A 144,179-nucleotide genomic window follows, 5' to 3' on the forward strand; every position below is an offset into this window, starting at 1 on the left:
TCTTCATTTGGCTGGAGTCCTTCTGTCACGACGCGCTCACGAAAGGGTGAATTCCAAGTGCAGCTTTATTTTGGGTAATCCGTAATCATATCCACAAACAGGTAAAGGGTCATAATCCATGTAAATCAGTCCAAAACAAGAAACAAACAAATAAACAAACCAAGACAGACTCTGAGATGCGGGTGATGGCTAGTTCACACTACAGGATTTTAAGCCCGATTTAAGCCCGATTTGCAAGTTAACGAGCTCGCCGACAGGTCGGGCTGTAATCGCGTGCAAATCTGCGGGGTGATCTGCGCTCGCCAATCTTTAAGTGTGAAATACTTAACGACGCATCAAAAACGCTCGCTGACACATCGCCGATGTGTCGGCGACGCCAGACAAATATCTAGCATGCCAAATATCTGGAGCTGTCGGCCGACTCGATAGCCTGTGGTGTCACGTGTCGCGACGAGCAACAGCCAATGATCAGCTTGTTATGACATTACAAAAGCCTTTTGTATTTGTAACCATCGTTGCCAAACCACAACAGGCAGCTGCTTTTTCATTATAATGTTTTACTCACCTCCAACTCTCAAAATGTGGTTTTGGGACCAAGGTCGTTGGGTGACAGAGTTGTTGTCAGCTCGTGTAGTGTGTAACCCCCTGTTGCAGATCTTGCTGACCTTAACAGACCACCTTTCAAAGACAGCTTGCTCATGCAGGTTTGCAATGCACAACATCAGGAAGATCAGGCCTTTCCTAACTGAGCATACAACACAACTTCTCGTCCAGGCCCTGGTCATTTCTAGGCTTGACTACTGCAATGCTCTTCTGGCTGGACTTCCATCATGTGCAACTAAACCTCTACAAATTATTCAGAATGCTGCAGCTTGTCTTGTCTTCAACGAGCCCAAAAGGGCCCACGTCACTCCTCTGTTCATCTCTCTGCACTGGCTACCTCTCGCTGCTCGCATCAAGTTCAAGGCATTGACGCTTGCTTACAGATCTATCACAGGCTCAGCTCCCTCCTACTTTCACTCACTCCTACGAGTCTACATCCCTACCAGAAGCCTACGATCAGTCAACGAGCGACGGCTCGTGGTTCCATCACAGAGAACATTCTCATTCACAGTTCCATGCTGGTGGAATGCTCTCCTCACCCTCATCCGGAATGCAGAATCCCTGACAACATTCAAAAGACAGCTGAAAACCCATCTCTTCCGTAAGCACTTAACCTCATAAAAAAATTAAGAAAAAAAAAAAATATATATATATATATATACATATATATATATATATATATATATATATATATATATACAGTGCTGTGCATAAGTGAATACACCCATGCTAAAGTTGACTAAAAAGAGGAATAAAAAATCATATTTTGGAAATTGAACTTAATGCCTTAATTTAAAATAAATTGGAAAAATCCAACCTTTAAGGACACCAATTTTCTTTGTGAATGAATAATGTATTGTAAATAAATAAATGTTCTTCCTTAAAATACATGGTGGATAAGTGTGTACACCCCTATGTTAAATTCCCATAGAGGCAGGCAGATTTTTATTTTTAAGTATTTAAAAAAAAAAAAATTTAGGATACTATGCATCCTGATAAAGTTCCCTTGGCCTTTGGAATTAAAATAGCCCCACATCATCACATAGCATTCACCATACCTAGAGATTGGCATGGTTTTATTTCAGTTAGCCTAATAGCTAGTTTGATTTGCATTGAGAGATGATCTTATGGAAAGTACCCCATGCCAATCTCTAGGTATGGTGAAGGCTATGTGATGATGTGGGGCTATTTTAATTCCAAAGGCCAAGGGAACTTTATCAGGATGCATAGTATCCTGGATCCATGAAGTAACTGGCCTTTAAAAATAAAAATCTGCCTGCCTCTATGGGAATTTAACATATGGGTGTCCAAACTTATGCACCCTGTATTTTAAGGAAGAATATTTATTTATTTACGATACATTATTCATTCACAAACAAAATTGGTGTCCTTAAAGGTTGGATTTTTCCTAATTTTTTTAATTAAGGCATTAATTTCAGTTTCCAAAAGATGATTTTTTATTCCTCTTTTTAGTCAACTTTAGTATGGGTGTCTAAACTTATGCATAGCACTGTATATGTAACCTCTGTGTAATGTCTTCTGCCTGATATAATCTCTCGGATCCCGTCAGGTTTGTGGTAACAGCAGGTTTATTCCACATCTGCATTCATGACAAAGGACAACAGAGTTGAATAGTCATCTCATGTGGACAAACAGCGCATGCTCTGTCTCAGGGAAAATCCTCCGTTGCTTTTTTGGAGATTACTGTATGTACTACTCTTAAAGCCCAACACAAAAGTAAAGTACAGTTTGACACATTGATCGTATAGTGGACGCTGCGATAATTAATGCGATATGGCTCAGCTTGTCAGTTAACTACGGCTCTGTGTTGTAAATGCCGCTCCATCTGAAAGCAGGTGATGGCGATTTACTACTAATCAAGGAACCGGCTTTACTGACGAGATGCGCCTAACAATGTCATGCGATATATCGCCCAGCCCTACTGCCAACGCTCTATTGGGGTATGTGGTGATCAGCGCTGATATTATGAATGGCCATGGTAATTTGTGTGCACACATTCGCGTAAAACCAATGCATTGGTAGCAAACTCGCAATCGTCTAAAAATAACTTTGCGCGTCTAGACGAGTTGTTGCGCAACACAAAACTATTTTGCGGGCTTATTGAATAATAAGCCACTTTGCGTGGTCATTATGGCCGAAAAGGAAAAAGGCCAACTTGGCCTTGAGACTGAACTCTGTGTGGGTGTAGGGGTAAAATCTGTAACTGAAAAACGTGTGGTTAAAAAAAGCTTCATTTTCGTTAATAAAAACGCCGTCTGTGAGCTACATGGAAAAATAAGCACCAAACAAGCCACTTTGAAATTTTGCTGTTTTCATGAATACAAAAGTTGGGTGACCCTCCCCCTAGACTAAAAAAAGTCTGATGACCCTCCCCTCAACAAAGAATAAAAAGACATGACCCTCCCCTATTTTCCTCCGGTGGTCCATTCCATAAATACCGAACGGTCCCTAATGGCTCTTTCCACTGAGCGGTACAGTACAGTACAGTACGGTACGGTTCAAGTCGGTAAACCATGAATCGGCTAGCGTTTCCACTGCCAACAGTACCCTTACTTGATAGGCGTGGTGTAGCCTATGCCGGAAAGAAGCGATCGACGTCATTTTCGCGCGAAAAAAGCAACATAAACAACAATGGATGACATACATCAGATTGTTCTTGCTTCTCGGCGTGTTTGTCACAAGAAGACAAGAGCCGACATTAGGCGTTTCTCAATAGCAAGTACGCAAAGTTCGGACTTGCCTTACCAAGTCCGACTCAGAAGAATGACTCCAGAGGACGCGAGTCCGGTAATTCTGCAAATGGAACCGCGCGTTCTTCAAAGCGTTACTCAACTCGCTCTGCTACTCCGGTTATCTCTGTATGTATTATTTTAGGCAACAATAAAACGAACTATGTTATAGAACAACACTCTGCCTCTTTTCGTTTTCATTTAAAGAAATCTTAAACATTATAGCCACACAAATGTGGTTCAGGCAACGCATATTGATTATATTCACTGCATCTAACGTTAGCCTATTTATTACAAAACGAAATATAAAACACAAACCTGCCTCTTTTCGTTTAAATATAATATAAAAAATATTAAAGATTTTAATATGGTCCAGGCAATATGTGCATTTGTACTAAACAACAGATGTTGCAGTAAACAACATTACAGTGATTATCTTCATTGTATTAAAATTTAAAATGACAAAACTCAACCCAGTCTCTTTTTGTTAAATTTCAGTTTTATCAATATTAGCAATTATAAAAGTATAAGTAAAAGGTACAAAAAGCTATACAATAAGAAATAAAGCAAACAATTCAGTCAAACATACAAAGTCAGCGCTCTAGTCTTACCATACAACGGTAAAGTTAAATAGCTTAAATATATAAAGTTATGAAACTTCACAAAACAAAACAAAACTTCACAGGGAACAAATTATAGATTCACAAGACCAAAAATCGCCCGTTAGATATACTCAAGACGAATTATATCTCAGTTTAACCACTACAGAGACGTCAGAGTCAGCGGCAAACGTCAGAACGACTGGCCGAGGAAAGGCTGTTCCAGGTGGGGTACATGAGCGCCGATCGCCTGGTGATCGCCTGGATCTCACAACCTGGATCTCACAACCTGGATTAAATTTTCATAAATCTTTATAAATAAACCATAGATTTGAGCTTTAAACAACTACATTCTCGCCTGAAAAACTCTTAAAACTACATTTCGTGACACAAAAACAGTAGTATTATATTTCAACTGTATATTAAAAAATGGCACTTCTTATGTTGTCATTCCCCTTGTAGCACGCGCAAGTGACGGTACTCTGTCAACCAATCAACGTTCTGCAGTGAGTCTAGCTCCACCCTTTAGTACCGTACCACTGTGCTAGGTACCCCAATGGAAGGGTACCTAAAAAGTGGTACGGTACGGTTCGGCAGTTTGGTACCATTCACAACTTTAGACAGTGGAAACGAAAATAATTGCGCACCGTACCGTACTGTACTGTACCGTACCGCTCAGTGGAAACGAGCCATAAGTGTCAAAAAATTCTTAGTAAAAAGTAGGACTTCTCTAAGAGTAGGAGACTTTTATAAAGAAGCTAAAAGCAACTTTCAGTAAAGTATAAGACCGATTCTTAAGTGCTGACTGAAGTGGCACTTAAGTGTTGTAAACTAAGGACTACAATGATGTCAACCCAAAATGGCTGCCCTCAACCACTGAATCAGCCAAGGGGGACCATCACCTGCTGTTAGCATACCATTGACTCCCATTCATTTTGGCATCACTTTGACAGCGAATAACTTTACATCTGAGGCGTTTAAAGACTCCATTTGTCCATTATTTATTTCTAAAGAAACACGAAAATGTATAAAAGGCTCCATTACCTTGTATCTTACGGTATGGCCCCGTAGAAGCAGTTTTTGTAAAAATAGGCTAACAATTGCGTCATAACCACGCGACTCTGTCGCACAGTAGAGAGATTACCGTATGAACAGGAGGAGAAGCTCGCAGGCAATCGGGGGGACGTGGAGGCAAAATGACAAAATAATTCATCAGAATACTTAGCAAAAGTTTCTCCTGCTCCTAGCTTATGGACAGCTCCTACTCACACTCTCCGTCTCTGCAAGATTCGGAAGGGAATGATTCAGATTTCTCTCGGCACAGCTACTAGAAGACAGACAGGTTGCTCACGTCACATCTATGTCGTCAAGCTCGTTTGAGTCTGTGCAGTACGCTCAGCCATCAGGAAGTGAGAGCTTCTAATTGACTTCACTTTTCTCCGTTGAATCCAATGGGGTCGCTGTGTCCATTTCTTTTACTGTCTATGGAATCAGCCAATAGTGAGCCTGCAAGGGTGAGGTCACTGCAGCATGACACCAATCATTTAATGTAATTATAATAAAATAATTTAATTAAGACTTTAAAAAACTTCAATATTTAAATGTATTTTTAAAAGATTGCTTTGCATTGTGTAAAATTATCACAAATTAGTATTGATGCTGTTGAATCCCCTGTGGAAAAGTGAGGCAAAGGAAAATTGTCAGATTCACCCTTTATTCAAATAATATAAAAAAAAGATTTTGTAAGCGTATTGTGTAGTTGTGCCTGGAGTCAGTTGTTTATTTGTGATAACACAATGAAACATTCCAAATTGTACACACATATTTTTTAGCCAGGCTGTCATACAAAGAAATTATGAACACATGAAAAAACAAGAGAGGACAATGAATTATTAATAAATGACAAAGTTGCAGACAATGTATGATTTTTTTTTTTTTTTTTTTTTTTACTAAAACCTGTAGCTGTAGTTTGCCCTTTTTTGTCACTTAATATTCAACAATATTACTAATCTGCCTGCATTGACACCATTGTATGAGAACTGAACTGAGCTGGACAATGACATCATTTATCTATACAGCCGCTCTGGAGAAATCAGTGAACTAAATAGATAACTAATGATTTTTTTACAATGGAAATGAAAGCTTTAGCATAAGTTTTGCAGGAAGACTAAATTGTTACGTCACTTATTACCTTCTCATCTATCCAATCGTGTTCTAATACTTGTAGTATAAAAGATTGGTACTTACACATGTCTGAGTTCGCAGATGCCGACGTCTACATTCACCTCCATCCTCCCCACCACCACCAGGATGGTCCCTGTCCTATACCCCCCAGGGCTGCGCTCCGCCTTCGTCTTCAGGCAGGAAATGCAGATTCCGTACCCTCTGATTGCGAGCTACGGATGGGGCCTATACCAAAGAACTTTATAACACAGTACTTGCTTGCTGGGCTGTTAATAAATGTATACTTGTTTAGGTATTTTGCCTCCCAAGTCTTTCTGGTAGAAATTAATCAACACTGAACTTACTTAAGGCAGACAATGACACTATTTTCTTCTAGAGCTGCTGTACAGCCAAGACTAACTTTGTTGCAGTATTTTCCTGTTAACTCTGTAAAGCTGCTTTGAAACGATCTGTATTGTAAATAGCACGAAATAAAGGTGACTTAAAATAATTTTGTCAGATAAATACCTTCCCTAAGTTTAGTGTTTTGTTCTTCCCTCATATTTTAAATATATTTAAAAAATATAAATATAAAAATATTTTCTTCATAATTTGATGGTTTAAGCAAACTTGTAGGGTCATTAAACCTCCGCACATCACTTTTGGCTACTACTGTATATTTGGTGTGGTCAGTGCCACAATAGTGTTATTGCTGTGGACTGAAGGGCCCGAGTCATCACATGTGCGCTGCTGCATTTTTCCAGTCGCCAAAAATATAATTATTACTTTCATTTCATTTCATTGCTGTAAAATTTCTTAAAGGTAAGTTACAAAAAGAATACCTTGATGATTAAACTTTTTTTATCGTTTGATCAACTCCGTCATCATTTAACTCCAATACATCATATTTTCGTTGAAAAGTGCGTGGCCGCGTCCTCTCTGCTGCCATCTTGATACTCCTAACTAGGAGACCTCTCCAGCTCTCTTAAATAATTTATGAGCTGAGACCAAGTCTTAACATGTAGGAACCTTTATGACATTCTTAGAATTTTGACAGACTTGAGACTAAAATTTTACTCTGAGTGGCTTTATACATACGGCCCCTGATCTCAACAAGTCTGGGCAAACTATAGGCTTTTTTTTTTCTTTTTTTTTTTTACTGTGATGTTACAATGTTTTAAAAAATTGTATTATGAACAATACACAGGACAATAGGTACAGAGAACACTAAAAATACTGTGCAACCTGCACAACAGTTGTACCAAAGTGCTGTACAAACAATTCTAAAATAAGAAATAAAAATAAAAACAAAAAATAAAAATAAAACCCAATAAAACAACACCACAATAAAATCCACATAGTAAAACATAGATGCACAAGAGCTCATCCCTCTACACCTAAAGAGGACATATGAAATAAGTTAATTTTCAAAAGGCTTTTAAAAGAGCCTATAGTCGGAGCAGACCTAATATAAAGTGGTAGCATATTCCACAGCTTAGGGGCAACTACAGCAAAGGCCCTATCACCCCGTTGCTTGTATTTTGTGCGTGGTACAGACAGCACAATCCCTTTCTCAGCAGATCTTAAAGATCTAGAGGGCTTATGGACCTCAAGAAGTTCGGAAAGATATGATGGAGCTAGTCCATTTAAGCTCTTATAGGCATAGACTAGCATTTTAAAATCAACTCTATCTCGAATGGTCAACCAGCCCAGGGAGGCCAAAACAGGAGAGATATGATCATATTTACGGGTCCCTGTCAAAAGTCTGGCTGCAGCATTTTGTACCGCTTGCAGCCGACGTAAAGATGCTTGGGAGACACCAATGTATAATGAATTACAATAATCAAGTCTTGAAAACACAAAAGCATGGATCAACATCTCTGAATCTTTTTTAGTTAGAAACGGCTTCACCTTTGCCACGAGTCTTAAATGAAAGAAAGCAGATTTCACCACTGAGTTTATCTGTTTTTCAAACTTTAAGGAGGAATCCAACATTACCCCAAGATCTTTTACCACTGGTGTACAATAGGGGTACAGTTCTCCTAAAATAGGAAGATCACTCAAGGCAGGACCTCCAAACCAGACAAGCTCAGTTTTGCTTTCATTTAAGTGTAAAAAATTATTTGACAACCAAGTTTTTACCTCCTGTAAGCAGACTTTAAGGGAATCCAATGATGAGGTGCAAATCATCTGCAAAAAAGTGAAAGGAAATACCATACTTGCGAAAAATAGACCCTAGTGGTAGCATGTATATATAGGGCAAATAACATTGGCGCAAGAATGGATCCCTATACGGAACACCACAGTCCAATGAGGTAGATGACGAAAAGGTATGTCCTAGATTAACTGAAAACCTTCTGTTTGTCAGAAATGACCTAAACCATTTTAATGCAATACCATGGATGCCTACCACATTCTCAAGGCGTGAGATTAAGACCCCATGGTCTATAGTATCAAAGGCTGAAGTAAGATCTAATAATTACAAAACAACAGAATGGCCAGAATCCCTAAATAAAAAAATATCATTTAAGACTCTTAGGAGGGCAGATTCTGTATTATGCTTGGTTTTAAAGCCAGATTGAAACATTTCAAGTGCCACATTTTGGTCCAAAAAACTCTGCATTTGGTTAAAAACAGATTTTTCCAAAACTTTTGCTAAAAATGGCAACTTAGAAATTGGACGAAAATTAGACAAAACCTCTTGTCCTAAATTTGGCTTTTTGAGAAGAGGCTGGACAACAGCATGTTTCAATGAAAGGGGCACCGTACCGGTAGACAAACTTGTGTTTATAACAGAAAGAATACTAGGCCCAATAATATCAAATGTTTTTTTTAAAAGCCAAGAAGGAATCCTATCACCAGGACAGTTTGAGGGTTTCATCTGACCCACAATATCTGTCAATGTGGCAAGGGATAATGGCTCAAAATATGTGAGGTAGTCAGAGCACAGCGGGACGAATCTTGGTTGAGCTTAGCAGTGTCAGACCTAATATTTGTAATCTTGTCACAGATTTTTTTTTGAAAATTTTCACATAATTCAAAAGATTCCTCAATAAGACCACTCTTAGGGGAATTTATAACAGAATTAACAGTGTTGAATAAAAACTTGGGATTATGATGATTGTGAGCAATGGCATCAGCCAAAAATGTCTTTTTCTCTTCTATGACTAAGCTTTGATAAGTAGACAAGGATTGTTTAAAAAGACACTTGAAGACCATCCTTTTTCCACCTTCTCTCTGCCTTTCTACACTCCCGCTTGGAGGCCCGAGTTACTTCATTAAACCAGGGCTGGGGTTTAGGCCTGACAGAGATCTTTCTAATGGGAGCAACACTGTCCAAAATGTCGGAGCATGTGGAGTTAAACACATTGAGAAGCTTCTCTACATCCCAATGCGATGGTGGATTCTCCAACATAGAGGTTAATGGGGCTCTTTGATTTGAAAAAAGGTCAACAGTTGCATGATTTATATACCTAGTCATTCTAGAAGGAGCATCCAAGTTCTTTTCATCATAATCAAGAGAAAGTTCAAATGTGACTGATTTATGATCTGATTCATCATCCAAAATAACATTAAGAATTGACAAATTAAATTATAAGACAAGGTCTAATGTATGACCATAAATATGTGTAGAACCATGAACATGTTGCACTAAGTTAAAAGACTCAACAAGATTTAAAAAGTCTTTAACTAATGGGTCTGAAGGGCAACACACATGCACATTGAAGTCTCCCAAAACCAAGAAACAATCATAGTTACATAAAAGTCCACTGCTGAAGCAAGTTTAAAGCAAGCATTAAAGCAAGGTTGTGAATTAGACCATTTACATTTGTGAATATGGTATTTTCCGAAGATAATAAACAGTTGAATAACAAAAATGAAATTTGTGGACAAACCACATAAATCAAAGTATAACATGACATCAAAAATATTGATTCTGATGTTTACATTCAATTTTGTGATTATATATTCTTCCAAATCAGACCAACATTTTTTGGTGTACATACAGTGATAAAATAAATGAAAAATAGTCTCCCTATTTGATTGGCAAAAGACACAAGACTCTTCTATGTTTATTTTAAATCGTCTTAACGTATCTTTAACAGGATAAATTTGGTGTAAAATTCTAAATGAAACTTCTTTTATTTTATTATTAATACAGTAGTTATAAATAGTAGTATTTGCCTTTTCCCAATTTAAATCACCCATGGTTGAATACCAAAAAAACTTTGCAGCAGGTGGAACCGAGCACGAAATTTGATTTCTAATATATTTATTGGTGTATTCTTTCTTTGTAATGTCTGTATCTCCAATAAAAATTATATTAAATTCAGCACTAATATCTGTGAATGATATGTGTTTTAGAATTTGAAGTGAACCTGTAGGGATTGCATCAAATACAACTGCGTATTCTTTTGGTGTCACTGGGAAGTTAAAGTTCTGAAGAAATTCTGAATATGACATGAGCAAACCATCTTTGTTCAGTAACTGTCCTACCAACAGAATTCATCTATCAAACCATGGCCGACAAAACAGAGACTTCTTCTTTGTTATTCCAAAATAAAGTATCTATGTGGACTAAAGTTATGTTTATAGATCAATATCCAAGATAGAAGAGCTTGTTTGTGGAAGTCAGCTAATTTCAAGGGAATTTTATCAATAGAAAAATTACATTTCAGTAGAAAATGTATGCCACCAAGAGTATTGAACAAATATGATGGAAAAGCGTTCCAAATGCTGTCAGGACTTTTCAAGAATTCTATAATCCATTTAATTTTAAAAGTATTATTTATAGTATGAAAATCCAGCACTTCCAGACCACCTTGGTCTCTACATCTGCTGTGATAACATCTTTTTTGAAATGGTTTTTTTTCCTCCAGATATAATCATACAGTATTTTATCCAATTCTTTAATTGTATTTTTTGGGATATCCAGCGATAAGGCAACATATACAGAGCGTGATATACCTTCTGCCTTTGATATTAAGACCCTGCCAAATAGAGACAAGTCTCTCATTAACCATGAATTTAGTTTAGATTGTATTTTTTTAACAATTGGATCAAAATTTTACTTATGACGTTCCTCTTTATTTTTACAAATTACAATCACTTTTTCAATAATTGGTATTCCATCAAAACTGGCCAGATTGCAATTTTTCAGGGGGAACAAAACTGATTTATTAATGTTCATTATACCAACCCTGATACATCACTAAATGTTTTGATACTATTTACTGCAGTCCCAATTTGGTTTCGGTCACTTAAAAAGATGGCTGTGTCATCTGCAAGTTGGCAAATTTTAAACTTTTTACCAACAGCATTAATTCCTGAAAAGGGAGGCATTTTTATGTGTGTAGCCATTGTCTGAGCAACTAAGAGAAACAAAAATGGAGACACCGGGCAGCCTTGTCTAATACCACGTGATATACTAAATCTTTCTGATGTGCCTGTTTTCAGTTTAACAGAACTAGAACATCCATTATATAAGGTTTGAATTGCCTTATGAAAATAGTTACCAAAACCAAAAAAGGAAATAGATTTTAATATAAAGTTATGCTCGATGGTGTCAAAAGCTTTATAAAAGTCAATGAATAGTATGAAGCTATCATTCGGAAGGAGGTCACTGTAATCTATCATGTCTAAAATTAAACGTATGTTATTGCTTATGTGTCTTTTGGGCATAAAGCCAGATTGTTCTTCATCTATAATTTGGTTCAGGCTATGTTGAAGTCTTTTGGCAAAAATTAAAGCAAATAACTTTGCATCATTGTTAAGTAAACTAATGGGTCTCCAGTTTTCAATGTGTAATTTATTCTTATTTGGTTTGGGAATTAAAGTAATCACGCCCTGTTTCATAGTCGGAGGAAGTTCACCTTTTTCAATGGCTTCTTCAAACACAGATAGCAGGAAAGGAGAAAGTTTGTCATTAAATACTTTATAAAATTCTCCTGTTAAGCCATCATTCCCGGGTGTTTTATTGTCTTTTAAAAGTTTAACACATTCCACCAGTTCAGGTAAGGGAATTCTTCCATCACAAATCTCTCTAAATTCTTCATTTATTTTCTTAGCATTTGTGGAGATGTTATTTAAAAAAGAATCTATGCCAGAACCTGTGGAAGCGGATGAGTATAAGTCCTGATAAAAGCTAGCAACATGTTTTGAAATTACCTTATGATTATTGGTAATACTTCCATTGACTGACAAATTACTTATTGTATTATATTCAGCATTTCTCCTTTCTAATCCAAAAAAGTACTTTGTATTTTTCTCTCCTTTTTCAATCCATTTACATCTGGATCTAACAAAGACGCCTTTAATTTTTTTCTATGTATATGTCGTCTAGTTTACTTTGTAATAAAATCAGATTTTCTTTCTCATGTTCATTAAGATTACCGTTAGATTTTATTTGTAAATTTAATATTGCTTTAATGACTTGTGATTCATTTTCTCTTTTTTGCTTTGCTAAATACTTCCCTTTTTTAATAGCCATCTTGCGAATTTCTAATTTTGTTAGTTCCCAATTTTGTCCATAGTTACCAGAATTACAGGCTTGTTTCCAAAAAATTTCAATGATCCTACTAATTTCTAGTTTAAAATCTAAGTTGTTAAGTAATGAATTGTTAAGTTTCCAGTAACTGGAAGTATTATTCTGAGAAAAACAATTGCTCAAGTAAATTTTAATAAGTATAAGTGTATGGTCAGTTAATACAGCTGGTTCTATCATCACATCTTTGATCTTATCTTCAAGGTCATTGGAGATGAGCCAAAAATCTATGCGTGACTGCAAAGACAGACTTCTATTGCTCCAAGTATACATTCTCTGCGATTTGTTCCTTTCACGCCAAATATCCATAAGTCCTTGACGCAAACATGTATTTTTAAGTTCACAATTTATGTTTGCAGGTTTTGGAGGCCATCTATCCAAGTTATCATCAAATACTGTATTAAAATCACCTCCCCATAAAACCTTAGCTTCTGAAAATTTCTAATTAATGCCTCCACATTTTTAAAGAGAGTCTGATTTCTAATTTTGTCATTGGTGGCATAAATATTAACCATTATGAATTGTTTCTGCTCCAATTCACATACTAAAATAATTAATCTTCCTGAAACGTCTTTTTCACTATGTAGAATTTGACCCTTAAATGGGCAAACTATAGGCACCAATCAGAGGCCGCATTTTTATTATGTCATCACATAGACTTCTTACAAAGTATTTTACAGTATTGTAAAACTACAAAAATACAAAATACTATAGTATTTTGATGCAAAATATTAAGCGATTTTCATCAACCCTATCAAATACAAATGACAAAATCGTATTTTATATTTGAAATACGTATTTGAAACCATGTATCATAAATAGCCTACTGCTAATCCCTGACTACAGAAAGTGAAAGTAAAAACATCTGACGCTAAACTAACGGTGTGTATATTCTTTCAGAGACGATGAGAGCTGGATCTTCTTCAGCGTGCTGATAACGGTAGGCAATTCTTTTCTTAATATTTCACTTGTGGCTCATAAGTAGTGAAAATGAGAAGAGAAGCATTTAGTGTTAAACATGCTGTTTTTGAAATGAGGAGTAAGTTTATCTTAGCGTAACGCCCTTCCGCCGTGAGTCCGTGACTTACAGCACTGCCTCGAGTACCTTATTGCTACATAACATTCTTAAAAATAAACATTATATATTTATTATGTTTCTCAGAGTCAGAGACCATAAAACCTGAGTAAATGCTAGCAATGTAAATCCAATGACTTTCTCTGACTGGTGTACAAAGTATTCTATTTTTTCTTTTTTTTTTTCTTGTCTCAATTCAACAAGTTTGTTAGTTGAGACGTTGCTTATGTTGCACAACAGATCATAGATTCAAAGACAGTTCGCTGAAAACTCGTGCCAGGTGTTTGTGGTGAAATTAACCTGTTTCAGCAACCCTTACGAAAAAGAAGTATAGGCTACTTCAAGTTAATTTTATGAAGTATACTTAAGTAATGTTCAAGTATATTTTTAAGCATACTTTATGTAGTAAGTATACTAATATCAATGTGTACTTGTAGCAAACTTGTACGTGTACTGTTTCAGTACTGCTTGGGACTAAATTGGCCCACTTTTAGTAATAAAAGTATATGTTAAGTGTAGGCTACTATAGGTGTACTACTATAAGTAGTAAACTTTAAGTACACAACTAGGTTTCTCATTTGTAATGCATCTGTACTACAAGTAAACTTATAAGTATACTAGTAGTTTACTATTTTAATACAAGTAGTACATTTTTTAGTTTATGAAAGTAGACACTGAAGTGTACTCAAGTAAACTACTAGTTTAGTAGTTTATACTACAATTATACTTGTACGTTTTCTTTAAGTGAACATAACATTATACTTATAGTTTACTATTTATATACTATTTTTGCACTTGCAGTATACTACTATGTTCAAATGTAGATATTATTTTTTTTATACTTGAAAAATACCTTTAACTGTACTTTAATTTTAAAAACATTTTACTGGCTTCATGCATCCTTTTTTATCAACACTTTTCAACAAGTTTCATAAAGAAAGGCAACATTTTAAACAAAAAAGTTGAGAAAATCACATTTTTGTCAAAGACTATGCCTTGATCAGATTCAGCACGATGATCAAAACACAGATGAGTAGATCGAGTCCAACACCCCCAAAGATTCACAGTTGTTTTCTCTTCATGGGTTACGCTTCATTTTATTTGGTAATATTAAGCAGTTTTGATTGACACACTGTTTAATGTTTGATTATCATGTTATTTTACATTTGAGTAAGCAATTGCAACTTTTTTTAGTTTTTTCGTAGTGTGTTGATTGTGGTATTGTTTATGTCTTATTATTCTATTGTAATGTGTTTGATTTGTCCCTTGTTCTGTATTGTATTGTAAATTAGGACCCCCTCGAAAACGAGATGGTTCATCTCAAGGGGTTTATCCTATTCAAGAAACTTATATATACTTGGACTTTTCACTCAGTAAGTCAAGTACACTTAAGTGTAATTTTAAGTATATTTCTGAGAAGTACATAAAGTATATTTTTGAGAAGTATAGAAAATGTAGACTGAAAATATACTTTCTTATTTTTAGTTTAAAAGAAGTATACTAGTAGAACACTTGAATAAACGTATTTTTCGTAAGGGAAGTCATATCTGAAGAGCAAAAAGGATTATGAACTGTGTATTTTGAAGAATGCTTATCACTTCTTTCGCAATATTTTGATGAGGAAGGCTAATATTTTGTCTGGCATTTTCCCTTTTTCATTGCCATTTTCTTGTAGTGCAATGGTATTAAATGTAAATGTCTGATAGTAAAAGAAATAGGCTAAACTAAATGTTTAGTAGGCCTACATAATTTGACATTTTAAAAGTTAAATAATTATAGCTATACTGTAAGAATCATCTGCTGTATCTGTGCCCTGTTTTTTTAAAAACGTGTATATTTCATGCAGGAACTTGAACTTGCTACACTGAAATGGCTTAGGTTTTGCAATAAGCTTTCATTTGTTAGCATTAGTTAACATACAACTACATAGAACTAACAATCATTCGACTGCATTTATTCATGGCGTGTGTATGTGTGTGTCTGTGTGTGTGTGTGTGTCTGTGCGTGTATGTATGCGTGCGTACATGTGTGTGCGCGTGTGTGTTTGTGTGTGTGTGTCTGTGCATGTGGATTTGTATGTGTGTGTATGGGTGTGTGTCTGTGCGTGTGGATGTCAGTGTGTGTGCATGCTTGCGTTTGTTTGTATTCTTGGTCCGTAAAAGTCTAGTGGGGCTACATGCCCACCAAATTTCATGTTCCCCGGTGTTTCGGTGTCCCTGGTATCGTTGACAAAAAAAAAAAAAAAAAAAAACTTTGACAATCCCTATATGACTAATTAACATATTTATCTAGCTATATATTTACATAGGCTATATGTATGTATATATATATATATGTGTGTGTGTATTTACATATATGTATGTTATGGCATGCCGTTCAGGAAATTATTGTATTTATTATGACTGCCGCTATATGAAAGCGGTCATATAGGGATTGTCAACGTTTTTTTTTTTTTTTTTTTGTCATCTACTGAATTTTTCGTCAACGATACCAGGGACACCGAAACACCGGGGAACATGAAATTTGGTGGGCATGTAGCCCCACTAGACTTTTACGGAAAAATTTCGTTTGGTCCCCGGGGGCCACTCCCCCCCCCCGCGCTGGGCCCCCCCAAACCCAAAAAATGCAGTTTTTCCTAAATAACTACCTGAACCGTGTCACAGAGGATGAAGACATTTTTATGGTATGTTGGTCTTAAGGGCCCACATCAACTTAGCCCATAATCACTCATTAGTGATTTGCGCCCCTTCCCATAAAAAATGAAAATGCAATATTATTCTCCTTTAATCGCCCCTATCTTCAGTTGAGATGTTCAGAACTGCACCATATTTCATGTGTATGATTAACTTGACATCCTCTGGGGGTATGCTAAGTTTCGTAGAATTTCATCCATGGGGGGGGGGGGTATAAAATAAATTCATTTATGTGCACATTTAGTGACTGTACACTCATCGGCCTGTAGATGGTGCTGTTGAGCGAAGGGTTGCTGGTTTAGGATGATACTGTCACACACATAGATATATATATAAACACTAGATACCTCGTACGCGCTGTTGGCCAATGGAGGTCGACGTCCGCACGTGGCGGCCATCTTGCTACAGTGTACTCGCTCACTACTTCAATGGTGCATGTACTTTTAAATAACCATAACTTGCTCATTTTTCTACCGATTTTCAAACGGTTTGGTTTGTTATAAACGTCAGAGATGTAGTTATGACACTGCATACATACACTGCATACATATGAAAAATTATAACATACATGTTCAAGCATTCGGAATTATAGCCACGTTAATAACGTTTGTAAGAAACCAAACCGTTTGTAAATCCGTCAAGATTTCAGCGAGATAAGAGGATTTGTGTGCGTGCTGATCATTCACCTTAATGCACAGAGCACTGTCACAAGATGGCCGAACGATGATGCCGGAAGTGACTGCGCCATAACACATCTAGTGTTTATATATATATCTATGGTCACACACACACATGCAGGAATACAAACAAACGCAAGCATGCACACACACTGACATCCACACGCACAGACACACACACACAAACACACACGCGCACACACATGTACGCACGCATACATAGACGCACAGACACACACACACACAGACACACACATACACAAACACACACACATACACACACACACAGACAGACATGCACATACTACTACTTTTTTTAGGTATCAGCCATATACCCGATTTACCAATACCCAATGTGTTATGCTTGGGCAGTATACTAATGAGGTGGGTGGGACATGTTTCATGCCATGTTAGATCACATCCTGAGAGTCTACGCTTTCAGAAAATATATCGTTTATATAGTTGAATCAGTTTTCTCTTCATGGTACAGACCAAAATGTATTATGGTTTCTTTCACTTTCTTCACCTAAATCCATAAAATCCCATTAATTTCAATGGGACATTTACTTAAGTGTTCTACTAGGTACACTGGGAATGAGTTTAATTTTGTTTGTTTTTTGTTTAAAAAGCTGTTTGTTGTTACCAATGTAGCATGAAAAAGACTTGCTTGAACACAATAAGTGTGTTTTTGAAACTCATTTTTATAATACATTATGTAGGGAAAACCACTGTTATGAATGTGACATTTTCACATTACGGATGTTAAGTGTCTAAACTAATGACTTTTGATATAAAACTTAAATAGTAATAGCAAATAATTACAAAACTCTAAATTATCCATGATCCACAGGAATACTCCAGACAGTCTTTTAAAATATACAACTTATATACATAAACACGCAATACAGCCAAATTGCTCCACGTCATTTATTTTTGTGGAAAGCCAGTGCAGGCCTGAGCGGCGGTCATATTTTGTACCGCCATGCGGTACATCTAGTTATATGGAGTTTGAGTATATGGAATGGGACTCTGAATATATGGAATGAAACTCTGAATATATGGAATGAGAGAAACTCTGAATTTATGGAATGAAACTCTGAATTTATGGAATGAAACTTGAATATATATATATATAACCCAGATTGGTGAAAGCTAGTTTGAGTATATCTCATCAAGCAAAGGGTGAGTGCTTCGATATGGTGTCACAGTTTACCATCTGAAAATGTGTTGGCTGTGTCATCTTTGCAATTTTTGAATCAAATTAGCTCAGAGGTTAGATTTAAGTATTGAGTAAACCCGGCAATTGTCAAACTGCAACAAATGAAACTTGTTTTAAAACTGTGTAAATCATGCAAGGATCTTATGGGACACTGATGCCAAACCAAAAGGACTGTTGGGCAGTCATTTAAATATTCGTAGTGTTATGGCAAAGTGTGATGAAATGAAACATCTTGTCAGAAATTCAAATGTAGAATTTTTATGTTTGACTGAAACATGGCTAAGTACTTCACCATCAGCAATGTTATGTCCCTGTTTATAATATATTTCGAAGAGATATTTGGTGGCTAGGGGTGGGGGTATTATGTTTTATGTCAAGGATAGTATTAGGTGTACAGAGTTACAATTAGCTTATAATTTTGATATTGAATGTATAGTTTTAGATGTTTCCCTCTCACCATGTCTTTCATAATTATAGCTGTTTATCGACAACCATCGACAAATAATGAATTATATGATAAATAGGCTTCTTAAAATATGCAATTTTACTAAATAAGTTATTCTACTTGGTGACTTAAATGTAAACTGGCTAGATAAAATTGGTATAGAAAAAAACTGAAAAACATAAATTTGAAACAACTTGTTAATGGACCTACAAGAATAACTAGATCTTCAGGGGCCGTATTCACAAAGAATTTTAAGGCTAAAAGTAGCTCCTAACTGGCGAATTTAGGAGCAACTCCTAAAAATAATGGGCGTGTCACTCGTAACTTTAGGACTCCTAATTTTTTTGACTAAGAGTAATTCACGAAGCATTTTAGCCCTAAAAGTAGCACCTAAGCCTGGGACAGCTTAAAAGAAGTCGAGAGGACTCCTAACTCACTAAGACCTATTCACAAACCGCTTTTTGTGGCATTTCACGTTGCGATGTTTTGAAATGCGTACGCGGCGGCTACAGGAGCTTCCAATCGCGAGGGAACAATTTAGCATTGTAGGCATAACTAGGGATGCAGTAACGCCACCAACAACAACCAAAACTAGGCTACTCATTGCATGTAAACTAATTGTAACGTTTCATTGTGAATCAAATTAAAATGTTCTTCTCTTTGCAAACGTAGGCAGAGGCATATAGTGACAGATTAATTCAATAATGTTGCAAAGATATTGCATCAATATGTTTCAATAGGCTACTAGGCTATTTGTTTTGCCTTACTCTTTATTCATTTAGGCTATTTATTCAGTTATTCATCATCTTCCGTCCTTCGCACTACTTGTGCAGCGCACGCATTCTCAGACCTGTCACCTGTCACTCATCATCGTACGGGAGGTGTTTGGAATCATTCCCGCGTTACAATCATCAGCCAATCAAGGTGGTCACTTCAGTCAAGCTCGTGCATGAGTAATGACGTCATCCATAGCAACGAAGACTCACTCTTAGTTTAGGAGTTGTCATTTTTCTTTACTAAGAGTAGGTCTGAAAGGCGTTGTGAATAACTTTTAAGAGAAAACTCCTAGCTAAAATCTTTCAGTGCGATTTAGGAGTACTCCTAGTGGTAAGATAAAATGCTTTGTGAATACGGCCCCTGAAACACAAATTGACTTAATCTTTACCAATAAATCTGATCATATAGTTAAGTCTTTTAATATGATTACAGGATTGTCTGACCATATTTTAACACTTATACAGGGGCGGTTCTAGAGGCGGGGCCACAGGGGCCCCTGCTGAAATCTGATTGGCCCCTGATTGGCCCCCGTTCGTAGCGGTGGGGGAAAAAATCGATTCTTAGATGCATCGCTATGCGGACGTGGACGATTCTGAATCGATTCACAAATGTCAAAAATCGATTTTCTATAAAAATATATACATTTTTTTCCTAATAACGTAATATTGACGGAACGCAAAAGGCGTGCACATAACAGAGTCGCGCACATAACAGACGCATGATGGCTGAGCGCCAAATTCGAACGGCACCCTCTTCGTTAAAAGCTAACGTATGGAAAATTGGCAATTTCATTGTTACCTATTTAGTATTTTTTGTATGAGATCTGCTTTCTGTATTGTTTAGTTTTCACATCAATATGCTGTAAACCGATCTGTTATACGTACGTTAAATACTGCCCTGCAATATGTGCAATGCCAGTCACAAAAAGTTACATTTTGACTGTGCTCTCTGCAGATGTTCATTCACTTTTTTTGTATAAGCTGTTTTTGATTGTGGTATACACCAAACATTTCAAGTCATAACTCTTTATTATTTAGTTGTGTATAAGAGCGGCTTTGTATGTTACTAATTATTCAGAATATGCGTAAGTCCACAAGCATTATGTTTGTATGAGAGCTGCTGGTACATCATTCTATATTTTTGAACGAAAACTGTTTGTGAATTTGCTACAGCAAAATGTTTTTTTTTCTCTGAAGGATTATATTACTCATTGGAAATAACAAGAGAATGTTGGTTAGAAGTCTATTATTAAATGCTAGAGATTCAGAATATGCTGAAGTTTGTATTCATTTATTGCAAGTATGCTGCTAGTACAGGCACACATTTATTTTCCTGTTGGTTCTGTAATGTATCCTTACAGTTGACTTGCCAAATCACTTCCATTTGTTTTTTTAATAAAATGAATATAGGAAGTATTGGAAGTAAGTTCGTTATGGGTCATCATAAATACTTTGCTTTAAAAGTACCAAGTAGTAAAAAAAAAGAAAATAAATCGTTAATAATCGATAATCGTTACCCTCTGAATCGTAATTGAATCGAATCGTGAGGTGCCTAGACTAGAGATTCCCACCCATCAATCGTCGACGAGAAGAGCAACCGGAGAATTCTTCACAACGATCACAGATGCAATTCCACCCCTAAACAATTAACAATAATTTACTGTTTATAAGCGACGACATGATTATGAAACTTAAAAGGTGGAATTCAGAAAGAAGTGCATTGTGTCCTTTATGCACAGTATAAAAAAAATAAAAAATAATAATAATAATAATTTTACAGTGGCGGATACCGCTCTACCCACATTTACTCTTAAGCAGGGGTCTAACGCAAAAGTTGACAGGATAATAAGTTATCTTAAAAATTCCAGAGCTAGAGATAATTATGGATTAGATTCCTTTTTTTTTTTTAACTCATAAAGAATTACTTATAGGACCACTAACTCAGGTTATTAATTTATCAGTAACACAAGGAATTTTTCCCTCTGCATGGAAATATGGAGTAATTACACCAATTTATAAATCTGGAAAATGTGTAGAAATTAGTAATTATAGACCAATAACTGTAATGTCTAAAGTTGCTGAAAAATGAGTAGCAGAGAAAGTTATTACATATCTCAATAGTGCATTTTCTCTTCACCCTATGCAATTTGGTTTTAGAAAAAGATACTCTACAGAAACTGCAAACTGTTTTAGGCTGGAAAATATCAAATCTAAGATGGACAAAGGAGGTGTAGTTGGTGTTGTGTTCTTGGATTTGAAGAAAGCTTTTGAAACTGTAAATCATGACATTCTACTCTCTAGGTTACTTAATTAAAAAATTTCGACGGAGGCATTATGTTGTGAAGCATCAGAGTCAGAGGGATCCATTTGCAGCGTGATTTATTGATAAGAGTAGTCAAACAGGCAATGGTCAGAACCAGCAGATACAGCAGAGAAGACAGGGCTAAATCATAGTACAATACCAGGCAGAAGATCAGAGCAGGCAACAAACAATCAGAGTCAGAGATCAAAGCAGAGGTAACGTAGGCAGGCAGCAGACAGGGAGAAATCCAGAAACGGGCAAGGTCAAAAATACAAACAGGCAGTCACAGGAATAAACGCTCAGAAATGTTCACAAAAGCAAAACAAGACTTCGCTCAGAGCGTTGTGTGAGTGTGGCTTAAATGAGTGTCTGAACATGAGGTGCAGGTGTGTGTAATCAGTACAGTGCAGGTGTATGGTGTAATCAGTCCAGGGAGCTGCATGATGGGAAATGTAGTGAAAAGTAGTGAAATTGTCGATATTCAGGCGAAGGTGCTCTCTGATGGCTGGAGAGGGAGGTTACGGAGTCTGTGTTTGAGACAGGGAAGCCGCAGGCGTAGATCTCGGGTGGATAACCAGACCCATTGGCCTGGGTGGTACACCGGGCCTGGACGACGTCGTCGATCGGCTTGTTCTCTCTGGCGACGAATGGCACGTTGAAGGTGAGTGTGGGCCTGATTCCATGTTTCTTCAGTACGTTGTAGCCAGTCATTCACGGCTAGAACGTTCGTGGGTTCTCCTGACCATGGAAAGAGGGGCAGTTGAAACCCCAGAATACACTGAAAAGGGGTCATGCCGGTGGAATGTTTCTGGATGGAGTTCTGGGCATACTCGGCCCATGTCAAATAGCGACTCCAATCCTCCTGATGCTGATGACAGTAGGAGCGTAAGAATCGTATTACCTCTTGATTCATGCGTTCGGCCTGCCCGTTTGATTGAGGATGATACCCTGATGTGAGACTGACGTTGATCTGGAGGGTCTTGAAGAAGGCTGACCAGACTTGAGATGTGAATTGAGGTCCTCTATCGGAGACTATGTCCTCGGGCAAACCGTAAAATCAAAATACCAGATTGCAGAGGTCCTCTGCGGTTTGTAAGGCAGTAGGAAGCTTAGCCCGGGGTATTAGATGGCAGGCCTTGGAGAACCTGTCCACCACTGTAAGGATGGTGGTGTTTCCCTCGGAGACAGGTAGATCGGTGATAAAAATCGATGGCTATATGTGACCAAGGGCGCTGTGGAGTGGGAAGAGGATGTAACAGTCCGGCAGGTAGTTGGTGTGATGATTTCTGGGTATTGCATATTTGACAGTGTCTAACGAAAGTAGTGGTGTCTTGAGATAAAGAGGGCCACCAATAGCGATTTTGTAGCAGTTGGATGGTGGCGGCAATTCCCGGATTTCCAGAGCTAGGAAGGGCATGAACGTGCTCCAGGACCTGGTTCCAGAGCGTGTTGGGGACATAAATCCGGTTAGGTGGACAGGCTGTCGGAATCTCTGACCGGGAGTTAATCTGCTCGATCTCGGTCTCAATGTCCCACTGAATGGGAGCGACAATGAGGTCTGGAGCCAGGATTGTCTTGGGATCTTGTAATGTGAGCTCGTGATCATATTGACGTGATAGCGCATCTGCCTTGGTGTTCTTGGAACCTGGCCTATAGGTGACTGTGAAATGGAATGGGGTAAAGAACAGTGACCAGCGAGCTTGTCTGGGGTTCAGTCTCTTGGCGGTGCGTAGGTACTCTAGGTTCTTGTGGTTGGTGAAAACGGTAAAGGAGTGATTAGCACCCTCTAACCAATGTCGCCACTCCTCGAAGGCGGCCTTCATGGCTAGAAGTTCTCGATCTCCCACGTCGTAATTCCTTTCGGCAGCATTGAGTTTGCGGGAATAAAACGCACAGGGATGCAGTTTGGGCGGTGATCCTTGACGTTGAGAGAGGGCGGCTCCTAAACCCGTGTTGGAAGCGTCCACTTCGACCACGAATGGTAATTCAGGGTCAGGATGGTGCAGGATGGGTGCTGTGGTGAAACATTGTCGGAGCTGATTGAAGGCTTGGGTGGCCGATTCATTCCATGGAAGACGAGGTGTACCCTTCTTCACCAGGGATGTGAGTGGGCTTGCCACTAAAGTTTCTTATGAAGCAGCGATAGAAGTTGGCAAATCCGAGGAAGCGTTGCAGTTCCTTCAGGGTGGTAGGTTGTGGCCATTCTAGGACTGCTTTGACCTTGCCCTCGTCCATGGCGACTCCTTCTGGGCTGATGACATACCCCAAGAATGTAGTGGAAGTCTGATGAAATTCGCATTTCTCCAGTTTCGTGTATAATTGGTGCTGGATGAGTCTCTGGAGGACAGCTCGAACGTGCTGTACATGGTCAGCCAGGGTGTCAGAGTAAATCAAGATGTCGCCGATGTATACTATAACTGTTCTTTGGAGCATGTCTCTGAATACATCGTTTATGAATGACTGGAAAATGGAAGGACTGTTCACCAGGCCGAAAGGCATAACCAAATATTCGTAGTGCCCTGTGCTGGTGGAGAAGGCCGTCTTCCACTCGTCCCCCTCTCTGATGCGGATGAGGTTGTACGCACAGCGTAAATCAAGCTTGGTGTAGTACCTTGCGGTGTGGAGCAATTCCAGGGCGGCTGGTAACAAAGGGAGTGGGTAGCGAAACTTGACAGTAATGTTATTCAAGGCACGATAGTCAATGCAGGGTCGGAGTCCTCCGTCCTTCTTCTGGACAAAGAAGAAGCCAGCAGACACCGGAGACGTGGAAGGTCGAATGAAGCCCTTTGCAAGTTCCTCCTCAATATATTTCTTCATGAACTCGGATTCAGGTTGAGAGAGAGGAAATATACGACCCTTGGGAGGTGTGGACCCTGGTAGTAAGTCAATGGCGCAGTCACTGGCGCGATGAGGTGGGAGTTTTGAGGCATTGATTTTGCTGAAGGCTTCTGATAGATTGTGATATTCGGAAGGGAGGTTGTTCAGCCTGGTTCTCCCCACAGGTAAGGGTATCACTCGGACGGGTGATGGAGCGACCTCGACAGGCATTTGGAGTGGCAGGTATCGCTCCAACGAGCGAAATCTCCAGAAGATTTGTGGATCATGTTTGCGAAGCCAAGGCAGACCTAGGATCACAGGTGTGTATGGAGCAGTGAGCAGGAACAGAGAGATGTCTCGCTCAGCAGACAGGGAGAAATCCAGAAATGGGCAAGGTCAAAAATACAAACAGGCAGTCACAGGAATAAACGCTCAGAAATGTTCACAAAAGCAAAACAAGACTTCGCTCAGAGCATTGTGTGAGTGTGGCTTAAATGAGTGTCTGAACATGAGGCAGGTGTGTGTAATCAGTGCAGTGCAGTTGTATGGTGTAATCAGTCCAGGGAGATGCATGATGGGAAATGTAGTGAAAAGTCAATATTCAGGCGAAGGTGCTCTCTGATGGCTGGAGAGGGAGGTTACGGAGTCTGTGTTTGTGACACATTATGTGGTTCAAATCCTATCTAATAAAATTAAAACAGTGTGTAAGAGTTATAAATGCAACATCAGAATATCAAGATTATAATACTGGAGTTCCACAAGATTCTATTTTGGGTCCATTGTTGTTGTATGTAAATGATTTACCAAATGTCAGTCCTCCAGATGTTATTTGTGAAATGTATGCTGATGATGTTGTCCTGTATGTACATGCAAAAATTCAAAAACAGGCAGCACAGAAATTGACTGATACCATGGATCTGGGTTTCACAATGGCAATAAAAAAAAAGGAACCTGTTTGTATGTTTTTTACTAAAAGGCCAGATTATGACGCTTGTAAGCTCGCGCTCGATCGGCCCAAAACCGGCATCCGACCAGCGCGGAAGGTCTTTAAGTGTTACTGTCCTTTTCTCGAGGCAAAGTATTTTTTGATTAAATGCAATACATTTGAATATGTATTCTCTCGTTATTTCATCTGACGCCATAAATTAAAAGGTTTTAATGATATCTGTGCATCATTAAATGTGAGCGAATGTTTGACTATTCTTTTTAACTCTTTAATGCAAATAATGCCAAAGTCAGTTAGAATAATCAAATGTAACAATTTATTATGTCAGGTAAATGTATCATGCCAATTTCATAATCGATTCAAGGATAATCGATACAAAACATCAAATACTCTGGAAAATGAGAAGAGATGCAAACCCAACAATAAGAAATACATGAGGCTGAGAGTTTTGGCCGCTCTCAGTCTCAGAGGCTAATCTGAAGTACAGAAAGCCCCCGAATCCCCTGCTGCATTTCATTATATAGTCAGGACCTCTTTCACTTGGAAAGATCTTTTAACAATGGAAATTTGTATTCAGAGGTTACACCGTTTGTGGGTGTGAGACCATTTGCCAGGAGACCACCTTCTTTTGTGTGTCAGTTATCCCTAAACTCATAAAAACCTTATTACCTTTTATTTTACTTATTTGGAAATGAGACATTTGTACCAGTCGCACTGTGACATTTTAAATTATACCAAACATGAAAAAAACTCTGTGATAATCATTCACATTAAACTATACATTTTCTTGGGTGTTTTACATGTGGTCTCAGCATGAGAGAGGGGGAGTGGGGAAGAGGGGGAGAGATGTAGATTAGGATGTTTCGGAGGTGAGACTTTGCCTCACAAATGGTGAGTTTAAATGCTAATTTCCAGAGAGGTCCTCTGTCCTCTCTCAGGGTCTGGTCGCTCTTCAACCAGACTGTCCGGCATTTCCTAATTTCTCAATTCTTACAACGCAAAAGCATAAGTATTCATCCAGGGACAGAAACTTGAGGTAGTACATTAATTTAAATATTTAGGAATAATAAAAGATGCTCAGCTTTCTTTTAAAAAAAAAACATGTGAAGAAAGTGATAAACAGTGAAATTTAATTAGCGAATTTTATTAGAAATTGCTTGACTACAAAAGCAGCAGTCTTATTTATGAACTTGATGATTGTTCCACATATTACATACTGTATGACTACCTGGACAAAAACATGTAAGTAATTTCTTAAACCTGTTGAAATTATATATAAACAAACTTTCAAGGTCCTAGATAAAAAGCCAAATAGTTTTCATCATTGTAGTATTTTAGCCAAGTATTCCCTTTTAAGTTGGGAACATTTGATTCAATATTCTGATTTGGTACTTGTTTTTAAGATTCTAAATGGCCTGATTTAGAATGGAAGATGGAAATGGAAGATTCCAAAGATTGTTCCCCCTGTTTTTAAGGATTATATTGATCAGATAAAATGACAGTAAACACAAGCTGGTATTAGGGGTGATTAAGGTACCACTAAAAAGAACATTTGGTCAGCTATCTTTGTCTTTTAGAGGAACACATGAGTGGAATAGACTTTCAACGGCAGTTTGTTAACCCATTTGTGCCCAAATTTTTCCGAATGGTTTCATGCATATAATCCTGTTAATAGTGTCCTATGTGAACATGTTCTGCATTTATTTTCCCCAGGTTTTTTTTTTTCTTTCTTGAAAATCATATTTGAATGTGCGGCAACTATAGTTGCCGGTGGGCAAATATGTTGTATGCACCCCTTCAATGTAAAATATGAATAGGAGGAGAACATTTGGCATTTATCTCAAAATTACTGCTTTCAACAGATCAATCTTTATTCATAAACAAATTTATTATGTATAAAAGTCGAAGAACATTTGATGCAGACCCAAAAAAAAAACTGCATCTAGCTTATAATCTCTTGAATATGAAAACACAACAAACAACAAATCCATTTGCCTTAACCATTGTGCGCTGTTCAGGGTCTTTTTGACCCACATTTCTGACTTTCATTCATGGGGATAACATGGATCATTTGACATGGTTAAGTGTTTTTAAAAGATTTTTGCCAATCTTTTGGAAAATGCTGTTCTAAAAGTAACAATTTATCACTTTAACCAGTAGATGGCTGCAGAGCACCACTATTTGCTATTTGCTTTTTGACTAACTGAAAGACATCTTTTCACAAGTTTTTCCAGTTGTACTCATATCTACATATAATGAAATCACAATTATAATAATAAAAGTAACTTTTTGTCAAAGTTTAGGCACTCTTTGTTCTGAAAAAAAATCTGTTTTTCAGTAATGTTATATTATGATTAGAATCAAATGAATTTGATCAATGGACAAAATTCATCCTCAAAATCAGAAACAACACAGAACACACAGACAGAAATGAAGTGGCACACTTTAAATTTGTAGAATTATATGAAAAACAGATGTTTGAAATAAATGATAAACTCTAAAATCTCCAACTTTTCTCTTTGTAACATCCTGATCAGGTTTGATTCTAATCATAATGGAACATTATTGAAAAACATTGAAAAATATTTTTTTTTCAGTACAAAAACTGCTAAACTTTGACAGAAAGTAACTTTTATTGTTATAATTGTGATTTCATTATATGTAGATATGAATCTAACTGGAAAAACTTGTGAAAAGATGTCTTTTAGTTTGAAACTTTTAGTACTTTTAGAGCTCTGCAGCCATCTACTGGTTAAAGTGATTTTTTTTTTTTTTACTTTTAAAACTGCATTTTCCAAGATTTGGCCAAAAATCTTACACTAAACCATGTCAAATTATCCATGTTATCCCCATGAATGAAAGTTAGAAATGTGGGTATTTTATAAGGCACATTTTTTATTTTTTATTTTTTTTATTTTTGGAGAATTTTTCTTTTCTTTTTTTGAACATTTTGTGGAGTAAAAATGTCCAAATGTAGAGTAAAAACATTAATAAACTGAGTAAAATTACATTTGTTTAAAATATATATATTGTTACAAAATAACATTTTGTTGCCTGGGGTCTCTCAGACCCCAAACAGCCTGACTGTAAACCGCAAACGAACAGCGCACAAGGGTTAAAGTTGTGGAACATAGTGCAGAACAAAGTGCAGCCATAACAGGGCATTGTGTATCAAAAAGTTAAATGAAAATAAATAAATACAAATAAATAGAATGAAGAAAAATATATATCTATATAGAGATGTCATTTAAAGGGTTAAGTTATGTTTATGCACTAAACAAGACCAATAAACTTGATTTATTAACCTATTAACACAGTATACCCCATTTTCCCATGATATATGTACTTACAAGGCATTTGCCCACCGGCAACTATAGTTGCCGCTTGGACTTTTGACTAAGTATACAAAAAACTATAGATCTCTTGTAAGATTTGTTTTGTTTGGCTGATTCTAGAGACCTTCATGATTATGTAGATATATATATGTCAACAAAAAATACTTATTAGTAACATGAAAATGACCTTTCTTTGGGAGGGTTTGCCTTCGCCCTGCTTCCTGGATATAGGGGTAGGAAGTTGACAGCCTCATGTGACAGGGAGGAAGTGAATACCTTTTTTTTTTTCTTGAAATCCTTTATTTGGTTGTTTGCTTGCATTTCATTGAGAAATAAAACATGGACAACATCTAGAAAAATATTTACAAAAGGAAAATGACTACCATGTACTGCGGCAACTATAGTTGCCGGTGGGCTTAATGTTGAATCAAAATTGTGAACATTTATAGATATTCTGGTATGGTAGTTTTTTATTATTATTATTATTCTTGTATTGTGTTGTGTATGTCCTTAACATCAACCTGCAAAAGGGACAACGGATGAAAATTAGCCAGTGTTGGCTAAATCTGGTGCATTTTACATATTGTTATGTACTATTACAGTTTTTCTCTAATGCTTAAACAACATTTCTTGAAACTATGCCTTGTATTCTTAAAACTGTAAACACAAATCCATAACGTCTCACCCAATTCCCCAATCATCCCATTTTCAGGTCAAAATGAAGCTCTACACTCAAAGCCATTCACTCTTGCTGAAAAACCAAACTTTGCCCTCAGACTTCACACACAAGCCCTCACAAACACACACACTACAACATAGTCTTACACACTGGTGCAATAAATTCAAAACAACATTTCCAAAACTGGTAAGTTATGTGGCGTGTGGTTCCCCCCCCTCACAAACCTTTTCACATGATAAACACAAAAGACACAACCAATGGATACATTGGCACATTTTTTTTTTTTACAGTTTTTCTCAATTGTTTCCACACAAATACTGGTACTTGAGACACAATGACCACAACATGTAACTCATTCACCAACCCCCTGAACCAATTCTGCTAAACTACAAGCACAATTCCTGCTTTACACTCAAATTGCAGTTCTAAAACACACCTTTTTCAAAACACTACACACAATTCTCTGCTTTTGGCACAATTTTCATGCAGAAAATCTCTTGTTTTCACAAGGGACACACTGCCATTCAAATATGCACACTGACTCATCACATGGGCAAACACCCGTCACACAGTTTTACAATTAGCAATCAGAGCTTTAGCATAAAAGGGCAACAGGTGAGCTCTTCAATGGATGCCAACATTGGATTTTTTTTTTTTTACTGTAACTGTATACAGTAAATTCTTCTGTTGTTTTGTATGTAGACCACTGTATGTCCTACTTTGTGTTGGTTGGGATGGACACTGTGTACAATGTTTTTGTGGGAAAAATAAAATATATTTGTTACCGTGTATTTGTGTGTTCTGAGTATAAAAAAATATCCTCAAATATTTTACAACACACTTATGTATGTACTGTCTGTAGTAAGTTTAACACTGAACAAAAAAAGGCCTTAGTGATTATGATGAATGGAGAAGAAGTGTTTTCCATTCATCATAGTGTTTTACATTGAGCACATCAGTGTTCAACTGGTTCTTATAAATGTCTATTCATATGATGGTTTGTGTGTGTCATTTGAAAACAAAATACCATTTTGAGAAGAAATAACATTGTTTTGAATGTAAAGTTTCATTTTGCAGGAGAATTGAGGGGTTTTGCCCATTGTGTGTGTGTTTTTTTATTTGTGTGTAGAGTTCTGAGAATATGAGGCATGCTTTCAGAAAATGTGTGTAAACAATTGAGAAAAACTGTAATTCCTTAATGTACTGTACATTATAATAATTAAAAAAAAATTAAAAAACAATCCCAGCATCCCATCTTTGGTCTGGGACAGGCCAGAAAATCTCATCCACATCACAGGCTATATTGGCCCTAGCCAGGCAGAGGGGGTAAATTCCTCTTGCATGCCTGTTCCTCGCTGGCACGTATCAACTGAAATATTTGGCAGGCTTCTTCCATTTCATCATCTCTGTGTCTTAGAAAAATTGAAGCATTGGAAGCATTCAGAAAACTCTATTGGTGTGCGAGGCAATTTGATGCATTTCTTTTTATTACAGTAGTATAGGGCAACAGCTACAGTACATGTATGTGTTGTCACAGCACAGTGTACTGCACTCAAAAGTTACAGTAGAGAGCAGTCTGAAGTACATCTACTGTACCTGTTTTTCTCCATGAAGGTTCTTATAATCGAGGCGACGGTGAAGCGACTCAAGTTTGGCTGTACTCGTTGCCCAGCCTCCCTCATAGTCACACCATGGACAAAGATATGGCCAACTAGAGTGGCACTGCTTGTCTCTTTGGCCTTGCCCCTCCCCTTCCTCATCCCCATCCTCATCCCCATCCTCTTCCTTCACCTCTTCCTCCACTCCCTACTGCTCTTTTTCCTCCTCCTTTTTTCCCCTCTTCTTTCACCTCTTCCTCCACTCCCATCTATTCCTCCTCCCCCTCCTCCTCCTCCTCCTCACCCTCCTCCCCCCCAATCAAGAAAAACTATAATGTGTACCGTCCCTGATTAAATAAAATAAATAAATATATAATAAAAGTATATGGAATGTAAGTGCAAATTTGACAGTACTTACAGTTCCCTTTCAAAAGCTACAATCGATGCTGCGCTGCTTAGTGCATTGGGAACGTCTTTAATCGTGACCAGCTGTGAATATTGTGTGTATAGCCTCGGTCGATGACGTCATCAGTGTGTATTCGCAACACGAGGCTATAAATAGATGAGCCACAGGTGCATCGTCAGGTCTTTTGTCTTCAGAGGCCATTCTGTGCATGTGTGCGTTAAAAACTCTCTCTCTATCTCTTACCTTTATATCTGACTACAGATCTTTGTTAGGAATTAGTTCAGGCAGTGTGCAGAAAATAAAAATGTTCTCTGAAAGTCCAAAAATGAGTCAACAGAGTAAGCGTTGTGTTCCTCCATGTTCTCGTCCTATGTCAGAACTGGATACACACGATTACTGTTTTGTTTGTTTGGGGGAGGAGCATGTGGCTCTTGCATTGGAGCAGGGCGAGTGCGAGCATTGTGAGCTGTTCACAGTTAAAACGCTTCGTGCTCGCCTTAGCTACTTCCAGACCGCACCTACATTACCATCGTGGGGCTCCCGCATGGATCTGGCTGATGAGCAAGAGACGGGTCCGTCCCTATTGCTTGCTCAGTCACTAGATCCTCCGGTGCTTCTTCGGTCTTTTTTAGTCTTTGTGCCCTCGACGTCGACTTTTTTGACTATCGTGGGTGCGAAGTTGCGGGGGTATACGGAGATGCTGCAGGTAGAAGAGACGCTCTCGAGCTATCTCTCGCCTGGGTTGGCATCTTCGATAAAAAGACCTGCCCTCCCCACGAAGCCATGTAGAACAACTTCGGCGCTCATGGGAAAAGCTTATCAAGCTGCAGGTCAGGCTGGTGCTGCGCTGCACACTATGGCAGTGTTACAGGCGTACCAGACTGACCTGTTGAAGGATTTGAGTGCGGGCAATACCATCAATGAGGAAGCATTCACTGAGTTGTGTAGAGCCACAGATCTGTCTCTCCGTGCTACCAAGAAAACGGCCTGTGCAATCGGCCATTCACTGTCAGTGCTGGTTAGCACGGAGAGGCACCTGCGGCTGAATCTAACTGGTATAAAAGATAAAGATTGCGTCTTTCTACTAGACTCCCCAGTTTCACCCTCTGGCCTGTTTGGCGACTCCGTCAACACAGTCGTCACCAAGTTAAGAGAGGTTAAAAAACATGAGGAAGCTTTTGTCCAGTTCCTTTCTCGTCGCACTCAAAGGTAGGGCCATCGGCCACTCAACCTCTCCCCGGTCCTTCAAAAGCCAGGGAGGTTAAAAAGCAGAGTGTGGCGAACCATGCTCCCCTCGCAAAGATTTGGGACCGGCTCGCCGCACTCAGCAACCTCCCAGGCCAGACCTCAGGACTATCATCAATAAAAATAGGAAGTCCTGATGGTCTGGCGCCAAGTCTGGTGAGGGTAGCCCCCCACGGAACGGGGCGCGTACAACATCTGACCGCCCCTCCTCGTTACCCCCATGAAACCTCTCCATCCCCGCCGCCTCTGGTGCTTCGGGGGGCAGCAGTTTCCAGCGACATGTTAGATGTTCCGTTGCTTCCTGCTGTCATCCAGGACACTGAACATCTAACATCCCCTCAAAAGGAAGTGTTAAAATTGATACCACTCTCAGAGAGTCTGGCAGCGTGGAAACTTTTGCCAGGTATTTCTGCGCGCATTTCTGAAAGCATGCCTCATATTCTCAGAACTCTACACACAAATAAAAAAACACACACACAATGGGCAAAACCCCTCAATTCTCCTGCAAAATGAAACTTTACATTCAAAACAATGTTATTTCTTCTCAAAATGGTATTTTGTTTTCAAATGACACACAAACCATCATATGAATAGACATTTATAAGAACCAGTTGAACACTGATGTGCTCAATGTAAAACACTATGATGAATGGAAAACGTACTCGGTTACTAACGTAACCTCTGTTCTCTCTAGAGAGGGAACGAGTATTGCGTAAGCTAGCTTACGCTGCGGGAAAGTCTCCTTTCTCGAGATACTGAAGCCAAAAATTATCCTTAATTTTTTAAACCTTGTCAACGCAGTGCGGCAGCCTGCAGACCTAGGGCAGGCGAATCGCGTGCCCATTGGCTGCTCTGCGGCAACTGCAGCAGCCTATGGCTGAGCCTTGCGCGTGACGTCACGTCCAATGAGCGCGCTTGGCGCGCTTAATGCGTCACAGCCCGTCATTAGGGGTGTGGCTTAGCGTATATAAGCAAGGAACAGAGGCTGCTTCGCTGGTTTCTGTCGCATGAAGCGAAATGAGCTCGTGGCGAGAGCACGGCGGGTTACGCAATACTTTGTTCCCTCTCTAGAGAGAACAGAGGTTACGTTAGTAACCGAGTACGTTCTCTTACGAGAGGTTCTCTCGTATTGCGTAAGCTAGCTTACGCTGCGGGAACACCCTTGTCAACGCCGTGCGCGCGCCCAGCATCCTGAATGAATCCCATGGGGAGTCCAGGGAACGCGAAGCGGAGCTGGGCGGCCAAGATACCACAGTACACAAGCACATAATATGGGGCAGGGAGCGGCACAGCCGGTCCAACTAACACTTCCCACATAGTGTAGCTCAACCAGTAGAGCTAAATCAGCAGCGTAGCCCGCGCACAGACAGTGGGCTGGCTTACGCGGGACTTAGACTGATAACACTTTGGCCTGCAAAGCGGGAACTTCCAGGTTGTAAAACCTAACAAATGTGGAGGGGGAGGCCCAGCCTGCCGCTGCACAAATGTCATGAATGGGAATCCCACTGGACCACGCCCACGATGAGGCCATGCCTCTGGTGGAGTGTGCCCGAATGCCCAAAGGGCACTGCAGGTCTTTAGATGCGTAAGCAGCTGCGATAGCATCAACTATCCATCTGGACAGGGTGTGTTTCGAGGCGGCGAGACCCTTGGTGCGCCCACCAAACGAAACAAAGAGCTGCTCTGAACGCCTGAAGGCGGCGGAGCGTGAAATATAGCTTTTCAGCGCCCTAACTGGGCAGAGGAGATTGCTATCTGCCTCGCAGCCAGCATTCGGCAGGGCTGAAAGGGAAATGACCTGCGCTCTGAAGGGAGTGCCCAAAATTTTGGGGACGTACCCATGCCTCGGTCTGAGAATAACTTTAGAGTTATTGGGTCCGAACTCGAGGCGCGCGGCGTTAGTGGATAACGCGTGAAGGTCTCCCACACGTTTTACTGAAGACAGTGCTATCAGAAAAACGGTTTTGAGCGTGAGGTATTTCATATCCACAGTTTCTAAGGGTTCAAAGGGATGTGCTTTCAGTGCGTCTAAGACCAGTGAAAGATCCCACATAGGAACCGAAGGGGGTCGCGGGGGGTTCATCCTCCTCGCTCCTCTAAGGAAGCGGATGACAAACTCGTTCCTTCCTAATGCGCGGCCCGGCTCTGAGACAGAGAGCGCTGAAATGGCCGCGACATAGACTTTGAGCGTGGAGGGGGACCTGCCCGCGTCCAGTAGCTCTTGAAGGAAGCACAATACGTGCGAGACCCCACATGTCTGTGGATTGAGCCCTCTGGTAGTGCACCATTTGTTAAACACCGACCATTTAGACGCGTAGAGCCGCCTCGTGGAGGGGGCTCTAGATTGTATGATCGTGTTCATCACCCCTTCTGGTAGATCAGCATGTAATTGTTGAGGCTCCACGCATGCAGAGACCAGTGCTCTGGGTGGGGATGCCAAATCGAGCCGCGGGCTTGAGAGAGAAGGTCTCTCCGCACCGGAATCGGCCAGGGGGCTGAGTCTGCCAATTGTATGAGTTCCGGGAACCAAGCTTGGTTCTCCCAGAACGGGGCTATGAGGAGCACTGTGTGGCGCGCTTTCCTGACTCTCTCGATGACCTGAGGCAGCAGAGAGACCGGTGGAAACGCATATAGCGGGCCGCTGGGCCATGACTGGGCCAGCGCGTCCTCGCTCTTTGAAAAGAATACTGGGCAGTGTGCGTTGTCTTTTGACGCAAAGAGGTCGACTTTCGCTCTGCCAAAGCGGCGCCACAGCGACTGGACTGTTTGGGGGTGTAGAGACCACTCCCCAGGGGGAACGTTGTCCCTGGACAGTCTGTCGGGGCCCTCGTTCAGATGGCCAGGCACATGCGATGCTCTCAGAGAGCGCAGAGAGTGCTGAGCCCATACGAGGAGGCGTTCCGTCAGGGCGCAGAGTTGCTTTGATCTGACACCGCCCTGGCGGTTCACATAGGCCACTACTGAAGTGTTGTCCGTGCGGACTAGAACATGGTGACCGTGGAGGAATGGGAGGAAGTGCATGAGCGCTTTCTCGACCGCGAGCATCTCTAGACAGTTTATGTGTAGCAGATTATCCTGGTCTGACCAGTGGCCATAGACCGGTCTGCCTTCGAAGAGCGCTCCCCAACCTAGGTTGGACCCGTCTGTTGAGACAACTTTCCGGTGTGAAACCACTCCCATAGTCACTCCCGTGTGATACCATTCGGCTGCTAGCCAGGGCTGCAGGGCTGAGACACAGACCTGAGTCACTCTGATTAGCGAGCCGCCGGTCGCCCAGGCTCGATGGGATACGCGCGTTCTCAGCCAGCGTTGAAGCGGGCGCATGCGCAGTAAACCCAGCTGAAGCACTGCTGCAGCTGAGGCCATATGCCCCAGAATGCGCTGAAATGCTTTCAGGGGAACCCGGTTGCCTTCCTTGAAGGATGCAGCGAGGCGCTGGATGCGGCGCGCGCGCTGCTCCGACAATCTGGCCGTCATCGCCACCGAGTCTAGTTCTATTCCGAGAAAGGAAATCGACTGCCGGGGCGAGAGCGAGCTCTTGGTCCAGTTGACCGCTAGACCCAGACCCTCCAAGTGGTCGAGTAGCGCTGTTCTGTGAGACACAAGTTCTGTCTCTGACTGCGCTAGAACGAGCCAATCGTCCAGATAGTTCAGAATTCGCATTCCCTGACTCCTCAGGGGAGCGAGAGCCGTGTCCATGCATTTCGTAAATGTACGGGGTGCTAAAGACAGGCCGAACGGCAGGACTGTGTATTGATAAGCTCGACCGTCGAAGGCGAATCTCAAGAATGGCCTGTGACGGGGAGTTATCTGGATCTGGAAATACGCGTCTTTCAGATCGAGAGAGATAAACCAGTCTCCTGGGCGAATTTGCGCAAGGATCTGTCTGGTTGTAATCATCCTGAACGGCCGTCTCATGAGAGCCTTGTTCAGATGTCTCAGATCTAAAATAGGTCTTAATGCTCCGTCCTTCTTGGGAACGAGGAAGTAACGGCTGTAAAAGCCTGACTCGCTCAAGAAAGGATGAACCTGTTCTATGGCCCCTTTTCGCAGCAGCTTTGCTATTTCTGCTTGAAGCAGATGTGCTGTTTCCAAACTCACTTTCGTTTCCGTCTGCGCTAGAAAACGCGGAGGGCGACGAGCAAATTGGAGCGAATAACCGTGTCTTATGGTGTTGAGCACCCATTCTGACGCGCCCTGAATAGCCTCCCATGCTTTTGCATGCATAGCTAGGGGTCGAATGGTCTCTGGGTTCAGATCGCCGCGTTGCGCGGGATGGGGAACCTGTATCAGAGAGGATGGGGCGGCGCACGCGCCGCCGATGCTCGGACACGAGGGCAGAAGAACAGGGCTGGCCGACTGTGCAGATTTTAGTAGCTCGATCTCGGACGATGGAGCGTGAACTGCTGTCAAATAACCCAGGCGCGAGAGCGGCGTGGGGATTATGGTGTCTGAAAGTGGGTGCGCGTGCTCGTGAGCTGGCGCGGGATTTGCACTTATGACACGGCCAGTGTTTGGGGGCTTTATGAGGTTTGCAACCTGTCTGGCAGAGCGGGTAGTGGGCAGGTGTGAGCACAAGGCTGTGGGCACATTTTCTACACTTGATGCTCGAGCGGAAAGTTTTCGCTTTAAGAGATAGCGCTCTGGACGCGTTGCCATGGGAACCTGGTCTGTGTGAGGCAGTGAGCACACGGGAGTGGGCACTTTTTCTACACTTAATACCCCTGCGGCTTGAGCCGTAGCAACTTGAGGTAACTGAGTGACAGAGCGAGCAGCGAGTAGGTGTGAGCACGGAAGTGTGGGCACATTTACTACATTTAGTACTCGAGCGGTGTGAGGCCGCTTTATGAGAGAGCGCTCTGAGCGCGTTACCATGGGGATTGTACTTGTGTGAAGCAGTGAGCACATGGGTGTGGGCACATTTTCTACACTTAAAGCACTTATACTCTTTTTGAGATTTATCTGGGTCGCCGTGAAAACGGCGTTTGTGTGCAGGCGAGCGAGTGTTAATACTGGCTCGTTGGCTGCGGTGTGTGCTGCTGCAGTAGCCTGAACATAGGGGACTGACAGAGCTGTACGTTTTGATGGCGGTCCGGCCGTAGCGGGACTCAACCATCTTTTCCTCCTTGCGGATGCTAGGAGGACTTCGCGGGCTCGGGCTTCAACGCGATCTTGGGCCGCGGGCCCCGTGGGGGCGGCGGTCTGTGACGGCTGGTCGAGCGCGACCTGGGGCGACTGCCCTGGCGTCGCTGCGAAGCGCTGGGAGGCCTGGAAGAGCGCTGGTTAGAGCTGCACACAGGAGGCTGAGTTTGAGAGCGGCCTGTGGCTGGGCTCGAACTGCGGGGCAGGAAGAGGTTCATCGCCTGCGACGCCTTCTGCACTTCAGAGAACCGATCCACAATTCCGCTGACCGCAGGGCCAAAGAGGCCGGTGGGCGAGAGTGGTGCGTTGAGAAATACAGCGCGCTCTGACTCACTCATGTCCGCGAGCGTCAACCAAAGGTGTCTGTCGATGACGGTGAGCGCGGCCATGGATCTGCCGATGGCTTGAGCAGCGGCCTTGGTAGCGCGTAGCGCAAGATCCGTAGCGCTGCGCAGATCGGTTAAGGCAGACTGATCCGAGCCCTTCTCGTCCAGTTCACGGAGGAGGTCGGCTTGAAGGATCTGAAGAATGGCCATTGAGTGCAGGGCGGAAGCAGCCTGGCCGGAGGCGGCGAAAGCGCGGCCGGCGAGAGCTGAGGTGGTCCTGCAGGCTTTAGACGGCAGGGCAGACTTTGAGCGCCATCTAGCAGACGGCGGGCAAAGGTGCGTTGCCACAGCTTCCTCAACGGCGGGGATACCGTTATAGCCGTTATCGGCGGCTCCGTCCACCTGGGAGAGAGCCGAGGAGACTGGCGAGCGGAGTCTGGTGGAGAACGGAGCGTTCCAGGATTTAGAGAGCTCGGCGTGGAGCTCAGGCAGGAAGGGTGCTGACCTAGAGGCAGGCGCAGGGCGGCGGCTAGGTAGAAAGCACCCGTCAAGGCGATTGGGCTCCGGCTCCTTGGGTGGGGACCAATCCAGTCCCATTCTCTCGACCGCTTGAGTAAGGAGGCGGAGAAGCTCCGCGTCAACACTAGCGCGGGATCTGGTAGACTCCAAAGTCGAGGGGCCGGAGCGGTGAGAGCCCGACCACTCCTCGCTGTCAGACGTGAGCAGAGAGCAGCTGTCAGCGGCATCATCTGCATCATCCCCCAGGACGACGGCAGTGCGGGCAGAGGCCGGCCGCTGCGCGTCGGTGAAGGGTGGGGGGGAAGGAGAGAGCGAGGCTCGCGGGAGAGGTTCCGGCGAGCACTCAGCTGTAGCGTCCAGTTCCGGCGGCCTTTGGGAGCGACGTTTCTTCTTACGTGGCCCGGAAGAAGTGGCCGGAGAAGGTGGAGGTTCTTCAAATTTAGCGAGTCGAGCCCGTAGGGTCGACATCGGTAACTCCTCACACTGTTCGCAGCCACCCTCGGAGAGAGCGCGAGCTGCGTGGTCGAAGCCCAGGCAGAGAGCGCACACCACGTGGCGGTCTCCGTCGCTGAGCGCGGCTCTGCACGAGCCACAGGATGTGCGAGGCATTTGCAACAACGCCTCGCGCTCTTTTAGATGCAAGTGTGTCGCGGCGGACACACAAACACACAACACAGAGCAAGAAAAGGATATATATGCCGGATGGCGCAGCAGGCAGGGAAGGCTGAAGGCGGCGAGCGGCCGGCGTCCTCAGGCTGAAATCCTCGGCGTGCTGGTCGCTGGATTCGACGGCGGCTTCCTCGGAGATCAGCGATGCGAAGAGCTTCGCTGAAGAGACAGAAATCAGCGAAGCAGCCTCTGTTCCTTGCTTATATACGCTAAGCCACACCCCTAATGACGGGCTGTGACGCATTAAGCGCGCCAAGCGCGCTCATTGGACGTGACGTCACGCGCAAGGCTCAGCCATAGGCTGCTGCAGTTGCCGCAGAGCAGCCAATGGGCACGCGATTCGCCTGCCCTAGGTCTGCAGGCTGCCGCACTGCGTTGACAAGGTTTAAAAAATTAAGGATAATTTTTGGCTTCAGTATCTCGAGAAAGGAGACTTTCCCGCAGCGTAAGCTAGCTTACGCAATACGAGAGAACCTCTCGTAAGAGAACACTTCTTCTCCATTCATCATAATCACTAAGGCCTTTTTTTGTTCAGTGTTAAACTTACTACAGACAGTACATACATAAGTGTGTTGTAAAATATTTGAGGATATTTTTTTATACTCAGAACACACAAATACACGGTAACAAATATATTTTATTTTTCCCACAAAAACATTGTACACAGTGTACATGCCAACCAACACAAAGTTGTACATACAGTGGTCTACATACAAAACAACATAAGAATTGACTGTATACAGTTACAGTAAAAAAAATAATAATAATAATTCCAATGTTGGCATCCATTGCTCCATTGAAGAGCTCACCTGTTGCCCTTTTATGCTAAAGCTCTGATTGCTAATTGTAAAACTGTGTGATGGGTGTTTGCCCATGTGATGAGTCAGTGTGCATATTTGAATGGCAGTGTGTTCCTTGTGAAAACAAGAGATTTTCTGCATGAAAATTGTGCCAAAAGCAGAGAACTGTGTGTAGTGTTTTGAAAAAAGGTGTGTTTTAGAACTGCAGTTTGAGTGTAAAGCAGGAATTGTGCTTGTAGTTTAGCAGAATTGGTTCAGGGGGTTGGTGAATGAGTTACATGTTGTGGTCATTGTGTCTCAAGTACCAGTATTTGTGTGTAAAAAATTGAGAAAAACTGTAATAATCCCACAACCTAACCAGAAACACTCTTAAATATACTCAAAAACGCTTAAATATAACCCAGTTTCAACACTTACCCTCCCAGTTCAATCCTATGCAAAGCATGCAAATGCACTGCTGAGTTTTAGTTCATGTTTTAGCTAAAGTCCCAACACTTATGGAAGTGTATTGAACACAATGAAGTTAAATTGTGAAAAAATATTCAACAATTGTGTTGCTTCAGCTCATTTTAAAACAGTAAAACAACTAAAAAATGTGTGTCTTTGAGTCTGACTTCTTGTGTTGTGGTTATTATGTGCAAGAGTTCACATCCCAGCCACAAGTGCATTTGTCCATTAAAGCCAAAAGCTTTATTAGAGACAACCATAAAATGTGTGTTTTCTTTCTTTTCCCTAGGGAAACCTGATGGAATATGACTAACTGAAGAGTGAATCTGAAGCAATCGCTTTTAAAATGAGGATTACACTGGTGATCTTTTTTTTGGTCATTTTGTTATTCATGCTTATACAGTTACCATTCCTCCGAAAACAACCCATCTACCACAAATCCACCATTCCTCCGGCTCCAAAAGCATGGGGCGTTCAAGTGAAGGACGGTCCTGAAGCATCTGGCGTTCAAGTGAAGGACGGTCCTGAAGCATCTGGCGTTCAAGTGACAGACGGTCCTGAAGCATCTGGCGTTCAAGTGAAGGATGGTCCTGAAGCATCTGACGTTCAAGTGACGGACGGTCCTGAAGCATCTGATGTTCAAGTGAAGGATGGTCCTAAAGCATGTGGCGTTCAAGTGAAGGACGATCCTGGGATTAAAGTCGGGAACCTTCACACATATGTGACCGGCTCTTATATGGATCATCGTTTCGGAGAGAAACAGATAAAGACGATTGCCATCGTTCTCCGTGATGAGAAGGTGACGTACAGGTGTGTGATGTGCTGTGAAGGGAGGAACGTGACTTCACCAGCCGAATACACAATTCACAACGACCACTTTGATTTTGAGTACGGCACTGCTACTATCACATGCCAAATCAATAGCTCGTGTTCGACACCAACGCATATTGCAATAACAGCCAATGAGATCTCGAACAGCATAACATCCTTCCAACCCATTAGAAACAGAGACGTTCCAGCAGTCTTCCCGTATTCATTTACAGTCTGCATCTCTGCCATGTTTGACTACAAGAATGTGCTGGGTTTAGTCCAGGCGATGGAGATGTTCAGACTGCTTGGTGCTCAAAGGGTGGTGATATATAAAACCAGCTGTGATTCAGACACACAGAAGGTTCTGGACTACTATGTGAAAAGAGGTTTTGTGGAGATCATCCCATGGACGATTAAAAAACACATCAATGTGTCTCGAGGCTGGAAGAAGGCTGAATCACCCGGTCAGCTGCATTACTACGGGCAAATTCCTGCACTTAATGACTGTGTTTATCGTTACATGTACCAAAGTCGCTATGTGGCTCTAAATGACATAGATGAGTTCATTCTGCCTCTCAAGGTGAAGAACTGGATGGATCTGTTGCCTGAGCTTGAGAAAATGCACGGCACTAATGTAGGCTTTGAGTTTAATAATAATATATTCCCTTGCACCGCAAAAGCTGATTATGAACAAAACAAATGGAAAAATGTACGGGGAACGAATATTTTAAATTGTATAGAGCAAGTTCCCATGAATAGTTTTGACAATTTCAAGATTATAGTGAGTCCTCGCCTAGTTCTGAAGACTTCTGTACATGGCCTTCTGGAAACTGTGAAACCTCGTCTCTTCACAGTAAGAGTGAAGAACTCTATCGCTCACATGTACCACATTAAATTATACCCAACAAACACAAGCCTTGTAAGAGATGATCGTCTGAATGACTATGCCGAAGATCTAATACCTGCCGTTTCTAATGTTCTGCTGGACTGTGGATTCATTAAGGACTAAATTGTCACAAAGAATGTCACTGGTTTCATGTCAGTAAAAAAAAAAAGAAACATGAATGTACAGTCTGCATGAGGTAAATATTTTTGCGTACAATCTAGTGGACCGTTCTTTTCGAGGCGCGCACGTGCCAAACACAATTGAAAATAAATTGGCCTTTACACATTCCTACAAGTTACACGCTACTATGATACGAGCAGTTCTCACCACATCAACTCTTGTGAAACAAGACACCTCAAATATTAGTATGGTCAAAAGACAGCACTGTTCCTTTAACACACAATGAAGCCTTATCACAGAGTGGAGCTTTAATTGCAGGTATTGTGCACAGCAGGCCTGAATAACTTCTTTTGAGACTCGTGTCAAAAGGCAAAATAGGGAAGATGGAGGAGATTGCACAACAATGGCCTTTTCGCTAGAAAAGAAGCTTAGAAAAGGACAATTATACCACATAAAGGCCTTCTGGAAACCCGGGACTGGTGTTGTGCTACTTGGTGAGAAATGCTGGCCTGGTCAGAATAGAGATCATGCACATCTGTTGACTATATATACAAATCTGAAGCAGCACAACTGTTTTCAACATTGATAATAATCATAAATGTTTCTTGAGCATCAAATCATCATAATATAATGATTTCTGAAGGATCATGTGACACTGAAGACTGGAGTAATGATTCTGAAAATTCAGCTTTGATCACAGGAATAAATTACAATTGACTATATTTTCACATAGAAAACAGCGGTTTTAAATTGTTGCTGTTTTTATCCCATAAATGCAGCCTTGTTGAGAAGAAGAGACTCCTTTAAAAAACTTACCGACCCCAAACTTTTGAACAGTTGTGTATATATTTCATTTTAATTAGTTGTTATCATATAGGCAAACCTGTAAATTAAACTCTGGCACTAAATGTGAGCTGAATGAATTAACGAAGGCGCTTGTGAAACTGATCTCAGACAGAAGGGTAAAATCTGCTCGTTTTTTTATCTTAGACAGGAAGGAATGTGAAACTCGCTGGTCTTCACAACTGTAGATGTGAGGTTTGACCAGCTCTCACTTCTCTCTCTCTCTCTCTCTCTCTCTCTCTCTCTCTCTCTCTCTCTCTCTCTCTCTCGGAGTGGATGCTGGGACCAAAGAGTGCAATGTGGCATTTTAACAACAGCCTTTTAACTGATATGTAATTTAGAGATATCTTTAAGTTTTTTTGGAATGATTTTAGAACCACTAAATCTGACTTACAATCTTTGCAGCAGTGGTGGAATTTAGAAAAAACGCAAATTAAACAATTGAGTCAATGCTTACAACATCAAGTTTAGAAGATGATATAAAGATACTACAAGAATCTATTGGAACCAAACAGAATCAAGAGCTTATTGAAATTTTAAATAGAAAAAAGAAAGAATTGGCAGGAATTTTAGACCTGAAAGCACAAGGGGCTCTGATCAGATCCAGTTTTAAGAATATAGAGTGGATGGATGTATCTTCCAAATTTTTTTTTTTAATTTGAAAAGAAAAAATGGCCAAAAAAGATGTATACATGTTTTGCGTTCTAAGGATGGTGCACTCTTGTCGAATCATACAGAAATCCGGAAGAGAGTGGTAGAATTTTAGCACCGGGAATAGATGGCCTATCTGTAGACTTCTACAAGTCTTTTTGGCCTGAGATTGGTGCCGATCTGCTTGCAGCCATCAACAAATGTCTAAACAGTGGAAGGTTACCACTGAGCTGCCGTAGAGTGCTGACTCTGCCCAAAAAGGGAGACCTGTGTCATTGTTATGCAGTGATTATAAAATGTTATCCAAAGCATTAGCAAATAGATTGAGTGGGGTTTTGACCTATTGTGTGCCAGGAAGGCAAATTTTTGATAACATTTCTTTTATTAGAGACATGTTTGATATCAGTAAGCTCTTTGATGTGGATTTTGGTTTGATTTCAATAGATCAAGAGAAAGCATTTGACAGAATTGAACAAAGTTATTTATGGGAGGTTTTAGAAGCTTTTGGTTTTAATACATTTTTTATTGATAAGTTAAAATTTCTATATTGTGATGTTGAAAGTTTGTTGAAGGTAAATGGTGACTTATGTGCCCCCTTTAGTGTTCTTAATGGTATCAGACAAGGTTGTGCTCTTTCTGGTATGTTATATAGTTTAACAATTGAACTCCTGTTATGGAAATTTAGAGCAGATTTAAAGGGTGTAATTATTCCAAACTTTGAAAAAGTTTTTAAATGATTAGCTTATGCTGATGATATTGTCATTTTCATCAAAGAACAAAGTGATGTGTCAAAGATAACAAAGATTTTAAGTGATTTTATGATTGTTTCCTCTGCTAAAGTTAATTGGTTAATTTGAAAGATGGGTTTAAATATTTAGGTGTATATTTGGGAGATGATATAACTGCAAAAAAGCATTTTGAGGGGATAGAAGAAAAAATTGTGGGGCGTTTGAATAAATGGAAGTTTTTACTTTCTAATATGTCATATAGAGGATGGGTTTTAATTCTTAACAATTTAGCAGCCTCTTCTCTTTGGCATTGGTTAGCATGTATTAATTCCCCAGCACTTCTTTAAAAAAACTTCAAAACTTCAAAACTAAAGCAAAACTTCTTTTGGGATAATTTACATTGGGTGCCACAAAGTGTTTTATATCTGTCTAAAAATGAAGGGGGACAAGGTTTGATTCATCTACAGATTAGAGCGGCAGCTTTTCGGTTAAAATATATAAAAAGGTTTCTTGAAAGTCCTGTAAATGAGAATTGGAGTTTGGTTGCTTCCATTATTTTTTTAAATTTTGAAGGTCTGGGTCTAGACAAGTCTTTGTTCTGGATGAACCTTAAGAAGTTCTCTGTATCTAAGTTACCAATTTTTTATTGTAATTTATTCAAAGTATGGTCACTTTTTGAAGTATCGAGAAGTGAAAAAACAGGATCTTTGTACTGGACTCTTCAAGAACCGTTGATTTGTGGATCTCGCTTGGATGTGTCAAATGAAGGATGTTTTCCGGCTTTGATGGACTTACTTATTAAATCTCATATCATTACTCTCTGAAGTCTAATTCGTATAACTGGACATGATTTATCTGACACTAAAGCAATGGAAGAAAAGTTGAAGATGAGGTCAACATGGGTAGTAACTCGGCTGGTGTCTAAATGGAAAGAAATCATTACCAAAGAAGAGTTAAAAATGATAAAAGACTTTGAAGAAGGGTGGATTCAACCAAAGGATGACGATTCTTTTCCGAATTTGTCTTTAATTCCTGATTTAGAAATGTGTGACTTTTTTTTTTTTTTTTTTTTTTAACCCCTTCCCCATCACCCCCAATTTTGGCAAGTGCTGCATACATGAAATGCCCAAAATAAAAAGGTTACTGCTCATAAGTAATTCTGAATAGAAACATAACACACATACATTTAGAAAGCCAACACTTGAGAGTTTATAGTTCAAGACTCAAAATTAACCAGACTGTTATTAATATTGAGATATATAAGCTCAAACATATTTTGAACTAAAATAATCTGGGATCACCAGTGATCCCTGACTGGTAAGTGTAATAATTTAAGGTTGTTAGGAAAAGAAATAGCACCTAGTAAATCTATGTATGAGTGTTGTGTTAAAGCATTCAATAAGAAGAGTCTTGATGGTAAAATAGATCCACCATGGTGCAATGTCTTACATTTAAGTGAGAATACAAGACCTAAATGGGGGGGCATTTTATAAGTTACCATTGCTTAAAAAAAAAGAGTTTTGCATGGAACTATAGCTGTTAATGCCTTTGTTTCAGTGATAAATCATGAAGTTAATCAGGAATGTCCATTTTGTTCACAAAGAGAAACTGTTTCATACTTTTATGCATTGTATTGTAGGACCATTGTTTATTTTTTTACAAGATTTATTTTTAAATCTTCTGATTCTGATAAAGATTCTGATACAGATGTAATATTGCTCTTTTCAATGTTGTTGAAATCAAGAATCCTAATTGATTTCCGCTATTACAATGCAACAAAGAATCTACTGTTGTTTGAGCAAAGATGTATAAAAGATGTTCTTTGTAATATAATTAATAATATTTTGACTTTTAACAGTATATTGTGAGTTTTTTTAACTCACATGTACTCTTGTGTGAATGAAAAACTGAATTTTAATAAAATGTTTAAAAATCTAAATCTCTCTGCCCCCCCTCCCCCTCTCCCCCTCTCCCCCTCTCCCCCTCTCTCTCTCTCTCTCTCTCCCTCTCTCCCTCTCCCTCTCCCCCCTCCCCTCTCTCTCTCTCTCTCTCTCTCTCTCTCTCTCTCTCTCAATTCAATTCGAATGAGCTTTATTGGCATGACTGTGTAAAATAGCACAATATTGCCAAAGCAATAGACATACACAAACATATACGTATATAAATAAAAGTGAACAATAAAAAAAAACATTTCCATATTATGCTTGAATATATCACAATAAAAAAAAAGAAAAAGAAAAAGAAGTACAGAGAGCAGTTTAAGGGAAAAGAGGGTTCAGCCCTTGTCCCTCATATGATGGCGGGAGAACACATACTGCGCTGCCAGGTGAATACACTCTTCTTTCTCTCCCAAAATATAACACAGTTTGTTTATGGGGCTCGCTTGTTGGAATTGAGGTAAAATATGTGCTATTTGTGTGAAATAAGTGTCTCTGATGATATAAGTGAAATAAGAGTACTATAACTCATAACTAACTAGTTATTACTAGTTAAACTACAGAAGTTCTTAAAATAAACTAGCTAGTTTGCGAACGTCTCATCGATGGGTATGAGGGGCCTAACAAGCCAAAATCCATTCCTCTGCTTTCACACACATTGTCCTTTCTCATAGGCTACATACATTTCTACTCTCACACACACTCTCCTTTCACATATATACATTTTACTCTTATGCAAATGTATAAATTATAAATAATAAATGTATGTAAGAAGAAAATGTATGTCTGAAAAAAATGTGTGTATGTAAAAGAATAATGTATGTGTAACGAAGCACCAGACTCAGTGGGATCCATTTGCAGCTTTATTAGAATAGTCGTACAGGCAGGGTAAATCACAGCAGACAGGGCAATGGAGGAAACGCAGAGAAGAACCAAGAAACAGGCAGAGGTCGGGCAGGCAGCAATAATCACAGTCCAATAAACAATCCGGGTCAAGGCAGGCAGAGAACAATCAGAAACGATATAAACAGTCCAAGATCAAAAACACAAATCAAACACAGGTAATAACGCTCGGTAATGACAGCCAGGGCAAATCAAGACTTCGCAAAGAGCTGTGTGTGGAAGTGGCTTATATGTGTGTGAGCAAATGAGGTGCAGGTGTGTAACGCAATCAGTCCCAGGTATGAGGCATGATGGGAATTTGAGTTCATGAGAGAGTGGTTAATATTCTGGAGAAGGATCCCTCCGGTGGTGCGGAGGAGGCGATACGGGAGTGTGTGTGAGAGAAAGTAGCCTATAGACCCCTTCACGGTTGACGTCACAGGAAAATTCGCAGTGCGCAGGTCGGGGTCAGAAAGTTCATTCCAACCCATTGAATTGTGTGTTAACCAGAGAATTTCTCGTCAAGAAAAAAATGCCTACTTGTTGCGTCATGGACTGTGAAAATCGCACCAGTTGTGGAGTCAAGTTTTTCAGGATTCCTGCAGGATCTCATCCGTAAAAAAAAAAAAAATAGACGACATCTGTTCAGATAGATACTGCTATCTGCTAAGTAGCATGACACAGGTTAACAATTAATGCCAGATATCGAACTTCACCTAACTATTAAACCAGTCTACAGTTTACAGAAAACATTTGTTTACTTACCAGGGCTTAACTCTACTGTTGTTGTCACAATAACTGTCAATAACACAATAACACTACAAACACGAGCATCTTTGATCGTAGCATTGTCCCAGTCTGCCCGTTTATAAAAAAAAAATAAAATAAAAAATATGACCAGTTTTATGTACACTAGCCTACAACATTAAGCTATGCAGGTTAACAGTTTTGTAAATGTCATGGACCTGTGTCATGCTACAGACGTAGCCAGCTGCTAGGAGTTTTGTGACAACATTGTGACAACAACAGTAGAGTTAAGCCATGGTAAGTAAACTAATGTTTTCTGTAAACCGTAGACTGATTTAATAGTTAGGTGAAGTTTGATATCTGGCATTAATTGTGACCTGTGTCATGCTACAGACTTAGCAGATAGCAGTATCTATCTGAATAGATAGCAGTAACTGTTACCAGTGAATATCTGGCCACTTGCTAACGATGTCTACCCATTCTGTTAGGAGCTCGGGATCAGGCAGACAATCGTCATTAGCTAAAACAAGTTTATTATGGTTCTGTTCCCATTCCTGTGATGGCAAAGACAGTGCATACCCTTAACACAATATGCCGGTCTATTAGCTGCACCATTTTTCTGACCCCATGCTGCGCGCGCACCCAACCTAGGCATTCGATGTTTACAAACATTGAAGGGGTCTATAGTGGAAACGGCGGTTTCCTGCACAGCGCTTCTGACTCGACGCCGTCATCTGCTGATTCGCCGTTTCCCTGCGGCCATCCGGCGACGTATCCTTTAATGAGCAAAACTGCCTAAAAGGCACATTTTCTTTTTAGAGAGTGACCCCGCCCCTCGCGCCCTCCCGTTTCCCGCCTCCCAGGGTACCCGGGGACATCCCGGAAAGAGTCCTAAGCACTATCGCCGAGGCTAGAACTCTGTTCACGAGATGCCTCTATGCCCTCAAGTGATCAGTGTTCACCAGCTGGTGCTCAGCTCGAAACCTAGACCCCTTCTCATGTGAAGTACCACTGGTACTTTCATTTCTACAAGAGCTACTGGACGTGGGTCGTAAGTATACGTGGCTACTGGACGCACACTCTAAGTATACGTGGTGGCCATAGCAGTCTTACATGCTCCTGTGGCTGACCTGGTCGTATGCTTCCTCAAGGGGGCCAGGAGGCTGAACCCGCCTCGTCCTCCCTCTATACCCTCATGGGACCTATCCACAGTCCTCAGGGCCCTTAGGGGACCCCCTTTCGAGCCGCTTCAGTCGGCTGACTTAAAGACACTTTCGCTCAAGACCGCACTCCTGCTAGCCCTAGCATCGGTCAAGCGAGTGGGCGATTTGCAAGCGCTCTCCATTAACGCTTCCTGCCTTGAGTTTGGGCCCAACGACTCCAAAGTCGTCCGCAAACCAAGACATGGCTATGTACCCAAGGTGCTCTCAACTCCGTTCAGAGCCCAGGTCATTTCATTTTCTGCCCTTCCTCTGTCGGAAGACGATAGAGAATTAAGTCTACTCAGCCCCGTCAGGGCTCTCAGAGTTTATATAGAGCGTTCTGCCCCGTTCAGGCAGTCGGAACAGCTCTTTGTATGCTTCGGCGGCCACACCAAAGGGCTCCCGGTCACGAAGCAAGGATTGTCACTTTGGATAGTAGATGCTATCTCTTTGGCCTACGCCTGAAGCCCGAGGCTTATAGTAGAACTAAAAGTCAAAACCAACGGGCACCGGACAAATGTCGGAGCCCACGAAGAGATACCTAGAAGCTTCAGGGGCCAAGATCTCCTAGATAGAAAGGACTCGTGCCTGCAGAGCCGGCACCTCCAAGTTGTAAAACCTCACAAATGTGGCCGGCGAAGACCAGCCGGCCACCGCACAATTGGATGTCTTCAATTGGTTTGTTTGGTTCATTAATTATTTATTACATTAACAGTTAAGCTGACTGAATTACAACTAAATAAATAAAGTAATAAGTGGGACCCTCCTTTCAATTAAATGAAATGTTCTCATTCATTTATGGAGAACGAAAGAAATAGACTCGTTCAGTAAATGTAAAGTTTTTACAAAAATGTAAAAAAGCAACATATGATGGCAGAGCTTTACGCTTATAGATTCCCCTATCCTAGAGAGAGTGAAGTGCTACTAAGTTGTGGATTTCTGTCTAGATATGTAATAAACATTCTGCAAAAGAAAACCTTAAAAAGGTTAATTATAGATAAAGTAAGACAGAAACACACCTCTTCACCGATCATTTTCCTCAGCTGTAGGCAAAGGCAAATTTGAAATCAGTGCTTCTCCTGGGAGACTAGCGCTAAATGAATCCCCTATCTTAGCGCCGTTCTACTGCTTTAGAAGAGGAAGTTGCTCAACTGCATTTGTGAGAAAATCTGCCTGAAACCATTTGAGAGAAAATCTGCCTGGACACATTTGTGAGAAAATCGAGCCAAGAGTTCTCATAAAAAGCCAAGTGTCTCACAATCATAACAGAGAGATATGCATTTGTATGCACTAGATTTGGTATTTGTTCAAAGGTTACATGCAATTTTTAGGATGGGTTGTATTTATTTGTGAAATATTATCTAGGCTCATTTATTTATATTTGTAAAACACAATACATATATGTTACTCTGCATTTTCGCTCAAATTTACCTTTGTACTTGCACATTACTTTCTGTTTGTTTGCGAGTCGAGTTTTCCTTTGCAAAGCAGATCGAGTTTGTTTGCAAAATGCTGGATTTGTTTGTTTAATTATGGCACAATATTAATTCCATACGCGAGGCAGGAAGCGCCCTGATAGGTTCGCGCGTCCTCGCCGCTTCGCCATAGGTTCGTGCAGTTCCAATCAGCCAATCAGCACGCTATACAGCTATGCACTGTGCTAGCTGTGCAGCTGCACTGCGTTTTAAAATAAAGGCTTCAATATTCTGGAGAAAATGAGTTTTCCCATTACGTCTAGCGACGCAATACTCGTTCCCGTTACTCTCAGGGAACCGAGGTTACTTTAGTAACCGAGTAGGCTACGTTTTGCGAAGGAACGCAAAGTTTCTCGAGGGAACGCAGACGATTTGAAAAATATTTTTTCTCCCACCACCATGTCCTTAGGGGCTTGTTTGTTATTGAGTGTGTGTGCACGTTTTTATATCCCGTGTGTGTGTGTGTGTGTGAGAGAGAGAGAGAGAGGGAGTATATTGAATGAGTATATTTAGCCTCCTGTGCACTTGTAAGTGAGCTGTTAAGGAGTTTTGTTTTCTGATGTTGTCCATCATCCAAAAAGTTGCAGTTTACAAACCTAGGTTAGGTTGTGACATGTTTCTGTTTATCTCTGAAAACAGTTTTGACAGGTGTATTTTTCTGTTTTAGCAAGCTATCAATTTTATTGCTGTACCTCCACGCCAAAAATAACAATATTCTCATTCATAATTAGTGTATATTAAATGTAATCATAGGCTACTACTCTACAAGTAAGTGTTTATTCTGTGCAATATACTTTTTTGTGTCAACTCAAATTTTTGTCACATCGTCCTTCAACCTTGTACTGGCGCTTTAATTAAGCTCGAGCTGCTGAGCAGCACAGCAAAAAATAGACTTGACGCCAAAAAAGACAACACTGAAATGCTTTATTATTATTTTGTTTTCGTGCACAACTGACGAACTTAACATTGGCTGAAAGTAGCAAGCTAACGTTTACTGTTGGGCTGCTGCTCGGTATAATAGGTTTCAAGAATATTAGGCCTATGCAAATAGCCTAGGCTACTAAAACGAACACCAAAACTTAACATGAACTGTTAAAAATTATAGCAATTTATGCACAAAAAAAAATAAAAAATTACATTTACATTCCACATTCTTCCATATGGATAGGGTAGAGTGGGGGAAAACGCCCCCCACCTGTTTTTTCCCAAAATGATCACTAAAAGTAGTCAAGATACATTTTTACTGTTGCTATGCACTACGTTGATAACGGGGATCTACAAATCTCTATGGAGAAGCTGACACCAGCGACACATTTGAAGAGAAGAGGATTACATGGTAAATGCTATAATTTTCAGATATTAGTAAACAAGTGTTTAATACAATATTGTTCTGCAGGATATCGCAGTGATGTATGATAGATGAATAGTGAAGTCTGTAGTTTGAGATCATATGGAATTTATAAGGAATATAATTATATTTAAAAAAATTTTTTTTTTTTTTAAAAGTCATAGCTTGTGGGGTAAAACGCCCCCCTGGGGGCATAGTTTCTCTCTATCATAATTACTATAATAAAATATTTCTGTCTATCAAATCCTTTGTTTTACACTTAATGCAGTATAACTAGGTGGTAAAAGCTAAATATTTGAACAAAACATGAAAAAATTACCTCAAGTGAGCATCAACTAGCTAGCTTGCTAGCAAAGTTAGCTCACTGATGGAAGGTAGTTAAATTTGGCTATTTTGGACATTGCTGAAATAAATATTAATATATATACATGTTGATACATTACTTGCCTTTTACTTTTAGAGATTAAAAACTATTGTCTGTTAATTTTGCTGTTGATCTATGAAGCAAACTGGTTGGTAAGAAAGGGGGCATTTTACCCCACCTTGGGGGGCGTTTTACCCCACCGCTGGGGCAAAACGCCCCCTTAGTACAAAAATATTTTCAGTGAAAATACTAATTAATTATGAAGGCTGAGCAATTTTAATATTTGGTGAATAACTCCTGCCATAGTCACTCAAAACCGGGATGGCAATTCTAGTCACATTTATGTTTTGTTTCACGTAACGTCACACTTTCCTTAAGGGGGGCGTTTTCCCCCACTCTACCCTATATTTTCTGTTCTGATCTCAACAAGTCTGGGTAAACTACTGAGTAGGCACCAATCAGAGGCCGCATTTTTATTATGTCATCATGTAGACTTCTTCATATTTTACAGTATTTTAAACTACAAAAATACAAAACAGTAATGTATTTTGATACAAACTATTAAGTAATTGTCATCATCCCTATCAAATACAAATTACAAAATCGTATTTTATATTTGAAATACGTATTTGAAACCATGTATCATAAATAGCCTACTGCTAATCCCTACAGAAAGTGAAAGTAAAAACATCTGACGCTGAACTAACGGTGCGTATATTCTTTCAGAGACGATGAGAGCTAAATCTACTTCAGCGTGCTGATAACGGTAGGCAATTCTTTTCTTGATATTAATCTTGTGGCTCATAAGTAGTGAAAAATGAGAAGAGACGTATTTCGTGTTCAAAAGTTGTTTTTGAAATGAGAAGTTAATCTACTCCGTTTCGCGTAAAGCCCTTCAGCCGTGACTTAGGCTATTCACAGCACTGCCTCGAGTACCTTATTGCTACATAACATTCTTAAAAAAGAAACATTATATATTTCTTGTGTTTCTCAGAGTCAGAGACCATAAAACCAGAGTAAATGTTAGCATTTTCAATTACATTCTCTGACTGTTGTACACAGCAGTGAAGCACTGCCTTTTTCTTTTCTTTTTGTTTACCCCAAATATGAAAATACACTGGATAATGATCGCTTTTCTGAAAATAAAAGAAGGCCTATAGGCTATTCAGTACTTATTTTACAATAGATTATAGTTCAAATCAGTTGATCATTAGCTTATTTAGGTTTGACGAGGACAGGGAGCAAACTTTTCTTCTTTTTGAGTTGTTGCTTACGTTGCACAACAGATCAAGGACAGTTTGTTGAAAACTCGTGCCAGGTGTTTCTGGTGAAATTGTGGTGAACCGTTTCAGCAAGTCATAGGCTATGTGAAGATCTTAAATGGTTATGAACTGTGTTTTTATTTTTTAAGAATGCTTATCAGTTCTTCAACAATATTTTGATGAGGTAGGCTAATATTTTGTCTGGCATTTTCCCCTTTTCATTGCCATTTTCTTGTAGTGCAATGGTATTAAATTTAAATATCTGATAGTGAAAGAAGTAGGCTAAACAAAATGTTTAGTAGGCCTACATGATTTGACATTTTAAAAGTTAAATAATTATAGCTATACTGTAAGAATCATCTGCTGTATCTGTGCCCTGCTTTTTTAAAACTTGTATATTTCATGCAGGAATTTGAACTTGCTACACTGAAATGGCTTAGGTGTTACAATAAGCTTTCATTTGTTAGCATTAGTTAACATGAACTAACAATCATTCAACCGCATTTATTAGTCTTAGTAGTAATTTCAACATTTAGACTAATCAGGGCGTAGAATTTACGTGTCCCTACCAATATCAAGTGACACTGATATGTCCCTACCAATAATTTCGATCAAAACTTAAAATATATTTATATATAACCACTTATGTCCGGTTGTGTCTTGGGGTTTTTATGTAGGCTATTAGGCTTATTTTATTTAATCAGGAAACATCTTATTTAGATTAAAATAAGTCCTTCTTCTGAACACGAAAGAAGATATTTTTAAGAATGTCTGTAACCAGTATTTTTTTCTACTATGGAAGTCAGTGGGGTCCATCAACTGTCTGGTTACCAACATTCTTCAATGAACAATTAGATTTTACAGTTTTTATACATCATTACCTGCTTTAAACTCAGTTTGTTTAATAATTAACTGATGACCTACAGCCAATGATCATGTTTGAAAACTCTTATACATAAATTGATCACTTAGAAATCAAAACTCTGTTCAAAACTCTCCCCCTTGAATTTCTGTTTATAGTGTAAATATATATTATCATGGCACATGAAACCGTTTGTTGAAAACGGATGTTTGTAGTGAAATCAACATATATATTTGAGCCATTCTACAGAATTGGTGCAAACTTCTGTACGACAGCCAAAAAACACATTTAAAAAGCATTTAAGTATTCAAATTTTAGATGTTTACTAAGATCCTTCTATTATCTATTGAATTCCACAATAATATTTAAAATAAAAGTAAGCTTAAATGTATATAAAATCATCATTTATTGGGTACTTTTCATTAGGAGGTGGCTGTCCCGAACCCTAACCCCTAAATTTCAACTTGTGAAAATGATATTGAAATATATTTTTTTCAATTTTTTCCATTGTTGTTTTTAAAAATATCTTTTTGATTTCTTTTAAAAAGTAAAGCCATATTTTATTTTTAAATCATGAAAATGTATGTAAAAAAAAAACTGTGTCCCACATTTTCATGTCACTACCAAAACAGTGTGTGTTTTAGTCTATTGGCTGAGGCTGATTTTAACCACACCCCTACATTTTTGATCAAGGAATATTATCGTGTGCCTCTTTCTCATAATCTCTCTTTCATTATAGATAGGTACCATAATTTTGAGGGAAATATGTTAAAAAGACTGAAAATCTATGTGTTACTTTAAACGGGTCATATAATGGTACATGCACTTTTACAAGTTGATTGCACGGAAATGTGTGTTGGCAGTGCCTGTACACAACCATCATAAAATGATAAAAATCCATCCAGTGTTTTTTTTTAATCTTCTTATATGTTTTCCCCCATCTCTAATCAAGCCATTCGATTTTGTGACGTCACAAAATCGATGCCCCTCCCACGATTGTTGATTGACAGCAGCGTTTCAACACAGACCCGCCCTCGCTCGTGAGCGAGCTGTCAATCATAGTCCGCACGGACCGGCGCGGTCATTGTTGATACGCTGGAGCACTGTCTATGAGCAGAATGGCGTCTAAGCGATTGTGGTACACAGTTCTGTTCTTGGGTGTAATAAGGAACACAGCAGTCATTTTGATGTTCCTAAATCCGAACCGCTGAAGACGCAGTGGCTGAGTTTGTTTTCGAAGGGAATATTCCCCACGATCAACAGCAAAGCTTTCATGTTTGCGCGAATCATTTCACACACTAGACTGCTTTACAAACGAGGGTCAGTAACGTTATAAAGCTGGTTTTGCTAAGAAGCTGCTCCTGAAAAAAGGATCGGTACCAACTATTCGTGTTCCTGCTGCACCTCCAGAAGAAGAAGTGAGTGTAACGTTTTATTAACCTTTATATTAATATTTATATTAATCTTTGCAAATCGCTAGCACGCTTCACGATGAATGCGGCTGTTTACGCTCAGGGTACATTACGGCATGTTTTCTATGTACGACGTTCTCAATATAATTCATAATCCCACGTTTATAATGAACAACGTGTTATGGTTATTGTGTTATTATTACAAACTGTGTACGCACAGAACAGAGGGGCGGGGTGAGCAGAGCTCATTATCATTTAAAGACGCATGCACTTAAACGGCGTGCTGAAAACAGAGCTGTTTTTGACCAGGTAAAATGATTGTTTTCTTACAATACTAATGAGAATTTTTTATTAAAGTATATTACAAACTTTTAATTTAGACCCTAAAGAATCATATTAGCTTGTACAAAAATGGCATTATATATGACCCCTTTAAGGAACCTTTTTTCTGCAATTAAGCAAACTTTTTTGGGTGTAATTCCATAAAATTTTGTTTTTGTGTGTGTACAACTGTTCAGAACTGTGCTAGGTAACCATGTGCTGGTTATCATCTTTGATCTAGGCTCAAAAGTATCTTAAATTGTCACTACCGAAATAGTCATAACCAAAACATGCCATCATTGTTTTTGGTAGTGACAAAAGGGAACACATAATCATTTATTTGGGGGAAATAAAACTGTTGTACAGTTATGCAAATCATTAGTATCTTAGTATGTTTTAGTACACTGTTAAAAAAAAAAACTGTGAAATTTACGGTAAGAAAACAGCAACTGTGGTTGTTTACCGTAAAAAATATGGTGGCAACCTTTTATGTTTTACGGGACTTAAATTTACGGGCAAAAAAACCACAATGTAAAAAACACCTGTGCAATTTATGGTAAAAAACAACGTCAGCTTACCGTAAAAAATATGGTAGTAACCTTACTTTGGACTTGAATTTACAGCAAAAAATAACTAAAAAAATATCAGCAGGACTTAAATGTGTGGTGAAGAGAAGGGACGAGCAGAAACACAAGAACTACAACTGACTTCAGCCACAGCCTTAGATCAACTAAAGATAAAAAAACATCAAATCTCTCACAATCTCATCAGAGGATTAAACAACTCCACAAACAGCATTACCAGCTTTACTTATTACTAACCAGACTGACTTTATTTCTGTCAGACGTCTACAGTTCTGTTTGAGAATTAACAGAGGTTTAGATGTTGATGATTTATTGCTTCCTTTGAAGTCACCATGATGATGATCAGTGTTTGCTTTAGTTGGGCTCCTGACCCTTGAGTTTCTAACATTAGTTTTTCTCTGGCTGCTGTAACTCTGTGTTTATAAGACACGTTGGTTATGGCAAAAAATGTCAAAGTTATGTGTTGATGATGACATAATCATCATGTAGTGGCCTGATTCACTGAGCTCATATAGAATCTTTGATTATGGGTCATTAATTTTACATTATTGATTGTAGTAGCCCTATGATTCTACAGCATGTGATCCATCATTGTTGTGATAATCTAAAGAAATTTAAAAACATTGTGCTCAATAAAGGTTTGAACTACTGTATCTTACAGACACACACAGACATCAAGAATCAGCATATGAATCTCAACAACGGTGATGATAAAAGTGCAGTGCATGATGGGAGCCATCAATCAAAACTCATCAATATCTCCCAGCATGCATTGCAGCGTGAATAAATTATGCTGAATTGCCTTAGTATTTTCTTTTATTATTATTATCTGCTTTTATTTTTGCTGTTGTTTTTGTTGAAACTTTTTAGTTGCTTGTTTTGTGATGTTCAGAGTTTTATCTGATTATTTTGTTGATTGTCACCGTTGTTGAGATTCATATGTTGATTCTCGATGTCTGTGTTGGTCTAAATCATACAGATGTTCAAAACCTTTTTTGTACACCATGTTTTTTTAAAAAGTTTTTCAGATGATCTGTTTGTCACTGCTGGCCTGATGCGGTAGTGTCCCAGAGGCATTATACTCAAAAGCGTGAAATATATTAGTACTAAACATTCCTCATACAATGAAAGATAAGACTCTTTATGAGATCAGTGAATCTGGCCACTACATGACGATTATGTCATCATCAATAAATAGCCAACAACACCTGATGACATTTTCTCTCTGATTTTCATGACATCACGAATGTGTTTTATAAACACACAGTTAAAGCAGTCAGACAAAATTTAAAGTTAGAAGGTCAAGGGTCAAGAGCCCAACTACAGCAAACACTCATCTCCATAATGGTGACTACAAACTTTATTATTTTCAATAAAACATCAATGTCTAAACCTCTGGTAATTCTCAATAATAACTTTTATGACAAATTGGCCTGTGATACAACATTTTTAAATTACAGGCAACCACAGTTGGCAGTTTTTTTTTTTTTTTTTTTAATACCATAAACTGAAGTTCAATGCCATAAAACCTAAAATATTACTACCATATTTTTTACGGTAAATCGCTTGCAACCAGCTGCCAGTTTTTTACTGTGAACTTTAGTTCAGTGCCGTAAAACATAAATATTTCTACCGTATTTTTTTGGGGATAAAGCACTGTCAACCACAGCTGCCAGTTTTTTACCGTAAATTTTAGTTTAATGATGTAAAACTTAAAAATTGTTGCTGTATTTTTTACGGTAAGGTACGGTAAATGCAACGGAAAGTTTTTTCCGTAAAATTACATGAAATGCCCCGTGAGAGCTATTACAGTTTTCACTATATATAGTAAGGGTACATACTGTTAAGCAATTAACATGTCTTTTCCGTTGCTTTTTTACAGTTTTTTACCGTTAAAATTCTGAATTATTTTTACAGTGTTATTATGCGAGTTAAAACTCTGTAATGTGATGTGGTCGCTACCAGTACATTACTGTCACTATACAGAAAATGTGCCGTCACGACCGAAACATGGATGTTTTGTCTAAAATAAAGTATACTGGATTATAAACTTGTATGAAGATGTTATTATAGTGTTTGGTTCAATGTATATTCAAACTAATGAATCCATATCTTTGAAATCAGTATGATTAACCTAATGCATTTTACAAAGGAAGATTGGGTTCAAAATATAACAAATCTTATAAATTACACTTGAAATATTGTTAAAATTGTAATTGTTATTGATTTACCTGGTAAAACGTTTTTTTTTTTATATTAAAAAATATATTTACAAAGGTAGATGTAAACAAAATATTAATAGGTCAATATAAGCCTTCTTATTAAATATTTGTTATTGTGTTTTGGTAGTGACAAATTTGGGGAGAGGAAAAATATTCCAAAACTTTCTGAAAATACAATATGATAATTAACTGCACAATTACAAAAAATGTGTACCTTGGAAATTATAGAATTTGCATACATACAAAATTTGCGGAAAAAGACAAAAAAATTTCAAGACGTTTCCAACTCTGACTTGGAACCAATTATTTACACACACACACACACACACACACACACACACACACACACATACACACACACACACACACACGTTATCACTCACAAAACCATCACTCACTTTATCAAAACCTGAAACACAAAAACAAATTTTCAAGCCACATTCAGAGAACCTCTTACTCTTCTGGCAAAATCAAACAATTGCCTCAAAGCCATTTTATCTGTGCTCAAAATCAAACAATGCTTTCAGATCATACACACAGCAAATCAATTTTATAAACACTACTGATCATTTGTTAGACACTACATAAAAAATGGAGAACACAGAGTCCAAAGCATGCAATTACAGAAAAAAGTATATTGTAACAAAGTAAACTAATTTTGCAATTACGTAAAGAGTTATAGTAATGACAACGTACAGTAGTAAGGTGAATAAATTGTATACTGTATGCACTGCAAGTATAGTATTGTACTGAATATTGTATAGTAGGCCAATTGAATGTCTGTATATTCAGCACTTGCATACTGTGAAAATACAGTGTTTCCATCCATTATTGGTTTCAACATTCAGTGCCACATTTTGAGTCAGTTTTGGCACTCTGAACTGACTATTATGTACAGTTGGTTTGGTCACATCATTAGAAATAAGTGTGAACAATTTTGAGTCGTTGTGTGTAAATGATGACAACTGTGTTGTAGTTGTGTTTAACTTTTGCCTGCCTGTGTTTAGTGTTTTGATGCATAAGTGCATCGCAGTGCGAAATGTGTTTTAGTGAGTGAGAATGTGTTCAGAGTTTTGCAAACTGTGTTTTAACTATCTGAACTTGTTTAATGTTTTACAGAAAGAGTGATTTATTCAACAAATTTGTTTAGGCTATTGAGAATTTGGTTCAGAGAATGGGGTTTAGCGTTTTAGCAATTCAGAAAAACTGTAAATGCCACATTCATTTCCCAATTACCAACACCCAATGATCATGTGTGAAAACACTTATACATAAATTGATCACTTAGAAACCAAAACTCAAACAAGTGTTTTGAGAAAGAAATTATTTCTGGTTATAGTGTAGCTTCACAATGGTAACAAATTCAAATTCTGCTGTAAAGCAGTTCTAACAAGCCAATAGTGTCATTATTCAGCTCGAGTCAGCTCAGTATTGATTCAGTTCCATAACTGTAAAATTTATCAGTTTTGCAAACATACTGTGTATACAGTGTATTTGTGCACATAGATGTATGTGTGACAAACTCCTGTCCGCTCCACAGCACACTAAACAAGCAAAAGACTCAAGATAGTAGTGTTTTGATCTGTATGTAGTTTGGTGTATGTGGCTAATCATTTTATGTTTGTGTTTAGAGTTACTGCGCAAAAACACCATTTTTGGAAGAGTTATGTTTTGTTCTCGATTGCCTAAACACATTTGTCCACTGACATCTCATCATATCAAAACAGTTAAAACACAGGCTAAAACTGAAGCTCAATGGCCCAAATGGACTCATTTTGTTAGCAAAATGCTCCACTCACAAAACATTTAACTCATGCAACATAAGCAAATATTTCCACCAAACACCACACCTTGAGGTCAAATTAATTTATTCTTTTAATCAATCATTACACAATGCACAACAAAATACAAAATACAGCCATCAATTTGATCAATTTTACTTTTCAAACTAGGGCTGTCACTTTATGTTCGAAAATCGATTACACAATTGATCGGACCAACCAACGCAAGTTTCGAAAACGAAAATAGGGAATCGATTTTAACGGTCTTTTCTCGGAGCGCGTCCAGCTCGTCATGATTGCCCGCAGCGAACGCGCGTCACACAGCAACTGCAGGTTCTGACAAACACACATAACAGCAATTTTTACTTCTGCATAATGTGTCTCTTTTTACAACAAAACTGTGAATTCTGCCGGTATGCAGACAGTCTCATGCATACAGATTCGGGCTACGGTCTACAAATTTGTTTGACATTTCTAATTGTAAACACAGCGATGTTGAAGCCTGCAGAAATGTTTTTCATTTATATTATGGCAGTCCACTCTGCTTATTGTTTTTCGATAATGTTGCACTCCTGTTTGTCATTGTGCACGAAACTTCACGGCAATAAATCATCAGGAATATTTGCTGACTTGTGCGCGTCTCAAGCGCCCTCTTTATGTTCGTCCTAATGCCTGTTAGTTGCCCGTGGATTTGCCTATATTTGGCGTTTAAAATGGAAATGTCTTTAGACATGGAAAATCGATTTTTAGGTCTCAAACACTTAGGTCTCAAAAATCGAACAGTTTTTTTCACAAAAGTGATAGCCCTATTTCAAACTCAAATGCTGGATACTGGAGAAAAAAAAAGCAACCAAAGGAAACGTCTCGGGTTACTTGACTGTAACCCTGTTCCCTGAAAAAGTGGAATGAGATGCTGCGCTGATCAGTGCATTGGGAACGTCTTTAACATGACCAGCTGTGAATATGTGTACAACATGTCAATGAAATTGACCCGGAACTTTTATAGCCTTGGGCGGTGACGTTGGGGAAGCTTGACCGTGCGCCTCATAGGCAAGGGCAATAGCATCCCTCACCCAATGTGACATGGTCTGTTTGGTGGCGGCCGCCCACGTTACGGCCACTTACTTACTCTGACTTATGCCAATGGCTAGTGCGGTGAGCCTGAAGAGTGCGAACTGGACAAAGTCTGTGAAGTCTCTCCTGATCCGACGTAGTGAACGGTGGAGGGCAGAAGGCAATACCCATCAGGGGCCAAACATGAAGGTTCCACAGGTCGGGCCGGGGATGAAATATCATCCCCTGCGCTTGAGACAGAAGGTCCCTCCTCTCCGGTATCGCCCAGGGCGAGCCGTCGAGGAGAGATATTATCTCAGAGAACCATACTTTGTTCAGCCAATGCAGCGCTATCAGTAAGAGGCAAGATCCCTGTTGGTGAATTCTGGCTAGAACTCCCGGGAGCAGAGAAACTGGAGGAAACGCTTACAGGCTCATTTTGGGCCATGTGTGTGCCATTGCGTCCAGACCCCGAGTGGCTGGGTGAATCAGAGAGAAGTACAGGGGACATTGTGCTGTCTGTTGGGAGGTAAAGAGGTCCACCTCTGCTTTGTAAAATCTTGACCACATCTGTTTCACTACCTCGGGGTGGAGTTTCCACTCTCCGGTCGGTAGTTTCTGTCTGGACAGTAAATCTGCTCCCACATTCAGGTGTCCAGGAATGTACACTGCTCTGAATGACAGGAACTTGTCCTGAGCCCAGAGAAAGATCTGCCTCGCTATCTTGTTCAGGTTGCGCGAACGCAGACCTCCCTGATGATTTATGTAAGAGACTGCTGCTGTGTTGTCCACTTGCACTAGGACATGACAGCCTCTCAACTGATGGAGGAAGTATTTCAGGGCCAGAAATTCAGCCATCAACTCGAGGCAGTTGATGTGCCAATCGAGCTGATGACCCTCCCATTCCCCTTGGGCTGGACGACCACTTAAGACCGCTCCCCAGGCCAATAGGGAGGTGTCTGTCATTAGCAGTCTGTGACGACAAGGCACCCCTAGAGTGGGACCCAAGGAGAGGAACCAGGGTCTGAGCCACATAGAGAGGGTATGAAGCCAGCGGTGTGTAACCCTTATATGCCTTTGCGGATTGGCCCTTGGATGAAATCCCCTGGCTTTGAGCCACAACTGGGACGGTCTCATGTGCAACAGGCCCAAAGGGATCACCGTGGATGCTGAAGCCATGAGACCTAACATTCTCTGATACTGATGAACAGTGCAATCTTGGCCTAGCCTGACTTTGCTCAGGGTATGCTGAATGGTCTCATTCGAGCGGGAGACAGTTGTGCCAGCATCATGATCGAATCCCATACGATCCCCAAGTAAGTCGTTCTCAGGAGAGAGAACGTTTTTATTGGCGTTAAGTCTCAACCCCAGAGAAACTAGATGAGGTAACACGATATTTCTGTGTTGAAGTGCCAGCTCTTGCGATTGTGCTAGTATTAGCCAGTCGTCTATGTAGTTCTAAATGCGAATGCCCTGGAGTCGCAATGGAGTATGTGTATGTGCAGGGTGACAAGGCTAGGCCAAACGGAAGAACCCGAAATGGGAACACTTTGCCCCTGAAAGCGAACCTTAGGAACTTCCTGTGTTGTGGCAATATTTATATATGAAAGTATGAGTCCTTGAGATCAATCGTGACAAACCGATCGTGATGTTGAATAATGTGACACGATCGTCTTGACAGTTAACATCTTGAACTTGAGCGCTTTGACTGTACGGTTTAAGCCTCGAAGATCTAAGATTGGACACAACCCCCCATCCTTTTAGGGAACCAGGAAGTATCTGCTGTATTAGCCTGACTCTCTCTCTCTGGAAAAGGAACATGTTCTATGGCTTCTCTGACCAGAAGAGATTGTAGCTCTTGTGACAGTACATGCGCCAGCTCTGGCTTCACGGAAGTGGAGACCACGTCGTTGAAACGTGGTGGATGGTGAATAAATTGGATTCTGTATCCTATTTCTACTGTGCTTAGCACCCACACAGAAATGCCTGGCAGAAGTTTCCAGGCTGCCAGACTCTCTGAAATGGGTACCAGTTTTGATACTTCCCGTTGAGGGGATGTTGGATGCTACAGAGGTTTCGTGGGGATATCGGGAAGGGGCGAGAAGATGTTTTGTGTGCCCCGTCCCAAGGGGGGCTATCCCCACAGGGCTGGGCACAAGACCATCAGGACTTCATCTTTTTAGAGATGATGGTCTCTAAAAACCTGATGACAATATACACGATCCTTATCCTTGATGCCCGTGAGGTTTAGCCACAGGTGCCTCTACGTGCTAACCAAAGCAGACATAGAACGGCCGATAGCACGGCCCGTTTGCTTGTTCGCACGGAGAGACAGATCCATGGACAGATCCAGCAAAGAGAGAGAAAGAGAGAGTTGAACAGCTTGTGAAGCACACATGCACAGAATGGTCTGAAGACAAAAGACCTGTCGATGCAGCTGTGGCTCATCTATTTATAGCCTCGCGTCGCGTGCACGCTCCGATGACGTCACAGCCCGAGGCTATAAATTGGTAAATTTCATTGACGTGTTGCACACATATTCACAGCTGGTCACGTTAAAGACGTTCCCAATGCGCTGATCAGCTGATTGTAGCGAAGGGAACTTGTAGGTGGAAATAAAAAATATATACATATATATGGGCCATTCTACAGAATTGGTGCAAAGTCAGAGTTGGAAACATCTTGAATTTTTTTTGTTTTTTTCCCACAAATTTTGCATGTATGCAAATTGTATAATATCCAAGGTACGCTTTTCTAGTAATTGTGCAGTTAATTCTCATATTGTATTTTCAGAAAATGCTGGAATATTTTCCTTCTCCCCAAATTTGTCACTACCGAAACACAATATTAAATAATTAATGAAGAAGGCTTATAATGACCTATTAAGATTTTGTTTACATCTACCTTATAAATATATATTTTTAAAAAATATTTTTACAGGTTAAATCAATAAAGATTATAATTTTAATAATATTTTAAGTGCAATTTATGAGATTTGTTGTATTTTGAACCCAATCTTTCTTTGTAGAAGGCATCAAGTTTATCGTACTGATTTCAAAGTTAAGGATTCATTAGTTTGAATATGCATTGAACCAAACACTATCATAACATCTTAGTTGATAATTCAATATACTTTATTTTTGAAAAAACATCCCATGTTACAGCAGTGACTGCACATTTTTGGTAGTGACAGTAATGTTTTGGTAGTGACCACAATACTTAGTTTGCCATGGCTGAATCAGACTGTCCACATTTTATGTTAATATAAATAAATAACTATGATGCACATATGCAGTCAGTATATATAGCAGACACACATCTGACAGTAAATATCTTATAAGAACACCTAGAGCTATTCTATACTTTGGGTCTTGAGGTGCAAGTGAGAAGAGGTATGCTCAGATTTTTCTTCCAAAAAAAACCCCAACAACTTACAATGTAGACTCAGAACCACTTTGTTTTATTTTCACATTTTCAACATTTTGTTTATGAGTCATTCAGATAAATCTCCAGAACCACTGAACTGTGTGTGTGTGTGTGTGTGTGTGTGTGTGTGTGTGTGTGTGTGTTACATAAAACATTAATTTCAGAATAATTTTCCTCTTTCAGATAAATCTCCAGAACCACTGTAGTGTGTGTGTGTGTGTGTGTGTGTGTGTGTGTGTGTGTGTGTGTGTGTACCCTAACCTAACCCTAACCCCCAGTGTGTATGTGCACTGGTGTCTGATCACCCTCACTGGAAGTGCTAGGTGGTGTGGAAGCCCTGCAAAATGTCTCCACCTCATTTTGTCTTTTCACCATCATCCTGTGTCTTTTCTGTCTTTTCCTCCGTGCTTTTCTGGCATGTCTTTGCTCCCTGTCAGATAATTCACTGATACTCTTCAACTTTCCTTCTTCCCTTCGTTTCTTATTTCTTTCTCTTTCTTTCCTTAAATATTCCTCGTACTTCACTGGGTCTTCACTTAGTCTCTCTGTTGTAGTTTTTCTGTTTTTCTTTTTAGGCATGTTGGTGTTTTATGTCATTCTCCCTGTCAAGTTAATCATAGAAATTAACATTACTGACAACAACCTTACACCTAAGCTAGTATCATGGACTGCAACCTTAAGTAATTGTAACCTCATCACATTACAGAATTTTAACAGAATCTTGCATACTAAAACACTAAAACACTACTAAAACATACTACAGTAGTAATTATTTGCATAACTGTACTAAAATGTAGTTTATTCCTCCAAATAAAGGATTATGTGTTCCCTTTTGTCACTACCAAAACAATAATGTCACAACCGAAACTTCAAGACATGTTTCGGTTGTGACTGTTTTGGTAGTGACAATTTTAGATACTTTTGAGCCTAGTTCGAAGATGCTAATCAGCAAATGGTTAGCAATCACGGGTCAGAACAGTTGAACACATATAACAACAAAATTTTATGGAATAACATCCAAAAAAGTTTTCTCAATAGCAGAAAAAATGAGTTTGGTAGTGACATTCCTTAAAGTTACACACAGATTTTTAGACTTTAGAACATCATTTACCTCAAAATGATGGGATCAATCTACTCACCATATAGCACATGAGGGACACAGGAATATTTCCTGATCCAAAATGTAGGGGTGTGGTTAAAATCAGTCTCAGCCAATGGACAACAACATTCACTGTTTTGGTAGTGACATGAAAATGCTGCCCTCATTGCGAGCTACTGCCTATGGCGACTCTGAGGACTCGCCTGGCATTTTTCGCTGAGACTGCACCTCCGCCCGCTGTAGTGCCGCGCCGTAAAAAGCGCCGTGCTCAGCGGGTCCCGGAACCTTCCCCCACCCGTCCGAGGTCGCCGGTTCGCCCGCCAGCTTCGCCGGCTTCGTCAGTGTCTCTTCCTGACGGACAGCGGCCGCCGTCTGCCGCCGCTTCCGTTGATGACGCTGATGAGAAAGCCGCGTCGGGGGAGGATGATTTCTGCTCTCTCCTGGCATCGGGCAGTGAGGATTGGGCGAGCTCTGTGGATCTCACGCTCTCTGCTCGCGCTTCGTCAGGCAAAAGGGCTAGCATCGAGTCAGAGCTGATGCGCGTACTCGCACAGGCCGCGGCGAGCCTCGGCCTCGAGTGGTCTACGCCTGAACAGCCTGCTCACAACCGGCTGGATGGATACTTTCTCCCTGGGGAGCGCGCTTCGCCTGCGTCCAGACCAGCACCTTTTCTTCCTGAGTTACACGAAGAAGTCGCTAAGTCTTGGAGCGCCCCCTATTCAGCTAGAATGACATCGCTGTTGACGATGCTAAAAACAGAGGGTACCATTCGCTGCCGCCGGTTGAAGAAGCGATAGCTAACCACTTATGCCCGCCCTCCGCTGGACGGCGCGCTAAGCTGGCGCTACCTTCAAAAGCTTGCCGCATGACGTCAAACCTGCTCGGTTGCGCTTTCTCCGCCGCTGGGCAGGCTGCGTCAGCGCTGCATACTATGGCCACACTGCAAATTTTCCAGGCCGATCTCCTCCGAAAGCTGGATGAGAAAGGGCCAGATGCAATTTGCGTGCCAGACTTGAGAAGTGCTACGGACCTCGCTCGCCGCGCTACTAAGTCTGCTGCACAGGCCATAGGACGGAGCATGGCCTCTCTCACTGTGACTGAGAGACACCTGTGGCTAACGCTCTCCGAGATGTCTGAGTCTGAGCGCGCTCCGCTTTCTCCCGCTGGCCTCTTAGGAACTTCCGTCAAAGATTTAGCAGAAAGATTCGCCGAGGTACAGAAAGCGTCACAGGCTATGAAGCACTTCCTGCCGAAGCGGTCCAGTTCTGCAGCAGGCCGTGTGAAACCGTCTGCTCAGAGCTCACAGCCTCAGCCTCCGCCCACCGCCGCCACTTCGCAGCGCCGACAGGCCCGAAGCGCGAGACCGCGCTCTCGCTCATCTGGCCGCCGCCCCGCCCCACGTGGGCCGCGGCCCAGGATTGCGGTAAAGCCCGAGGCCCCGAAGTCGTCCTAGCACGCCTAGGGAAACGACGGTGTTCAAGTCCCGCCGCGGCCGGACTTCCACCAAAACTCATTGCTCGTCCAGTTCCAAGAAATGTAACTGTTCCAGTGTATTTTGCAGTCAACAAGCCGGTTCCACTGCCCGCTTGCCTGCACACAAATGCCATTTTCACGGCTACCCAGATAAATCCCACAAAGAGCGTATTTTCTGGTGTCCCGGCCACGGCCGATGGTGTTATGAGTGTAGACAAAATGCCCACTGCCCAGTGCTCATTCCTACACACAAGCACAGCCCGTCACACAGGGCTCGCGCATATAAAATCGACCCAGTTCGATTGCGCATTAAACGTAGCAGATGTGCCCACTGCCCAGTGCCCACAATCACTACGTTTTGCATGTCTCGAGGTTTCTGTAAAAACGAAACCAACGTGCATTCGCTCTGCTCAGGCGGACAATGCTCTCAGTGTGGTAAATGTGCCCGCTATCCCACGCCCACATCCACACATAGACATGACAAATCCTACGGGATTCGCCCAGCCCTCCCCCTCTCGGTTAACCACCGCAGAGGAGTCGAGCGCGGGCAATCTGCCCGCTGTTATCAGCGCGCCCTCTGCCTCAAATGTCATAAGCGCGAAGCTTATGTTGCAGCACACCGAAGCCCCTCTGTCGCTGAGCGACCAGTGTGCGCTTCGCATTCAACCCCTAGCCATTCGTGCAGATGCATGGGCAAGGTTACCCGGGGTTTCGAAGTGGGTGCTAGACATTATAGAAAGAGGCTATTCGCTACAGTTTCGCCGACGCCCGCGCTGCTATGCGACGCGCGTCGAGACCACGGTAAAAACAGAAGTAGCACACCTACTTCGAGCCGAAATTTTGAAACTATTGAGCAAAGGGGCCATAGAGCCGTTATCTCAAGCTCAGAGCTAAGGGGGGCTATACAGCAGATACTTCCTGGTACCGAAAAAAGACGGGGGTCTCAGACCCATACTAGATCTAAGGCAACTGAACAGAGTGCTTGCAAAGCGACAGTTCAGAATGCTCACGACCAGAAAAATCCTCGCGCAGATTCGCCGAGGAGATTGGTTTGTGTCAATAGATCTGAAAGATGCGTATTTTCAAATACAGATAGCGTCACGTCACAGGCGATATTTGAGATTCGCCTTCGAGGGCCAGGCATATCAGTACACAGTCCTACCGTTCGGCTTGTCCCTAGCACCCCGTACATTTACGATGTGCATGGACGCAGCGCTCGCACCCCTCAGACTACAGGGCATGCGAGTATTAAACTACTTGGACGATTGGCTGATTCTAGCTCAATCTCACTCGGTGCTCATAGAGCACAGGACCATTTTGCTCGATCACCTCGAGAATCTGGGTCTCAGAGTCAATTGGGCGAAGAGTTCTCTGTTCCCCAGACAGATAATATATTTTCTGGGCACAGAACTGGACTCGCTGTCTATGATAGCGCGACTGTCACCACAGCGCGTACTAGAAATTCAGCGCGCAGCGAGCTCTTTCCGCTGCGGCGCATCTGTCCCACTCAAGAAATTTCAGAGGATGCTAGGTCTCATGGCCTCAGCATCATCAGGCTTGCTTCGCATGCGCCCGCTACAGTTCTGGCTGAAAGCGCCAGTACCGCGCCGAGCGTGGGCTTCCGGTCTGCTTTGTCTCAAGGTCAATCAGAAATGCATCGCAGCTCTGAAACCTTGGAAAGCAAACGACTGGTACCAATCAGGTGTAAGCCTGGGGACTTCCTCGAGTGTGAAGGTAGTGTCCACGGACGCATCCACCTCGGGATGGGGAGCGCTGCTCGAGGGCAGACCGTTCTTCGGCCAATGGTCAGAACGGGAGAAGCTTCTTCACATAAACTGCCTCGAAATGTTGGCAGTAGACAACGCGCTGACGCGTTTTTGTCCCCAAATACGAGGACACCACGTCCTGGTCCACTCAGACAACATGTCAGTGGTGTCCTACATAAATCGCCAGGGCGGCCTCAGGTCCCGAAACCTGCACAGGCTGACAGAACGCCTCCTGGTGTGGGCTCAGCGCAACCTGCTCTCGCTGAGAGCAGCGCACGTGCCAGGGCTCCTAAACGTAGGACCGGACAGACTGTCCAGGAGCAATGTTCCGACAGGCGAGTGGTCTCTACACCCACAGACAGTCCAGCTGCTGTGGAAGAAATTCGGCAGAGCGGAAGTAGACTAAAAAAATAATCTGTGATATTTCTACTTTTGTATGTGTCCACTTACAATCAAATCAAAACATTGTGCTTTTGTAGAATAAAGAAAATAAACAGGGTGTGCGTTCTGCCTCTCCGTCGCGGTGAACTTTGTTTCTTGAGCACGTCTATAAACTGAAACAAAACTCAGCGAATACTTGTCACACATTTATGAACCATATACCTTTATAAACATTTAAGTGTGTACTTTTAAATGATCGGATTCAAACTGAAAACAAATATTCTCTGTTTAAGTAATTTGTATAAAACCAACAAAATGTCCAGCTTCTCAAACGCTTCCTAATTATTTTTTTATTTACCACGCCCACTCGCGCAAAAGAGATTCACATGCAAATCTCCACATGGAACGCGATCGCGCTCATTAGGCCTACCTCAAAAACAAAACACCAAAACACTTCACAAGTCTCTGCTTTTAGACGCGCCGTGAGCTTACATTGGATTTACATCAGAAGAAGAAGAACGCGATTTGAAAACAAGAAAGATGTAAGGTAAGAAATTCTTACATATTAGTTTGCTGTTGTTGCATAAATTTCACATTGCAGTTGAACTGTTGCTAGATATATGGTGAATATTATAATATTTAGACCCGTGTTTACTGTTACTGTGTTTGTGGATATCTGCTCAAACGTAGATGGTAACCATAATGTTTTATATTTGAGCGCGATCGCGTTTGAATGTATCATATTTTGCAGCGCGATCGCGTTTGAAAAGCACCAAACATTAGGCTCCATGTTTTTACTATTATCTCATTTCATAACATCATAACGAATGGAAACATTTGAAGTAACATGATAATCAATATATTTTTCTCTAGCTTAGTTGTTACTGAAATCTTTTGGAAGATTTATAGGCTGCTATAGGTTATTGTTATTATTATTTTATCCAGCACTGCGCATAGCTTATGCCTACAAGGCACAACAAACCTGGTGTTCATTATATTATATATTGTTGGAAACATTTGTGTGTGTGTGTGTGTGTGTGTGTGCGTGTATTCTGTGAATTTTAAAAAGCAATTTTAACCAGAAAAATCTCAAATTTATTCCCAAAATCGTGCATGCCTTTCTCTTGATATCAGTTTTTTCTTTCAGGGCCCAGATGCCACTCCTGCTGACTTCAACATCCACATGAGTCTCTGTACATGGTAACATGGTAAAGTGAAAATCAAACACCTTGGAAATGAAAGGTATGTACAATGTTTTTAGGAATGGCACAAAGGTCTCTGTCTTTGGATCATTGTTTTCAATGAGTGTTTTTTTGTCATTTGTTGTGTATGTTTGGATTATGTTGTGTTGTAAATAAATCCAAAAAATCTAAAAGCCATTCTTTTTTAAATCTCCTCATTTACAGTATTGTGCAAGGTTGCTCAGAATGACAGGGCCTGATAGCTCCTAATAGGGCTGTTAGGGTGGAGGGTCTTTGTCTTTCTCAGGTGTGAAAAGCTTACATATTAATGAGCTCCGCATAAAGCTTTTTCACACAAAACACGTCGTAAAATTTTTAAATCAATATATTATCTAATCTGAATGAGCAGTCAGGATGATTTTCACATAGTTTTAGAGCAAATATTCTAGGCTACGTCATACAATTTTCAAAAGTCTTGTGAAGAAATAATCAGTATGGTCATTATCTCAAAACTACAAACTTTTACACACATGCTGCTGATATATTATTGTAGCAGAGTTTGTGCTGAATACAGTGTAATTAGACTTTAGCCATGAAAATGTCACAAGTAACAGAAATAACCAGAAATGTCAGAGCATGTCAGAACACCTCCAGGGCCCAGAAAACAGCTCAGACCTCAGAGGGTTAAATTAATTTGTGATGTGCCTCTTCAGCCTCAAACCATATCAACAATGGCAGACTCCTGTTCAACACTAAAGATCCTCTGCCACCAGTGTGTGGTAGTGTGTGAATTCTATAAAGTAAAAGCAAAAAGCATTTCAAAACAAACATTATGGCAGTCACATAAATGGGATTGATGAAACATCTGCATTATTGTAGACACAGTTTGTTCTGCTAAAAGGGCAACAGTAAAGCTGAAATACACAGTGGTATACAGTAACATTGTGACTTACCTGTTCTCATTCCAAAAAAAAAGCCTTTCAATAGATGCCACAGTGCTCCGACTCAGAATGGGATGGACCCTTTGTCCAGCCTCTCTAAAGGACAAGCCATGACTGATAACACGGTCAATAATTGTTGCTCAAACTGAATTTGAAACTTGTCCTCTTAGGAAATATCAGTTTACATTTCCAAACATTCTTTTTGCCATTAATTGTAATAATCCAGTGAGATTTGTGTATGCACAATGAATCTGACAACAGCCAGGATGATCTGATCTCACCATCATCGAGTCCGTCTGTGATTACATGAAGAAACAGAAAAAACTGAGACAAACTAATCCAGAAGAACTGCGTCTCCAAGATGCTTGAAGAAACCTTCCTGCAAAGCTACAGTACTGTGAAAAGTACTGGCACTTGTGTTAAAATTGAATTTATTTATGATTTAACTTCTATTAACTAATTCAAATCAATATATGGTGTAACGACCCTTTGCGTTTAAAACAGCTTTTGTCCAGGTACACTTGCGCATAGTTTTTCAGGAAGCTTTGCAGGAAGGTTTCTTCAAGAATTCTCAAGACGGACTCGATGATGGTGAGATCATATTATATCGGCTGTTGTCAGACTCCTTGTGCATACACAAATCTCACTGGATATATATATATTAACATGCCTAAGACTTTTGCACAGTACTGTACATATGAAACAATCTATATCTATATATATATATTGTATGCATATATATATATACATTCACACACATTCACAATAGTAACAAATTCAAATTCTGCTATAAAGCAGCTCCAACTAGACAAAAGTGTCATTATTCAGCTCGTCACTTCAGTGTTGATTCAGATTAGTTCAATAACTGTAAAATTCATCAATTGTGCATACATACTCTATATACAGTGTATTTGTGCACATATGTGTGACAAACTCCTGTACGCTCCACTGCACAGTGAACAAGCAAAAGACTCAAGATAGTAGTGTTTTACATTTTCACATCTGTGTGCAGTTTGGCGTGTGTGTGGCTAATCATTTGATAACATAAAAATAATCGCTAAATAATCCCACAACCTAACCACAAACACTTAAAAACGCTTAAATATAACCCAGTTTCAACACTTACCCTCCCAGTTCAATCCTATGCAAAGCATGCAAATGCACTGCTGAGTGTTAGTTCATGTTTCATAAGTCCCAACACTTATGGAAATGTACTGAACTCAATGAAATTAAATTGTGACAAAATATTCAATAACTGTGTTGCTTCAGCTCATTTTAAAACAGTAAAACAACTCAAAAATGTGTGTCTTTGAGTCTGACTTCTTGTGTTGTGGTTATTATGTGCAAGAGTTAACATCCCAGCCACAAGTGCATTTGTCCATTAAAGCCAAAAGCTTTATTTAGCCCCTTTCACACAGCGCATTGAACCCGGGAAATTGCCAGCAAATTGCCGGAACACCTTCTGTGTGAACGCAAACATGACCCGGGTTTTATGCCGGGATCGATGCCGGGTTGGGGACCTAGTAACATTGCCGTGTTCAGTCCCGGAACGCGCGCTGTGTGAACAAAAGCCGTAATAATGCCGTGTCGTAGTGATGACGCTGAAGCCGGGATCGTTCGCCAGCTGTGAAACGGTACGAAATGCGCAATTTTATGATCGAATCAGAGAAATAAATGCACAAGCGTGGTTTCGCAGCTCATAAGCAAACTGAAGATGCTTCTGAGACATTACAAGTCACATCGATGTCACGTGTCTTTCCGGGACATACACAGGTTTTGTGTGAACGCGCTCTCTGATTCCGGAAAATCACTGGCAGTGTGAATGAACCAAAATCAAATGAACCCGGGTCAAATCCCGGGTCACTTTATCCGTGTATTTTCCGGAATCTCTGTGTGAAAGGGGCTTTAGAGACAACCATAAAATGTGTGTTTTCTTTCTTTTCCCTAGGGAAACGTGATGGAATATGACTGACTGAAGAGTGAATCTGAAGCAATCGCTTTTAAAATGAGGATTATACTGGTGATCTTTTTTTTGGTCATTTTGTTTTTCATGCTTATACAGTTACCATTCCTCCGAAAACCCGTCTACCACAAATCCTTAATTCCTCCGGCTCCAAAAGCATGTGGCGTTCAAGTGAAGGACGGTCCTGAAGCATTTGACGTTCAAGTGAAGGACGGTCCTGAAGCATTTGACGTTCAAGTGAAGGACGGTCCTAAAGCATGTGGCGTTCAAGTGAAGGACGGTCCTGGGATTAAAGTCGGGAACCTTCACACATATGTGACCGGCTCTTATATGGATCATCGTTTCAGAGAGAAAGAGATAAAGACGATTGCCATCGTTCTCCGTGATGAACAGGTGACGTACAGGTGTGTGATGTGCTGTGAAGGGAGGAACGTGACTTCACCAGCCGAATACACAATTCACTACGACCACTTTGGTTTTGAGTACGGCACTGCTACTATCACATGCCAAATCGATAGCTCGTGCTCGACACCGACGCATGTTGCGTTAACAGCCAGTGAGATCTCGAACAGCATAACATCCTTCCAACCCATTAGAAACAGAGACGTTCCAGCAGTCTTCGCGTATTCATTTACAGTCTGCATCTCTGTCATGTATGACTACAAGAATGTGCTGGGTTTAGTCCAGGCGATGGAGATGTTCAGACTGCTTGGTGCTCAAAGGGTGGTGATATATAAAACCAGCTGTGATTCAGACACACAGAAGCTTCTGAACTACTATGTGGAAAGTGGATTTGTGGAGATCATCCCATGGACGATTAAAAAGCACATCACTGTGTCTCGAGGCTGGAAGAAGGCTGAATCACCCGGTCAGCTGCATTACTTCGGGCAAATTCCTGCACTTAATGACTGTGTTTATCGTTACATGTACCAAAGTCGCTATGTGGCTCTACAAGACATGGATGAGTTAATTCTGCCTCTCAAGGTGAAGAACTGGATGGATCTGTTGCCTGAGCTTGAGAAAGAGCACGGCACTAATGTGGGCTTTGAGTTTGAGAATAATATATTCCCTTGCACCGCAAAAGCTGATTATGAACAAAACAAATGGAAAAATGTACAGGGAACAAATATTTTAAAGTGTATAGAGCGAATTCCAAATAGTTTCGACAATTACAAGATTATAGTGAGTCCTCAGCTAGTTCTGAAGGCTACTGTACATGGCCTGCTGGAAACTGTGAAACCTCGACCCTTCACAGTAAGAGTGAAGAACTCCATCGCTCGCATGTACCACATGAAATTTTCATACCCAACAAACGCAGACCTAATAAAAGATGAACGTCTGAATGACTATGCCGAAGATCTAATACCTGCGGTTTCCAAAGTTCTGCAGGACTGTGGAGTCTTTAAGGACTAAATTATTGTTATGAAGAACTTTCACTGGTTTCATGTCAGTAAAAAAAAAATTATTAATAAAGTATTTTAAAACAAAACAAAACAAATGAACAGATGCCGTCTGGAGAAACCTGAGTGAACAGTCTAAATGAGGTAAATTTCGAATGGACCGTTCTTTTCAAGGTCCACTGGATAATGCGCACGTGCCAAACGCGATCGAAACTAAATTGGGTTTTACACATTCCGACACATTCCTACAAGTTACACGCTACTATGATACGGAATTCAAAAGCGGGATAAATGGCTATTTCTCTCAGACAAACAATTCCCTTTTTTTAAATAGCCAATAGCTGCATTTGACAGCTTATGACAGCCACAGTCTAATAGATTCTCCTTTTAGATTTAATATGAAACTGTTACTAAAGCAAAACAGTGAACATGAATATATGCATAGGATGTGTATTATGAAAAGTGTGTAATTTATGTTGGTGCATGACACCAGTGTTACCTTGTCTACTCGTCAGTGCTGTTTCTAATGCCGAGTCTCTCTAACCGTTTCTCCACCTAATCTCCTCCATATCGCTTTATATTACAGCATTCTGTGCAGAATCCAAAGGATACGATACGTTTTCTGGTCTGCGCCGACTCGATCATGTTTTTTACAAGGGATATTTCTCACAGTTGCTGCTTTATTTTTCATACTTACAACTTTATTTCTCACAATGAGAATTTAATTAAACTTTATTTTACAGTTACCTTATATATTTTACTCTGGCAGAAACAGATGGTTAATGTGCAGCAAGTTGGTAAATTGACAAATAATAAAACAATGCTGAAGTCTCTCCGCTTACTGAAGTGAGGTGGACCCCGGCCGTATCCAGACCAGATGGTGGATCTGCACCTGGACCTAGTGTTGTTTTTGGCAGCCTGTTTTAATTTTAGTTTTAGTCTAGTCTTTGTGTCAGGCTGTCATTTTAGTTTTTATTAGTTTTAGTCACATTCATACTCTTTTTAGTCTAGTCAAGTTTTAGTCGACGAAAACTGATGACATTTTAGTCTAGTTTTAGTCGACGAAAACTGATGACATTTTAGTCTAGTTTTAGTCAATGAAAATTGATGACATTTTAGTCTAGTTTTAGTCAATGAAAATTGTATTTTAGTCTCTTTTTAGTAATGCGATTATATTTAACCTTGTCAATAGAATTTCAAACAAGGCTATCTTATTATAGGCTATTTAGTAGGCCTATATTTAGGGCTGTGATGGTGGCAGGTTTTTTTTTACCACCGCGGTAATGGACCAAATACCGGCGGTGGTTGGGGGGTTATTTAAAAAACAAAAAACAAAAAAACTCGTTTTATATTTCCACACAAAGACGCGTGATATAGCCTACACACTCTGCGCTTTGAGAGGGATGTGGGACACGAGCAGGAAAACACGAAGATATCGATCTCCATCGATCTCTTTATGATATCTTCGTGTTTTCTACTTGATGTAAATTGGTTTGAAGAGTGAATTTTATCCTCCACAAGGGCGAAATATTTAGGCTATGTTTGAGATCGCGCTGCCAGAGAAAGTGAAACTAAAAATCACCCGCGCGTGTGAAACGCGCTTTACAACTAAACACTAAAGTTGTAAAAACTAAACGTTTTTCTACTTTACCACAGTAAAGAATACGAATATAATAGGCCTAATTAAAAGCGAACCAAGAAACGTTTATAATACCTTTAGAAAATGGGTGAGACGTGACGTGAGTGAAGATTTGGGAAAAGAAACAAGAGATTCCATGCAGGGATGAGTCACGATTTTTGGATATTCGATTAGTTTATTTAATTATAGGATATCGAATAGGTTGTGCGATTATTCTCTAAAATAAAATCTCCATGTTCTGGCGCTGATGCGGTGACGCGTTCAGACGCTGCCAATAACATACAGCTGTCACAAAGAACCGGCAAATGTAATGATTATGAATGTGTCAAATATATCAATGAGACATTTTAATAGAATAACTAATGGAGTAATATATTGTTAAATTCGCTGATAATCGGGTGACCAGATCGCAATCCAGAATTTAAAGCCGACAAAGCTATGGGTTCACGCACAACTCTCTCATTCGTCGTGACGTTTTAACATTTCGTCTCGTCTCGTTTTGGTCAACGAAAATGAAGAGACATTTTAGCATAGTTTTTATTTTTAAAACCACATTTAGTCTCGTTTTTATTCGTCAACGATATTGCATTATACATGTATTTTAGTCATCGTCACATGACCATGCATTTACGTCTAGTCTCGTCTCGTTTTCGTCAGGTGATAACGGTTCGTTGACGACAATATTTCGTCATAATTTTCGTTGACGAAAGCAACACTACCTGGACCCAACCATGACGCATCCCTGAAGTGCCAGCCTCATCAGCCCTGTGAAAGCCTCATCGACATGCCCAATCTGACGTCTGACCAATCTGAATGCTGCCTGGATCATAATCATACAGTGGTCGCTCGTTGGCCAGAGAAGAACTGGCCCCCGACTAAGCCTGGGTTCTCCATTTTATCACCTGATGTTGGTTCCTTGCCACTGTTGCCTTGGCTTTTGGCTTGCTTAGTTGGGACATTTACAGTTTTTTACAATTGCTATGACAATTTTTTCAATACTTTTAACAAATTTCCTAAACTCTTAACGCACCAACACACCTACAACACACAATTGGCAAAACAGTTAATTTCATGCTCAAAATCACACATTGTAAACTAAACTCCAACTCTAATTTTCAAAATACAATAATACACTAGCAACAATACATTATGTTTACCAAAACACTGCAAACATGTCTCAAAATCAATTTTTTTTTACTAATGTAACCCTCGTTCCCTGAAGGAGGGAACGGGAGACGTAACGTCGACGTGACGACGTTCAGGGAGCCCTATCAACTTCAAGTGTCTACAGAACGAGCCAATGAACGTTGGCGTGCATGAATCGCGTCACGCACACATTGTTTTTCGCTGAGGAGCCGAGATTTGTGACGGCCATGCAGCGATGGTCAGCAACCGTGGCGTTTTCCAAGGGATCTCAATTACGTCGTCACATCGACGTTACGTCGTTACCTGAAGGACGGAACGGGAGACGTAACGTCGATGTGACAACGTAATTGAGATCCCTTGGAAAACGCCACGGTTGCTGCCACATCCAGCGCCCTATGCAAGACTCTCAGACCCCCACTTGGCTGGGGCGGAAGATCTGCGTAGAGGGAGTTCAACTGCTGTTCCATTATACCCCACACAGAGGAACTCTTTGGATAACACTGGGAAAGCGTGCCTTTCCGGGGAAAGGACGCTGCAGAGCCACATCCTTCCCGAAGGGAGGTAACATGTGGAGAATACACATATGGACTGGCCGAAGGGGCAGTGCAACATATGCAATGTCACTGGGGTGGCTCCAATCCGAAGGGGGAGGCTACACCGGACAGTGACGGCAGAGCAGACTCTGCCAAGGGAAAGACACAGGCTCAGACCACCTTGGCGGTTGATGTACGCAACGGTCGCAGTGCTGTCCGTACGGATCAGTACGTGCTTGCCTAGTAGCAGCATTTTGAAGCGGCTCAGCGCAAGACATACTGCTAACAACTCGAGGCAGTTGATGTACCAATGCAGTTGAGGCCCCTGCATCGACATCTGGTCATCAGGTGGAGCCCCAAAGGAAACGGTTGGTCGTTCCGGAGAAGGACCAAGACGTTCGCTAAGGGGCTCCAATGGCAACAGCGCTTGTGAGGTGTGAGGGGCCCGTGGAGGTTGTCTAGACGGGGAAGCCCTCACGGTAATCCTCAGATCACCCTGGTCATGCGCCAAAGTAGGTCTATTCTGCGGGGCAGAATAAACACTAGATCGGGGCATAGGCGAGGGGACTGCACCTCCCTTGAGGTAAGCGAGTCTCGATCTAAGCGCTGAGATAGTCATATTCCCGCAATGGTAACATGAACTATCCACAAAAGCTGCCTCAGCGTGTTGAATGCCCAAACACGAGAGGCAACTACTGTGGCCATCTGCTGGCGCCAGGGAACGACGGCATCCAGAAACGCACAAGCGGAATGACATCTTGAAAAAGACGCAGGGTCACGCTTGTGTTGCTCTTTTAGAAAATAAAAAAGGTTGAAAAATAACTCTCTCAGTGCTGAGGCACCCAGGCGTAGCCGCAGTGTGAATGACACACACACAGGGGAATGCCCACCGAACCGACACACACACACAGACACAATGCAATAGTGCTGTGAAAACAGCAGTTGTGAGCTGCAATGCTTGCGGCCACCGCTGATCGCGCCGTCATACCAACACTGTAAGCAGAGAGTAGATTTCTTTAAAGTCTTCAAAAGCGCTGAATTCTTGTAGACAGAAGTCTCACAGAAGCTCGGCTCCGAAGTGAAAGACAATGTGTGCGTGCGCCCGCTTCCTGTTTATACCCACGCTGCGGGGCGGGGGCGCGTGACGCGATTCACGCACGCCAACGTTCATTGGCTCGTTCAGTACATTCGAAGTTGATAGGGCTCCCTGAAGTGATCCCAATTAAGTCGTCACGTCATTACGTCGAACGTGAGCGACTGAAAGGGAACACTAATGGCGCTTTTCCATTACCAGTACCAGCTCAACTCGACTCGACTCGACTCGACTCGTCTCGGCTCATCTCGCTTTTCGCTCTGTTTTCCAGTGCAGATAGTGCCTCCACAATAGTACCTGGTTGTCATAGCGACGCCGCAGGAAACTGCCGTGACGTAATCTTCTACGGACACACACCCGCTACCCACACACACAGGACAATGGAGGAAATCGAGTGTATGCTGTTTTTGGATGTTTTTGTTTTTGCTGTTTTTTATTCAGGATACTCCGTCTGGCGCGTGCAGTGATGACGCAGTGAATAGTGACGATTCTCTCTGACCAATCAGCAGTCTGCCGTGTTTTCATGTCATATTTTAGTATCGCCTCAGCTCGCCTCAGCTCGCTCAGAACCTCGCCAGAGGTGATACGAAAAAAAGTACCTGGAAGCAGGTACAGGTACAACTTTTACACAGTGGAAAACCAAAGGCGAGTCGAGGCAAGTCGAGGCGAGCTGGTACTGTGTAGTGGAAAAGCGCCATAACATATGTTCTCATCCAACAGGAAGATTTAGTCAATCATAGCACAATGTCATAAAAACACTAACATCAGATGGAATTACAGAAACTACATTATTTTATATGTGTCAGGTATGCCCTTATACAACAGACAGTATATTGTATTGATCATAGATTGTGTTTTGCACTCCAGTTTCTTTTGAAGCCTCTCTACATTTTTGTTTTGTTGGGTTTAGGTCTTTTGCTGCAGAAATTCAGTAAAAAAAAAAAAAGACCCATTGTGCTTTATGTACGGTTAATGAAAAAATGCAGACAGAGACAGAATTGCTGCAATAAAGACTTTATTTGCAAAAGGACATTACTGCAAGATAACAAAAATATGCAATATAGCTGCCATTTATTATGTGAAAATACAAAATATATGAACAGAAAAAGCAAAAAAAAAGCAAAAAAAAAGAGTCATCTTCTAATTATCTATTTGCATAATTCAATCAGCTGTTTCTCAGTAACAATACAATAAAATACAGGGGATATATTTGTGTTTCAATTCACAATATAAACAGCTGTTTACCTTGACTTTAGCCTTTAAGGTTAGGTTTAGAACATAGTGTTATCTGTTCTGACATACAGTGTCATTGGTAAATTTGGCCGTAAAAATCCATTGTTTTGGTCTTGTTTGAGCTTGTGTGTAAAAGAAGTTCAAGCATTTTAAATTTGTGTTAATTGTATGCATTTTGTGTTAAAGCAACAAGAAATGTGTTAGTAGTATAGCTTACACAGACGGATGTAGTGCTAACTGTGTTAAGAGTTTTGGAAAATTATTAAAAGTATTGAAAAGTCTGTCATAGCAATTGCAAAAAAACTGTAATATTCAACATTATTGATCTGCCTTATTTAGGGTGGACGATGATGCAATTTTCTTCTAGAAACAAACTTTGTTGTACTATTTTCATGTTATCAATGTGAAGCTGCTTTGACACAATCTGTATTGTAAAAAGTGACTTGACTTGACTGAAATTAAAGATTTCCTGCTCTTTTTTGAAATGCAGCAAATTTAAGTGTGTGTAGTAAAGTACGATTGTAAATAATTTTTGTGATCAGTGAAATATAGTGCAATAAGCCTTTACTTGAACATTACATGCATTTGTTAGTAGAACTAGTTTATAATGTTTTAATGTTATAATGACTACTTCAGTACAGTATCTGTTAGTGACACTGAATATACCCAGTAGGATATTAATGCAACTGTGCATGATTAGTTGATAAAATCTCAACAGTCACACATACTGTGTGGTTGATATAAAGCAGTTAAGATCAGCAAAGTTTACAAGACCTTAGGCTGCTTTAGGCTTTTCTCTTCTCTCTTGGCAGTGACAGAAACTTGAGATTACAGCTGTAAAACTAAAACAGTGATAGATGGACAGAAACTGATAGGGCTTTTCTGAGCAGCAAGGTGTCATTTTTCTGATGGTTCAACATTCTTTGTCATGCCTTTTCTTGCACACTTTTATAAATTAAAGCATTACTTTAGGTTTTAAGGAAAGACTTAAAAATGCAGCAAACAGGACTGGGCACTGAGGAAGTCTTGGCATTTGCCAGTCGTACCTTAAATCAGGCAGAAAGAAATTATACGACCACAGAACAAGAATGTTTGGCAGTCGTGTGGGCCCTCGAAAATTGGAGGTATTACTTGGAAGGAAAATTCTTCACGGTCGTTACTGATCTCTCTCCCTTGATGTGGGTTTTCAAAACACAGATGAGCAGGGTGAAATGTTTAACTAAAAGATATCCGCATTCTTTCCCCGGTAGATTAATCATGTTGCATTAAGACAACTGGTTTGTGTTAGACCTTTTCTGAAATGTTATTTTTGTTTAAATAGGCAATGCAGCCTTTAAAAACCGCTAGGTAAATATAAACTCGCACAGTAAACATTGGATAAAGCCAGGTTCAGAAGTCCTCTTTCAATTTGCTGACAGTGGGGATTTTTGGATGCCTCTTTTTTTTAATCTCCATAATTCATTTATTGTTGAAATCAATAAACAATTTCTTTGTCTTTTCTCATTCTAGGACTGTTTGGCGATCCTAACAAAACTTTTCAGGGTAACATGCTGACATTAATATCCCAACTGCTTATGTTTCTGTAGCCAACATCAGTGTTATCACCCTTTACCACTGGTTTCTGTTGCGGTTATGAGGCGGTTATGATCAGGCTAACGTTGTGATAGATTAATGTCAAACTAGTATGCTTGAAATTTAAGTTAAATTGATTAAAATTATTTTTTTATTTTTTTCACATTTATTCATTATTAAAATAACTTCTATAACCCACAGTAATATACAAACTAGCTTTGCATTCAAAACTCCTGAGAGCATGTTTATTTCATGTACATTTTATGAAATGTATGAAGCAAGTTTGTTATGTAAAAACCTGCATAAGCATGAAGGCTGTCTGACCTTAAGACTCTCTGTATCTGTTAGAGTGGCAACAAGAAAGAGCGCTTTACTAGTTCAGAAGCAATCCACACACCCACACACACACACACACACACGGTTTGTGGTTTACCCTGACAGGAAATCCCACAGTCATTGCATCCGGACAACACCCTTTGTTTGCAAAGAAAGACATTGACATTAAAAAAATAAAATACAATTACACTGTACATTATACAAAACAAAACCCAACAAAAACTCCTAGAAATGTACAAACCAAAAACATACAAAAGACAGCTGGGCAATTACAGTTCAGATAATTCATATTGTGCTATGATGAGGCTGCACAACACGTGTCCATTGGTTTATTATTACATGTGTGCAAATAGGCGTATGTCTCTACAGACGAGGAGCTTTTGTTCGTGACCGTTCCTCTCCGGTTCCTCTTATCTGACCAGGTGGAAGGTCAGCCAGTACATGAACACGGGCTGTGCTGCAGCGATGGCCATGGTCAGGTACATCCGCAGCTGGTTTTTGGCTCCTCGCACTAACCGTCCCTCCGCGGCGGCCTCAGACAGGATCTTCAACCGTAGAGTCCGAATCTGTCAGCGAAACAGAAGGAAGATCAGGAGGCGTTACAGAACCTTCGCAGGTCAGACCCTAAATGACACTGTAACCACCCATACAGAATTTTTTTTTTTGAAATATATTTTAAAGTGTCAAAAATATATGTGGCATATATTCCAAATACATTGACGTTGTTCACTTATATTTATCATTCTGAAATATATACTGAAATGTAACAAAAATATATGATGTTAAGTGTGAAATATATTTACATTTATAACATGTAATGTAAAATATATGACAAAATATATGGTCATAAAATGTTTAGCTTGCTAAAGAAGGGTCGAAAATGTATTTTGATCATAGTAATTCCTCTACCTTTTCCCCTATACACAACAGTAGGCTACCATATTTCACTACTGTATTATGACACACAGCTATAATAAATACTGTACTTACATTTAAATGACTGCAATGTAAAGTGACAGATAGTTGCTTTCCTAGGACTATTAGGCCATATTAGTTGGCACGTACCTAACACTAAGTGCAATTATTAGATTTATTGTAGTTTTATTGACATCTTTTCTTAAGTCATTTAAATATCGAAAATATGCACAATATTTATGATGCAAGTATAGCAGTGACACTCCAACAGTGAAGTGCACTTAAACAATAGATTGAACTCAGTGTCTAACACTGCATACACACACTATTAAATAACTGTATTCAATTCTGTAAAAATAGGGGAAAAAACTCTGCATTCTGTGTGTTATTTCCTACATAAAATTGTCATTTTAGGCCAATAAAGTCAGTAAAGGGGCAGCTGTGGCCTACTGGTTAGGGTTTCGGGCTTTGGGCTTCGGGCTGGTAACCGAAGGGTTGCCGGTTTGATCCCCGACCAGTAGGAAAAATGTGGGCGGGGGAAGTGGTAGAGCACTGCTCTCCCATGCCCACATCCATGGCTGAAGTGGTCTATCTAAAAAATAAATTGAAAATGTGTTGTTTGTTTGTGAAAATGTTCACTTTTTTAATTTCAAAATATATTTCAAATGAAACAATTTGCAGAAGTTAAAACATATATGAACATACAGTACCAGTCAAAAGTTTGGAAACATTACTATTTTTAATGTTTTTGAAAGAAGTCTCTTATGCTCATCAAGCCTGCAGTAAAAAAAAAAAAAACAGTAATATTATGAAATATTATTACAATTTAAAATAATGGTTCTCTTTTTTAATATATTTTAAAATGTAATTTATTTTTGTGATGCAAAGCTGAATTTTCATCAGCAAGTACTCCAGTCTTTGGTGTCTTATGATCCTTCAGAAATCATTCTAATATGATGATTTGATACTCAGTTATTATCAATGATGGAAACAGTTGTGCTGTTTAATATATTTTTTTGGAATACTTTTTTCAGGATTCATTGATGAGTAAAACGTTAACAGCATTTATTCATAAAAACAGCATTTATTCAAAATAAAAACATTTCTAACAATATAAATCGTTACCATCACCTTTTATCAATTTAACGCATCCTTGTTGAATTAAAGTACTAATTTCTTAAAAAAAAAAAATAGTTATTGTTCCCAAACTTTTGAACGGTAGTGTATATTGTTACAACAGATTTCTATTCTAAATAAATACAGTTCTTTTTAACTTTTTATTCATCAAATAATCCTGAAAAAAGTATCTCAGGTTATAAAAAAAATATTAAGCAGCACAACTGTTTCCAACATTGATCATAAATCAGCATATTAGAATGATTTCTGAAGGATCATAAGACACCAAAGACTGGAGTACTTGCTGATGAAAATTCAGCTTTGCATCACAAAAATAAATTACATTTTAAAGTATATTAAAAAAGAGAACCATTATTTTAAATTGTAATAATATTTCATAATATTACTGTTTTTTGTTGTTGTTGTTGTTGTTGTTTTTTAACTGCAGGCTTGATGAGCATAAGAGACTTCTTTCAAAAACATTAAAAATAGTAATGTTTCCAAACTTTTGACTGGTACTGTATATGTAAACATATATGAAAATATATTTACATATATTTAACTAAAATATATTTATTGGGCCAATTTCAAATATTTGCATATATTCCAAATATATATTTTGAAAATATATTTCAAATATATTTCTTTTGTGTATGGGCAGGGTTCCCACACCTTGGTTAACTTCAAATTCAAGGACTTAATGTGGGGACACATTTGTTGTGACCAACAACAAACGCTGAGGTACCATTGTAGTAGTTTTGTGCGCGCATGAATGTCATGGCAACGTACAACACAGACTACCTCACTTTAAACACTTAACGTAACGCATAAATGCGTGTAACTAACGTAAATCAAGCAAGCTAGTATGCATAGGCCATGAAGTGTGCGAAATAACACATTAGCAGACCGGAGAATTTTCCCCAGAAAACTTCTTGCACAAAATAAATTCAAGCACGTTTAAGGACGTGTTGTATGTCTATATATGTTTATTTTAAAAAGCTTTCCAGGGCCTTGACTTTTTTTTTTTTTTTTTTTTTTTTTTTTTGATTCACAAACTTTTAAGGATTTCAAGGACCCGTGGGAATCTGAAATCTGCTGCATAATTTAGATCTGCTGCTCATTCAATACATCTATGTGCCGTATGAGTGAATTCAGACAGCAACAGATGTTGTAACAGTGTCTTTTTTATATAAACTTTACAATGGTTTAAAGGTTACAATGGATGGAAAGGAATATTATATACAGACTACCGTTCAAAGGTTTAGGGTTGGTAAGATTTTTTTAATGCATGTAAAAATAAAACCTTGTGATGTTTTTACTGTACTAGACTAACTGAGACTTGTTCCAGCACTTGTATACTGTTGCCCTCTTGCTGGTCTGATTGCTTCTATCGTTCTCCTCATTTGTAAGTCTCTTTGGATAAAAACGTCTGCTAATGATTAAATGTAAATGTAATGCATTTGACAGAGGTCTCTTCTGCTCACAGAGTCTGCATTTCTGTGTTAAAAAAAAAAAAAAGTTGTGAAACATTATTACAACTTAAACCGCTGTTTTCTATGTGAATATATAGTAAAGTGTAATTTATTCCTGTGATCAAAGCTGAATGTTCAGCATCATTACTCCAGTCTTCAGTGTCACATGATCCTTCAGAAATCAGTCTAATATGAGGAGTTGATGCTCAACAAACATTTCAATGTTGAAAACAGTTAATATTTTTGTAGAAATATTTCAGGATTCTGTGAAGCATAGAAAGTAATATATATATATATATATGTAACGTTATAAATGTCTTTACTCTAAATTTTGATCAATTTAATCGGTTGCAGCAACATGTAATAAAATGCAGCTAATAAAAATGTCATGGTTTTTTTTTTTTTTTTTTTTTTTGCTAAAAACATCCAATAATGCAAATTTTTTGACAGCTTTTCTGAACTAAAACCAAGAAACAGAAACACGACGACTGGCCGTTTGAACTTCAGCAAAGTGATGAATATAACGCTTTACTATAAAATACAGCAGCATATGAAGCCATCTCTCAATACACACCGTAAAGACAAAGATAGAGACGCAGCACCACAGCAGTGTGAGGTAATATCCCGTCCGGCCAAACAAAAGTCCTGCCACGACTCCCACGATCATCCTGAGGAAACAAACACCGCATTCTTTGCTATATATTCAAAGTAATGCACTGTACAGCCATACAAAGTCAATATGCTTTTCTTATCAGGGACTTTAAAAACGTTTAAAAGCACACAGATGATAAAGCTGGCAGTTTTAGAGTAAACTAGACTAGTTATAGCCAGTATGAGGACAATACTGGGAAACTATACTCATTTATATACAATTAAATATTAAATGCAAACTAATTTCGTTTCAATTTGTAGTTAAAATATATATTTTTTAAAGAATATGTACTTGTGCAGCAAATATTACTCAATAGCACCACCTAGAGTCCAAAATACCAGCCGAATTGGTTTGACCGCAGATACATGATAGATGATGATATTGTGGTGAATCTAGGGTAAACAAAGAACCAATGTCCTCACCCAACATATTTGTATCCAGAAAAGGCCACCAGGTCGATGGTGGTGAGGTCAGTGTTAACGGTTACCAGATAAAGACTGAGGAGCACGGCCAAAACCTCGATAATGAGCCACACCAGGCCGAGCTGGCCTGAATGCCCAAAATCTCTGGAGAAAACCTGAAAACAAGAACCGAGAAGCAAAATCAGGTCGGGAAAAAAAACAAAAAAAACAAGTCATGACAAAAAAAATGAACAATGAGTAACAGGAGGTCAAGAGCAGTCAGGAAGATTGAAGGAAGTTCCCCTTTCCTCTGAAACTCCTGCATCATCAAAACAAGTTCCTCTCTATGAATCAAAAATGGACAATTCTTGTTTTTATGGAATATTGCAGTGTTCAATATAAATTATTTATCCACACATTGTTTTGTTTTTTGTTGTTGTTTTTTTGTGCCTTGTAATCTTGAATCAGAATATCTTTCCCTCCCTCTTGCAGCATCTCTTCTCTTCTCTAATGATGAGGGCAGGGAAACCTGTCAATCACATGAGATCCACCAATAGCATCCAATCAACTCCTCATGCAAGCCCCGCCCTCCATTTGTTCTCGTTCCAAAAGCCGTTTCACTGGGATATGGCACAATATGGAACAAACATCAATTTGAAAATGTAAATATAATATTGTATTAACAAAGAATAATAATAGTTATTTTATAAATTAATTATTTGAGATTTCATTAAGGTGATATGGAAAAACTAAAAACTTATCAGTGAGCAAAAAGTTCCTCTGTTTTTGAAATTTTTGTTAAGGGGTCAAGGGGTAAATCTTAGCCAGTATAATGTTTAATGTTTAATTTGTCCACTGACAGCCTTGGCATAAGCATTCCATTCCCACACCGTTGAATTCTCCCAGTATCTGCTGTAGATGAGTGAAACTGGCTCTTACCGGTTCTGTGTGCCCAGAGCCAGTCCTGCAACCAGGACATACGTAATGAAACCCATCACTGCGGAGCCAGAGCCAAACAAACACATACAGATGCATTTAGTGAACATTTCCATGACTGTACACTTTCCCATGAATATTTAATAAGATCCTTTGAATTTTTAAATAGCTCATCAATAAGTAAAGTTCATGAATTGAAAGATATTATTATTATTAAAGAATATGGCTTGGAGTCATACCGGGAATGTACAGATCAGGGGCGTTGATATCAAACCGTGGTGCAACTGGTGTGTCCTGCTGATAGCTCACCTCCCAGTTCTGCAGAGAGAGGTGTAGTAAATTGGATGCTATAGACAAGGTCGTCCAGTAGAGGGCGGCATGGATTTGCATATGTTACCTTTTCTCTTGATGCACTGTAGCAGAGAGTAGTGTTGTTCCGGTGTCAGTCTGTTATCTGCTGAGACGGTGTCGAGATGCGTTGTCCAATCTGCACCTGTTAATAAAGATTCAAAGTAATTTATCTCCATGTCTCCACATTTATGATGCACCAAAGGATATTACATAAATGGATAAAAGGATAAAGGATAAAAAGGCACTAAGGAACCAGGCTGAAAATTGTACACGGAGTACAGTCCACGTGCAGAGAAGAGCAGACGGTGGATAAAAACGATGGCAGCGCTGTCGAAAAAATTAGCACAACATTGTGAGTACGGGGCAACGCTTTCACAAATGCTGTGTGACAGACTCGTGTGTGGAGTGAATGATGACAGGATGCAGAGATGGCTATTGTCGGAAGTGGACTTAAACTTCGAGAAAGCACTTAATATCTGTCAAGCAATGAGTCGGCAAACAAAAATGTAAAAGATTTACAAGGAATGTTAACAGATGAGACAGCGCAAGTAACGAGGATACTGAAAGGACAAACATCGGTGCATAGAGTGTATTCAGCGGAAAAGAAAGGCCAGAAAAAAGACTTTGTGTGTTACAGAAATCATGCGCCCGAGGAATGCAGGAATGCCCGAGTGGAGATCATGCAATCTGAACTTGAAGACATATACAGGTGAGAAGATGGGGAGCGCTAGCCAGGCCCACAGAGACCGTACAAGCGGGACCAAAAGCCTATCCGCAGTTGGGCAGCGAGGTGGAACACAGGGATGCGGCATCGGGGGGCTCTTTTTGCAAGGCGGCCCGTAGCGGGGTCTGAGTGTGTTGTGCAACACTTACCTGGTTTCACAGGGCAAGGGGCGCAGGAGGAGACCTGGTTGTGCTCTTGAACTGTGTCCAGTTGGCTGCTGGCGATAGAAGAGGCGGATGAGAGTGATGAGGATTCTCTCCTCCCACTGCTCTCTGGGCCCTCTTCTGACCCAGAGTTGGATGAAACTTGCTCTTTTATTGAAAATGTAGGTTCCGCTGGTTTTAACGGCAGTGGCGGAACACAAACAAAAGAAAACAAAAGATTTCCCACCCGGCCCTCTTCCGGGGAAGATAGTGGTGTGGCCCCCATCTCCTGAAGAGCAGTCCCCTCCATCTGTGGGTCGCCCGTTCTAGGGCCTCTTGCCTTTGGCTTTGGCACCCCTCTTGGCAGGGGCCTGGACAGGATAGGCGGCCTGCCTGCGGCTAGCTCCTCAGCGCCGCTTAGGTGGAGACTGCTGTGAGGGCAGACGAAGGAGGACGCCCTCAGTGACGAGCAAACTTTGGTGCAGCGGATGGGTAGAGGCAGCAGCTGACCGTGAGGCAGGCCTGCTTGATGGCCTATATGGCATATAACCCTTAGCCGGTGAGAGAGGAGGAGCCACTGGAACGGTTTCTGGCAGTGAAAGGTGCCGCCCACGAACCAGTGAGCTCCTCATGCACCTCTGGGAAGAAAGGAACCTTCTCACCTTCTCTGTGACCTACTCCTCCATGGAGGGGGCGCACGAGAGGCGACACTGGTTCTCTGGCCCTCTCTATGGTCCTCAGACCGTGAGGGGCCAGGTCCTCCCGCTTGCCTGGGTGTGGATGCGGATCTCAGCGGTATGCAGGTCCTAAAAGCCGCTGAGTGCGCCTTTGCCTCTCTGAACTTTCCAACCACCGCCTCCACGGAGGTGCCGAAAAGTTCAGAGGGTGAAACCGGCAAATCGAGGAGAAAGCCCTTCTCTTTCTCTCCGATGTCAGCCAGGATTAAACACAGATGTCTCTCCCTGGCCACCATCGCTGCCATTGAACGGCCGATCACGGCAGCAGTTTGCTTAGTAGCAAGATCAGTGGTGCGGTGCAGCTCTGCAACCGCCTCAGGGGACATCCCTGCCCCCTGGTCGAGATCCCCCAGCAGATCAACTTGGTACGCCTGACCCACTGCCGTGTATGCTCTGCCATTCAAGTGAGATGTTGCTTTATGCGGTTTGGATGGCAGGGTTGGAGCTCTCAGTGTCGAAGCCGTCGACACGTGCCCATGTTCCCCTATACCCTCAACATCAGCGAAACTAGCCCGCTGATGTTGATGGATACAGGCCGAATACGGGTTCTTCAATGCCCTCTCAATCTCCGTATGTAGATGAGGAAGGAATGGAAGTCCTCACCTGAGCTGGTGGCTTATGGCCGGGGAGAAACCGATCAACAAGACTTCTGAAAGTGACCTCTACCATATCGCGCTGCCAAGGCAACCGCAGCCTGCCCGCAGTGCAGTCCATAACATCCACCAGCTAGGCGGAGGAGAGAAATCCTCCACCTGCAGCTCACCCTCATCAGCCGCCGAACCGTCTGAGAGGGTTATCCTCTTCTCAAGGTGATCGACAAGCTCCATCTGGGAACCCCATGATGCACGTCGCCACTCTGCCTCAGCATGAGCGGGACCCGAACCACGAGGTCCAGACACTGAGCCCTCTTCGCTCAAGAAGAGGGCCAGACGAGAGCGCAGTGTTCTCAAGGGAAAACGCTCACAGTTTGCACCAGTGGCCTAGGCAGAAATTGTATTTTGGGGTGGGCCAGTGAAAAAGTGAGTGGGCCTATAGTTTTTCCTAGAAAAAAAATGACTTAAATAGTAATTAAATCTTAGAGAGTAGAAAAAAGAACTGCAAAAACAGTTACACCTTTATTTTGCAATATTCGGCAAAGGCAATAACAAAACACTGTTAACCAATGTTCAACCAACAGAGCTCAATAAAGGCTGGACTTCTAAAACCTGTCTATTTTATTCAGGCTAGTCAGCAGTGCAAAGACAGTTCACCCGAAAATATAGTAGGCTAAAAGTAAAACTAGGCTAAAAGCATTATTTCATGAAAATCTCGGTAGATTAAGTCAGTGGCGTGTCTTCTTTCTCAACTCTTGCTTTTTTCAAATAAAACATTAAAGAAACTTGTTTAGCCATTATTGTGGCGATGTTAATACATTGGCTAAAGGCCGCCAGAGCCTGCCGTCCAGAGAGTCTTCCTGTCAGAAGAACCCCTAGCAACCATAGCAACCAATTAGGCCTACGTTCCGGAAGGAGGCTTTCTACAACTTGCTTCAACAATTCCAACAATTAAATTCGGAAAACAAATTAAACACATACACCAGTCAACAATAAATCAGGTTTATATCAATATTAACTCCATACCGCGAGGCGGGAAGCACCCTGATATGTTCACGCATCCTCGCCGCTTTGCCATAGGTTTGTACAGCTCCCACAGCCCAGCCAATCAGCACGCTATACAGCTCTGCACTGTGCTGGCTGTGCAGCTTCACTGCGTTTTAAAATAAAGGCTTCAATATTCTCGAGAAAATTAGTTTTCCCATTACGTCTAGCGACGCAATACTCGTTCCCGTTACTCTCAGGGAACCGAGGTTACGTTATTAACCGAGTACGTTTTGTGAGGGAACGCAAAGTTTCTCGAGGGAACGCAGACGATTTGAAAAAAAAAAGTTTTCCCGCCACCATGTCCGCCAGGTTGTTTGTTATTGAGTATGTGTGCACATGTTTTTATATCCCGTGTGTGTGTGAGAGAGAGGGAGTGTATTGAATGAGTATATTTGAATGAGCCTCCTGTGCACTTGTAAGTGAGCTGTTAAGGAGTTTTGTTTTCTGATGTCGTCCATCGTGTTGACTTTCAAAATCCAAAAAGTTGCAGATTACCAACCTAGGTTAGGTTGTGACATGTTTCTGTTTATCTCTGAAAACAGTTTTGACAGGTGTATTTTTCTGTTTTAGCAAGCTATCAATTTTATTGCTGTACCTCCACGCCAAAAATAACAATATTCTCATTCATAATTAGTGTATATTAAATGAAATCATAGGCTACTACTCTACAAGTATGTGCTTATTCTGTGCAATATATACTTTTTTGTGTCAACTCAAATTTTTGTCACATCGTCTTTCAACCTTGTACTGGCGCTTTAATTAAGCTCGAGCTGCTGAGCAGCACAGCAAAAAATAGACTTGACGCAAGTAGCAAGCTAACGTTTACTGTGGGGCTGCTGCTCGGTATAATAGTTTTCAAGAATATTAGGCCTATGCAAATAGCCTAGGCTACTAAAACGAACACTAAAACTTAACATGAACTGTTACAAATAATAGCAATTTATGCAAAAAAAAAAAGAAAAAAAAAGATGGAAAGCTGTCAGTCAGCACATTTCTTACCTTGACCACATTCTTCCATATGAATATATTTTCTGTTCTGATCTCACCAAGTCTGGGTAAACTACTGAGTAGGCACCAATCAGAGGCCGCATTTTTATTATGTCATCATGTAGACTTCTTACAAAGTATTTTACAGTATTTTAAAAATACAAAAATACAAAACATTAATGTATTTTGATACAAAATATTAAGTAACTTTCATCATCCCTATCAAATACAAATTACAAAATCGTATTATTTGAAATACGTATTTGAAACTATGTATCATAAATAGCCTACTGCTAATCCCTGACTACAGAAAGTGAAAGTAAAAACATCTGACGCTGAACTAACGGTGTGTATATTCTTTGGCCCTGTCCCAAATGGCGCACTTCATGTGGACTTTCGGTCTCGTGGACTTAAATTGCGTGTGCTCGCTGAGTCTACGAGTCCGTAGGCCATCCCAATCAGCATTTTAACGCTCTGAAGTGTGCTCAGCAGCGCCCCCTTTGTACCTTTGAAGCGGTCTTCCGCGAAGCCCGCATGGATACAGGCTCCACACACTTTAACTACCCAGGAATCTTTGCGAAAGGCCAATCAGACAACGGATGGGAGGAGATTTCGCTCACGGACAATTGTTAACATGGCTGAGAAGAAAATATTACGTTTTTTATGACCTGGATGTACATTTTACCAGTTGTTTCCTACAGTTTATGCAAACATTATGGTCATCGCCCAGTGGTTTATGTCTCAAACATAATAATAGTGCATTGAATAATACGATCGCATTATGATTCATTAAATAAATGAACCGAACGTCAGGGCTTTACTAAGTCATTTGTAAACATAGTATGAATATTGAAACCTGTAAATTCTTCTGAAACGCATGCACATTTTCATTATGTGTTAAAATTGTAATCTTAGTTCAAATGGAACATTATGTATTATTATGTACAACTGTATACATCATTTAAATAAGCATTATGTATCTATTGTCTAATGCCCAGGTGGCATACACAATATTAAAATACAGAACTGTAAAGCAGGCTGTGTAGTTGACATGGAGATAAGATGTCGGAGCGCAAAAATGTGGTTTCTCCTGTCCAACAACAACCAGACCGTTATTTCCAGCGTGACGATCGAGTCTGTCCCAAAAATACCTCTCAATGCTCCTCGTGGACTCGCGCCAAGGGCCCTATAGGTCTGCACTACATGACGTCACCAAAGTGTGGACTCTGAGGAAGTCCACAAGTCCGGAGTGTGCCATTTGGGACAGGGCGTTTCAGAGATGTTGAGAGCTGAATCTACTTCAGCGTGCTGATAACGGTAGGCAATTATTTCCTTAATATTTATCTTGTGGCTCATAAGTAGTGTAAATGAGAAGAGACGTATTTCGTGTTCAAAAGTTGTTTTTGAAATGAGAAGTTAATCTACTCAATTACATTTTCAATGACATTCTCTGACTGTTGTACACAGCAGTGAAGCACTGCCTTTTTCTTTTCTTTTTTTGACCCCAAATATGAAAATACACTGGATAATGATCGCTTTTCTGAAAATAAAAGAAGGCCTATAGGCTATTCAATACTTATTTTACAATAAATTATAGGTCAAAACAGTTAATCATTAGCTTATTTAGGTTTGATGAGGACAGGGAGCAAACCTTTTTTCTTTTCTTTTTTTTTTTGCTTGTCTTTGACAAATAGTTGACCGACCAACATCGTTGCTTATGTTGCACAACAGATCAAGGACAGAGTTTATTGAAAACTCGTGGCAGGTATTTCTGGTGAAATTAAACCGTTTCAGCAAGTCATATCTGAAGATCTTAAATGATTATGAACTGTGTTTTTATTTTTGAAAAATGCTTATCAGTTCTTCAACAATATTTTGATGAGGTAGGCTAACATTTTTTTCTGTCATTTTCCCTTGTAGTGCAATGGTATTCAATTTAAATATCTGATAGTAAAAGAAGTAGGCTAAACAAAATGTTTAGTAGGCCTACATAATTTGACATTTTAAAATTTAAATAATTCACTGTAAAAAAATTGTAACCTCCCTAACTCAAAATTTTCTAGTGACTGATAACATCTAAATTTTCCAACTGGCCCAAGTGAAATTCTGTACATTTCAATTGGCCCAAGTGAAAATCTGTAAATTTAATTTTATAATTTACAGAATTTCACTTGGGCCAATTGAAAAAATTTAGATGTTATCAGTCACTAGAAAATTAGGTTAGAATTTTTTTACAGTGTAGCTATAGGCCTACTGTAAGACTCATCTGCTGTATCTGTGCCCTGTTTTTTTAAAACTTGTATATTTCATGCAGAAATTTGAACTTGCTACACTGAAATGGCTTAGGTGTTACAATAAGCTTTTTTTTTTTGCATTATAGTTAACATGAACTAACAATCATTTGACCGCATTTCTTAGTCTTAGTAGTAATTTCAACATTTAGACTAATCAGGGCGTAGAATTTACGTGTCCCTACCAATATCAAGTGACACTGATATGTCCCTACAAATAATTTCGATCAAAACTTAAAATATATTTATATATAGCCTAACCACTGTTGTCCGGTTGTGTCTTGTGGTTTTTATGTAGGCTATTAGGCTTATTTTATTTAATCAGTAAACATCTTATTTAGATTAAAATCTCTTACAAAAGCATTCTGAGAAAAATGCGAAATTCATGGTACATAAACAGTTATATATCTGAGTCCCGCCTGCTTAACACACATCGCTAAACTGATTGGTTTTGTTTTTTCTTTCTAACTTGTGAGAGGCTCTTGTGTGAAGCGGCAATGCTCCTCCGAAGGAAACCTAGATGCGGGAAGCTTGGGAGAAATCAACAGTTCTGTGCAAAAAAATGCGGGGCAAATCAGTTTTTACTATTGTATTACAACCCCGGGACAAGTGGCAAACAATCGTTAGTTTCAGAGAGAGAGAGAGAGAGAGAGAGAGAGATTATGTAAGTGTGTGTGTGTGTGTGTGTGTGTAACTACATTATAGGGACAAAATGTCCCTATGCACCACAAAGATGGCAATATCCGAAATACTTGTCCTTGTGGGGATTTATTTATTTATGTTTTTATTTTTTGGAAAACAGCTGAAAATGTAAAAATGGCGAAAGTTTTCTGTGATAGGCAAGGTTAGTGAAGGGGGATATAATATACAGTTTGTACAGTATAAAATCATTATGTCGCAATATTACGCAACATTGGTCTTGTTGAAATGAGAGGACTGTTTGATGAAGTTGAAACACTTGTCATCCCAGTCTCATCAGCTGAGGCTGAAAGAAGTTTCAGTGCTCTTAGGAGACTGAAAACATGGCTCAGAACAATGGCACAAGTGACACTTAACAATAGTGCTGTGTGCCATGTCCAACAGGACAAACTGGACATTATTGATGTGAAACAAATATGCCAACAGTTCATTTCTGTTAAAGGGATAGTTCACTTAAAAAAGAAAATTCTGTCATAATTTACTCATCCTCATGTTGTTTCAAATCGAATTTCTTTCTTCTTCTGAACACAAAAGAAGATATTTTGAAGAATGTCGGTATAATAAATATCCGGGGCCGGGTCGCGGGGGCAGCAGTCTAAGCAGAGATGCCCAGACTTCCCTCTCCCTGGACACTTCCTCCAGCTCTTCCGGGGGGACACCGAGGCGTTCCCAGGCCAGCCGGGAGACATAGTCTCTCCAGCGTGTCCTAGGTCTTCCCCGGGGTCTCCTCCCAGTGGGACGCGCCTGGAACACCTTCCCGGGAAGGCGTCCAGGAGGCATCCGGAAAAGATGCCCGAGCCACCTCAGCTGACCCCTCTCGATGTGGAGGAGCAGCGGCTCTACTCTGAGCTCCTCCCGAGTGACCGAGCTTCTCACCCTATCTCTAAGGGATCGCCCAGCCACCCTGCGGAGAAATCTCATTTCGGCCGCCTGTATCCGGGATCTTGTCCTTTCGGTCATGACCCAAAGCTCATGACCATAGGTGAGAGTAGGAACGTAGATTGACCGGTAAATCGAGAGCTTCGCCTTGCGGCTCAGCTCTTTCTTCACCACGACAGACCGGTACATCGACCACATTACTGCAGAAGCTGCACCGATCCGTCTGTCAATCTCCCGTTCCATCCTTCCCTCACTCGTGAACAAAACCCCAAGATACTTAAACTCCTCCACTTGAGGCAGGAACTCTCCACCAACCTGAAGTGAGCAAGCCACCCTTTTCCGACTGAGGACCATGGCCTCGGATTTGGAGGTGCTGATTCTCATCCCAGCCGCTTCACACTCGGCTGCACACCGTCCCAGTGCATGCTGAAGGTCCTGGTTTGATGAGGCCAACACGACAACATCATCTGCAAAGAGCAGAGACGAAATCGTGTTGTCACCAAACCTGACACCCTCCGGCCCCTGGCTGCGCCTAGAAATTCTGTCCATAAAAATTATGAACAGAACCGGCGACAAAGGGCAGCCCTGCCGGAGTCCAACATGCACCGGGAACAAGTCTGACTTACTGCCGGCAATGCGAACCAAGCTCCTGCTTCGGTCGTACAGGGACCGGACAGCCCTTAGTAAAGGACCCCGGACCCCATACTCCCGGAGCACCCTCCACAGGCCACCGCGAGGGACACAGTCGAATGCCTTCTCCAAATCCACAAAGCACATGTGGACTGGTTGGGCAAACTCCCATGAACCCTCCAGCACCCTGTAGAGGGTATAGAACTGGTCCAGTGTTCCACGGCCTGGACGAAAATCACACTGTTCCTCCTGAATCCGAGGTTCTACTATCGGCCGTATTCTCCTCTCCAGTACCCTGGCATAGACTTTCCCAGGGAGGCTGAGAAGTGTGATCCCCCTATAGTTGGAACACACCCTCCGGTCCCCCTTCTTAAAAAGAGGGACCACCACCCCGGTCTGCCATCCCAGAGGCACTGTCCCAGACCGCCACGCGATGCTGCAGAGGCGTGTCAGCCAAGACAGCCCCACAACATCCAGAGACACAACATACACACACACACTAATCATTTTATGTTTGTGTGTAGAGTTACTAAGCAAAAACACAATTTTTCAAAGGAGTAACCTTTTTTTTTATCGATTGCCTAAACACATTTGTCCACTGACATCACATTTTCAAAACAGTTAATGCCTGGCAGAAATTTCCAGGCTCCCAGACTCTCTGAAATGGGTACCAGTTTTGATACTTCCCGTTGAGGGGATGTTGGATGGTACAGAGGTTTCGTGGGAATATCGGGAAGGGGCGAGAAGATGTTTTGTGCGCCCTGTCCCGACGGGGGCTATCCCCACAGAGCTGGGCGTAAGACCATCAGGACTTCGTCTTTTTAGAGATGATGGTCCTGAGGTCTTGCCTTGGAGGCTGCTGAATGCGACGAGCCGGTCTCCAGTCTTTACGAGGGAGAGCACGGCACCAAAGGAAATACCTCCATTATGTATTGTCTCACTTTACAGTGGTTGAAGCCGGCTTCATCCACTTAAATTAATTTGTGATGTGCCTCTTCAGCCTCAAACCATATCAACAATGGCAGACTCCTGTTCAACACTAAAGATCTTTCATCTGCCACCAGTGTGTGGTAGTGTGTGAATTCTATAAAGTAAAAGCAAAAAGCATTTTAAAATAGACATTATGGCAGTCACATAAATGTGATTGATGAAACATCTGCATTACTGTAGCGCAGTTTGTTCTGCTAACAGGGTAACAGTTAAGCTGAAATACACAGTGGTATACAGTAACATTGTGACTTACCTGTTCTCATTCCAAAAAAGCCTTTCAATAGATGCCACAGTGCTCCGACTCAGAATGGGATGGACCCTTTGTCCAGCCTCTCTAAAGGACAAGCCATGACTGATGACATAGTCAATAATTGTTGCTCAAATTGAATTTGAAACTTGAGCTCTAGTTTGTCGTCTTGCTGCGGCTCCTCCACCACGCATGCAGACTCCTCTTCCTCGGACTCATCTTCTTCGAACTTCTCTTCCTCTGACTCATCTTCCTCGGACTTCTCTTCCTCAGACTCATCTTCCTCGGACTCTTCTTCGGACTTCTCTTCCTCGGACTCATCTTCCTCGGACTCATCTTTTTTGGACTCCTCTTCCTCTGACTCATCTTCCTATGACTCATCTTCCTCGGACTTCTCTTCCTTGGACTCATCTTCCTCTGACTCATCTTCCTCGGACTCATCTTCCTCGGACTCATCTTCCTCAAACTCATCTTCCTCTGACTTTTTTTCCTCTGACTCATCTTCCTCGGACTCATCTTCCTCGGACTCATCTTCCTCGGACTCATCTTCCTCGGACTTCTCTCCCTCGGACTTCTCTCCCTCGGACTTCTCTTCCTCTGACTCATCTTTCTCGGACTCATCTTCCTCGGACTTCTCTCCCTCGGACTTCTCTCCCTCGGACTCATCTTCCTCGGACTTCTCTCCCTCGGACTTCTCTCCCTCGGACTTCTCTTCCTCTGACTCATCTTTCTCGGACTCATCTTCCTCGGACTTCTCTCCCTCGGACTCATCTTCCTTGGACTTCTCTTCCTCGGACTCATCTCCCTCAGACTCATCTTCCTCGGATTCATCTACCTCGGACTTCTCTTCTTCGGACTCCTCTTCCTCGGACTCATCTTCCTCTGGCCCCTCTGCCATGGCCCCTTGCTCTCCTTCCATGCCTTTGTTCTTTTTGATCCTTGCTTGCAAATATTATTCTCAGATAACAACTGGCTGGATGTACATATAACCTTATGTAAAAAGGATAATGTACATCCAGCCGGTTGTTATCTCAGAATATACATACATATACACAATATATATATATATATATATATACACACACACACACACACACACACAAAGCACCATCCAGCCGGTTGTTATCTCAGAATATATACAAACATATACACAATATCTATACATACATACATACACACACACACACACACACACACACACACACACACACACACACACACACAAAGCACTTTATCAGCAATAAAGTTGACTACCTGACTTGACTTGCATGCATATTCAGTGTGTGTGTGTGTGTGTGTGTGTGTGTGTAATTATATATATATATATATATATATATACGCATACAAGCTACAATATAGATTGTTTCGCAGCAGATTCACAATAGTAACAAATTCAAATTCTGGTATAAAGCAGCTCCAACAAGACAAAAGTGTCATTATTCAGCTTATGACTTCATTGTTGATTCAGATCAGTTCAATTACTGTAAAATTCATCTATTGTGCATACATACTCTATATACAGTGTATTTGTGCACATACATGTGACAAACTCCTGTACGCTCCACTGCACAGTGAACAAGCAAAAGACTCAAGATAGTAGTGTTTTACATTTTCACATCTGTGTGCAGTTTGGCGTGTTTGGCTCATCATTTCATAATATAAAAATAATCTATTATTAATCCCACAACCTAACCACAAACACTCAAAAACACTTAAATATAACCCAATTTCAACACTTACCCTCCCAGTTCAATCCTATGCAAAGCATGCAAATGCACTGCTGAGTGTTAGTTCATGTGTCATGAGTCCCAACACTTATGGAAGTGTACTGAACTCAATGAAATTAAATTGTGACAAAATATTCAATAACTGTGTTGCTTCGGCTCATTTTAAAACAGTAAAACAACTCAAAAATGTGTGTCTTTGAGTCTGACTTCTTGTGTTGTGGTTATTATGTGCAAGAGTTCACATCCCAGCCACAAGTGCATTTGTCCATTAAAGCCAAAAGCTTTATTAGAGACAACCATAAAATGTGTGTTTTCTTTCTTTTCCCTAGGGAAACCTGATGGAATATGACTAACTGAAGAGTGAATCTAAAGCAATCGCTTTTAAAATGAGGATTATACTGGTGATCTTTTTTTTGGTCATTTCAAAAGCATTTGGCGTTCAAGTGAAAGACGGTACTGAAGCATTTGGCGTTCAAGTGAAGGACGGTCCTGAAGCATCTGGCGTTCAAGTGAAGGACGGTCCTGAAGCATTTGACGTTCAAGTGAAGGACGGTCCTGAAGCATCTGGCGTTCAAGTGAAGGATGGTCCTGAAGCATTTGGCGTTCAAGTGAAGGACGGTCCTGAAGCATCTGGCGTTCAAGTGAAGGATGGTCCTGAAGCATTTGGCGTTCAAGTGAAGGACGGTCCTGAAGCATCTGACGTTCAAGTGAAGGATGGTCCTGAAGCATCTGGCGTTCAAGTGAAGGATGGTCCTGAAGCATTTGGCGTTCAAGTGAAGGACGGTCCTGAAGCATTTGACGTTCAAGTGAAGGATGGTCCTGAAGCATCTGGCGTTCAAGTGAAGGACGGTCCTGAAGCATCTGACGTTCAAGTGAAGGACGGTCCTGAAGCATCTGGCGTTCAAGTGAAGGATGGTCCTGAAGCATTTGACGTTCAAGTGAAGGATGGTCCTGAAGCATCTGGCGTTCAAGTGAAGGACGGTCCTGAAGCATTTGACGTTCAAGTGAAGGATGGTCCTGAAGCATCTGGCGTTCAAGTGAAGGACGGTCCTGAAGCATTTGACGTTCAAGTGAAGGATGGTCCTGAAGCATCTGGCGTTCAAGTGAAGGACGGTCCTGAAGCATTTGAAGATAAAGTGAAGGACGGTCCTGAAGCATTTGATGTTCAAGTGAAGGACGGTCCTAAAGCATGTGGCGTTCAAGTGAAGGACGGTCCTGAAGCATTTGACGTTCAAGTGAAGGACGGTCCTAAAGCATGTGGCGTTCAAGTGAAGGACGGTCCTGGGATTAAAGTCGGGAACCTTCACACATATGTGACCGGCTCTTATATGGATCATCGTTTCGGAGAGAAAGAGATAAAGACGATTGCCATCGTTCTCCGTGATGAACAGGTGACGTACAGGTGTGTGATGTGCTGTGAAGGGAGGAACGTGACTTCACCAGCCGAATACACAATTCACTACGACCACTTTGGTTTTGAGTACGGCACTGCTACTATCACATGCCAAATCGATAGCTCGTGCTCGACACCGACGCATGTTGCGTTAACAGCCAGTGAGATCTCGAACAGCATAACATCCTTCCAACCCATTAGAAACAGAGACATTCCAGCAGTCTTCCCGTATTCATTTACAGTCTGCATCTCTGTCATGTATGACTACAAGAATGTGCTGGGTTTAGTCCAGGCGATGGAGATGTTCAGACTGCTTGGTGCTCAAAGGGTGGTGATATATAAAACCAGCTGTGATTCAGACACACAGAAGGTTCTGGACTACTATGTGAAAAGAGGATTTGTGGAGATCATCCCATGGACGATTAAAAAACACATCACTGTGTCTCGAGGCTGGAAGAAGGCTGAATCACCCGGTCAGCTGCATTACTTCGGGCAAATTCCTGCACTTAATGACTGTGTTTATCGTTACATGTACCAAAGTCGCTATGTGGCTCTACATAACATTGATGAGTTAATTCTGCCTCTCAAGGTGAAGAAATGGACAGATCTGTTGCCTGAGCTTGAGAAAGAGCACGGCACTAATGTGGGCTTTGAGTTTGAGAATAACATATTCCCTTGCACCGCAAAAGCTGATTATGGACAAAACGAATGGAAAAATGTACAGGGAACAAATATTTTAAAGTGTATAGAGCGAATTCCAAATAGTTTAGACAATTACAAGATTATAGTGAATCCTCAGCTAGTTCTGAAGGCTACTGTACATGGCCTGCTGGAAACTGTGAAACCTCGACCCTGCACAGTAAGAGTGAAGAACTCCATCGCTCGCATGTACCACATGAAATTATCATACCCAACAAACGCAGACCTAATAAAAGATGATCGTCTGAATGACTATGCCGAAGATCTAATACCTGCTGTTTCCAAAGTTCTGCAGGACTGTGGATTCTTTAAGGACTAAATTATTGTTGTGAAGAACTTTCACTGGTTTCATGTCAGTAAAAAAAAAAAAAGATTAATAAAGTATTTTAAAACAAAACAAAACAAATGAACAGATGCCGTCTGGAGAAACCTGAGTGGACAGTCTGCATGAGGGTAAATTTCTAATGGATCGGTCTTTTCAAGGTCCACTGGATAATGCGCACGTGCCAAACGCGATCGAAACTAAATTGGGCTTTACACATTCCGACACATTCCTACAAGTTACACACTACTATGATACGGAATTCAAAAGCGGGATAAATGGCTATTTCTCTCAGACAAACAATTCCCTTTTTTTAAAATAGCCAATAGCCGCATTTGACAGCTTATGACAGCCACAGTCTAATAGATTCCCCTTTTAGATTTAATATGAAACTGTTACTAAAGCAAAACAGTGAACATGAATATATGCATAGGATGTGTATTATGAAAAGTGTGTAATTTATGTTGGTGCATGACACCAGTGTTACCTTGTCTACTCGTCAGTGCTGTTTCTAATGCCGAGTCTCTCTAACCGTTTCTCCACCTAATCTCCTCCATATCGCTTTATATTACAGCATTCTGTGCAGAATCCAAAGGATACGATACGTTTTCTGGTCTGCGCCGACTCGATCATGTTTTTTACAAGGGATATTTCTCACAGTTGCTGCTTTATTTTTCATACTTACAACTTTATTTCTCACAATGAGAATTTAATTAAACTTTATTTTACAGTTACCTTATATATTTTACTCTGGCAGAAACAGATGGTTAATGTGCAGCAAGTTGGTAAATTGACAAATAATAAAACAATGCTGAAGTCTCTCCGCTTACTGAAGTGAGGTGGACCCCGGCCGTATCCAGACCAGATGGTGGATCTGCACCTGGACCCAACCATGACGCATCCCTGAAGTGCCAGCCTCATCAGCCCTGTGAAGGCCTCATCGACATGCCCAATCTGACGTCTGACCAATCTGAATGCTGCCTGGATCATAATCATACAGTGGTCGCTCGTTGGCCAGAGAAGAACTGGCCCCCGACTAAGCCTGGGTTCTCCATTTTATCACCTGATGTTGGTTCCTTGCCACTGTTGCCTTGGCTTTTGGCTTGCTTAGTTGGGACATTTACAGTTTTTTACAAATGCTATGACAATTTTTTCAATACTTTTAACAAATTTCCTAAACTCTTAACGCACCAACACACCTACAACACACAATTGGCAAAACAGTTAATTTCATGCTCAAAATCACACATTGTAAACTAAACTCCAACTCTAATTTTCAAAATACAATAATACACTAGCAACAATACACTATGTTTACCAAAACACTGCAAACATGTCTCAAAATCAAATTTTTTTTACTAATGTAACCCTCGTTCCCTGAAGGAGGGAACGGGAGACGTAACGTCGACGTGACTTCAAGTGTCTACAGAACGAGCCAATGAACGTTGGCGTGCATGAATCGCGTCACGCACACATTGTTTTTCGCTGAGGAGCCGAGATTTGTGACGGCCATGCAGCGATGGTCAGCAACCGTGGCGTTTTCCAAGGGATCTCAATTACGTCGTCACATCGACGTTACGTCGTTACCTGAAGGACGGAACGGGAGACGTAACGTCGATGTGACAACGTAATTGAGATCCCTTGGAAAACGCCACGGTTGCTGCCACATCCAGCGCCCTATGCAAGACTCTCAGACCCCCACTTGGCTGGGGCGGAAGATCTGCGTAGAGGGAGTTCAACTGCTGTTCCATTATACCCCACACAGAGGAACTCTTTGGATAACACTGGGAAAGCGTGCCTTTCCGGGGAAAGGACGCTGCAGAGCCACATCCTTCCCGAAGGGAGGTAACATGTGGAGAATACACATATGGACTGGCCGAAGGGGCAGTGCAACATATGCAATGTCACTGGGGTGGCTCCAATCCGAAGGGGGAGGCTACACCGGACAGTGACGGCAGAGCAGACTCTGCCAAGGGAAAGACACAGGCTCAGACCACCTTGGCGGTTGATGTACGCAACGGTCGCATGTGCTGTCCGTACGGATCAGTACGTGCTTGCCTAGTAGCAGCGTTTTGAAGCGGCTCAGCGCAAGACATACTGCTAACAACTCGAGGCAGTTGATGTACCAATGCAGTTGAGGCCCCTGCATCGACATCTGGTCATCAGGTGGAGCCCCAAAGGAAACGGTTGGTCGTTCCGGAGAAGGACCAAGACGTTCGCTAAGGGGCTCCAATGGCAACAGCGCTTGTGAGGTGTGAGGGGCCCGTGGAGGTTGTCTAGACGGGGAAGCCCTCACAGTAATCCTCAGATCACCCTGGTCATGCGCCAAAGTAGGTCTATTCTGCGGGGCAGAATAAACACTAGATCGGGGCATAGGCGAGGGGACTGCACCTCCCTTGAGGTAAGCGAGTCTCGATCTAAGCGCTGAGATAGTCATATTCCCGCAAGCGTGTTGAATGCCCAAACACGAGAGGCAACTACTGTGGCCATCTGCTGGCGCCAGGGAACGACGGCATCCAGAAACGCACAAGCGGAATGACATCTTGAAAAAGACGCAGGGTCACGCTTGTGTTGCTCTTTTAGAAAATAAAAAAGGTTGAAAAATAACTCTCTCAGTGCTGAGGCACCCAGGCGTAGCCGCAGTGTGAATGACACACACACAGGGGAACGCCCACCGAACCGACACACACACACAGACACAATGCAATAGTGCTGTGAAAACAGCAGTTGTGAGCTGCAATGCTTGCGGCCACCGCTGATCGCGCCGTCACACCAACACTGTAAGCAGAGAGAAGATTTCTTTAAAGTCTTCAAAAGCGCTGAATTCTTGTAGACAGAAGTCTCACAGAAGCTCGGCTCCCAAGTGAAAGACAATGTGTGCGTGCGCCCGCTTCCTGTTTATACCCGCGCTGCGGGGCGGGGGCGCGTGACGCGATTCACGCACGCCGACGTTCATTGGCTCGTTCAGTACACTCGAAGTTTATAGGGCTCCCTGAAGTGATCCCAATTAAGTCGTCACGTCATTACGTCGAACGTGAGCGACTGAAAGGGAACACTAATGGCGCTTTTCCATTACCAGTACCAGTACCAGCTCAACTCGACTCGACTTTTCCATTGCAGATAGTGCCTCCACAATAGTACCTGGTTGTCATAGCGACGCCGCACACACACAGGACAATGGAGGAAATCGAGTGTATGCTGTTTTTGGATGTTTTTGTTTTAGTTTTTGCTGTTTTTTATTCAGGATATTCCGTCTGGCGCGTGCAGTGATGACGCAGTGAATAGTGACGATTCTCTCTGACCAATCAGCAGTCTGCCGTGTTTTCATGTCACATTTTAGTATCGCCTCAGCTCGCCTCAGCTCGCTCAGAACCTCGCCAGAGGTGATACGAAAAAAAGTTCGCTTATATATCCCTTATACAACAGACAGTATATTGTATTGATCATAGATTGTGTTTTGCACTCCAGTTTCTTTTGAAGCCTCTCTACATTTTTGTTTTGTTGGGTTTAGGTCTTTTGCTGCAGAAATTCAGTAAAAAAAAAGACCCATTGTGCTTTATGTATGGTTAATGAAAAAAACGAAGACAGAGACAGAATTGCTGCAATAAATGCTTTATTTGCAAAAGGACATTACTGCAAGATAACAAAAATATGCAATATAGCTGCCATTTATTATGTGAAAATACAAAATATACGAACAGAAAAAGCAAAAAAAAAAAGAAAAAAAAAAAAGAGTCATCTTCTAATTATCTATTTGCATAATTCAATCAGCTGTTTCTCAGTAACAATACAATAAAATACAGGGGATATATTTGTGTTTCAATTCACAATATAAACAGCTGTTTACCTTGACTTTAGCCTTTAAGGTTAGGTTTAGAACATAGTGTTATCTGTTCTGACATACAGTGTCATTGGTAAATTTGGCCGTAAAAATCCATTGTTTTGGTCTTGTTTGAGCTTGTGTGTAAAAGAAGTTCAAGCATTTTAAATTTGTGTTAATTGTATGCATTTTGTGTTAAAGCAACAAGAAATGTGTTAGTAGTATAGCTTACACAGACGGATGTAGTGCTAACTGTGTTAAGAGTTTTGGAAAATTATTAAAAGTATTGAAAAGTCTGTCATAGCAATTGCAAAAAAACTGTAATATTCAACATTATTGATCTGCCTTATTTAGGGTGGACGATGATGCAATTTTCTTCTAGAAACAAACTTTGTTGTACTATTTTCATGTTATCAATGTGAAGCTGCTTTGACACAATCTGTATTGTAAAAAGTGACTTGACTTGACTGAAATTAAAGATTTCCTGCTCTTTTTTGAAATGCAGCAAATTTAAGTGTGTGTAGTAAAGTACGATTGTAAATAATTTTTGTGATCAGTGAAATATAGTGCAATAAGCCTTTACTTGAACATTACATGCATTTGTTAGTAGAACTAGTTTATAATGTTTTAATGTTATAATGACTACTTCAGTACAGTATCTGTTAGTGACACTGAATATACCCAGTAGGATATTAATGCAACTGTGCATGATTAGTTGATAAAATCTCAACAGTCACACATACTGTGTGGTTGATATAAAGCAGTTAAGATCAGCAAAGTTTACAAGACCTTAGGCTGCTTTAGGCTTTTCTCTTCTCTCTTGGCAGTGACAGAAACTTGAGATTACAGCTGTAAAACTAAAACAGTGATAGATGGACAGAAACTGATAGGGCTTTTCTGAGCAGCAAGGTGTCATTTTTCTGATGGTTCAACATTCTTTGTCATGCCTTTTCTTGCACACTTTTATAAATTAAAGCATTACTTTAGGTTTTAAGGAAAGACTTAAAAATGCAGCAAACAGGACTGGGCACTGAGGAAGTCTTGGCATTTGCCAGTCGTACCTTAAATCAGGCAGAAAGAAATTATACGACCACAGAACAAGAATGTTTGGCAGTCGTGTGGGCCCTCGAAAATTGGAGGTATTACTTGGAAGGAAAATTCTTCACGGTCGTTACTGATCTCTCTCCCTTGATGTGGGTTTTCAAAACACAGATGAGCAGGGTGAAATGTTTAACTAAAAGATATCCGCATTCTTTCCCCGGTAGATTAATCATGTTGCATTAAGACAACTGGTTTGTGTTAGACCTTTTCTGAAATGTTATTTTTGTTTAAATAGGCAATGCAGCCTTTAAAAAACGCTAGGTAAATATAAACTCACACAGTAAACATTGGATAAAGCCAGGTTCAGAAGTCCTCTTTCAATTTGCTGACAGTGGGGATTTTTGGATGCCTCTTTTTTTTAATCTCCATAATTCATTTATTGTTGAAATCAATAAACAATTTCTTTGTCTTTTCTCATTCTAGGACTGTTTGGCGATCCTAACAAAACTTTTCAGGGTAACATGCTGACATTAATATCCCAACTGCTTATGTTTCTGTAGCCAACATCTGTGTTATCACCCTTTACCACTGGTTTCTGTTGCGGTTATGATCAGGCTAACGTTGTGATAGATTAATGTCAAACTAGTATGCTTGAAATTTAATTTAAATTGATTAAAATTGTTTTTGTTTTTCACATTTATTCATTATTAAAATAACTTCTATAACCCACAGTAATATACAAACTAGCTTTGCATTCAAAACTCCTGAGAGCATGTTTATTTCATGTACGATTTATGAAAGAAAAAACTGCAATTGACCCTGAAATGTATGAAGCAAGTTTGTTATGTAAAAACCTGCATAAGCATGAAGGCTGTCTGACCTTAAGACTCTCTGTATCTGTTAGAGTGGCAACAAGAAAGAGCGCTTTACTAGTTCAGAAGCAATCCACACACCCACACACACACACACACGGTTTGTGGTTTACCCTGACAGGAAATCCGCACAGTCATAGCATCCGGACAACACCCTTTGTTTGCAAAGAAAGACATTGACATTAAAAAAATAAAATACAATTACACTGTACATTATACAAAACAAAACCCAACAAAAACTCCTAGAAATGTACAAACCAAAAACATACAAAAGACAGCTGGGCAATTACAGTTCAGATAATTCATATTGTGCTATGATGAGGCTGCACAACACGTGTCCATTGGTTTATTATTACATGTGTGCAAATAGGCGTATGTCTCTACAGACGAGGAGCTTTTGTTCGTGACCGTTCCTCTCCGGTTCCTCTTATCTGACCAGGTGGAAGGTCAGCCAGTACATGAACACGGGCTGTGCTGCAGCGATGGCCATGGTCAGGTACATTCGCAGCTGGTTTTTGGCTCCTCGCACTAACCGTCCCTCCGCGGCGGCCTCAGACAGGATCTTCAACCGTAGAGTCCGAATCTGTCAGCGAAACAGAAGGAAGATCAGGAGGCGTTACAGAACCTTCACAGGTCAGATCCTAAATGAGACTGTAGCCAGGGTTCCCACACCTTGGTTAACTTCAAATTCAAGGACTTAATGTGGGGACACATTTGTTGTGACCAACAACAAACGCTGAGGTACCATTGTAGTAGTTTTGTGGGAAACACTTAACGTGACGTGTAAATGCGTGTAACTAACGTAAATCAAGCAAGCTAGTATGCATAGGCCATGAAAGTGTGCGAAATAACACATTAGCAGACCGGAGAATTTTCCCCAGAAAACTTCTTGCACAAAATAAATTCAAGCACGTTTAAGGACGTGTTGTATGTCTATATATGTTTATTTTAAAAAGCTTTCAGGGCCTTGACTTTTTTTTTTTTTTTGATTCACAAACTTTTAAGGATTTCAAGGACCCGTGGGAATCTGAAATCTGCTGCATAATTTAGATCTGCTGCTCATTCAATACATCTATGTGCCGTATGAGTGAATTCAGACAGCAACAGATGTTGTAACAGTGTCTTTTTTTATATAAACTTAGGTTACAATGGATGGAAAGGAATATTATATACAGACTATCGTTCAAAGGTTTAGGGTTGGTAAGATTTTTTTTAATGCATGTAAAAATAAAACCTTGTGATGTTTTTACTGTACTAGACTAACTGAGACTTGTTCCAGCACTTGTATACTGTTGCCCTCTTGCTGGTCTGATTGCTTCTATCGTTCTCCTCATTTGTAAGTCTCTTTGGATAAAAACGTCTGCTAATGATTAAATGTAAATGTAATGCATTTGACAGAGGTCTCTTCTGCTCAGAGTCTGCATTTCTGTGTTAAAAAAAAAGAAAAAAAAAGTTGTGAAACATTATTACAACTTAAACCGCTGTTTTCTATGTGAATATCTAGTAAAGTGTAATTTATTCCTGTGATCAAAGCTGAATGTTCAGCATCATTACTCCAGTCTTCAGTGTCACATGATCCTTCAGAAATCACTCTAATATGAGGAGTTGATGCTCAACAAACATTTATGATTATTATCAATGTTGAAAACCGTTAATATTTTTGTAGAAATATTTCAGGATTCTGTGAAGCATAGAAAGTAAAATATATAAATATATATATATATTTTTTTTTTTATTGTAATGTTATAAATGTCTTTACTCTAAATTTTGATCAATTTAATGGATCCTTGCTGAATAAAAGTATTACTTTCTTAAAAAAAAAAATCATACTAAGGTTGCAGCAACATGTGCATGTGTTTTGATCAGGCTAATAAAAATGTCATGCTTTTTTTATTTTATTTCCAATTTGCTAAAAACATCCGATAATGCAAATTTTTTGACCGCTTTTCTGAACTAAAACCAAGAAACAGAAACACGACGACTGGCCGTTTAAACTTCAGCAAAGTGATGAATATAACGCTTTACTATAAAATACAGCAGCATATGAAGCCATCTCTCAATACACACCGTAAAGACAAAGATAGAGACGCAGCACCACAGCAGTGTGAGGTAATATCCCGTCCGGCCAAACAAAAGTCCTGCCACGACTCCCACGATCATCCTGAGGAAACAAACACCGCATTCTTTGCTATATATTCAAAGTAATGCACTGTACAGCCATACAAAGTCAATATGCTTTTCTTATCAGGGACTTTAAAAACTTTTAAAAGCACACAGATGATAAAGCTGGCAGTTTTAGAGTAAACTAGACTAGTTATATCCAGTATGAGGACTATACTGGGAAACTATACTCATTTATATACAATTAAATATTAAATGCAAACTAATTTCGTTTCAATTTGTAGTTAAAATATATATTTTTTAAAGGATATGTACTTGTGCAGCAAATATTACTCAATAGCACCACCTAGAGTCCAAAATACCAGCCGAATTGGTTTGACCGCAGATACATGATAGATGATGATATTGTGGTGAATCTAGGGTAAACAAAGAACCAATGTCCTCACCCAACATATTTGTATCCAGAAAAGGCCACCAGGTCGATGGTGGTGAGGTCAGTGTTAACGGTTACCAGATAAAGACTGAGGAGCACGGCCAAAACCTCGATAATGAGCCACACCAGGGCCGAGCTGGCCTGAATGCCCAAAATCTCTGGAGAAAACCTGAAAACAAGAACCGAGAAGCAAAATCAGGTCGGGAAAAAAAACAAGTCATGACAAAAAAAACAGAACAATGAGTAACAGGAGGTCAAGAGCAGTCAGGAAGATTGCAGGAAGTTCCCCTTCCCTCTGAAACTCCTGCATCATCAAAACAAGTTCCTCTCGTGACATCAGATCTGATAAATGAAGCTTCAGGTCCATACTGTGACTTTTTGATCATTTGGACAGGGAATGATACATATGTAAAGCCTGCATGAAATCAAAAATGGACAATTCTTGTTTTTTTAAGGAATATTGCATTGTTCAATATAAATTATTTATCCACACATTGTTTTTTTGTTGTTGTTTTTTTAATTAATGTGCCTCGTAATCTTGAATAAGAATATCTTCCATCCCTCTTGCAGCTCTTCTCTTCTCTAATGATGAGGGCGGGGCAAGCTGTCACTCACATGAGATCCACCAATAGCATCCAATCAACTCCTCATGAAAAAAATCAAGCCCCGCCCTCCATTTGTTCTCCTTCCAAAAGCCGTTTCACTGGGATATACGGCACAATATGGAAAAAACATCAATTTGAAAATGTAAATATAGTATTGTAATAACAAAGAATACTAATAGTTATTTTATTTTATAAATTAATTATTTGAGATTTCATTAAGGTGATATGGAAAAACTAAAAACTTATCAGGGAGCTAAAAGTTCCTCTGTTTTTGAAATTTTTGTTAAGGGGTCAAGGGGTAAATGTTAGCCAGTATAATATTCACATGTTTAATGTTTAATTTGTCCACTGACAGCCTTGGCATAAGCATTCCATGCCCACACTGTTGAATTCTCCCAGTATCTGCTGTAGATGAGTGAAACTGGCTCTTACCGGTTCTGTGTGCCCAGAGCCAGTCCTGCAACCAGGACGTACGTAATGAAACCCATCACTGCGGAGCCAGAGCCAAACAAACACATACAGATGCATTTAGTGAACATTTCCATGACTGTACACTTTCCCATGAATATTTAATAAGATCTTTAGAATTTTTAAAAAGCACATCACTCAGTAAAGTTCATGAATTGAAAGATTATTATTATTAAAGAATATGGCTTGGAGTCATACCGGGAATGTACAGATCAGGAGCGTTGATATCAAACCGTGGTGCAACAGGTGTGTCCTGCTGATAGCTCACCTCCCAGTTCTGCAGAGAGAGGACAGGACAGAAACACTCATTCAGAAATGAAAAACAAACAATAGTCCAAGTTACCAGTAACTGTCAATCTCCAAAAATGACAAGAGAGGCAACCTCATATATATATACAGTACCAGTCAAAAGTTTGGAAACGTTGCTATTTTTAATGTTTTTGAAAGAAGTCTCTTATGCTCATCAAGCCTGCAGTTAAAAAAAAAAAAAAAAAAAAAAACAGTAATATTATGAAATATTATTACAATTTAAAATAATGGTTCTCTTTTTTAATATATTTTAAAATGTAATTTATTTTTGTGATGCAAAGCTGAATTTTCATCAGCAAGTACTCCAGTCTTTGGTGTCTTATGATCCTTCAGAAATCATTCTAATATGATGATTTGATACTCAGTTATTATCAATGATGGAAACAGTTGTGCTGTTTAATATATTTTTTTGGAATACTTTTTTCAGGATTCATTGATGAGTAAAACGTTAACAGCATTTATTCATAAAAACAGCATTTATTCAAAATAAAAACATTTCTAACAATATAAATCGTTACCATCACCTTTTATCAATTCAACGCATCCTTGTTGAATTAAAGTACTAATTTCTTAAAAAAAAAAATAGTTATTGTTCCCAAACTTTTGAACGGTAGTGTATATTGTTACAAAATATTTCTATTCTAAATAAATACAGTTCTTTTTAACTTTTTATTCATCAAATAATCCTGAAAAAAGTATCTCAGTTTATAAAAAAAAATATTAAGCAGCACAACTGTTTCCAACATTGATCATAAATCAGCATATTAGAATGATTTCTGAAGGATCATAAGACACCAAAGACTGGAGTACTTGCTGATGAAAATTCAGCTTTGCATCACAAAAATAAATTACATTTTAAAGTATATTAAAAAAGAGAACCATTATTTTAAATTGTAATAATATTTCATAATATTACTGTTTTTTTTTAACTGCAGGCTTGATGAGCATAAGAGACTTCTTTCAAAAACATTAAAAATAGTAATGTTTCAAAACTTTTGACTGGTACTGTATGTGTGTGTGTGTGTGTGTGTGTGTGTGTGTGTGACGGCACCCATTGACTTCCATAGTATTTTTTTATTTCCTACTATGGAAGTCAATCGCTACTGTCAACTTCTTGGTTACCAACATTCTTTAAAATATCTTCTTATGTGTTCAACAGAAGAAAGAAACACATACAGGTTTGGAACAACTTGAGGGTGAGGAAAAAATTTCATTTTTGGGTGAACTATCCCTTTAAGAGGAAAAAAACAGTGTCTACAGCCCTATTCCGACAGTAACTGTTTCTCATGTTGACGTCTGTAAAAATGTATTTGCATCATCGCACCTCAGAGATTAAACTCATGCATTCGGATGGTGATTTGGAGGAGCGAGTTTTATGATCCTACGAACCCAGGAACGTTGTCAGTCGCATGATTGTCTGCTGTAAATAAAATGTAATGTGCTTGGAATAATACGGATAAATTCATATTTAATTTAATAATATAAAAATAATGTCCTATTTATTATGTGGTTATTTACATCTCCTCTTTAAAAATTGGAAGCTTGAAATGTTTTTTTTAACCATTTTTATCTCAAAATGATGAATGACATTTTAAAAATATGGAAATTAGCAGAAATAATTTAATGCAGCTTCTTATTTACATTAGGTAAACAAAGCTGCTTGGTTCATATTTTAATGTAATTGTATAGGCCCTAATACAATTTAAAATTGTATTGCTGTAAAGGCCCATTTCAAAAGTTGACGTGCTCTTTTCCTTTTTCTCAATGCAATGAAGTGTTGTTCTTGTAAATACTTCCCAGCATTTCAGTAATAAAAGGGTACATCTTTCAAATGCATGCAAATTACGTGAAGCGCAACAGTTATGGTGTTACGCAGTGGTCAAAAGGGATCAAAACGGTACATTTTGAATTGATTCCTATGTAAACTCAGAAATGTGGATTCAGACGGCAATTAAATTACCTCACGACCTTAGTGTTCGTCAAAAAACATTAGGTAATTCGGCCGAGGATTTTTACGATGGTGGTGGAAGAAAAACACTGACATTCTAGATTCGGACGGCAATTAAATCACTGACTAGCCCCTGTAAATGTTGAGAATACCTCACATCCCAATTAGAAACAATTACCGTCAGAATAGGGCTTAGGTCTGTTAATGTGGTGGTGGTCTTACTTCATGCATGTAGGGAAAAACCAGCAGTCCAAGCTTCTTGCCAACATAAACCGTGTCTACTGCAAAATAGTACTTTAACTTAGAGATGGGGAGGAATCGATCCAGCTGTGGACCAAAAAGAGAAACATGTTATTTAATCCACTACAATAAAATAACAGTTAATCATAATGCAGAATGCGATATTAATCAGAGCTGCAGGGTTGATTCTGATCCCACAACACATAACAACAAGACGGGCCTTGTTTCAACACAGCGATGAACATCACATGCTCTTCTACACCACAACAAACACACATCCTAGCTCATATATGATGGAATGCACATCACACAGCTCATGATCATTTATACTCGTCTGACAGCGGTCACATACGTTCTTGTCCATCATCTCTTTGCCGTGGGAGGCGAGACTGCTGCCGTAGGCCATGGCGAGGTTAGACATGGGGTCCGACAGAAAGGCCTGTCCTGGATACGCATCAGGCCCTTTCCCCACATCGCCGTGGCCGTGTTTGTTCACCCCTGAACTAGTGTCATCAAATAACGGACTGGGGTCACTGGGGTCCCCTGAGGGGCCTCGCATCCGGATCTTCGGCTCTACAACACAAGAATCATATCATCCACATGACATAAACAAATGACTGTAAATGTCCATAGCACACAGTCCCAAGTAGTCAGGCAGGCGTATTATGGTTTATCCACTAAGCTTAAAGGGTGAGTTCAAATGACCTGACATGTAGAATCAGATTTTTTTTATCTATTTAATGTGTGTAAACAAGCAAATAAAGGCGGAGGTACAACGAGAAAACAGAGCAAGAATAAAGATTCTAGTAAATTAAAAGAAGAATCATGCCTGAATTTGCTTTTGCTGTGAATACACACCTATTTAACAACCAAAAAAGCACACAACTGGCCAGATAATATTTAACTAATAATGAAATGTGTGTCTTGTATAGCATTCCAAAACTAATCACAAATTATCACGTACGTAACTTACGCTGTCTGGACCCACTCTGGTTTGAAAACTCCATCTCTCCCCCAAAATAAGGTATCTTTACTTAAATAGTAAGGTAATAAAAGACAAATATAAACATTTATCAACACATTTAGACGTCTAAGCGAGAAGCTGCCGGTAGTGAAACTAAAATTAGCATCGCAAAAATAGCAAGAGAAATCGCAGCAAACATCACTTCCGGGTCAAGTATACGGATTACCTCAGGATTGGACATAGGGATTGGACCGTAGTGCGATGACGTCATAATTATCTCAGTCTGTATTAAGTCTTTTTATTTATATTTGGCTTTTGTTATATTGTTCTCGCGTTAATTGTATATATATATATATATATATATATATATATATATATATATATATATATATATATATATATATATATATATATTCGTTTTTATAAATAATAATTTATTTATGGAGGCTCAGAATGCCGCAAAAATATATCACGGCGTTTTGATTGTATTGGAGTTATTGGTATATTAGAAAGTATAATCATTTACAGATAATAATTTCGAGGACAGAAGGCTGACATACAAAAGTACGCTTGCACCAGCAATTATCCAAATTTCCTCGGCGATGACAAAAAAAACAACAACGTGTGATTGGTCTAGCCTGACCAGCGCTGTGAAAAGTAACATATATCACATGATGAAGCCGTCGGTGACATGCACTACAATTTGAGCGATGTGGGGAAAAATCACGCTATTTTTGAGGAGGAGGAGGGATGAAGTCTGATCCATTGTGTGCTTCAGTGTTTATTTAATAGGTTTTTTTAGTTTGTTTCAGATCAGTTAAGTTAGGAAACCATCACATCCACCACACCAACATCCAAAGAGCAACGGAAGACATTGTAATTGATATAGGCTATAAAAGATTTGAATACAACTTTGCGATCCTCACAACGATTATGCAAACGATTTTATTTAAATGTTTTAATTATTACAATACAACAAAGAATGTCCAGCATTTGTGATTAAAAACAATCATCATTTGGAATGTGCAACAAAAATGCAATATTTACATAGCAATAACCTGAAAAGGACAATCTGCAAAATCTCATGATTGCTAGGTGGATATACTTTAATCTTTATTTTTTCTTTTAAATTAATTTCACGCTTCTTATGAGGAAAAAATGATGGGTAACACTTTACAATAAAGTTTCATAACATTAGGTAATTTATGAACTAACACGAACTATGATCAATACAATTTTTGCAGTATTAATCTTTTGTTAACATTAATTACTAAAAATACAGCTGTCCATTGTTTGTTTACGTTAGTTCACTGTGCATTAACTAATGTTAACAAACACAACATTTGATTTTAATAATGTATTAGTAAATGTTGAAATTAACATTACCTAAGATTGATAAATGCAGTTCATTATTAGTTCTTGTTAACTAATGAAACCTCATTGTAAAGTGTTGTCAAAATATAAAAAAAGTTAATACATTTATATCTCTTGTGTGAGATGGTCAACAACTCACCGCAGTGTAAATAGTGCATGATTCAGTGTGGAGAAAAAAAAGATTATTAAAATGTGTGTTTGATTGATTGATGAGTATAACTTGTGAGTGCAGTTTACTTATTCAATCATATTTTTGTTCTATCTCTCCATAAATATTGTCTAATATGATATTTCATTTGTGTCTTTATTCAAAAACAAAACACTGATTCTCTTCTGGTTGCAATGGGGGAATTTCCAGTTCGTCATAATTTTATAGTAGGTCATTTTAAATGATAATATATATATATTTTCTGTCAAACGGACAGTTTCTCTGTAAACAGTTGTATTTTTGGTCTGTGGCATCACTGTCTTTCACTCCACCGCATGTTCATAATGGCCACACACCACCCCAACATCCTCGTCATGAGAACAGTTGTTTTTGCCCAGTTTGGCGTGTTTGCAGTGTAACAGAGTCCGTTCCGTCCCTTCGCACTCGACGTCGTCCAGCAGGATCCTGACTCCGCTGGCTCCCGCTCCGAGCTCTGCTCTCTTCGCCACGCGCTCGACCACGGGGAATCCCAGCTGCCGGCAGACGACCGCCGCGGCCTGTGTGTTAAACATGTCGTCGCACACCGTTCCCCATTCGCCACGCACGAAGATCTCGACCCGGCCGCGGTCCTTCCACCCGTCGGCGCTGACCAGCCTCACTGTCCCGGAGCGGGGCCGACCCCTGCGGTCTCCTTTCCTCCGGGGTTTCCCGCGACCTCGTTTCCCAGGTCGGCCTGTTTGGGTCTTTGCGGTGGGTTTTGGTGCCGGGGTCCAGTACGAGGGCCTGGCGGGGGTGTTGGGTGCCGGGGTCCAGTACGAGGGCCTGGCCGGGGTGTTGGGTTTTGGTGCCGGGGTCCAGTACGAGGGCCTGGCAGTGGGTTTGGGTTTGGGTGCCGGGGTCCAGTACGAGGGCCTGGCGGTGGGTTTGGGTTTGGGTTTGGGTGCCGGGGTCCAGTACGAGGGCCTGGCGGGGGTCAGTGGCCGAGGGGTCGTGTGGAGAGCGCGTGGACGAGGCGTAGAGTGGCGGACTGTGGTCGCTGGAGGCGTCCTGCGAGTTGTCGTCTGTGGTGCTCGCGGCCGTGGGGTTGAACTGGGTTTGGTCGGTTTTGGTTTGGGAATGGCAGTCGTTGAGGGTTTTTTGTTAATCACAAACTCTGTGGAACAAATCAAACAGAGTAAAAAAACTAGCAGAACAATCACCCTTTCTAGTGATTGCAATTGCGATTGCTGTGCTTGTTCGTAGGGCTGCATGATTTGGCCAGATTTTTGTGATTATCAATATTGTTATAAAAAATATATATTTTATATGATAATAAGGCAAGGCAAGTTTATTTATATAGCACATGTCATACACTATGGCAATTCAAAGTGCTTTACACAGAAAGTAATTAAATAATCACAAAATAAAAGCAAGGAAAATTAAAACAGTTATAAAAGGAATTACAAGAGATATAAAGATGATACAGTTATAAAAGGAATTAAAAGAGTAAAAATATGATACATATACACTTCTCATCTGGCACAACACCGGTCTATCATATTTTTCACAGCTGCTTGTTTTACTGTGAGATTTTCCCATGTTGATTGTACTGTCTCTGTGGTGACTAAGTAATCTATTGGACGTCTCCAACAGATTTGATTTTTCCCTAAAATCGGATGGGAAGAGCTCTAGGGAAGGAATCAAATGACGTTGGTCCCCGACCTCGAGTTTCACATGAAACTCACTACTCTACCACAGACTCAGGTCATCAACATGGTTTCATCTTTCAATTTCACAATTAACATTTCAGAGTAATTTATGTTTGTAATAATATTAATAATTCACAATAAGGCCACGTTAATTAATGTTAGTTAATGCTTTAACTTAGAGTTCATGTCAGCTCAGCTCCATTAAATAATATTTACAGATACAACTTATGATTTTAATAATGCATTTTTAAATGTTTACATTAACACTGACAAAGATTAATAGATGCTTTAGTATTATTGTTGATTGTTAGTTAACGTTAACTAATGTAGTTAACGAATGTGAACTAATAGACCTTATTGTAAAGTGTTGCCATAATAATTGTATTATTATTATTATTATTACTAAATAAAAATATGAAAATTATAATATAATTATATAGAATATGAAAATTAATAAATAAAACATAAGAAATTTTTGAAAAATAGAAAATCTTTAGAATTTTGGAAAAATAATATAATTGTATTTTACATTACAACTGTAAAATTACAATACTAATGTTTAATGCCTTTCCTTTTAAATGTTAAACTATCAAACTTTTATTTTGACTGTAAACAGCAGGGAGCTGTTAATCTTTTGTTGATAAGCATCTCATTTTCATCTAGTATATGAATGCATTATTTTCACATTTTTAGTATATGAAGATGGTTGGCACATTGTTTCCAAATGCACGGTAAAATGACTCAAACTCAGAGCAGATGCAGGTGGAGTTCATGAGGAGCAGCATTTACTGTGAACCGAGACGCTGAAAACACCGGCAAATCAAGAGTTGCTCACGTGTAAATAAACACAGTGCTGCGCTTCAGTCTGAAACACGCAGCGCATTCATTTCATTCAATCGCAGCCTTCGCCATTTGATAATCCATATGCACTAAGCCATATCACAATTTTGGTTTTATTTTTCTAAATCGTGCAGCCCTACTCAAATCTCACGCCTTCAATGGGAAGAAGGAGTGTTTGTTTACCTTCTTTAGGACTGAAATGAATCAGTTTGCCCTTGATGTTGACTGGAGTGGGCTTAAAGCTGCACTTGCCTGGAGGGGCCCTCCTAAAGAGTGAAGAAAATGTCCAATTTTAATGTTAATTTCACAGCTTTTAACAGTAAGTACAAACATACCTCACACTCAGGGACTAAAACTAGCTTTTTGCCACACCTGCCAATGGCCGGTGACTTAAGAAGATTTACCAGCCACAAACATTTTTCATTAAACTGTTGCAAAAAAAAAGGCAGTTATGACACACTCTATTCCAATTTCGCTACCAAAGCTAAAACTACTACCCTAACTAAACATTATTAAAGACAAGTAACAGTAGTTTTCAGGTAGAGATATTGAATAAAGTAGTCAAATGTAAACTAACACTGCATAGTCTTCATAAATAAACATAGATTAATCCTTATTAAAGGTACAAAAATTATTCAGTCAAGATCAGTGAATGATTTTGTTTCTTTGCCTTTTGTTGTTTGGTTAACATTACAAATACAGACAGTGACATAAATATTAGGCTGCTGTCACTTTAAGACTAATGCACGTATCCAATACACTGATACTGGTGTACCTCTTTCTCTACTGTTTACGTTTTTTAAGCCATAACCGGTTATGTTTACTTGGATACTCGTAGAGGCGGGCATTTTGGACACATTTTTTGTGAATTTGTCCGTTCAAGAGCATGAAGACGTGAAAGAGAGCTCAATTCAGTATTTGCTTCAGATGTTTGCGCACACAAAACTTTCCATACAGCGTTCTTTATGAACTTCTTGCACTTGAATATTTAAATGGCCAAGGCTTAAACTCTTGTGACGATGCAGCGCTGGCCTGTTAATTGTCCCGAACGATCTTCATGTTTGTTTTACTGTTATGTTTTCACAACATTGCATTGTTAGAATTCATAAAAATATTACCGGCCAACTGGCGATTAACACCATTTCATACACTCGCCAACACCTGTTTTATTATTCGCATTTGGCGCTTGGCGATTGTTAATTGTAGGCCCTGCTTACACACATAATCGGACAACAACAGAAAAAAAAAAACTTATCAGAGAGAATAAATGACAGGATTTTTATTTTGTGTAGGCTATTCCTTTAATATTGCCCCTAAAAAGCATTATCACTATATTTTCATTTATTAATTTATTTTGATATATTCTAAGAGGCATTTTGGTATAATCAATATAGACAATCAGATTCGGCAGGGGAGGAGGCTGTTTTTTCTACTACAGCTCTGCATTACCATCATACCATCATGTGAAGTGGATGTTAACAGAACTGAACCCCCTGTCTACAGTCTGCACTCAAAAAATGAATTTTTGTCTCTTGTTAAATTTAATTAATTAAAATAAGCAAAAGTAACACAATTGTTTAATATTTTGTCACAACTTAATTTAATTGTGTTCAATCAACCTAATATATTTAAAATTTGTGTGAAACCTACATGAATCATTTTTGTTGACAACTAACTGGGCAGTGGATCTGTCCCAGCATGCTTTGCAAGGGACTGCATTAGTAGGGTACATTTATGGATAAAAGTGTTATTTTGTGTTTTTCTGTAAATGGAAAGATGTTGTTAGTTAATGTTAGTGTTTAATATTCACTAATGTTAGAAACTTAAGAGGACTTTCTGTAATGTTTTTGAATTTTGTGGTTACCATTATGCAGAAGAGTGGCGACTGTGTTTAGCTTAGGGCTGTGGGCCTCAGTATACACTGTACATGCATTACACCTCTTTCGCAGACCTGCGTGAGTAATATTCAATATTACTCTGTGAAAGGTGGTTTTAATTAAATTGAACACTAGTGACAATCATTGGAAATAACTGTAGAGTCAAATTAGCTAAAGTTATAATGTTGGCGATTTTAGGCAGGGCAAAAATTAAATGTAGTCAACCTGACAAAACTTCATCTAGCAGGAATGACTAAATGAATTTAAGTTCATACAACATTTTCGTGGAAAAGGTTTCCTTAATTTAATCAAGTTCGTTCAACAGCTTATTTTTTTGAGTGTGTGTCAGTATCAATACAGTGTGTGTACCTCGAGGGATCCACTATCTTATACACCACTCCGGCTCGGGCTGTGGCACTCGCCGCTCCCGTCGCGAGGAAGTACAGCTCACCTGAAACACAGACACACTCTTAGGAGAAAAACGGTTCAATGGGGTTCTAGAAGCCTCAGTTTTAAAGAGCCCTTTATGCCCAAAAGGTTCTATATAAGGAGAAATGTCTTAAATGACTGCATAATACTTCCATGTTTAATGGTTTATTTGATTTTTTTCCCCACTAATAAAGTATGTTTACGAGCTGTCTAATTCATAAACTTGAATTAAAAGAACAATAATTTATTAAAACTAAATCCATAAAAAAATACTTTCGGAAACCAGCGCCACTAAAAAGGGGGTAAGCGTGTACTCACCCATGATGGGAACCCCTTTAAGGTTCTACAGAGTACAGTTCTCACCCCCTTTTTAGTGGCGCTGGTTTCCGAAAGTATTTTTTCCATTCATTTTTCCCATAGGGATTTTATAAAAGTCTTCGTTAAAGAGTTATAAGCCATGAACCAAGCCAACCAGGGACGAGGTGAATCACAACACTGCAAACATTTTTAAAGATCGGTACAAGACTGTGTACTTAATGGCTTTAGTGATTTAAAATGATTTACAAATGTTGATTTTATATATTGCAAAATATGGATATGTACTATATACAAACATTTTGAATGTAGAGAGATCGACTCATTACACTCATTTACGTTCGTTATTCTGTTTTGAAGAGTTCAGATGCAAAAGCCTCTAAGTGCCATCTGAAATTTACTTCTAGAATGATAATTTTTATCAAGCTCGTATATTTAAGTTCAGTAATTTCACTTAAATGGCAATGAAAATGACCTATTAATTGTCATTTAAGTGAAATTACTGAACTTAAATATACGAGCTTGATAAAAAATGATCATTCTAGAAGTAAATTTCAGATGGCACTTAGAGGCTTTTGCATCTGAACTCTTCATATATTCTTTGTTTAAATGTCGTTGTATGTTTTTAGAGTTTAATTTATTAAAACCCATTATACGCTTGATTGTCTCTGTCTGCTGCTCTGTCTGACCTTTCTCAAGAGTTTATAATCCTTCTTGAGAGTTGATAAGAAGATCGTACGGTCGGTTCGGTGGACGAACGGATTATTTGATGTGAAATTAATTCTGTTAAAGGTTATTCTGAAATTTGATCTATAGCCTGTCTGTATATTCATAATTGATTAGAATCCATTAGGGTTAATTATCTATGTAAAGAGATACAAATACATGGGCTATGTATTGCTTTTTTGGGCGATTTAAAATGTGTAGGTAATAACTGATCATAACCAGTATGATTAATTATTAATTATATATTCCCTTTATTTGAGCTAATTCGCTACATGACTGTGTATTGGAGAAAAGACCCTAAAAATAGTCACACACAGATCTGCTCTCAAGTTACCTGCCTCATCTTCGCCAAATGATATGATATACTTGTAGTAGCTGTTTATAAGTTTAGGGAAACTGCACGTTTTGTCAGAGCCCATACAAATCTCCTTATAGTTCCATTTTCCCGTCTCCGTGTTTTCCTTTAGGGACATCAGGCGCCTAGGATGCATACAGTGGGAGAAGTCTGATATATTCAGTGCATAGTAATCATACAAACAGTGAAATAAATCAGCCATTATGGGAAAGTAGCATGCATTAGTCTTGTGTTGATATTCTTGTTTATCTTTTATTATATTGGCCTATAATTCAAGTACTAGAGAAAACATACGTACCCACTCATAAAATCCCCAAAGATATACAGACCATTCAGATTGGGCATCTGGCAGCCTCTGTAGATGTAGCCGCCAGTTACTGACTTGCCGATTTTATGTGGGTAAGCAAATATCGGAAGAATATCGTCTATGGGAAAGATAAAATAAAGATATTTTTCTCTCATATACTCTTCAAAACTCAACTGGAACCAACAGCATTTTGTGAAAACTGAAGCTGTATTCATAAAAATCTTTAAAATAAATGAAGAAAGGATAACTTTATAAGAAAGTAGTTTTCAAATATCTTCTTCAGAAGAGATTTTTTTATGAGAATAAAATTACAGGCTTTTATGTTGTCTGATTATATACTAGCCTACAGGTTTAGAGATTAGCTTGTCCAATACAACAAATTCGTTACTTCAACATTTGTAAAGTGCATAAAATGTATTAAATTACTGTAAACATCAGAATTGTCTGGGTTACCTTGTAAATTGACTTAAAGAAACAAAACCTAAAGAAAGCAATAATGGTTGCACTTTATTCTACAGTACGTACTTACAGTGTACTTAACTCAGAAAGTACTGGGTAATATAAGGTAACTACATGGGTTATTGGTTTAAAGGTAGATTCAGGGTTAGTAGTACCTATTTATTACTCAATTATTGTAATAATTGTAATAATACAGTATAAAGGGAACAGGACTGTAAAATAAAGTGCTACCGTAATAATAATATTTGAAGCAACTCAATAAATTCAGTAAATATATTTCTTATTGATGTTCACGGCATTGAAAATTATATCATCATTTGCTCACCCTAATGTCACTCCAAACACGTAAGACTAGAGATCATTAGAAAACGAATGAGCGGTTAAGTCCATTTTTTCTGAAGAGACACGATCGCTTTATATGATGAACCGATTTAATTTAGGCTTTTATTCACATATAAACATTCATCCATCAACTCACACATCACTTGTGGTAAATGGAAGCTCAAGCATGAACCGATGAAGCTCAGTCTCGTGTTACGCGGCACGTTTGAGTTTCTGTTTCTGTTCGATGCATTAAAAATGCCGGTAACACTTTATTTTGCAGTGTCCTTGTTACATGTTTCATGTACTTACCATAGTAATAACAGTAAATGATGCATAATTACATGCAACTAACCCTCAACCAAACCCTAGTCCTACCCTAACCCTATAGTAAGTACATGTAGTTGCTTAATATTACTCAGTACTTAAATATATAATTACACTGTAACAATGACACCTTAAAATAAAGTGTAACCAAAATGCCTTATATTCCTATGCATTTTTTTCCCTAATGTTTGCATAGTAAAATAAAGCCTAAAGCTGTAGTTTGCCTTTTTTGCCAAATAATTTAGTCAGATATGTGTGCACCCCAATGCCCGCATAATAACTAGTGTCCTCATAGACCAGGCTTCTGTCATTGCATTGTATTTAAAAAAATGTATAAAATATTATCCTCATATTTTGATGGTTTAATTGAACTTGTAGGGTAATTAAAAACAAATTGTCGGAGACAAATCAAGATGGCGGAGTGAGCGGTTTAGTCTCAAGCAGGCTCCGAAGGAAAATTCGTTTTTCAGTCCAAAATTTACTTAAAGGAAAAATCAACCAAACCATATTGTGACAGAAGTGACTTTTATTCGTTTTTGACAAACTATTGAACTTTTGAAGAATTAATTGGACCGAAATTACTGGAAAGATGGAAAAACTTGGTGAAGCTAACATCGTCGACTATGACTACGGCACCACTGCGCTGAGTGATATGAGTGAAACGAGTGAAAACGAAATCCAAGAAATGGAGCAATCTTTTGCTAATCTCGAGGACGTCCAAACTCCTGTAAATAGTCCGCAACCCAAAAAGTTGAGGAAGAGAGCCGCGAAGGCAAGGGAGGAGAATGCTAATAGCTTTACACTAGCTATTGAGTCTGTGATGAAAATTTTTTACGGTCTAGATGGGAAGCTGGAAAACATTGAAGCGAGGATGAATAATGTTCAAGAAGCTCTGAAAAAGTTCGATGCCCTAGAAGTCAAGTGCCCTACAGAACATTGAAGAACGCACCGACGCCATTAAACGAGCCACGGATGAAAATAAAGAAAACATCGAGAAGCTACAAAGACAAGTTGAGTTCCTGGCTGCAGAAAACAAATCCCTGAAGGAGAAGGTTTTGGAAGCTGCGAGATACAAGAGGAGATGGAACCTCAGGCTCTTGGGGTTACCTGAGAAGGAAGATGAGAAGACCAGAGATGAAATCATAGGTATCCTTACCGAGTGGTCCCCATGGGTCTGTTGATGAGCTCCGCCGAAATGTTGACACCGTTCACCGTTTGGGGATAAAAGGTGCAATGAACAACAACATGCCAAGACCCATCATTATGCAGTTTGTTTCGCGAACGGTGAAGGACGAAGTGTGGAAGATGTCGAGTGTGCAAAGAGAAGAAGATCATCTTTAAAAAGGACTTCTCCAAAGAAGATCGGGAGGCGAGGGAGAAGCTGTGGCTACGGGTGGATGAAGCCAGGCGCCGCGGAAAGAAGGCTTTTTTGAAGGAAGGATACGCGATCATCGATGGGAAAAAGGTTTATCCTTGATGCATATATGGTACGTTCCACAACGTTGACTGAAAAACGAATCACTCGTTTTCCAAGTGGTTGTTCTTCTGTTATTATGGGCTGTTGAATAGACTGGGAAAAAAAGACTCATTGCATTGATATGATTAAATAGCCCAAGTTTTTGACTGAAACATTTGGAGGTTTGGTTTTATTTTGTAAAGAACTTTTTTTTACAGGAAACACATTCGGGTACAGCAGATGAGAAATTTTGGAAACTGCAGTGGGGGATAATGTTTTATATTCTCATGGTACCAATTATTCGGCAGGTGTTATGATACTTTGTAACAGGTTTACAGGAAAAGTAATTAGTCACGTAGGAGATAAAGATGGCCACTGGCTGATTGCAGACCAAAAAATGATTGTGCTTTCAATTTACGGATATAATAACAAAGTGAACAATAGAAGTATGTTAGAGAAACTGGATAGGCTAGTGACAGAGTGGAAAGCTGTTCATATGACAGATAAAGTTGTTATGGGAGGTGATTTTAACATTGCTCCAAATTCTTGGCTGGATAGGCTATACCTCCTAGAGGCCAACAACCTGAAAACAACGAAGTACTACACAATTTTTGTATTGAAACTAATACTTTTGACTATTGGAGATTGAATAACCCTACAAATTTGGAATATACATGGATTAGTGCTTCAAACGGGAACCAACGGTCAAGGCTAGATTACTGGCTAATCTCACATTCAGTAAGTAATAATGTTCAGAAATGTGAGATTATTACATCTCCGCTCACCGACCACTGTTTAATAACCAAACAACCACGCTCTTCGGGTAATATATGGAAACTAAACAATAGACTTTTATCAAATTATGGTTTTTGTAAAAAAATAAAATCCCTCTGTCTAAAAGTAAAAGGAATGAATATGTCAAATAAAGGGAAGTGGGAATGGTTTAAATTTGAAACAAAGAGGTTGGCAATTGAAACGGGAAAAAGCATGTCAAAAACAAGTAAACTAAAACAGAAAGAAATACTGAAAAGGATTAACATACTCTGTGGTAAAACTAATGCTTTGGAGGAAGAACTAACTGAGTTGAACTCCCTCCGAAAACAGCTTGATGAAATTTATTTAGAAAAAGCAAGTAGAGCCTTTGTACGATCCAGGGCTAGATGGATCGAAGAAGGTGAAAAGAACACAACATATTTCTATGGCTTAGAAAAATCTAGGCAGTCTAAAAAAATAATCTGCAAATTAACAAAAAATGACACAGTCATAGAAGACTCTAGCCAAATACAGGAGGAGGCTCAACTCTTTTACTCTGACTTGTATAGCTCAAATTTCCACAAAGAGGACTGCGAATCCTTTTTTACTCTGATTAAGAGCAATATTAAAAGGATTGCGGAGAATGACAAAAAAAGGTTAGAAGGCAAAATAAATCTGCAAGAATTAGAAAATGCCCTGAAAAAAAAATGAAAAATGGGAAGTCACCTGGAATTGATGGGTTGACCTCGGAATTTTGTAAGTTTTTTTGGGAAGATATCAAAGAATTGTTATTGAATGCATTTATCGAATGTATACAAGAAGGATGTCTTACTCCAACAATGAAAACTGGTATAATAACCCTACTCCCCAAAATAAAAAAATATATAACAAATTTAGACAATTGGAGGCGTATTACTTTGCTCTGCAACGATTATAAGTTAATAGCGTTAATATATGCAGAGAGATTGAAAACAGTAATTGATAAAATAGTAGATGAACCTCAGTCTGCGTTTATAAAAGGTAGAAGTATACATAATAATGTGAGATTAATATTGGACATGCTGGACTATCGGTCTATTCTGGAATCGGAAAGCCTGATTTTATTTATAGACTATTTCAAAGCTTTCGATTCTATAGAACACGATTTTTTATTTTCTACTTTAGAAAATTTTGGATTCGACAAAAAATTTTGTTCAGTGATCAAAATGTTCTATACTGATATTTACAGTTATGTCTCCTTAAACCCAGGACTAACACCTAGAATAAATATAACTTGCGGAATAAGACAAGGATGTCCAATTAGTCCCAAGTTGTTCATTTTATGTACACAGCTACTAGCATATCATCTGATATTAAATAATCCAAATTTTCAGGGTATACATTTTTTTGATTACGAATTTCGCCTCAGTCAGTTTGCAGACGACACTGTCTCCTTCCTTAGGGATAAATCTATGGTTAGCAATGCATTGCAAATAATTTCAATTTTTTCCAAAGCTTCAGGTCTTCGTTTAAATATGAAAAAGTGTGAACTACTTGCGTTATATGACTGTATAGATACAGAAATAATGTCAGTCCCTGTTAAAAAAGAAGTTAAATATCTTGGAGTTAAGATGGTTAAAGATGAAAAACAAAGAGAGGAAATTAATATGAAAGAAAAATTTGATCAAATACAAGTATCCTTTAACCACTGGCTTAGCAGAGATCTTTCCATTTTTGGGCGTAACTTATTGTCCAAGGCTGAGGGTATATCCAGACTGATTTATCCATGTCAATCTCTTTATATTGCTCCAAAAAACGTGAGGAAAATGAACTAAATTTATAAGATATAAATGTATCTGGAGAATACATCAAAACAGTGGATTTTGAGGCAATAAAAAGTGGTTGAAAGAGTTTCTATTGAAGCCGGATTCAATATGGTTTCACATTCCCAAAAGTATGTTCAAGATGTTCAGTGGATTAAACTTTCTTTTGAAATGTGACTTTGAAATTTCTAAAATACAAGTTTCATAAACAAGTTTTGCATCATTGGAAGATGGTATTTACCCATAACTTTACCCCTCATTGTGCCACCTTGTGGAATAATAGAGTAATTGTATGAAATAAAAAGTCTTTGTTCAACCAGCTTTGGTTTGACCAAGGCATTATCTTTGTACATGACATTTTAGATATAAACGGTGAAATCTTACAGTTACAAAACAAATTTAATAATATTCAATGTTCTCTTAAAGAATATAAGAAAATCTGTAAATCTATCCCAGTGAATTTGATACAGCTGATAAAAAAACACAATTAGTTTTTCTAATGTCCAAATCAAACTTCCAAACTTAACGATAGGAGATGCGACAACAAATATTTAAATAAAGCTTTCAAAGGATATATATATATCATGATTATGATAGGAAGATAAAACTTAAAATATTAGATAATCCAACAATTGCAGAAAAACATTGGAAATGTCTAAAATGGCCAATTGCACCCAAAGTAAAAGAAATGCAATTTAAAATTCTTAATTCTTAAACTGTCCATCTGCGGAGACACTGAGGGGTAGATTTGGTTTTGAAGTTGATCCTTGTGACTTTTGTCATGAAAACCCAGAACGAACAGAACATTTATTCTTCCTCAGTTAGTAGGAAGTTCTGGCAAGATGTTCACAGCTGGTTAAATAATAAAATTAGTGAACTTGAACAATTTACAATCGAAGATATTCTTATTTATAATTCTAAACCGACGAGGGACATTTCACTTTTGATTAATATCATCATTATGGGTAAATACCACATTCACAAAAATAAATGGAAAAAACAATTGCCAAATGTAAACTGTTTTAAAAATGAATTTCGTATGTTATTATCCTCCTTGAACCTTGTAAAAAATTCTAAACAAATTGTAGAAGATATTTGTTATGCTGCTGAAATGTTTTTGATCCACACATTATTTATTTGAGAACAATGCCTTATTTTATTTATTTATTTTTATTTATCTTATTTTTTTTCATTGTCAAATCTGCATTTTGTTGATGCCTTGCCTGTTTTTTTGCTGTTGTCTCCACGAGAGACTGTAATAAACATAAAAAAAAAAAAAAAAGACCTCCCTGTAATCACCTTTAGCCACTACTGTACATGCTGAAGTTAAATTGAAAGGTTTGCTTACTGAGTGACGAGTTGGAGCATAGTTTGCTGTCGTAACAGGAGAAGCCTTCTTTTGCCCTCCATCCATAGTTCCCTCCATTTTCGATCAGATCCACTTCCTCATATTTATTCTGCCCAACATCCCCGCAGAACATTCTGCCTCGGCCCTGGCCGCTGCCTGGATCGCCCCTGTCGACTGAACATCTCCACATGTTTCTCACACCGTAGGCGTAGATCTCCGGCCTCGAGCCGCTCTCTCCTACAAAAGGATTGTCTGATGGGATACTGTAGGGGGCGCCATGATCGTTGTTGTCTACGTCGATTCGCAGGGCTTTGCCTAGAAGAGTGGACCTGAAACATCACAGTGTTTGTTTTTCCTTGTGTTTTACAAAAAGGGTTTGTATGAGATTAAAGTAATACAAATAATTGATCCCCATAAGATTGCACTCGTAAGACTATAGTCTTAAACATTTGCACCGTCTGCTGATCCTTTTCTCTCTCTTACCCGCATCCTTGCTAAACTCATGCTAGGCCTCTCACATCCCACAATGCAGTATGTCAATATTGACACTGGCACGGGCTTGAACTGTCCGTGAAGAGGCTCATTTTTCATCCTGTGAAAAGAACTAAAGCTTCTGCTGGCTTAGATCTGTCCTTCATTCAGTGTATCTTTTTTTCTGCTTTGTTATTTTTCTGTTATTTTCGTCTAATTATTAGATTCATTATTTATTGGATTAGATTTATGGATTATTATGTTAATACCAATCAGTTTCAGACCAGGGTCGTTACTTATTACTAATATATGTATATATATATATATATATATATAAGGAAAATTTTAACTTCTTTTATTTCAACTGGCTGCCAAGGAAACATTTTTCAACTTGATGTACTAAAATAAATAAAAATGAAATAAAAATGAATAAAAACTGTATAAACATTAAAAAAAAAAAAAAAAATTACAAAAGCACATGCAATTTCTAAACTTTTAACTTACAGTTTTTCTCAGTCACTTTGGTGCATTTCTCACATCACTATTTACATTTGCACAATAGTTAATGCAGTTCTCAAAACAATTAGTACAAACTGCAAAACCTAGTTGATAACCTGCAAAAGCGTGTCACTTGCTCAAAATGGAGAGCTCATTCCTCAAAAGCAAGTATTCATGTCAATGAAAGTGTCAGTGTCATCAAGATGAAAAGTCCTGACACCATTGTTTATGAACAAGATAGTCAAATAGCTTTGTCATGTTTTCATTATGACAGTTTACTCTGTAAATGTTTTCCAATGCAAAAAAGTCAGATCTTGGTGACACTACCTGAAAATGCTCAAGACAGCACTATATACTATTTGCACAGCCATTTGAAAAATACAGTAAAGTTGCACATTACTGTATTTAGTGAGGTAACTGAGTACAAGACACTGAATATGTATGTTTCACATTTTTACTGCATATGCTCTTTGCAATTCTAACTTGTTCACAGCATTGTGCAAAAGAAAAAAATACACCATTATTTACAACAAACATAAACTCCCTTTGGGTAGAGCTGTGCACAACTGTAAACAATATTACAGTACATACTGGAACTGAACATACAACATATAGTACTGATCATTCATGCACATCCAGACGTTCCTTATCAGTGAAAGCTGAGATTCACCTGAGAGAAATTTTTCAATTTAGGAGACATTTTCAGAAAAAAAAAAGTGCAAAAAAAAAGTGCAAAATTTGCTTGACAGATTTTGACAACTAGTTCAACATTTTTGTATGTAATGACTCAAGCGATGAAATGAGGACTATTAGTTTTATATGGAATGACTATTCAGCATTCACAAGTATAGTTCATTTTGACTGACATGACATAAGCAAATGATAATGTTATAAAACAGCAGAGAGTTGTATGAAAGCAGTTGATGCATGTCCAAAAGCATTTGCAATTTTTTGGAAGGAATGAGAAACTGCTACTATGATGTGCACAAATGACTGAATGTTGTGGAGGTTGAACTAACTGTTGTGCAACTGTAAATAGTGATGTGAGAAATGCACCAAAGCGACTGAGAAAAACTGTAAATGAAAATGAAAACAGAATATTACAGTTTTTCTCAGTAGCTTTGGTGCATTTCTCACATCACTATTTACAGTTGCACAACAGTTAGTTCAACCTCCACAACATTCAGTCATTTGTGCACATCATAGTAGCAGTTTCTCATTCCTTCCAACAAATTGCAAATGCTTTTGGACATGCATCAATTGCTTTCATACAACTCTCTGCTGTTTTATAACATTATCATTTGCTTATGTCATGTCAGTCAAAATTAACTATACATGTGAATGCTGAATAGTCATTCCATATAAAACGAATAGTCCTCATTTCATTGCTTGAGTCGTTACATACAAACATGTTGAACTAGTTGTCAGAATCTGTCAAGCAAATTTTACACATTTTTTTATTTTATTTTTTTTTCCTGAAAATGTCCCTAAATTGAACAATTTCTCTCAGGTGAATCTCAGCTTTCACTGATGAGGAACATCTGGATGTGCATGAATTATTACACTACTATGTATGTTGTATGTTCAGTTCCAATATGTACTGCAATATTGTGTACAGTTGTGCACAGCTCTACCCAAAGGGAGTTTATGCTTGTTGTAAATAAGGGTGTATTTTTTCTTTTGCACAATGCTGTGAACAAATTAGAATTGCAAAGAGCATATGCAGTAAAAATGTGAAACATACATATTCAGTGTCTTGTACTCAGTTACCTCACTAAATACAGTAATGTGTAACTTTACTGTATTTTTCAAATGGCTGTGCAAATAGTATAAAGTGCTGTTCAAGCATGTTCAGGCAGTGTCACCAAGATCGGACTTTTTTGCATTGGAAAACATTTACAGAGTAAACTGTCATAATGAAAACATGACAAAGCCATTTGACTATCTTGCTCATAACCAATGGTGTCAGGACTTTTCATCTTGATGACACTGACACTTTCATTGACATGAATAGAGGTCGACCGATTCATCGGTCGGCCGATTGATCGGCCGATTTTTTGCATTTTTAACATAATCGGCATCGGCCAATATCCAAGTGTATCAAGCCGATTATTAGGCAGGCGCATCTGTGGGCAGCCTAGTGTTGTTGTTGTGGAATACGCGTTCGACGCACGCTGCGCCTAGAGTCATTCTCCAGCAGAGTGAGCAGACCTCATCCAGTGCTTAAGGAAGGAGCTAAGTTCCTTGGAGAAAACTCCTTTATATTTAATTAAAAACTTTTGATATGTTACAGCCAACTTAGAGAAAAAAAACATGAATAGGCGACATGACATTCGGCTACTTTGAAATTGATAGCGTAGTTGAGGTCGCATTAGCACAGCAGAAGGGTTGCGATCATGTCACAATAAAGTAAGCAAGAATTTACAGACAGTGAATCTGAGACTTTTATTTGTTCTGTTTGTGTGTCTTATATTTGAGAGGGTTGTCACTCAATGCAGAGAAATAAGTAATAAAAAAAAGAGACCAACTATATGCTAGTGAAGGACTGGCTTTGCTTTGCTAGGGTTGGGTAGCTACAGACAGACCCAGTGCTAATACGGCACTGGTGCCTTAACGACCGTTATTTACCAGACCGAATATCAACGCGGATTTCTGTGCTTCGTATCAGTGCTACTGTTATGCCTGTGCTTCTCTTGGATGCTCTGAAAACGGACGTTAGAATAACAGAAACATCGCTTCGCTGCACTTGACACTAGTCAGCAGTTAACTTTAACATTCCGTTAGCTAGTAGCTGGATTAAACACGGTTAAAATGCTGGCCAAACAGTAGTGTAATGTGTGACTGTATTTCCACGGAGAATACACGCTATAAAAATAAATAAAACTCGCGTGCAAAGTAATGCGGAACTACTGTTAGATACGCGGGTTCTTTAGGGACACCTAATCTGTAGCTCCGCTTTAGCTCCGGCTGCAATGTAAAGATTGCAATATGTTGTGTGTGTGTGTGTGTGTGTGTGTGTGTGTGTGTGTGTGTGTGTGAGAGAGAGAGAGAGAGAGAGAGAGGCGCGGGCGCGATCGAGATCGAAAAGTCGCGTGTGTTTAAAGTCGCAAAGTGTTTACTGTGTGTGCAAACGCGCGCGCGCGTGTGTGTGTGTGTGTGTGTGTGTGTGTGTGTGAGGCGCGGGCGCGATCGAACAGTGGAAACATAAAAACATACTCCGTCATTTTGTTTATCAGGACATCATTCAAACTGCAAAGTGTTAAGTTACTGTTAATTCAAATGTTAAGGAAAACAAATATATTAATCTGAAATGTAGCAAATTAATTTTCAATTCATTCAGGTACAATTACCAAACATATCTCAAGTTCTTTTTGTCTTTTGTACAAGTGCAGATTGGTAAAGTGTTCAATAAATGTTTTTGTTGAGAAATCTTGTCTATCTTAAGTAATTATTTGTGTTACATTTTATCTTTCAAATAGAGGTTAAAAACAAGCACATAATCGGCCAAATATCGGCCAAAATAAATCGGCAGCATTTATCGGCCATCGGCCGACCCGGATTTCAAAAGATCGGCATCGGCATCGGCCTGAAAAAAACCATATCGGTCGACCTCTAGACATGAATACTTGCTTTTGAGGAATGAGCTCTCCATTTTGAGCAAGTGACACGCTTTTGCAGGTTATCAACTAGGTTTTGCAGTTTGTACTAATTGTTTTGAGAACTGCAATAACTGTTGTGCAAATGTAAATAGTGATGTGAGAAATGCACCAAAGCGACTGAGAAAAACTGTAATATGAAATAACAATCAATAAATATAAATTAAAAAAAACTAATAAAAAATATGAATCAAAACTATAATAGTATATTGGGGATTCAAACATAATACTGCAACAGATAGAAATAAATAAATCCATAAATAAATAGATAGATGTAAAACTTAGCATCTGTTCAGACAAAGCACATCATGTAAACAATAAAACAAATGTTTCATCCATAAATTTGCAGTGTTATAAGGGTTGTCAAAGTGAACGTGTTAATGCAATTGATTAGTATATTGATCACATGCATAGTGATTATATTAAATGCAGGCTTTGCAAAGAGGCCTTTATTTTAACTCACTGCTTTACTCACTTTATTTATAGCCATTCAAAAGTAGCCAAGTACTGACATGCATTCAAAAGTAACCAGAAATCAGAGCCCTTTTTTATTTTATTTATTAAGTCACTGTGATTGCTGATAGTGACAAATAAATGAAACCTGTTTCTACAGGCTTGCATACAGTAAAAGCTCAGAGGCAATAATCTAGATCTTCTCACCACAGAAGGTTGATATGAAGCTGAAGACTAAGCTTTTTAATAATGTGTGTGGGTACAGAAGACCATCAGTAACTACGCAACTCTGCAATTCAACATGTACTGCCAATATAGTACAAGCCAGTATATACTTCTCTGTTAGTCATCGACACCAGGACTCCAAGATTTCAGTGGCTACGACAGGTTTCTCTATAAGACTGAAAGGCTTGCTGTGTGGTTATGTAACCGTGAGTTTCACCGTGCCACTCTCTGTATTCGGCAGGCACTGCCAGGTCTGCTCATGTCACATGGGGCAAGGAGGGTGGCAGGCCAATGCTAATATTTTGAGGCTGTCTGGCTAAATGCATAACTCAACTGGGGCACACGTACGCCAAACCACACTATATTGCACAGAGGATTTACTTGAACGGACCACTTTTATGGTGCAAGTTAGTGCAGGGTATCAACCGCAAGAAGACTGCAAGAAGCACACAGTTTTGTTTGGTCGACGTGGTCATTTTCTAGCACACAAAAAATTGCAGTCTTAGATCATTTTATTATATAATATATTTGATTAATGATTTGTCTAATTTGATGAATGAGCTAATAAGCGTAGTAACCTGCAACTGTTACCTTAAAGATTAACAATTAAAATTATTATGTTAGGATAAATTAATCTATTTAGGTGGATTTAGAAAACATTCTATAACATTAAGGCAAGTTTAAGGCAAATAAAGATAAATTGAAGATTACTCACTTGTTTTGAGAATTCCCAAACTTTCCGAAAGGGTCTCCTGCTTTGCCACCATCTCCTATGAATACGTAGAGATAGCCATCCAACCCAAACAGCAGCTGACCTCCATTGTGGTTTGATGCAGGCTCATCAACTTCTAGAAGTGTCCTGTCAACCAGAATAAGCATCACGGTGACTGACAAAAGTGGGTGAAAATCACACATCTAAAAGAAAGTTCTTTGATAGAAAGTCCTGTATTTCAGAATCTGTTTTTTAAGCCTGTAAATCCTAATGATGCATGAATCTCTAACGCCTCTAAATTACCAACATCACAACTTTGCTGAAAAACATGTTGCACGCAATCTACTGCATGCCTTCTGTCGTCTGGTGGTTTAGACTTTATTAGCCAATGAAAGGCCTTTTAGTATGTACAAAATTCCACCTTTAGGTCCTGGTTCATGTGTCTTTTTGCTGTGAAATCTTTACTGATTTTTATAAGAATAGAATTTGAGGAAGGTTTACTTGACATATTATCATAAAATTGAGGTGTTTTTTTCATCTTCGAGTTTTAGCTCCATATTCTCACTATATCATAGTATTTTGAGCCATAAAAGCCTGGTGCATCAAATATAAAACACATATGGAAACTTTTTTTGGGGACTCTTTATTGACATCTGTATTCTTGACATGAAATTGCAAGTTACTTGTTGTGAAACGTATGGTTTGTGGATACCCTTTGTTGACTGTGATTGTCACCACATCAGAGAAGATCTGAATAGCTACACCACTATCATTGCCTACAAAAAATAATTGTTGTTTAAGCAAGTATCTGTCTGCCATCATCATTTCTGAAACACGTGAGGATGAATGACGAAAGAATATGTGCCAATGATAGCCTATGTATCAAAAATGTATTTCTAACAGCAACACATAACGCATTTTTCCAACCTTTAAGCTTGAACCACAGCATATGATGCATAATGTCAATTGTCAAAGATTTTTAAATTAAAAAAGATTTTGAATCGAAACTATTTAGCAAAGTTTGACAAGATAAACTTTGAAACTGGCTTGAGAAAGCCTAGCCAGAAAATGTATAATAAAAACAGACAAACAGACAGACGGACGGACGGACGGACGGACGGACAGACAGGTAGGTAGGTAGGTAGTAGGGGTGGAGCCGAACCCGAATACGGTATTCGGAAAGCACAAATAATGTGTTTTTTACGAATACTTATTTCGAACAAATACTTTTAAAAATATTTGTATTCGGGAACAAGAAAAACTTTATATCAAAAAGCTGCGTTTCCTCATGAGACATGGCGACCGGCGGTGCTGCTGATGTGGTGGCTGAAATATTTTGGATTAGGCTAATGTCACGTTGTCATAAGGGGTAGTTCACATAGCGCGTTTTTTGCGCGTGCAGATTTCAAATGTAGGCGCGCGGCAAGCGCGCTTATAATAGAAGCGAGCGGCGCGCTGCATAGCAACGACAGACGCCACGGGAGGGCAAGCGCTTGTGGAAAGGAGAAAGCGTGCGAACTGCGCTCTTCATGATTACGAAGTATCAGCAAAGAATTAATTGATTTCTAGCCCTTGCATTAGCTTTAGATATATTTATGGAGATGAGAAATGAAATAAAAAAGCCGTCATTTTGTCATTAATATCAGTCCGTCAGAAAAGCAGTTCTAGGCTTATTCTTGGCTGGATAACTCTTAGCAGGTTTAAAAAGCTCTTTTAAAATTAAATATGAATGCAGTTTTGGATTAAATATAAGTACAGTCAAGTCAAATAAAACATGTTTTATCTCCTGTTTGGTAACACTACAATAAGATACCATTCATTAACATTACTTAATGCGCATCTAACATCAACACATTGAGTGAACAATATATTTTTACAACATTAATTAATGTTTGTGAATGTTATTTAATACAAACACTTGATTGGTCATGTTTGTTCACTTCATTCATTGTGCATTAAATAATGTTAACATAAATAATGTTAACTTTTGATTTTAAAAATGTATTTTTAAATGAACCCCAAGGAGAATAATTGCGACAGTATATAGCCTAACTATTGTTTATTGTTAGGTCATTTTATCTATTGTTATCTAACAAATGTAATATTAATGTAGTGTTTTTAATACTACAGTTTCCATCTTTGTAACCGTGATATAAACTTTAATATATGTAAATTTAATCTAAATTAAGCTTTACCGAAATTGTTACCGAGAACCGTGGATTTTCACAGGTATTGGTACCGAATACTGAAATTTTGGCACCGTGACAACACTAGTAGCTCTGTTAGCTTGGTAATTTAGACAATAGGCTGTTGACAGAGTAACATTAACGTAGGTAATGGCTGTTATGTTATTTTCTTTTCAATGACGTTCCTTGTTACATGTTCATTGCTGGATTTATGGAAAAACATCAACCAATATTGCATATCCATAATTATTATAATGGATATAATTAAAGAATACTTACACTATAACGTAAATTAGATATGTAACGCAAAAAAAATGGATTTTTACACCTATTTTGAAATTTACTCGAATACAAATACAAATACAAATACTTTTCCCCTCTCAACAAATACAAATACAGATACAAATACCGGCTGCTTTGCACACCCCTAGTAGGTAGATAGATAGATAGATAGATAGACAGACAGACAGACAGACACACAGACAGACACACAGACAGACAGACAGACAGAGATAGATAGACAGACAGACAGGTAGGTAGGTAGATAGATAGATAGATAGATAGATAGATAGATAGATAGATAGATAGATAGATAGATAGATAGATAGATAGATAGATAGATAGACAGACAGACAGATAGATAGATAGATAGACAGACAGATAGATAGATAGACAGACAGACAGACAGACAGACAGACAGACAGACAGACAGACAGATAGATAGATAGATAGATAGATAGACAGACAGACAGACAGACAGACAGACAGACAGACAGACAGATAGATAGATAGACAGGTAGGTAGATAGACAGACAGACAGACAGACAGACAGACAGACAGACAGACAGACAGACAGATAGATAGATAGACAGACAGACAGACAGACAGACAGACAGACAGACAGACAGACAGATAGATAGATAGATAGATAGATAGATAGATAGATAGATAGATAGATAGATAGATAGATAGATAGATAGATAGATAGATAGATAGATAGATAGATCTTCTCACCTTTCTGAGGAGTGATCCAGCATATTCATATCTGAATCGGACACGACGAACTCACTGATGCGAATCTTCTCCTGCTTCTTCACAGACACAGAGTAGTAGACGTAGGCCTTTTTCACCTTGGTGAACTGAGGATGCAGGGCAATGCAGAGGAACCCTCGCTCGTCTCCTGCCCAAGGTGATGTTAGAACCGCCCTGGTCAGATTCAGGAAGGGCCTGTCGATTCTAGAGCCATTCGGCAAGTAAACCCACACGTAACCCAGCTGCTCGGCAACAAAGAAGCGGTGAGTACCGTCATTCGCATGTACCATCGCAACAGGATTGCGAAGACCATTCGCAACTTCTTCCAGGCACAACTGTATGCAGCCTTGCGGATCCGCCTTCACGTCTCCCAGGTTGGCGTTGAGCTTGTCGTCAGAGAGGACGTTTGGGTAACAGTATTCGGGATCTTTCAGCTCAAGGTATTTGCAGAACTTGCTTCGGTCTTCTTCAATGGCAGAGGTTTCATTGTAGTTGGTCAGAAGGCTGAGAGTGTACCGGCAGTGGAGCCAGTAATCCCCACAGTAGTTTCCACAGAGTCCGGGAAGCTCCCGCATCGGGGTGTTGGCGTCTTCTGCATCGTACAGATGTGCTGCATACGGGGAGCATTCCTGAAACAAGCAAATCAACGCATCAACATTTACACGATTATTATCTAACAGTTTCTCAAAGACATATCAAGATTACTTCAGGACACTGAGTCTAAGATTCGGCTTTTAAGCAGCTTCAAGGGCCCGTTGCGAAAACATTAGCAGGACTTTGATTGTAAAGACATTGCCTATTTCTTAAAGCACAGTTACACAGAAGTTGCTTTCAAAGAAAGCAGTTTCTGTTCGTCAACATAGAAAATATGCATGCATGGTTGGATTTCTATTGAAACGACTGGATTTCGTCTGAGAAAATTTGCAGAATAACAGTAAATGTGACTACACCTTAAGATGATGATAACTAGAACTTTAATGTATTAAAAATTGTTCTAACACAAGGGTGATAACTGTAACTTAAAAATAATAATTGATCTATGAGAATAGGGAAGTCCACACCAGCTATAGCGATAAGGATACAGTAGAACACAATTTTTTCAGCTGATGAACATTAAAAACATGATAGCCAGTCAGAATCCACCCATTTTAAAAATAGTATAAAGAAAAGTTTAAATGTTATGTGCCATGTGGTAAAAAAAAAAAAAAACACAAACATTTTCCATGCACCTTAAATAGGCCTACATGTGATAGTACATGTTGTCTTAATGGTTAATTGCAAAAATGAGTTTTAGAAATATATTTTAAATGATCTGATATTTTAAGAGACTTACTGCATGTGTCATGTTGGTTGCAGATGTGTGTGTATATATATATATATATATATAGCGCAAGTCTTTTATAAAATTCATGAATCCTTACTGCTAGACCATATAACTGGCTCAGCAAATTCTCAGAAGTGCAGGACCTCGTGGCGCAATGGTAGCGCGTCTGACTCATAGACAGTATATAAACTGGACACAGCGACCCCATAGGTTTCAACGGAGAAAAGTGAGGTCAATTAGAAGCTCTCACTTCCTGATGGCTGAGCGTACTGCACAGACTCAAACGAGCTTGACGACGTAGATGTGACGTGAGCAACCCGTCTGTCTTCTAGTAGCTGTGCCAAGAGAAACCTGAATCATTCCCTTCCGAAACTTGCAGAGACGGAGAGTGTGAGTAGGAGCTGTCCATGAGCTAGGAGAAGGAGAAACTTTTGCTAAGTATTCTGATTAATTATTTTGTCATTTTGCCTCCACGTCCCCCCGATTGCCCGATAGCTTCTCCTCCTGTCCATACGGTAATCTCTCTACTGTGCGACAGAGTCGCGTGGTTATGACGCAATCGTTAGCCTATTTTTACAAAAACTGATTCTACGGGGCCATAACGTAAGATACAAGGTAATGGAGCCTTTTATACATTGTCGTGTTTCTTTAGAAATAAATAATGGACAGATGTAAAGTTATTCGCTGTCAAAGTGACGCCAAAATGAATGGGAGTCAATGGAATGCTAACAGCAGGTGGGGGTCCGCTAATCAATTTGCGGCGCCCGGGGAAGCTTAAAATTTGTACGAAACATTGGCCCCCTGGTCTGACTCCAGATCAGAAGGTTGCATGTTCAAATCACGTCGAGGCAAGCAATCCCTAATCTGACTGCAAGTCTTTTATAAAATTCATGAATCCTTACTGCTAGACCATATAACTAGCTCAGCAAAATCTCAGTCATGCAGGGCCCCGTGGCGCAATGGTAGGGCATCTGTCTCCAGTTCAGGAGGTCGAGTGTTCAAATTAAGCGAGTCATCGTGAAGAGGCAAGAAACAACGCAAGAAGTGCTCAAAATACGAATATATTTATATATAATATTTGACCATAAGTCTTTTTTTAATTTAAGGAATCCTTAATGTTAGACCCTATAACTAGCTCAGCAAATTCTAAGAAGTGCAGGACCTCGTGGTGCAACGGTTGCGTGTCTGACTCCAGATCAGAAGGTTGCGTGTTCAAATCACGTCGAGGTCAAACAATCCCTAATTTGACTGCAAATCTTTATAAAATTCATGAATCCTTACTGCTAGACCATATAACTGGCTCAGCAAACTTCCAGAAAGGCAGGACCTCTTGGCGCAACGGTAGCGCGTCTGACCCCAGATCAGAAGGTTGCGTGTTCAAATCACGTCGAGGTCAAACAATCCCTAATTTGACTGCAAATCTTTTATAAAATTCATGAATCCTTACTGCTAGACCATATAACTGGCTCAGCAAATTTTCAGAAATGGAGGACCTCGTGGTGCAACGGTAGCGCGTCTGACTCCAGATCAGGAGGTTGCGTGTTCAAAACATGTCGAGGTCAAACAATCGCTAATTAAACTGCAAGTCTTTATAAAATTAATGAATCCTTACTGCTAGACCATATAACTGGCTCAGAAATGCAGGGCAAAATCCAAGAAATGGAGGGCCTTGTGTCTCCAGATCAGAAAGTTGCGTATTCAAATCACGTCAAACAATCCCTAATTTGACCGCAAGTCTTTATAAAATTCATGAATCCTTACTGCTAGACCATATAACTGGCTCAGCAAATTCTCAGAAATGCAGGGCAAAATCCCAGAAATGGAGGGCCTCGTGGCGCAACGGTAGCGCGTCTGACTCCAGATCAGAAGGTTGCGTGTTCAAATCACGTCGAGGTCAAACAATCCCTAATTTGACCGCAAGTCTTTATAAAATTCATGAATCCTTACTGCTAGACCATATAACTGGCTCAGCAAATTCTCAGAAATGCAGGGCAAAATCCCAGAAATGGAGGGCCTCGTGGCGCAACGGTAGCGCGTCTGACTCCAGATCAGAAGGTTGCGTGTTCAAATCACGTCGAGGTCAAACAATCCCTAATTTGACTGCAAGTCTTTCTAAAATTCATGAATCCTTACTGCTAGACCATATAACTGGCTCAGCAAATTTCCAGAAATGGAGGTCCTTGTGGCGCAACGGTAGCCCGTCTGACTCCAGATCAGAAGACTGCGTGTTCAAATCACGTCGAGGTCAAACAATCCCTAATTTTACCGCAAGTCTTTTATAAAATTCATGAATCCTTACTGCTAGACCATATAACTGGCTCAGCAAATTTCCAGAAATGGAGGACATCGTGGCGCAACGGTAGCGCGTCTCCAGATCAGAAGGTTGTGTGTTCAAATCACGTCAAGGTCAAACAATCCCTAATTTGACCGCAAGTCTTTTATAAAATTCATGAATCCTTACTGCTAGACCATATAACTGGCTAAGCAAATTTCCAGAAATGGAGGACCTCGTGGCGCAACGGTAGCGCGTCTGACTCCAGATCAGAAGGTTTCGTGTTCAAATCACATCGAGGTCAAACAATCCCTAATTTGACCGCAAGTCTTTTGTAAAATTCATGAATCCTTACTGCTAGACCATATAACTGGCTCAGCAAATTCCCAGAAATGGAGGGCCTTCTGACTCCAGATCAGAAAGTTGCGTGTTCAAATCACGTCGAGGTCAAACAATCGCTAATTAAACTGCAAGTCTTTATAAAATTCATGAATCCTTACTGCTAGACCATATAACTGGCTCAGCAAACTTCCAGAAAGGCAGGACCTCTTGGCGCAACGGTTGCGTGTCTGACTCCAGATCAGAAGGTTGCGTGTTCAAATCACG

The 144,179-nt window shown here is 39.8% G+C and overlaps 5 protein-coding genes across 8 annotated transcripts in view; 3 read left to right on the forward strand and 2 right to left on the reverse strand.

Annotated features, from left to right (window-relative positions):
- The first annotated feature begins 13,494 nt into the window (after positions 1–13,494).
- Positions 13,495–46,752, forward strand: LOC311291187 (uncharacterized protein). The gene is made up of 2 exons (XM_084410095.1): positions 13,495–13,599; positions 41,065–46,752. The coding sequence occupies exon 2, from the start codon at positions 41,122–41,124 to the stop codon at positions 42,592–42,594; it is 1,473 nt and encodes a 490-aa protein (XP_084266221.1). The 5' UTR covers positions 13,495–13,599; positions 41,065–41,121; the 3' UTR covers positions 42,595–46,752.
- A 6,684-nt stretch (positions 46,753–53,436) lies between these two features.
- On the forward strand, positions 53,437–75,993 carry LOC311291024 (uncharacterized protein). Of its 2 annotated transcripts, none has more exons than XM_084409845.1 (2): positions 53,437–53,534; positions 74,481–75,993. In XM_084409845.1, exon 2 carries the CDS (start codon positions 74,538–74,540, stop codon positions 75,906–75,908), a length of 1,371 nt encoding a protein of 456 aa, XP_084265971.1. In that variant the 5' UTR covers positions 53,437–53,534; positions 74,481–74,537; the 3' UTR covers positions 75,909–75,993. The 2 variants fall into 2 exon arrangements, with proteins under 2 accessions (XP_084265971.1, XP_084265972.1); XM_084409846.1 differs by lacking the exon at positions 53,437–53,534 and adding an exon at positions 54,046–54,214.
- Positions 75,994–94,759: 18,766 nt separating this feature from the next.
- Positions 94,760–103,482, forward strand: LOC311291023 (uncharacterized protein). 2 transcript variants are annotated; one of them, XM_084409843.1, is made up of 2 exons: positions 94,760–94,838; positions 101,314–103,482. In XM_084409843.1, the coding sequence occupies exon 2, from the start codon at positions 101,371–101,373 to the stop codon at positions 103,393–103,395; it is 2,025 nt and encodes a 674-aa protein (XP_084265969.1). In that variant the 5' UTR covers positions 94,760–94,838; positions 101,314–101,370; the 3' UTR covers positions 103,396–103,482. The 2 variants fall into 2 exon arrangements, with proteins under 2 accessions (XP_084265969.1, XP_084265970.1); XM_084409844.1 differs by lacking the exon at positions 94,760–94,838 and adding an exon at positions 95,246–95,404.
- Positions 103,483–109,007: 5,525 nt separating this feature from the next.
- On the reverse strand, positions 109,008–116,436 carry yif1b (Yip1 interacting factor homolog B). Of its 2 annotated transcripts, none has more exons than XM_084409848.1 (8): positions 116,229–116,436; positions 115,608–115,828; positions 115,238–115,342; positions 112,957–113,035; positions 112,723–112,780; positions 111,699–111,854; positions 111,199–111,292; positions 109,008–109,714 (listed from the first exon to the last, which is right to left on the reverse strand). In XM_084409848.1, the coding sequence occupies exons 1-8, from the start codon at positions 116,260–116,262 to the stop codon at positions 109,559–109,561; spliced, it is 903 nt and encodes a 300-aa protein (XP_084265974.1). In that variant the 5' UTR covers positions 116,263–116,436; the 3' UTR covers positions 109,008–109,558. The 2 variants fall into 2 exon arrangements, with proteins under 2 accessions (XP_084265974.1, XP_084265973.1); XM_084409847.1 differs by having other exon boundaries at positions 116,220–116,430.
- Positions 116,437–117,212: 776 nt separating this feature from the next.
- LOC311291189 (HHIP-like protein 1) overlaps positions 117,213–144,179 on the reverse strand; it is a 72,064-nt gene continuing 45,097 nt past the window's right edge. Inside the window, exons 2-9 of the mRNA XM_084410098.1 lie at positions 139,960–140,606; positions 136,763–136,906; positions 130,745–131,073; positions 124,270–124,396; positions 123,951–124,096; positions 122,516–122,597; positions 120,453–120,535; positions 117,213–118,894 (exon numbers count right to left, since the gene is read on the reverse strand). Of these exons, the coding sequence (XP_084266224.1) occupies positions 118,065–118,894; positions 120,453–120,535; positions 122,516–122,597; positions 123,951–124,096; positions 124,270–124,396; positions 130,745–131,073; positions 136,763–136,906; positions 139,960–140,606 (2,388 nt within the window). The 3' untranslated portion in view covers positions 117,213–118,064. The remainder of the gene's footprint in view (positions 118,895–120,452; positions 120,536–122,515; positions 122,598–123,950; positions 124,097–124,269; positions 124,397–130,744; positions 131,074–136,762; positions 136,907–139,959; positions 140,607–144,179) is intronic.

This window comes from Rutilus rutilus (assembly GCF_951802725.1).
Source record: "Rutilus rutilus genome assembly, chromosome: 5".
In the NCBI taxonomy this organism is placed as follows: domain Eukaryota; kingdom Metazoa; phylum Chordata; class Actinopteri; order Cypriniformes; family Leuciscidae; genus Rutilus; species Rutilus rutilus.

Bases quoted from the DNA above. Each gene is read 5' to 3' on its own strand.
- LOC311291187 (XM_084410095.1), top strand. From the start codon at position 41,122: ATGAGGATTACACTGGTGATCTTTTTTTTGGTCATTTTGTTATTCATG.
- LOC311291024 (XM_084409845.1), top strand. From the start codon at position 74,538: ATGAGGATTATACTGGTGATCTTTTTTTTGGTCATTTTGTTTTTCATG.
- LOC311291023 (XM_084409843.1), top strand. From the start codon at position 101,371: ATGAGGATTATACTGGTGATCTTTTTTTTGGTCATTTCAAAAGCATTT.
- yif1b (XM_084409847.1), bottom strand. From the start codon at position 116,262: ATGGAGTTTTCAAACCAGAGTGGGTCCAGACAGCGTAAGTTAC. The intron at 112,781-112,956 runs GTATGACTCCAA...CTGGCTCCGCAG, and splicing joins TCCTGATCTGTACATTCCCG to TGATGGGTTTCATTACGTAC. The intron at 111,293-111,698 runs GTGAGGACATTG...TTGTTTCCTCAG, and splicing joins TCTGGATACAAATATGTTGG to GATGATCGTGGGAGTCGTGG.